General features: G+C 41.1%; 1 protein-coding gene and 2 non-coding genes across 3 annotated transcripts; 2 read left to right on the forward strand and 1 right to left on the reverse strand.

The window, feature by feature from the left end:
- Positions 1-12,706: 12,706 nt before the first annotated feature.
- PASD1 (PAS domain containing repressor 1) lies at positions 12,707-59,619 on the reverse strand. Its single transcript, XM_032397478.1, has 17 exons — positions 59,592-59,619; positions 53,672-53,760; positions 51,466-51,555; positions 43,842-43,941; positions 43,302-43,415; positions 40,547-40,677; positions 37,934-38,016; positions 30,620-30,728; positions 22,215-22,341; positions 20,541-20,695; positions 17,942-18,004; positions 17,300-17,500; positions 16,803-17,000; positions 16,182-16,441; positions 14,662-14,923; positions 12,938-13,009; positions 12,707-12,847 (listed from the first exon to the last, which is right to left on the reverse strand). The coding sequence occupies exons 1-17, from the start codon at positions 59,617-59,619 to the stop codon at positions 12,707-12,709; spliced, it is 2,223 nt and encodes a 740-aa protein (XP_032253369.1).
- Positions 59,620-82,026: 22,407 nt separating this feature from the next.
- On the forward strand, positions 82,027-82,133 carry LOC116627669. The gene has a single exon (XR_004298522.1). It is a non-coding gene; the product is annotated as a U6 spliceosomal RNA (small nuclear RNA).
- Positions 82,134-83,572: 1,439 nt separating this feature from the next.
- On the forward strand, positions 83,573-83,677 carry LOC116627670. Its single transcript, XR_004298523.1, has one exon. It is a non-coding gene; the product is annotated as a U6 spliceosomal RNA (small nuclear RNA).
- Positions 83,678-144,179: the final 60,502 nt, after the last annotated feature.

The following is a 144,179-nucleotide window of genomic DNA, read 5'->3' on the forward strand; positions in this document are numbered from 1 at the left end:
GCGTCTGCCTTTGGCTCAGGTCATGGTCCCCGGGGTCCTGGGATCGAGCCCCGCATCGGGCTCCCTGCTCAGCGGGAGGCCTGCTTCTCCCTCTCCCCCTCCCCCTGCTTGTGTTCCCTCTCTCACTGTGTCTCTCTCTGTCAAATAAATGAATAAAATCTTTAAAAAAAAAAAAAGAAAACCGGAGGTCTTAGTATTTCTCTTTATTTTCCTAAATCTTGTGTGATGTCCTTCAGTAAGGTTGTCTAGTTTTCTTCTTATTTCTTCTATGTTCTGCATATTTTTAAATGTTTTATGTGTAGTTTACATATATAAACATTATATATGTTTATATGTAATTTATATTTATATAATTTATAATTTATATATATTTATATATAAACTACACATAAAGCATTTAAAATATGCATATATAAGTATTCTACTGTACATTGCTTATATTATATATTAACATATATAACATACATATATTTCTTGCAGTTGCAAGTGGGATCTTTTTTTCTGTCTGGTTATTGTTGGTTTATGAGAAAGGTGCTGAGTTTTGTAAAATTATCTTGCATTCAGGGGCGCCTGGGTGGCTCAGTTGGTTAGGCGACTGCCTTCGGCTCAGGTCATGGTCCCAGGGTCCTGGGATCGAGTCCCGCATCGGGCTCCCGGCTCAGTGGGGAGCCTGCTTCTCCCTCTGACCCTCTCCTCTCTCATGCTGTTTCTCTCTCGCTCGCTCTCTAATAAATAAATAAAATCTTAAAAAAAAAATTATCTTGCATTCAAACAATGAATCATGGAACACTACATCAAAAACTAATGATGTAATGTATGGTGATTAACATAACATAATAAAATTTTAAAAAATTATCTTGCATTCATCTGCCTTGCTAAAAACGTTTCTTAGTTTTTTAAGTAGGCAATCATAGAATTTGCAAATAATGATAAATACATCTTTTCCTTTCCAGTATGCATGCCATTTGTTTCTTGTTCTGCTCCTACTACGATGTTCTGTCCTTGGGTTTCACGGCAATGCCTCTGACTCAGGATGCATAACAACGTTTCACCTACCATTGGTTCAGATACATTTAATTTATCATGTTGATGAAGAACTCCTTTATTCCCAGTTCACTACTACTTGTTATTTTAATCAGGAATAGAGTTGAATGTGATTAAATAACTTTTGTTTATTTGAAGTATTTTTTTAACGGATACAATTTCATTGCTTGGAGGTTTCAAAATGTACCTAACAATTCCTCAGGGAACTGGAGGCTTAAGTTTCTTTTTTTTTTTTTAAGATTTTATTTATTTATTTGACATAGAGAGACACAGCGAGAGAGGGAACACAAGCGGGCGGAGTGGGAGAGGGAGAAGCAGGCCTCCTGCTGAGCAGGGAGCCCGATGCGGGGCTCGATCCCAAGACCCTGGATCATGACCTGACCCGAAGGCAGACACTTAATGACTGAGCCACCCAGGCGCTCCAGGAGGCTTAGGTTTCTGTTTCTCACTATTGTAAATGATGCTGTGAATGAAAAAAAAATTTTTTTAAATATGCTGCTGTTGCAGCTATTCTCCTCCTCCTCCTTCTCCTCCTTCTCCTTCTTCTCCTTCTTCTCCTTCTCCTCCTTCTCCTCCTTCTCCTCCTCCTTCTCCTCCTTCTCCTCCTTCTCCTTCTTCTCCTTCTTCTCCTTCTCCTTCTTCTCCTTCTTCTCCTTCTCCTCCTTCTCCGCCTCCTCCCCCTCCTTCTCCTCCTTCTCCTCCACCTTCTCCTCCTTCTCCTCCACCTTCTCCTCCTTCTCCTCCTTCTCCTCCTCCTCCTCTCCTCCTCCTTCTCCTTCTCTTCCTTCTCCTCCTCCTTCTCCCCCTTCTCCTTCTCCTCCTCCTTCTCCTCCTCCTTCTCCTTGTCCTCCTTCTCCTCCTCCTCCTCTTTCTCCTTCTCCTCCTCCTTCTCCTCCTCCTCCTCCTCCTTCTCCTCCTTCTCCTCCACCTCCTTCTCCTCCTTCTTCTCTTCCTCCTTCTCCTCCTTCTCCTCCTTCTCCTTCTCCTCCTTCTTCTCTTCCTCCTTCTCCTCCTCCTCCTTCTCCTCCTTCTCCTCCTCCTCCTTCTCCTCCTCCTTCTTCTCCTCCTTCTCCTTCTCCTCCTTCTTCTCCTTCTCCTCCTTCTCCTTCTCTTTCTCCTCCTCCTCCTCCTTTTCCTTCTCCTCCACCTCCTCCTCCTTCTCCTCCTCCTCCTTCTCCTTTTCCTTCTTTACATAAACAGGAAGACAAGTGATTGACCAAGGTTATCAAGCAGCACTTATGTGTATGAGATCGGAGCTGGGGTTTCAAGTGTGCTGGCCTTTCTGGTTCATAAATCCAGAAGCCTAGAAGGGGTGGAAGTTCGTGGAGTGAGTTGGGGTTATAACACTTTTGTAGCTCCCAGGCCTTTGTCGTGGCTGTTTCCTAACCCTATAATGTTCACTCCACCGCCCCCCCCCACCAACCTTCTCTAACTGGTGACATCCATTTGGAGCTGAGACCCAGTAGAAGCCTGCGCTGACATTCCCTGCCAAACCACTGCTTGCTTCCCTTAGAGCATCTCTATTTCTTTCTTCTTGTTTTCAACATACATCTGACAATTGCCCACCCTAGGCCCTGCACTTGGCGAGAGTGGGGAATCAATCTCCTCCTTTGCAATATAGTTCAGAGGTGGGGGCAGAAGCTAAATTGTTATTTATTCAATATGGGTAAATCTATTTACTTATTTATTCAAAAAATCATATATGAGTAGAAGTTGAGATGATTTGTGTTGTTACAAGAGTTTCTAACAAGGGAGGAGATTTTAGTTAAAACAATGTACTAAGATTAGGACAAGAAACAAGAGGCATACATATTGGAAAAGATACATTGCAAAAAATGTGTCATTTGCAAGTTCTATAAAGGCCTGCTTAGAAATCTAAAGTGTTATGTAGTGTGGGAAATGATGGTGGGAACTTCAGGGGCGGAGAGCAGTAGATGGATTCCAGATCAATTTTGGAGGTAGAGCCAACAAGATATGCATGCTGGGTGGATGCAAAGGGTTTAGGAGAAAAAAGTAGTTCAGAGTGACCCTGAGTGTATTGGTTGGCTAGAGTGCCACAAACTGGGTGGCTGTATCAGTCAGCTGGGGCTGCCATAACAAAATAGCACAGAATAGGGCTTCAACAAAAGACATCTATTTTCTCACTATCCTAGAGGCTACCAGTCCCAGATCAAGGTGTTTCAAATGCGGTTCTTGCTGAGGGCCGTCTTCCTGTCTTTTCACTGTGTCCTCACATGGACATTCCTCTGTGTGTGCCCAGTGAGAGAGGAATCTCTGATGTTCTTCTTCTTATAAGACCTATTGGACTAGGTCCCCACCTTCTGACTTCATTTAACCTTAATTACTTCTTTAAAAGCCCTCTCTGGAAATAGTCACATTGGGGTTTAGGCTTTCAACACATGAATTTTGGGGGGACAGAGTTCAGTCCAGAACAGTTACTTATACAAGAGAAATGTATTGTCTCACAGTTCTGGAAGCTAGAAGTATGAGATCAAGATGTTGGCATGATTGTTTTCTTCAGAGGCTGTGAGAGAGAATGTTCTCCCCCAGGTTCTAGTGGTTTGCTGAAAAAAATTTGGCATGCCTTGAAGTATAGAAGCATCCCCCCAACTTCTGTCTTTATGTTCACATAGGACTATCCTTGTGTGCACATCCATGTTCAAATTTCCCCTTTTTGTAAGGATACCAGTTTTACTGGGTCAGGGGCCTTCCCTACTCCTGTATGACCTCATCTTGACTAATAACATGTGCAATGACCCTATTTCTAAATAAGGTCACATTCTGAAATACTGGGGAGTTAGGATTTCACCATATGAATGTTTGGGGGACACAATCAATCCATAACCCCAATTTCTAGCTTAAAGAGTTAGATGAATGAGGGTCCCATCTACTGAAAGAGGAAAGAATATGAGGCGGGCTTGTGGGGTCTTAAAGATTTTGTTTGGGGCATATTAAACCTGAAATCTCAATAAGGTATCTAAGTTTTGAAGTATAAATTGGGCAGTTGCTTATGAGTCTGGTTCAGTAAAGGAAGGTGGTGTGTGTGTGTGTGTGTGTGTGAGAGAGAGAGAGAGAGAGAGAGAGACTTGTAGCTATGGGACTGGAGGTAGAGAAAAGCCCAAAATGCAAGTTCTATGCCTTCCAGGGTTTAGAAGTCAGGAGGAAGAACCAGCAAAGGAGAGTGAGACGGAGCAGCCAGTGAGGTAGGAGACGGTGGCAACAGAAGAGAGGTGCCATAGCATCCTAGAGAAGGGAGTGTTAGCAGAGAGCTAGAGTAACAACACTCGGGCAGAGAAGTGCAGAGTGAACTTGACAACACAGAGTTCATTGGCAACCCCTGGTAAGAGCTATTTCAGTGGTAGGAGTCGAGACTGGATCTGAGGATGTTGATGACTACACTGGAGAGAGAGAGGAAGTGGAGACAGTACCTGCAGACTGGCACTTGGAAAGGGAGCGGAGAAACGTGGTGCTTGCTGGGGAGGGATGTGGGAGTTGAGGGAAGAGTTTTGTTCAAGACAAGAAATATTACAGCAAGTCTGCATGGTGATGAAACTGGTCAAGTAGAGATGGGGAATCAGGTGATGAGAGAGAGAGGGGCCTGTGGGAGAGGATGGCATTTAGAATGCAGAGAAGGCATTGGCCTAGAAAGGAGAAGGGATACTTCTGCCATTTTAGCTTGAGGAGAGGAGGAAATGTTGAGTACAGAGGTAGACCGGCTGAGAGGCTTGGTGATAGGATGATGAGGGAATTTCCATTCCACATATTCCAATTTCTAAATCAAACACGGATGGGGCAAACAGGAGGGAAGTGAGAAGACATGAAGACTTTGGGAGAGCAAGTCACCATTCTAGAATGGGACTGGCAAACACAAAATATGGAAGGCCTTCTGAGCATTAAGCTGTGCCTAGATGAGGCTGGAGATCATAAATCCATAGTGGTGCACAATCTGCCAGCTTGTGTAATTCTCCCTAGCAGCACAGAGACACTTAAGTGCAGGCACACAGAGGACAAATAGTTGGGTTCATGCAAAGTTGGGGATTTGCCAGCGATTGTGACAAAGGAAAGAAGGGACAGGAGTGACTACATGATGGACGGTGACTCTGAAGGTACTCGGAGAGTAGAGAAGTTGGAGATACCAGGGAGCTGACCAAGGGCTGGGCCAAAGTCTTGAGAAAAGAATTTTGCCGGCATAGGGTCTGGCCCGGAGTCAGCGCTCAGGAAATGTTAGTTGATTTGGTCGCAAGGGAGGCCACTAGAGGGCTGCAATACTGCAAATGTACGCCAGGGGGCAAGAGACGACAAGGAATGAGTCTGACCAAGCCCCGCCTAAAGTTCGGGGGCCTGTGGCCAGAGCTCCAATGACCCTTCTGACTGCTCTAAGCTCCCCTGAGGCATGGGCGTGAGTGGTGCTGCCTACCAGCTGGGGCCTGCTGTTGGTGCCACCAGATGGCTGGTGGTGGCATGTGTAAGGCAGAAACAGAAGAAACCATGAGCCCCAAGACACAGATAAGGGAAACATCCTTCATTGGTACCAGTCCTGTGCTCCTGGCCCATGTCTGAGCTCTGTCCAATGCCCCGGCCTTGAGAAACCACAGGAAGAGACCCTGAGTGTTCTCTTGGGTACCCTGAGGTATGGGAAGCTGGCACCAAGAAGCTCAGCCTATGTCCTGGCCCTGAAGAGCCATCAAACCTCCTTCTTGAGGCTGGTACCATGGTATATGGCCTCACAGGCTGGCCCCAACCTCAAGGGCCCCTAGAGTTAAGTGTCCAGAGCCTGGACGTGTGTTTGTGCCCACGCAGGGGCCTGGGAAGGCTCTGGTGGAGAGGAGAGAGCTCACTGCCCGACAGCTTTTCCCTGATACCTACATGCCCAGCCCGTGCTGGGTCCGTGAGACCATATAAACCATCTAGCCCTCTGTTTATTCATTCACTCCCTTGTTCATTCACAGTTTCCCTGCTCCTTCTGTGTGTCAGTGGAAGAAACAGACAATTATGCCCAAGAGGATAGACTGGGGAAAGGCTGGAGTTAAGGACAATGTCTGACTACTAGCTTGGGTAACTGAGAGGATGCAAGTGCCAGTCCCTGAGAGGGGAGCTGGTGAAGGGCCTGTCTTTGGCTGTGTTGACTTGAGGTGCCTGGGGGACACCCACGGGGAGATGTCCAGTGTGCAGTGGGATCTTTTATTATTATTATTATTATGTTCAGTTAGCCAGCATTAATTTCTGTTGTAGTGTTGAGTGATTCATTAGTTGCGTGTAACACCCACTGCTCACCCCAACACATGCCCTCCTTAATACCCATCACCCGGTGTGCCATTGGATCTACAGGACTAGAGGCCAGCAGGGAGATCGGGGTGAGCTGCTGAGGTTTGGGAGTCATGGATCATTTCCCAGGTGGAGGCCAGAGGGCTGAGGAGGGGGAAAGGACAGCCATTAAAGGAGGAAGTGGGTCTGAAGGGAACATTGTCCTGAGAATGCTTGTAAGTTGAGAGGAGCAAGAGGGTAGATAGCAGGTAGGAATCTCAAATAAAAGTTCAATGTTTTGCTTTCCTCAGCACCACATTCCAGATGGAAACTGCTGGGCTTTGCCCAGAGGCAGCTGAGGGGAAAGAATACAGGAGCAGCCCTAAAGTGGGTGACCCCACCTCCTTCCTGGGTCCCTTGCTGTAAACAGACACCCCTCCGTGCGTGCAGTCCACCTTTCCTAGCAGATCATGTGCTCCAAAGTTGTGAGTGTAAATCCCACCCCCCTTCGCCTGGTTCTCAGCTTAAGTCACACCCCACCTCAGCTGAACTTTCAGCCTCTCTCCCACCTACCTTCCCCACAAACTGGTGGGTTAGAACTCTAAATAGATTACACAAACACTTGAATGCACGATTCTAAATACTGCAATTTGTCTGTCCTGTCTGTTGACCTTTGCCTCCGTGCCTTTGACATGTTTTGATTCTGCAGGGCTGTGGGTTTTGTTTCATCAACAAGGTGACCATGTGGTTAATTACCCTTTGACCCTCAGGGCCAAGGCCTCCATCTGGGCAGGAAACATCCATGGCTCTGGAAGTTTCAGGCCTCTTGGCATTTAGTTGTCACTGTCAATTCCCCCTGCTCTCCTCCGCCCGGCCCCATCTCCCTGCAGGGTTCCTGCCCTCTGTGTGCCACAAAGCCACTTGCAGAGGTTCATTGGAGCCACCACCACGGACACTTGCCAACTCAACTTCCACCCAGTTCTCTCCTCCACTAAGCAGCTTCCTCTCCGCTTTCCAGGTGACTGCTAAGGACTTCAGTTAGAAAGATGTTCATTGGAACATTTGTAGATGAAAAGGCTCAGTCTGCGAGGCATGGTATTCTGGGGGCCTCCAAGACCTGCCCTGATCTCTGCCACATGTGCAGCAGGAGCTGAACGGAGACACAAATGCTCTGAGTGAGGCATGGAATAGACCAGGACTTCCCGGCTGAGCTCTGCACCACGGGCAAGGGTTGGAAATGCAGAGATGCGAGGGAAGGACATGCCAGGTGTACGAAATAGGGACAAATCCACGAGGGCGGAAAGACCAGGGCTTGTGTCAAACCCAGTGGTTCAGGGAGGCTGGGGGCAGAGTCTATGAAGGGAGGAGGGACGTGCAGCTGTGGAGGAAGAGTGAGACCAGACCACACCAGGCTGAGAACTTGGATTTTATTTGATAAGCAATGGAGAACCATTCAACATCATCTTCCTTACCCATGCAAACAACACATCTCAGTTATTTAATATCCCCTACAAAACATGCAATTGGGTCCTAGCTAAAAAGCAGAGGGTTTTCATGGCAATTGTGGTAGCCCATTTTGAGAGCTGGGGATGGGGTTTGGTGTGCTCTCTCCTGAGGCTGGAGACAAGTCTCACCCTGGTAAGAGAAGCTGCAGTTCTAAGCTCCCATGCCCACCTTGCCCTCTCCCCCTCTGCAGTGTTTCTCCCTCACCCCCCTTTCCTTCCCAGTGATTTTGGCTGAACAATATTCACACCCCAGAATGTCCCTTCACTCTCATTCACTACCTTCACTCTCATCTTCAAAATGCTTGGAACACTGGAGATGTTGCCAAGGGCGTCAGACGGTGCTGCGCTGTCCATGAAAATGGTCTTCTTTCTTCATCAAGGGCATTCAGGAATAGGGACATTTATAAATTTTTGATGCCACAGAAAACACATGAATATTGAGCTGTTAAGTCTGGGTGTGGAATATTCTATTATGTCCAGACTGAGTCTTGCTCAGTGAGGAGGCTGTGTGGCCCACCTGGGGATGAGTTGATGTGGGGGTCGTGGCAGCTGTGTCTGGAAGTTCTGCCATGTGTGGCAGCTGGGACATTTCGGTCATGTTCTTCCAGCCTCCCCTGCCCACCAACCCGCAGAGAAATGCAACTCCTGTGCTTTCCCAGACAGGGGAAGCAAACGTGGCTGCATGCTGGAGAGGTAAACAAATCCACACTGAGCCACCATCAAGGCTTGTGGGGTCATGGTAAGGTGATGATGGTCTCAGCCAGGGGCCACCTTCCTGACAGCATTGCTGGGGGTTGCCCGCTTTGAATGTCGGGACTGCTGGTGGCTGTGTTGTAGGAAGGATGGCCAGGGCCCAGGGCTCCTGGATCTCCTGGGCAAGCAGCTGGGGTGAGGGAGGAGGCCACAACTGTCCCAGTGGAAGTGCACGGCAAGGCCAGGAAATTCAGGGAACGGGCAGACCTTGTATCACAGCCAGTGAGTAGAGTGTGGGCCATGGGGTTCAGGGGCCAAGGCAGAATGCCACTGCCTCTTGGGGGCCACCCAGGCGGGAGAGCCAGGCAGCTGAGCCTGGGGTGCTGGGGGTGGGTATCCTGGGAACAAGACCTGCTTTGCCTTTGGAGTCCCCTTTCTAACCCATTCACTGGGATCTGCCTGCCCTTGGGCTGCTAGAGAAACTGCTGGTCTCCCACACCCAAGAAGAGCCTGAGAGAGAAGATAAGGTGGCTCAGGTGCATCATGCACTGTGTGTACAGCATGTGGGGCCGGGAGGGAGGGTGATGGAGCAGTTCCCGGTGTGGCATCTGAAGATTTCTCTGATGAAGCTTTGTGCTGTGGGCTGCGAAGTCCCCAGAGCCTCCTGGAGCAGTTTAGCTTAGCACAGACCACAAAGACAGCCATGACTCTTTCCAGTTTGAGCTGCGGCCTTAGAAACTTCTTCTGTGACCACTCTTCTTGACTCAAGTCTTGCCCAAACTTCTGTCCTGCACTGAGCAAGGCTGGTACAGGCCCCACCCCTCAGTTCATGCCTGTCTCCGATTCCATTGTTGCTAAAGGAACACCAGTCACCCCTCGCCCTCGTGCTGTCCTGACCTCCTCCTCTCTGGTCAGCCCTGCCCCTTCCAAAGCCTGCGAGCACACAGCTTTCTCCCTGGCTACAATCATCAGGAGACCCTCTGGAGCTAGGGGAATTAGCTCCCATGCCTGGGAAAATGAGCCAAAAGGTAAATGCCAGCCGACCCCTGTTAAAGCCAAGTCCAAGTTCTGGGCCAGGAGAAGCAGGAATGCCTTGGAGCAGGGACTGGGCCCAGAGCCGCCAGAGAGGCTGCAGAGAAATCCCTCACCAGGGTTTGCCTTTAGTAATACACAGAACAAACTCACAACTGGCCCATCCTGCATGTGAGCACCGGTTCTAGGATTTGGGGCCCTTGTACCACCCTAAAATGGGGTGTCCTTACAGCTATTCCTGTGGAGATCTCCGGGAAAGAGCAAGCCCAAGCAGCCCGCCCCTCTGACCCTCTGGCAGCCTCATCCCGGGGCTGAGCCAGGAGCTAAGCAGTTGACTGAGGTACAGCCTGAGGTGACCACAGACCTTCCCAGGTCAGGGTCCTTGTCTGAAATCCAGGGAGTGGTGAAGCCTGAATTAACTGGGCTCGTTCAAACAAGTTCTGGCCCAGCCGGGCACACTCTAGACACTGAATTCAAACAATAATCCCAACCAAATGCCTCCAGCCTCGTCAGCTTTTATGGTGCCTCTCCCAAAGCCTCTTCCAGCCTCATTCCATTTATCCTTACCTGCTCTGAGAGCTAGGTAGGAAAAGCATCGTCTCCTCCTCACTCCTTTTTTTAGATGGAGAAACTGAGGCTCAAAGAGCTTAAGTGACTAGTCCAAGGCAGAACAGAGCCTCCGCTGCATCTGATGGGAGTGTGCCATTCTTAGGGCCTGCCTGACCATGTAAAGGGAGAAAGGAGGCAGGACCAAATCATTTTCCTATTGGAAACAGCAGGCCCAGCTGTGGGAACTATTGCTACTTACACAGTAAGCCTCTGAGCCTCCCCCGTGGTCAGAGTGGTCAGAAGGCTACCTGCTGACTGAGTGGCCTGAAGGCGCCTGCAGGGCCAAATGCCACCCCCGGCCCGCACAGGGTCCACAGGGCAGCTCTGGAGCTCTGAGTCTGGGCCACTCCGCATGCCCGAGGAGCAGGGCCTCTTGTTCCCTCACTCTAGCAAGTGCAGCATGATTTGTACACGAGCCGTCCTTCCTGTGCTGTCTGGCAGGAAGGGGAAGGCGGCCCCCGACCAAGAGAGGCAGCTGCCAGTGCAGGAGGCCACCGAGTCCCTGCCAACACCCCAGAATGCCCATCACTTCCAGCTCTGCTCATCCACAGTCAAGTCGGGTATCAAGAATGTCCCTGACCTCTCTGTTGCCGTCTCTACTGGGCAGCCCAAGGGAACTGGTTCTTGGACATGCTCTGTCTCTGCTGAACACAATGGGCCAAGGAGTGACTCTGGCAAGTGAGCCTTCAGCTGCTCCTTCCCAATGGCTACAAAGTGACATGCCAAGAAGCAAACCGCCCCTGTGTCTTGGTCAGCTCAGGTTGCCATAACAAAATACCATAGATGGGGGCTTCAACAACAGGCCTTTATTTTTCACAGTTTTGGAGGATGGAAGTCCAAAATGAAGGTTCCAGCAAGGTAGGTTTTATTCTGATACCTGTTCTCTTGGCTTGTAAGTAGCCACCATCTTGCTTTGGGCTGACATGACTTCTTTGTGCACACAAGGTGAGAGAAGGGGGCAAGCTCTTGGTGTCTCTTCTTATAGGGGCATTAATTCCACTGTGGGAGTCCCACCCTTATGACCTCATCTAAACCCAAGCACTCCCCAAGGGCTCCACCTTTGTTTTTTGTTTTGTTTTTTTTAAGATTTTATTTATTTATGTGATAGAGACACAGCGAGAGAGGGAACACAAGCAGGGGGAGTGGGAGAGGGAGAAGCAGGCCTCCCGCTGAGCAGGGAGCCCGATGTGGGGCTCGATCCCAGGACCCTGGGATCATGACCTGAGCTGAAGGCAGACGCTTAACGACTGAGCCACCCAGGCGCCCAAGGGCCCCACCTTCGAATACCATCACATTGTGGGGTAGGACTTCAATATATGAATTTGAGAGGGACACATTCCGTCCATACCACCCTGGTAGAGATCAGGTTTCCTGAGGAATGCCAAAATCTTCCTGTGTGCATGAGGCCTCATGTGCCCCCTTTAACCTGTCACTGGAGACTGGGGACTTCCTTTGCCTTCTTCCAGAAATGACTCATTATCTTAAGACGGGCATGAAAGGCTTGGGATGACTTCTGATAAGGTTATCCAAGTGCCCCCCTCCCCTCCTCCTCTTGTCCCCTGTGCAGACAGCTGAGAAGATGCTCTACTTGGTGTCTGGCCAGAGAACAAATCACTTTCCCTCCAGGGAGTACACCCTGGAGGAAAGCTACAGGTAGGAGAGAAGGAACATGCATGCAAAGCATCCAGGCTCACCTCGGAGGTGATATATGAGGCAGAGCATGGTCTACACGGAGGGGGTAGCCTCTAGGCCCACTGTTTTTGGCCCGGTAGGCCTGTGGCTGCCCTTGGCATCAGTGAAGGAGCCAGCAGGCTTCAGCTACACAGAGGGCCTGGGCACACAAGCCACTCACTCAGGAAGGCAGGAGCCATTGGCAGCACAGGTGCCCATGAGGGGCCCAAGTCCAGGAAACGAGCCCTTTCTTTGCTCAGGATCCTGGTATCAGTCAACTGGGTCAGTACCATTTCTAGATTCCAAACGTCCATCATAAGTTCACAAAGAGTTGCAATGAAAGACAATTTTTATTAAGCACTGGAGCTGTGATTATTTCTGTACAAAGCACCTATGTTCATCTGATTTCAGCTTCCCACCATTGGAATGCTGTTCCCTGTGGTTTCCCCAACATGACTGTGGAGGAGATGCAGGGCTTGGCCATCAAGGCCAAGATTTTGGAACTCTTGTGGCTTAAGACAGAACAGCTTCTTACTAGATTGCAAACCATGCTGAAAAATGTTTCTTGGCAGAAAAAAAAAAACAAAAAACGTATTCTAACTTGAGTAGACTCTGCAGCCTGCCAGCCCATGGTAGAACAGGTGTGTGCAAGGCCAGACAGGTAGGTGGGGGACAACAGTCTCCTGCTGTGGCCCGGCTGCTGTCCCACATTAGCACACGGAGGGCCATAGGCTGCCTCTACAACATAGCTTCCAAGAAACAGGTTGTGCTCAGCAATCCCAAACAGCACTTATCAGGAAAGAAAAAAAAACATCCACCCCCCCCCCAACCCCTACTCCAGGAAACTCTGTGAGCCTTGGAGTTTCCCTGGCCACGCAGGCCTCATTGGCCTGTCTGTCCCTCTTCTCTCAAGGTTTGGTATGAAAGCGCCGCTGCTGCTGGTCCTCATCCAAGCTAGACTGCTCTGCAGACATGAAATAGCCGATATGGCCTGGTGAGTATTCATCAGGGTCCTGGAGAGCCTCCGGACTTGCCTCAGAAGCTGGTACCTGCCAAGAAAAAGGGGGACAAGGTGAGACATCCCCTCTAGTTCGAGTCAGCAAGCTGCTGAGAAATACCTCTTTGGAATACAGACTTACAAGGCGCTGGTAGAAGGTGTAGCTAGGGACAATGAGGTTCCTCTCCACTTTTGTCTTCCAATAGCATCTTGCCTTAAAGACCAGCAAGAGTAGCCCTGGGCTCTCCCAAAGTTTTCTTCATGCCTAAGGGTACTGGGTTCTGTGTCTGGGCCTCCCTAGCCCAGCTTCTCTGCCAGCCATGGCTAGCCAAAGGCTTGGAAGCTCTCTCCCTGCCCCTACCCTTGCACCTTGTTATTACTCTGCTCGAACTAAGTAACTTCCATGCTGAGCCTGATGGGCAGCTACCTGGCCTACTTGAACAATGTGATGGGAAAGGTAACAACAACCCACTCTGAGCTGTAGAGTGGGGAGGAGGGGCAGACACAAAGGTGGTATTATGAAGACTAGGCTGGGGGAGTCTTTTTTCTTTGAGAAGAAAGGACTCTGTGGGCTGGGTTCTGAAGGTGATGCAAGAATTCAGTAAGTGGAACCCAAGGGATGGAAGAGAAGACAGAGGAACAGAAGAAGCAGGGCTGGGCTCTGGGAAGAAAGCCGGATGTGCCTGGGAACCTGGGGAGGCGGGGGGGCCCAGGGACCAGTGGAAATGAGTCAGGGCAGGGTGTGGGGAGCCCCTGAAGTCTTGTGGACAAGGAAGCTCCCACATGATCCTGCACCTGGCTGCCCCACTGCACTCTCCCAACAACCTTCCAGGCATCCTCCCTTCTCCACTTCCTTGGGATATCTGTTCAGCTTGGTCTTGGCTCTGCTTCTAAGGGCCCACCCAGATAGTAGCGCCTTGAGAGCAGACATGATGAAGAGTTTCACCAGAGTCTGCCTTGGGAACTGAACCACGGGATCCACTGAGCAGCTACGTGGTCTCTTCGTGTGGGCAGTCCCTCTCATGGATCAACTCTCTGGAGGATTGGTCCAGTCCAGCTGGTCAAGGTGTGTATGTGAAAATAATCACACCTTTAGCCATTTAAAATATCCAAACTCACTCATTCTGCCTTAGCTTACTGGGTTCTTTTTTCCTTGTTGTTGTTGTTGTTAGTTTTAAAAAATCAGAGGTTAGGCTCCATTAAGATTTCTAAAGCCAGAATCAAAACACCCTTTCTAAGTACTGTTAGTCAGATTGAGAGTATGTGGTCCCAAGGGGCTTGCTGGGAGTGTATCTGGGAGCAAAACCCAGTATGTGCCTGCCATCTGGACCAGCTGCCAACACTGCCCTGGAAACATGACCATTACAGATGGTCCCTGAGGTGGGGGCCACCCTGGCAAATATGGAGCTCCCTATGGATGAACACCAAGCATGATCCATAGAAGGACCCTTGGTTTATTTTTTAGTACAAGGAAACACACCCACACTAGGCTCTGGATTTTGTAGCAGAACAAATGATGCACAAGTTCAGACAGGGGCCTGGGCTCGGGCAATGAGCTCAGCATATGGCCTGACTCACTTTATCCAGGTAACATATGCTGGAGAAGTTTTCACATCAGATTGCATTTAATATCCATGAGGACAGCTCACTTTTTCATGGAAACTTGAAAGGAATCTTTTTACTCAGCAGTGTGTGCCACCACCATACGAGTAACCACCCTCAAATTTACTGAGCTTTGAAGTCTGGATTTCACACCCAGAGCGTACTCCTGTAGCGTGTGCCTTTTGGGGAAGGGGTCCAGCCTCCATGCAGAACGCCCTGACCTGGCCTGGGGGGGGGGGACAGAGGAGAAAGGAATGGTCATACCTGGGGCCAGGTGGCTTGGTCCTGCAGGGTGTTCTGCTCACTGGAAGGCCAAGTATTCACTTGGAGGTAGAGGTGACGCTGTGGATCTTGTGGCTCTTGCCAAAGTTGGATGTAATCCTGCGGGGTCTCCAGGGTGACTACGCTGGAGTCAGAATTTATGGGAGACTGAGGAAAGCTGGTCGAAGGGACTATGTCAGAGTCTGGGCTATACACCGGTGGCAATGGATCCATGGACACCCCTTGCTGCTCCTCAGAAACAAAACTGAAAGAAACATGTTACAGTGACATGGATCTGGGAACCATGACCCAGGAGTCACCGCCTTGTTCATCGGTAGGTGCTTGCGGCATGATTGGTTGTGGTGGCTAAATCAGGATTCACAGGTTTGTACCCTCACTTTGCCCAAAGAAGATTCCATTTGCTGGAGTCAAGTGAATGTAAAGATTGAGGTGAATTAGTCTTTTGTCTCAAGTGGTTTTATTTGTATTACTTGGACAGCCCTCAATCTGCTACAATGGTGATCTTTGTGGCCTCGGGCCAGTCACTTTACCCACCCAAAGTCAGGGACGCACCCTTTGTCGCTAAAGGAGCGAACAGCTGGGTGGGGCTGCTGGGTCAGTTCCTCCCTGCAAATCCAGTGCTCTCTCTACAAGAGCCCCATTTATCCTGGGTAAGTAGGGACTTCTGAATCTGTACTTTCCACAACCTCCTCAAGTGCATTCTGATGATCAGGCCAGCAGGAAACACGGCACTAACCCACCCAGCAGACGTATCAGGGTCACCGATCCTACAAGGGGGCCCAGAAGGAAATCTGGAGAGTTCTGGGAGGCCCGCTCCGAGAGCTGGCATTCACTCAAAAATATTTACTGGGCATCAAGCATGTGCTCCACAACCCCTTCGCTGCTGAGCAGAGCCTTCTCTTTCTGGCATTTGGGACCACAGACTTTATCACTTAGCAGAAAATGTGTTCACGTTCTCATACTGCCTCCCAGAACGTAGTCCTTCTGTGGGCTTAGCTCTTTGGTATGCAATGGCCATCTAGCGACTGTTTCACACCCACTTCCCTCACATAGATTGTCAATGCTATGGAGACCCCTTGGTCTGGTCTGCTGTGATCACCAGATCACAGTAGAGTGGGAGAAGAAAGCTGGGAGCCCAGGAGTCATTCAGCTATGGGCACTTAAGACTTTACTATAGACGCCTGGTGCCATGAGACTGGGCTTGGGTGGATGGAGCCAAGCGACTTCAAGATCTGCGTGCCAATTCCCTAGCTTGGGAGCTTTCTTATCTAGGCCTCCTATTTTCACAGAGTCTCCTCCGTTCCATCAATACATGGCTGGCCACACACTGTGCCTGCGGGGGGGGGGGGGGGAGAAGCCACAGAGCAAGATGAGTGGGAGCACATTGCTTTTGATGAGCGGGTTTGGTGCCCTGTGGACAAGTCACGCATGGTCTCGGGCACACTGGCCATAAGAGGAAAGCAGAGACCTTAGCCCTTATCACTGTTCCAAGCGCTTCTTACCTCTGACTGTCATCTTCGTCGTCCCCCAGGGTTGCATCTTGATAGTAGCCAGACGCCTGTTGTCCAGCTACTAACTGGACAGGAGCAGCGACGGGCTGGGTCTGCATGAGTGTCCCGGGGTCCCGGGTTCCCTCCGCGGCATCAGGCGGCTGTGGCTGCTTCTGCGGCTGCTGCTCCGGCAGGAGAAGCTGCCCCACGTGCTGGTCCTGCACCTGCTGCACCGGCTGCGGCAGGAATGGGTCCTCCCCCTGCAGCAGCGGCTTCAGAAGGAGAGACAAAAGGACCTCAGTGCCCACCAGAGTCTCCTAGAAGCGGACTGAACACGCCTGCTCCATTCTCCCAGAGCAGAAGGTGACAGTGGCCCTGTGCCTCCGGGCGTGGTCTGGGTGACGTCTACGTGCTGATCGGGGCACTGGCTGCAGCCCCGCTCCTGGCTGCGAGATGCCGCAATCCGCAACACCCGGACGGGGGCCTGCGCACGAGCGTCTGGGTCTAGCTCGCCGAGCATTTCTATCTCAGGCAAGTGAACTGCAGCCACCCCCTCAGGAGAACCGGGTGGGCCCCAAGGTTTATGAAAATGAAACCTCCTTCAGCTCCCCAGCTGAAACAGGCTTTCCATACCTGGCCGGAGACATCACCAGGCTCCTCAAGCTCCTCAGAGAATTTGAAAGCGTGCGAGGAACATGAACCACAGGAGAGGCTGATCTCCCGGAGACGTGGGAGGGGCCCCTTCATTCGCTCAGTGCGTTGTTTCTTGGGCACTGGCTCCAAAGACTGGGACTCAGGACGGTCAAGGTTGTGTGAGACGTGTGGCTGCATCTGGAAAGACACAGTATCACAGAGGTCTTTGTCAGAGGCCGCGCCTTTCCTCAGGGCACAAGACGTGCGGGGCGCGGAGCGGCACAGGCCGCTCAGGAAGCCTTGGCTGTACAGGGGCCCATGTGCCGCCGCCAGAGCCTAGGTGGGCCCACCTCAGCCACTGCACCCAGCAGACAAAGAGCACAGCCCTAAGTCCCTGCTGAAGACCCTCCAAATGCCCCTCCTAGCAGGCCGTGCTGACTAGCTGCTTGAAAACTACCAAGGTCCCTTTTCTCCTCTCCCTTCTGCCACTGACTTACGTGGAACTGGCCTCTGGCCTGCAAGCTGGAACCCTGCATTTTCTGAAGCTGTTCCTGCATCAGTTCCAGTGCATCCTTCTGGCTTCTGAGGTCAGCTTGCAGCATCAGCGTCTTCTCTTCCAGTTGCGCCTTAAACTTTTTCATCAGCTCCCGCTCCCGCTTGTGGATGTATGATGTAATCGACAGTGGTGGTTCTATTGGCTGGGGGAAGGAATGGCTTGTGGTTCATAGATAGGGACGCCAGGTTCTCCAAATCCTACCAGGCTGTCTTATTGCCAAGTTTGGAAAGACTGAGAAATGAGAATCATTCCTCCACTCCCAATTTCACTCATCACTAGAAAGTCTGAAGCAATGGCTAGAAAATCCAGGAATTCAAGATCAGAAACGGATCATGGGAATCATGTAGTCTGATTTTTTCCTCAAAACATAAAGCTGTGGAATTGGCCCCAAAGTGTGAAGCGACCTGCCCCAAATCCTTAGTGGAAGAGTCAAAGTGCAGCGGGTCATATCACAGACAAGGCATGTGGGAAACATCTATCAGATGCCCCCATTAGCAAGGCGGGAAGAAGAAGAATGCTCAAATGGCACTTCCTTTGTTCCAGGCACTCTTCTAAGCACTGCAAAGAGATTCACAGGTCTGACCTTCACGATGTCCTCAAAAATAAGTACTGTCCCATACACAGTTATCGTAGAGATAACAGTGGCCTGAAACAGACCAGAGGCAGGAGACATAGAAAGGAAGGGACACATTTGAGAGAAATTAAGAAAGTAGACACGGCTTCTCAACTGACCGGCTGAGGGCGGAGGAAAGAGGCAGGGTTCTTGGAAAAAAACTATCTGCGGAAGCTATTCTTTGCCTTAATCTGGGTTGGCACTGTGTGTATAAACAAGATGAGAGAGCCACAGTCCCAATATTAACGATGAGAAGGCACATATACATGCGACTGCTAGAGAACAAAAACAAGAGGCTATTCTATCATATACTGTGGCCTTCAACCCTTTATGGCTAATGGAAGCACACAGCTGAGTTATTAAAAAGAGAGCAAAAAACATGCAAGCTGTTTTTCGCACTTGGAATAAAAAATTATATATATATATTTTTAAGCCACTGAAAATTGTCCAATTGCTCTTCTTTTGCTATAAAGTATACAGATGTTCATATAAGAAAGTAGGCACTCATTAAGCCAAAAAAACAAAAGAAAAAAATAAAAACTCTAAACTCGGGACTGAAAGCCACAAACCCTACAACCCCGTTCTCCAAGCAGGGGTCTTTTCTCTGCTGTCCCTGGCAGATAAGCTACCAAGCCTGCCTCAGACCTTTCCGTTGAAGGGGAGGAAGCCCACCACCTGAGGAAGGGACCTAAGCCATCTGAGCAAGGCTTTCCTGAGGCGAGTGGAAAGCTGCCTGCCCTCAGCTGCTAGGTTTCCACCCTAGTTTGATCCACTGGAGACTCGTCTTCCACTTTGGGAGCATGGCGGCTGCGCAGCTACTTGGAGAAGGCTGTCCTGTCCCTTGCCAGTCTCCCTTCTCCAGTGCCTTCCACTACGGACAACATGACATTTTCCATTTTCTAGCCTCTCTCCATCCTGGTTTCCAGCTTCTGGACACACTCCAGTCTGTCAATCCATGGCAGTCAGAAATAAGCCTGATACACTACCACATGCAGAGTGGTACTACCCACACTCATTGCTGGTTATTCTGACTATTTTATTTTTTTATTTTTTTAAGATTTTATTTATTTATTTGAGAGAGAGAGAGAGAGCGAGAGAGAGCATGAGCAGGGAGGAGAGGGAGAAGCAGGCTCCCGGCAAGCAGGAAGCCCAACGTGGGGCTTGATCCCAGGACCCTGAGATCATGACCTGAGCCAAAGGCAGACGCTTCACCGACTGAGCCACACAGGCACCCCTATTTTGACTATTTTAAACAAAAGTTATATTTAAAGTTTAGTTATGACTTCATTCCAAGCAGAAGAGAAGCTTGTCAACGTTAAAGGGGAACCACAGCTTTTTGGCATAATAAAGACATGAATAAGGACAACATGGATTTCTACAGAAATTTTTTTTTGATCGTTCAAAAAATTTTCACAGCAGTCTAGAAATCCCCACAAGGCAAGCAGACCATTTCAAGATGGAGAAACTGAGACTCAGGGATGTGCCAAGGTCAATGCTGGGGCCAAACTCAAACAACTGTCTTCTAGCCCTCAGTTCTTCTCAGAAGAGGGAGTGACTAATCTTAGGCTTTGTTTTTTGTTTTTTTTTTAAAGATTTTATTTATTTTTCAACAGAGGGAGAGAGACAGCGAGAGAGGGAACACAAGCAGGGGGAGTGGGAGAGGGAGAAGCAGGCTCCCCACTGAGCAGGGAGCCCGATGTGGGACTCGATCCCAGGACCCCGGGATCATGACCTGAGCCGAAGGCAGACGCCTAACGACTGAGCCACCCAGGTGCCCTAATCTTAGGCTTTGTAATTAATGCACACGAGTCCACGTAACAGACCATAAACTCATTATCTTGCCTGCCAATCCTGATTTTAATAATCCTGCTATTATAAAAGATGATTGCCCAAATCTGTGATTATGTACACAAATATGAGGATAGAAGAGCAACAGAGTAGTAAATCCAACTGCACTGATTTGGCCTCGGACCATACACCGGTGCTGACATTTGAAGGTTGGATACAACTAACATTCTGAAAGGCATGCTTCTAATCTAATAAAAATTCCATTTGGAGAAACCTAGCTCGTGGTGGGGAGGTGTTGGTATGGTAGGCAGGAAAGTCATCTTCCCCTGAGATGGTTAGCATCCCCTCCCAGCTGATAAGGAACACAGCTCTTAAAAAATACTGCTTTTTCTTAGTAGATAAGCTTCCTATTTGGCCCAAACTTTCTCTCCAACCCAAAATGTCTTTGCATATTTTACATTAAGAGGAGAACAGAGATTTCGTCCTACTTAAAGAACCTCCAACCTCCCTGTTTGCTAGGGTCCACTGGATTCTCAGCTGCATCTGAAAATCCAGTATGACAGAAATAGTGATAAAAATAGGATGCTTTCTGCAAAGTGAACCTGAACACAAGAGTGGAAATTCAGGGCTTTGCAGGGTTAGTGGTCCAGACAATTATGTGGAGCAAGACTCCCACAGGTACCTCATCACTGATGCCAGCAGCCGCATTGGAGGGTGAGCGGGCCTCCTGCTCCACCTGGTCCAGCTGGCCCTCCTCCTCCACCTCCTCCACCTGCTCCACCTCTTCCTCTTCATCTCCTTGTTCCATGTTGCCCATCTCGTCCATCTGGCCCATCTGGTCTACCTCTTCCATCTCGTCCACCTGTTGCACCTCATCCACACCATACACCTGCTCCGCCTCAGGTTCGAAATCAAAGCTCCGCGGAGATGATGCAGCTGAAGAAAGCACAGTGGAATGCATGAGCAAGAAAGCAGAAGTGCCAACATTATCAAAGAGATTTGCAGATTTCTCTTTATTTCCTTTTGAAGTCATAAAAACAGGAGCGTCCAGTTTTATTCCATGTTAAGGATTAGATATGCCAGGTACCAAGAGTAATTCAGAACATTCCTTAAAATTGTGTTCATGTTTGAAAATAAAGAAAAAGGAAGGAGTGTCTGACTTTACCTCCACCCACCCAAGCATAAGTGGGTAGGTACCCAAACCATTCGTGTTGAGTGTCTTTTCATTATAAAATTCTTCCGGCCATGCTTCTGGAAATTTGGTACCTTCCAACTGATAATACCAAATCAAACCTAATCATAAATCACTTCCAAAAAAGTAGGTTCCCCAGAATGTGGGGATCTCTGGAGTGCTTAAAGTGCTGGTGGAGGTGTTGAGAAATGACTCTCCTTCAAAAAGCAAGGTGGAGAACATTATTTGAAGAACACAAAAGGGCAGAGTCATTTTGGAAAATAGTTTGGCAGTTTCTTTCACACACGCTTCCCATATGACCCAGTTGTCCTGCTCCCAGGAATTTAAACCAAGTCAATTAAACATTTGTACCCACACAAAAAAAACCTCTATGCATATGGTTATAGTAGCTTTATATATAATCCCTGAAAAAACACGGAAACAACCCAGATGTCCTTCTGCAGATCAATGGGTTTTTAAGCAAATAACTGTGGTACATGCATAAGGTGCAATACTACTCAGCAAGGAAAGAGGAATGAACCACTGATTCACACAACATGGATGAATCTCGAGTGCATTTTGTTAACAAAGCCAGACCAAAAAGATGAGAGACTATGTGATTCCATTTACATGACATTCTGGAAAAAGGAAACCAGAGACAGAATACAGACCAATGGTTGCCAGAGGATGAGGGACAGAGTTGGAGTTCAAAGAGACAACACAAAGGAATCTGGGGATGACAGGATTGTTCTGTCTGGTGCCTTTGTCAAACCCATAGAAGCGTACATCCCAAGGAGTGAAGTTTACTGTGTGCAAATTAAAAACTAAGTTTGTTCTTCTACGTTTCAGAAATCATAATCACGGGTTCGCGGATTCCCCCTCCCCAAATCAATTGTTTTGAAAAGATTTTTTAAACAAAGTTTGAGACTGACAGCAATAATGTAAGAGTTGTTAGCTAGAATATTTAAAAAAATAGAGGTATTAGTTCTATATATAAAGATTCCACAATACAAAGACTCTATGCTAAGGTCAGCAAATTAGAGGACAGGATCTGCATTATGCATCCGGCACCGCTTCAAGTTTTGTATTTTTTATACAATTATATTTATGAAATGTCTTTAATATTGAAGATCGTGTAATAAATATCACTGTTTCTGAGAGACTATCCAAAAAAAAAAACAAGAACTACCCTGTGGGCCACTGTTTTTCTGCCACCACTATGGCACAGCAGTCTTCACTGTTTTTCTTCTGATAATCCTTATCCACATGTCCAAATGTACCTACCTGGTAATGCTGGTGTGCTTTCCAGGGACGATGTGCTGGAATCGGAAGATGTATCAGAGTCTAGCCCAGTTACAGGAACAGATTCTTGGGGGTCATACTGCTCGACTGTTAGAATATCAGCTTGATCCTGGGAATTTCCAAAAGAGGAGAAGATGACATTTCAATTTGGAGACAGATATATAAACAACAGGAAACACGGGCAGAACACAAACTTGGATGCATGTCACATCACAATTTCCAACACTGCTTCTATCAACTGAATACCTAAACAAAACCATCATGAGACACGTCCTTGAAAAATATTACTGGAAGGTAATAACAAGCAGAGATTATGGGTGCCACGTGCTATACTCTGGCAAAACCGAGAAAATAAACACAATACAGATGCGCTGAAAGCACAAGCATAAGAAAATTGTGTGCCACTCAAAGGCCGTGGCACCAAAAAAAAAAATACACGCCTTTCCCAGGTGTTGGTAGGATGCCGACCCGGCGGTGGGAGAAGGGCACCGCCACCCGAGGGCCTGCACATGCAGCCCGTGCTGAGAGCAAGGAAAGGCCAGATGGAGGCTGCTTAATGGCCACTTCATGTCTTCAATGCAGGTTAAAGTTGGAAGTATTATTACCAAAGACATCTTTACTATAGTAGCACAGAGATGAAAATGGCCCTGGAGAGCTTCTAGTGCAACCTCCCCCTTTGATAGTGTCAAAGAAGACAAGGTCACACAGCAGTGCAGTAGCAGAGTGAGAGAGAGTCCAAGGACTTCAAACCCAGCGCTCTCTTCCCGAACCCCGGTGCCTCAATCGAAGCCATCTGCTGCTTTAAATTCTACACATCATATTCTGAGTTTAGTGATCCACTTCTACTAAAGTAGAAGACTGGATCCCTTTTGAAAAGTCTGCAGCTCCCTGCTCATATGAAATGTAAGTACCTGGTTTAGCACTGGAATCTTTTACATCTCTGCTGAAAATTTTAGTGCTTGGGCTGTGTTTTGTTTTGTTTTTTCAGACTGGATTAAGACACAGACCCATGCCAATTTTTCTACAAGGAACCTGTTTGTTGGAACACACTGGCCCAAATCAAATCCCAGCATTTGAACTTCAGGAAACTGCACAACCTCCCTGTTCAAGTGCACTGTGTTTTGTACTCCTTAAAATAAGTGATATGTTGCTAGGGATGTGATAATCTTTTCATTATTGAGAAAGATATTCTGGTGAGGTGCTATTCAATAAGATGGGATATGACATTTCTTTCCCTGTCCTTTTCCTTCTGCTTTTTATCATAGTCATATATCAATTTAATCTTTAGCTCCTTGCTTCCTGGATGAGTTTCAATAGAAATGTGTATACTCGGGTGTTGAATAAGATGTCCATTTTTGTGTGTTCATATATTTTATTTAGTCTATCAATATAAATTCACTAAGCTTAAATAAACTTAAAATGACTGACAGAATCATGTGCACCAATGGTAACTGGCCTGGAACGAAAACAAAGCAAAGAAACTATTTCAGAAGCAAAAAGATACCAGTGAAGTGGAACAGATTTACAACCTGGAAACTTGCTATGTAGTAAGCTGATTGTTTCCCATCTCTTAAGAGTCCCTGTCCTTTGTTGCCCTATGACCAACCGTTTTCTTGAAAACTATTATTTCATACATTTTGTCATCAGGGGCAGGAAAGTTAAATCTGGTCCTAGTCACTCCATCTTAATTAGAAGCAGAAGTTTCTCAATTCCATGAAATATTATACAGTTACTGAAATGATTAAAATTGGTAGACTGAGACTGAATGGGAATAAGCAAAATTAAATAGCAATTGTGCCATAGTGGTGGGATTACGGGTGTCTTTAGAGCTTGTTTGGAGGTTCTAGCAGGGGAGCGCAGCTACTCGTATACCCTTGACCGAAGAACGGCCCTCCTCTATCGGGGAAGGTCGTCCTCTTCGACCGAGCGCGCAGCTTCGGGAGGGACGCACATGGAGCGGTGAGGGAGGAAGGAGACACCCGCCTAGCCAGCCAGATCAGCCGAATCAACCCTGGCGATCAATGGGGTGACAGATGTTGCAGCCAGATCGCCCTCACATCCACGGGTGTCTTTAAAAAAAAAAGTTCCTTTACATGTTATAATTACTTAGGTTTTATAAGTTTATGAAGTGAGAATTTCTAAGTCCAGCTTTCCTCAAGACACACTAAATTGAAGGACTCTGATTGTTCACACATTACACACTACAGATCCTAAGTGAGTATTTGTTGATTGATGAAGTCAGGCTGTCAGCAGCATAGATGCTAGACTGATGGCCAGAGTTCTAGGGATGTCTTGGCCTCTTTTCCTAGCATAACTGCAATTAGTTTGTGTGTAAACAGAACACTACTCTGTTTAAATTAGCCTTTTTCTACCTAATTTCATCCATTTCATACTTTCTTGAACAGAATGTTAGGTTAAGCAGATGTACTGTCTTCAGAAAGCTTCATCTATAAACAAGTAGCTTGTTACCCTTGAAGTTTCTTCTGACTGGTCTAAGAATTAAATTTACATCAGACAGATTAACAGGAGAAAATCAAGCATGGATACCTCCTATACCATGGGAGAGACCCAGGAAAACTAAGTGACTCCCCAAGGTGGCCGAAGCCATCACCTTAAATACCATCTCCAGCTAAAGACGGAAGAAGATGCTGGGACTGGGGGAGTCAGTTATGGGAGGTGGCAAGGAGAAGCAAAGTGATAAGGGTAAGTCTTCCTCCTCTTTCTGATACAGAGAGGGAGACACCCTTAACAAAGGGAGATTGCCCTTATAAATTTAAATGTCTCCTACAAAAGTTTAACTTCTACTCAGTCTTTTGAGCTTCTCCTGTGTTTGCACTTTCTTAAAAATATTCAGCTTAAAATAATCCTTATTCCAGAGACATATTTTGGGGTGGTAAATTCTGCTCCCCTACAATGAGCAATAGTTGGAAAATGCAGTACAAAATCAGCACTTTGTATTTAAAACATAGGTGTATCTCTTATGTTAGAGAAGAGCTTAAATAGTATAAACCCCTGCTGTCTGCACAGTCCCAGAAACACACAAATCCTTTCAGACAAAATCACATGCAGGCCTGAAAACCAAAGTGAGAGTCCACCCACCTAGCCTATCTATACTGTTCTTGGGATCTCTCACCTTACATTTGAAGAGTGCTATAAAAATAACACAGTGCTGTAACATACAATGTTCCTCTGTGCCTCTAATATTTATGAGCACCTAGTATGTGTGGCAAACCTTGTTCAAGATATTTGGGGATAGGCCGATGAACAAGACAGCCCCTGTTCTCACAGAAGCTTTGTTCTATGAACACAGAAAATGCACTGATAAATGAGGTTACATCCAGATGAGATAGCCTGGCAGATGACCACTCCCCTTTTATTGACAGGAAAACAGAGGCTCTCCACCAGCAAATAACTTTTCCCAGGTCACAAAACTGGTAAATGGCTGAATCAGGAATTGACCCTTATCTTTTGAAGTCTAGGGCCATCTTTCTCTCTGCAGCACCTCCACCATAGCAGCTGGGTCACAGGCACCCAGGGAGTGGCAGGTAGGTGGAACACCATCCACAGGGAAGGCTTTCTGGGAGGCTTTTTCTGTTCTATGCTTTTTTTCTTGCACTTTGATCTTCTTTCCCAGACTGGAGTTTCAGATCACTGAACGCAGATCCAGATTTCATATTTCTATTAATGTGCATCCCTCTAAGATTCTCTCTAGTGACCTCTGGTAAATGGATAAATGGATGATACATTCAGTGGCTTAGGAAAAGGATGGGGACAATCTAGGCTAATTAGGGGCTGGGTTCTGCCCATGAAGGGATGGAGCCAGCTCATGAGTCTACCCCACATTAGCCTACTGTAGCAGGCACGTCAATAAACTTCCTTTTTGAAATGTACTCACAAGTCAAAAAGATCTTGAACAATGGCATAGAGCTTAGCTTAATTTTTAAAAAAGTACTACAGGGACCATTCCAAGTGTTGGGGGCCAAGAGCAGGCTGCCCCAAGATAGGCCACTTTGGCATGAAGATTATTCTGAGTTAAAAAAGCAATCAAAACCCAGCAGATTCAGGAAAAACTCTTTACCTGCCCAACAACTGCCTAAAAGAATTTAGATCGAGGCCCTGCTTCAGGAAGAGAGCTATCACCATATACCATTATACCATGAACTAGGCATGGTGGACAGGGAGGAGCTTAGCAATGCCTGTTTGATCAAAGTCCTCTCTGTGTCCCATTGTTTCTGAGTGGCCCTGCAAACATTTGTTTACCATTTACTCTTTCTCATTCTTCCTGAGGATTGTGTTCCTTCCCTTTGAAATCCCTACCCCCCTTTCCCTAGTTCAGAATGACATATATACCTCATTCTGCTTGACTTCTTTAAAATTTCCATGCCTGTGTGGGTTCCCTCCATGTATGCTATTAAATTTGATTTTCTCCCATTAATCCGTCTCATGTTGATTTGATTCTTAGTCAGGCTAAAAGGACCTTGAAGGGGTCAGGACATTTTTGCTCCCCAACACAAGCATGGCTGTTGCCAGCTCCCAATAAGAAATGGTTACAAAATGGCAGCTGTGGAACACAGCTCAAGTGCTATGCCCAGATGGGATACTTCTCCAAACTAAAACCTTTTTCTGTTGGCAACACACATTAACTAAAGAACCAACATTACAGGGAGAAGGATCCATCCATTTACCCTATGACTCTCTTATGTACATACGTCTGAGGCAGCAGCAGCAGATTCAGGATGCAGCAATTGCATTCTAGAAATTCTTTTCTGGTCCTGGCTTCTATAAAGAGATGAAAAGAGAAATGGTAAGCTCATCTCACTTGCCATTTAAATCTAAATTTTCTATTGTACAGTAAAAATAAGGTTCAAATAAGAACAAATATTTGAGGGGCGCCTGGGTGGCTCAGTCATTAAGCGTCTGCCATCAGTTCAGGTCATGATGCCAGGGTCCTGGGATCGAGCCCCGCGTCGTCAGGCGCCGCTTCTCCCTCTCCTCCCTGCTTATGCTCTCTGTCACTATCTCTGTCTCTCTCTCTCAAATAAATACATAAAATCTTTTAAAAAACCAAATATTTATTTTTCTTAATACATCACATCAATCTTTGAGGTGCTGCTATTCCGACAGAGAAAACTGTTCTACACCATATCTATAAAATAAATCATCTGAAAAAAAATAGATAAATAAATCATCTGGACCCTCATTAGAATGAAGTTTGCCGCAGGTCTCAATGCCTCTGGTTAAAAGTGGTGAGCAAAGCAAGCTCAAAAAAAAAAAAACCAAACAAACAAAAAAAACAAGGCATATGGGTGAATCTTCTTAATTTTTAAACCAACTGCAATTACAAAAAAAAAAATGCTTTCAGGCCAAATTTAATTTTGTTTCCTGTTATTAGAAAAACTCTCTATTCTTTGGCTCATTATCAATTCATTTCTATCAAAATTAGAATTTTGATGCCCAAGGTGAGAACCCAGCTTCCTGGCACTGGAGTCTAAGTACTAGCTTATTTTTCACCAAATTGAGCGGAAGGTGAGAGAGAACTTGGGGGGAGAGAATATGAATGAATGAGAATCTTGGTTTCAATACTGGAATTACTTTTTAAGCCTTAAAATTTTCCTGAAGATCTGTTATGGAAATGTATTTTGTTTTCAGGAGTTTTTCTTTAGCAGGCCAAAGCCAAACAGTGAAAAGCCCCATCACTCCACAAAATGAGAAACTGGAGTCTGATAACAGATATGATAAAAAGCAAGTCCTTAGAACGGCAACACAGTGACAAAATGGTATCTGTGAAACCCTCCCAATTCATTCAGAAAACACAAAATTAACAGAATAACTGGATTACTCTGAAAGGTTTCAAAAAGTCAATACTGATATGATTGTGAGAAATTTTCCATTCGATATTTTACAGGACCCAGCCAAAAAATCAATTTTACTTACATCATTTTTTAAAGATTTATTTATTTGAGAGAGAGAGAGATTGGGGGGGGGCAGAGAGGGAGAGAATTTCAAGCACACTCCCCACGGACCTTGGACCTGACGTAGGGCTCAATCTCAGGACGCCAAGATCATGACCCAAGCCAAAATCATGAGACTGAGCCACCCAGGCGCCCCTTACATCATTTATTTTTAATGGTAGAAAACTAAGAAGGGTTTGAAAAAATATATTTTGGATATCAAAATATATAACATTTAGGAAGTAGTGATTTAAATTGCATAAAACAACTACTTAATGAGTAAATTCAGTCATTTGTGTATATGATGGGGCTATAAAATGTCTACTATGTATTTCTTAATGGCTCAACTTTCAGCATCAAATAACATAAACAGCGTTACTTACAAATTTGCCCTGACATCATTTAAAAATAAAATTCCTAAAAGATTATCATCTATATTTTTAATTTTTTTCAGTGTTTGACTAAATTTATAAGCCAGTTTTAGTCTAACAGAATGTCTTCTTACTAAGTGTTGGTACTTCTTCAAGGTTGTTCTTCACTTTTCTGTTCTTTCTTTATATTATCTCTTTGCAGACTGCATTTTGTCCCTTGGCTTCAACTAGGGGCATCTCTGACATCTCTATCTCAAGACCTCTCCCTGGGCTGTAGACCCAAATATCCAACTGCCTTCAGGACATGCAGTCTGGAGGCCTAACATTAGACACCTTAACTCCAGGTGGTCCAATGTGACCCCTCCTCCTCTTCCTCATCCTCCTCCTTCTTCAGTGTCTCCTCTATTGGTGATGAGTGCCACCCTCCACCCAGTCACTCAAGACTAAAACCTCCAAGTCATCTTTGACTCTTCACTCTTTCTCCACTCTCTTCTGTATGAAAGTTTGTTACTAACTTTCTGTCCACCTTTTCTACTTGGTGAATTTCTTGAAGGCAGTGCACATGCACTGAACCTCTTGTATCCCCAGCACCTAGGACAATGCAGAACACATATTAGGTGCTCCATGAATATTTGCTGAGTGAATAAAGGAATAAAAAATCTGACCAACCAGCTCAATTGAAATATTTGCACATTGCTCCCTCACCCCAGGTCTGCTTGGCTTGACACAATTATTTTCAAGAACAAACTGAGGCTTCTATCTGTTCCTTAAAAGCAATTAAATGTCACTATATTGGCTTCTAAACAGTAAATATCTTTATACCTGAGATAAACAGCATGTGAACGAATATATTGCTGCACTGTCCAATATGGCAGTCATTCACCACATGTGGCTAAATTAAAACCATAATTAAAGAAAATTTCAAATTTATTTCTTCAGTCAGCAGCCTCATTTCAAGTGTGCAGTAGCTGCATGTGGCTAGCGGCTATGGTATTAGAGCAGATTAAAGAGCATCACTGTCATCACAAAAGGTTCTATTGGACAGTGCTGGATCAAAGGATGCAATGAGTTTTACTGGACAAGACACTGACTTTGACAACAAAACACTATGAGGTGATGATGACTTGCTTTAAATCCACTGCTTGGATATCAAGAACGTAATAGTTTTCCAGATTCTTCCATGAATTTATATTTCATGCTTCTCTATACATCTATAATATAGATGGCAAACTTCTGACTTGTGATCAGAATGCAAAAGTAACAAATAAGCACATACATTGCTAAAAAAAAAAAAAGCATGAAAGAGTATTTCATACCTAACTAGTCTGTACATGTAAATAATGAATTCAGGCTCAGGACAGGAGATGTAATGGAGGGTTTGCAACCACAAACATTGCTGCCCTTTGGTTAGGAACAGACAGAAACAGAACTTTCCCTTTCTAAATCGCATCAGTTAATTTTCAAAAAGAAAGAAAATGATCAAAGAACACTTTGTTAGCTGTATTTACATTAGCTGTTAAGGTGTCTAATGAGCCCTTAATGTTTCTTACTCTCTCTCTATTTTACATCTTTGCCAAGGTTTGCTATTCATTGGTAAAGCACTCAATGCTGCTGAATTACTTTAATGGAAGGTTGTTCTTGGCTCAAAAAAAACCATCTACTTCTACTTGCTATGTAAATGAAACTGTAAATATGAAAAAGATATCCAATGAATACTGTCCTTTCATACATCAATGCAGTATAAACTAAGGTGTTGTTTTGAACAGTTGTGGCAGTAAATATAATCTTAAATGTCTCTCCTTGTTTAACTTAACAGCTGAGATGATCTTATCTAACGCCAGGTTTCCCTTCTTGGTCGCAGGTTGTGACCAAAGTTTAAGAAACTAATTTTCAAGATTACTCTGACCAAAGCTAGTCCGTAGGCTTACAGGAGAAACCCGCTACCAGCTCCCTGTCTGAAATGGGAAACCTTAGGTCAAGACCCAACTGCATCATTTCCTCCAGGCCCCACTGCATCTCAGCCATCCTTGACAACTGGATTGGTACTAGCATCTCCAGAGCCTACCTCTCCCCAAGTCACTATTCTCTTAAGTGGTCCCCTAGGGATAATGCCTGAAACAGCCTGCTGTTTTTCCCATTCCCCTATTTTCACCATTGTGTCCAGCATTCCAGAGCTGCCAAAGGAAGGTGGACAGAATTTGAGGTCGCAGAGACTTGGGCTCAAACTTCAGCCCTGATACTTCTTAGCTATGAGCCTTAGAGCAAGTCCTTTAGCTTCCCTGAGCCCCAGCTTCTGAATGTTTAAAGTGAGACTCATAATATGTACCTTGCAGCATTCTTGCAAAGATGAAATAATGTTTGGACAAAGTGCTTTGTAATCTGTACAGTCCAACATGATCATCTCAAATGCCCTCATTAGTCATTCTCCCTTTGATTGCTCCATTCCTCTAAGTTCTTCTCCACTTAAATATATGATTTGGGATGTATAAGACTATAATTTGCTCTAAATGGCTCTTTTGTGATTTTAATTCTGTCTTCTAGAAAATGTGTTCCACAAAGATGAGTTCTGCATATGCTACCATTGCTCTATTCCTTCAGAGCCAACAAGCAGACTCTCCGGGGTTAAGATAAGCAGACTGGGGATCAAGAGGTGCTATTGCTGTAGATCACCTAGATGGTTACTCCTTTGGGCAAGGAAATGGAAAGACATTCCATACTCATGGATTGGAAGAAGAAGATGTGGTATATATATACAATGGAATATTATGCAGCCATCAAAAGGAATGAAATCTTGCCATTTGCAATGACGTGGATGGAACTGGAGGGTATTATGCTGAGCGAAATAAGTCAAACAGAGAAAGACATGTATCATATGACCTCACTGATATGAGGAATTCTTAATCTCAGGAAACAAACTGAGGGTTGCTGGAGTGGTGGGGGATGGGAGGGATGGGGTGGCTGGGTGATAGACATTGGGGAGGGTATGTGCTATGGTGAGCGCTGTGAATTGTGTAAGACTGATGAATCACAGACCTGTACCTCTGAAACAAATAATACATTATATGTTAAAAAAAAAAAAAGATAGCAGGAAGGGAAAAATGAAGGGGGGGATATCGGAGGGGGAGACGAACCATGAGAGACTATGGACTCTGAGAAACAAACTGAGGGGTTTAGAGGGGAGGGGGGTGGGGGGATGGGTTAGCCCAGTGTTGGGTATTAAGGAGGGCACGTATTGAATGGAGCACTGGGTGTTATACACAAACAATGCATCATGGATCACTACATCAAACACTAATGATGTAATGTATGGTGACTAACATAATATAATAAAATAAAATTAAAAAAAAAGATGCTCAACATCTTTAGTCATTAGGGGAATGTGAATTAATGCCATAATTCAATACCCTAGAGAAATTAAATGAAAACTTACGTCCACCAAAAACTTGTATACAAATGTTTACAGCACCTTTACTAACAATTGCCCCCAAAATGGCAACAACCCAGATGTCCTTCAACAGGTGAATGAATATGGTACATCCATACAGTGAAATGCAACTCAGCAATAAAAAGTTATTGATGCGTGCAACAGCAAAGGAATTATGCCGAGGGGAAAAAAGCCCATCTCTAAAGACTGCATACCGAATGACTGTATTTATACAACATTCTCAAAAAGACAAAACCATCAGGATGCAGAATAAATGAGCGGCTGACAGATGTTGAGGGTGAGGTGAAGTAGGGGTGACTATAAATGGACAGCACAAGGAAATTTTTTGGGGGGTGGTGGAACTGTTCTTTATCTTGACTATGGTCATAGTTACACAAATCTATGCCTGTGTTAAAACCATAGAACTGTACACCAAGAAAAAAACAAATCAATTTCACTGTATAATTTAATAAATAGTTTAACAATTTAAAAATGAAAATATATGTCCACAAAAAGACTTGTAAAAGAATGTTCCAAATAAAAGTTCAAAAGTTAACAAAAAAGTTTAACAGAGCTAAAGCAAAAAGAATATTCTGGGATACAAAAAGGTAGAGCAAAAAGCGTTAGGTTGAAAGAGAGCCAGATCCGGTCCCTTCCTCAGATCCTAATACCCAGCCTGACATCTTCATTACAGGATGACGAATGAACACCATGAGGAGAGAAAATATTACATTGTTAACTGTCTGAGCAGAACAAGCAGCTGCCAGTGTATTTACCCAAAACTACTTTTCATAAAATAGGCTAATGCTCAGATAATTTGTTCTCAGTTTTTCTAAACTTTGATATTTATTAGACTTCTTTTCATTACTGTCTAAGCCCTCAGTGATTTCAGAGTTGCTTCAATGAGTTTTGAGTACAAACCCTTACTGAGTTTTTCAAAAAATATTAACAATGAAATTGCTCTTATCAATTGTATATCTACTAAGACAGTATAATGACTTTATGTTTTGAGATGATCAAAATAATTTGTCATGTAGCTAAAGATGGAATATGGGTGGGCTAGGGGTCATATAAACACAATGAAACATAAAACCCAGAATCCTGAGCCTGCTCTCCCTTTTTCTCTCTTCTTCTTCATTTTTTTTTAATGGCTGCCCTGCTCAAGAACTAGGTCCTGTACATACCAATGGGACAAGTTAAATGGAAACCTTATCTGTTAGCACCAGGAGTCATCTTGGTTTTGTATAGTATTTTACAAAGCATATAGATCTCATTTACTTATCAAAGCAGATAGATCTCATTTCCTTATTTGATTATGATGCACATTCTGCAGTAATTATCCTTACTCTTTATAGATAAAGAACCTGAGACTCAAGGAAGCTTCTCCAAGATCACACAACTTGTAAATGGTCAAGCTGAGAAATAAAACCCAAATACTGTAGTTTAAAAATCCCAATCCTATGGGTTTTTTAAGTAGTACTATGCCACAAGACCTTCACACTATTTGCCAAAGATGACGGCAGGCAGTGTGGAGTAAAACTAGCCATGTAACTTGCACAGGGAGAGCAGGGAGCCTTGACTGAGGCTTCAAGAGGTTGTGAAAAGGTCTCTTGTGGAGAGCCGAGCTGGCCACCCTACTTAATACATGACACCATTGGGAACTGCCAGCATTGCACCACCTTTTAACAGATAAAAATGTCAACTGCATATGGCAAAACCTAAATCAAATGTAACCTCCCCTGACAACCTTCCCTATCCCTCTTCATTGCTTAACATTTTCCTTTGGCCCTCCTCACCATCTAACCTACTTTGTTCTATTGACTGATGTATTATCTTTCTCTTCCCTTAGAATGTAAGCTCTAACAGTTAAGGATTTTTGTTCACTGCTGTGTCCTCAGAGCCTAGAACAGAACTTCCCACAGAGTAGGTGCTAAATATTTGCTGTATGAATAAGTTTCAGTGGGACAAGAATGATGAGACTGGCAAGCTAGCTCCTTAGTGGTAGAGACACCCAATCGAACAGCCTGTGATACAATGGTACTCAGGGCCCTTCCCTTGCTCAAGATGGGGTAGACAGGAGGAATGAAGTCAGAATAGAATAATACCAAGGCTCCAAACAACAAAAGTGTGCTAATTAGAATCATCTTACATCTTTATAAAATTCTCTTCCCACCTTTGTACAACATAACTCCTCACTGACACAAGCTGAAAGGGGAATTAGGCAGGAACATTCTTTTTGGTGTAGCTGCTGACAGGTGGAGTCTCCCCAGGGACCAATTCCAGCACTGTAGCAGTTTTTGAAGACTGCAAGCAAATATAAGAGCTACTAGAACCCTTGAAAATGCTTGCCATTTGATTTTCCTGTGTTCTTTACTCTACCTGAGGGTGAGAAGATGCTATCTTCATCAACAGTGTTAGGGTTAATCGTCATAGTCTCCTCTCTATTAATTGTTCTCTCCTCTACATTTAAGGTGAAATTAAAGGAAAAAAAAGAGTTTCTCTCAATAACATCCCCAATCAAGGACTTCCTAAAGACTCCTTGAGTTTTCTCCTTGGAATCCCATACTAGCCACAGCTCCTGAAATTCATGTCCTGACAGGAATGAGCCCAAGAAAATCTGGGCCCCAATTCCAGCTCTACAGTGGAGCCCACTGTGTGAGTTTGGGCAAATCGCATATCCTCTATGACTATATTCCAACACGTCCAAAATCTACTTTATAGCTTTGTTTATAACTAAGTTAATAAGCATGAAATCCTATTGTGAAGGATAAAGTACAGAATGCATCTGTACTGAGATGATGCTAGGGCGGGAATTTGGGCCTTACCTCTACGTACTACTGGCCAAACTGAACGAGTAGCTAGGTATATCCTTCCGACTCTAGCAGGAGACACATAGGAGAGGGCTACACAGTATTCCAGTTTTGGTCTTCCCCTCACTGACTTTCGAGTACCCCTTACTTCTTTCTATCTTCAGTGGTCCAAGCAAACAAGACCTTCCACTCCAGTGCATCTGTAGCTTTAATGGAAAATAACCCAACCCTTGAGTCCCTCTCCTGAAATGAAAATTCTTTAGCCTCAAATCTGAAACATGCAAGGACAAGATATCCTCCATGGAAACAGACCCTTTCTTCTAAACATCTCAAATTCCCCTCTTTGTGTTTCTTTCATAAGCACCGACAAAGCTTTCAAGGGTCTTAGCAAAATGCTTCTTACTTTTCAAAGAACATGTAGAATTACCAAGAAAAATTCTGGAAGAACTTTGGTCCCTATGGTCCCTATGACTTCTGTGCCTGATTACTTTTCTAACCATCCCTCAGTCTATAAAATGGGAGCCAGATTACCAATGACTGCAAACTATGACCCTGACATGCCGCAATCTCCTCTCCTTCTTATTATTTAAAAATATCCTGAGGACAAGGAACGAGTCTATGACAAAAATAAGGCAATACTAGTTTGCACCGATTTATAACAATACTGCATTATGTTTGAGAGGTCTCACGGCATGGAATGGATTACCATTTTGATAGGCTCAATCAATCAGTCGGTCCCTGAGTAGATGTTTGTTTTCTGCTTACTCAATGTGAGGCTCTGTGCCAGACAGGGACAAGGCTGACAGGTCCTCCCTTACAGACCTCAATATTGTGGACAAGCCAGGTCTACCAACAATCCATCATGTGAGAGCTGAGGTGGCTGAGAGCAGAGCAGAGCAGAGACCATGGTGTTGGAGGAGAGGGGGGGGGATATGAAAGGGATAGGGGGGCTGGAATTAAACAGAATTTCTTCATCAGATCCATCAGCTCTGTCCTAACTGTCATTTTTCCATCTTACTGTCTACATGATAAATACTCCATTGCATAATTTTTGAAGGAAATTTAGTAATATTTTATGGAAGTACAGAACATACAAAACTATAGTGCATTCATCCACACTGGAGTGATAATTTCTTACAATATTAGAAGCGGTTTTAAGCCTTAAGAAAACACTTCTTTTATGTTTTATGTAGATCAGTGGCATAGATGCTTCTGCAACAGAATATTTTTCATCCAATTAAACTCTACTTAAAAGTAAAACACAGGTTTCCTCACTCTCTGAACTCTCACTATCCAATATTTGCTACAATGATCTGTTGACGGATAACAAATTCATTACCCATGTGGTTTGCTGCTATTGTATCTCAGATATTCTCCTGATAGGAGAGGGTCTTGAGTTCATGTTGTTTAAACATGTTTTTTTGCTTTTTGTTTTTTGTTTTTTAAAGATTTTATTTATTTGACAGAAAGAGACACGGCGAGAGAGGGAACACAAGCAGGGGGAGTGGGAGAGGGAGAAGCAGGCCTCCCGCCGAGTAGGGAGCCCGATGCGGGGCTCCATCCCAGGACCCTGGGACCACGACCCGAGCCGAAGGCAGACGCTTAACGACTGAGCCACCCAGGCACCCCTCATGTTGTTTAAACATGTTATGTTTTATAAATATCCTTCTCCCCAGATTATTCAGTAAAAGGTCTAATAAAGTAGAGAAACTAATGAAGGAAATGGTCAAGCTTAAAAAGCCTACATAAGCACATGCACTACAAGAAAAACCAGGAGTGATAATGCACATTGAGAAAGTTGAATGTGCTTGGCCTTAAGCTTAGCCATGCACTCGTCCTGTCCCCAACACCTACAAACTACAAATACAATGCTGAATATTCACAAGAAATTGGAGATTCCGAAAAAAAAAATAAAGTTTCGCTGGTGCAAGTGAGTGTGATCCTGGCATGAGCAGACTTGTCACATTCACACAATTACAAATGCAGTCTCATGTTAGCGAGAGTTGTAGGACACCAAGCCCATGGAATGCAAACAGACTGCCACAGGGAGCTCTGCTTTCCATCCCATTGCCCTGTGTGTAGCTTCAGACAATGGTTCACAGCCAAACACCTCTGAACTCTCCTGCCAGGCAGGGAAGATTCTCTCCCCATTGCTTAGATCCAGACACAGATGAACGTCAGACATTTCCTGTTTAACTCATTTCTTCACCAGCTCTTTCTTCCTTACCACCCCCCACCACCAAATAGCAACAGTGACCACAGCCTCCAGCTCCCTCCTCTCACCACCAGACCTCACACAAGCATGTCTTTAATCATAAGAAACCTCTTGAAAAGTTATCTTGTTTATTTTATTTTGCTAAGTATTATTGGCATGTGGTGCACATCTTTAATATATTATTTTGCTATTTATTTACATGTACATATACACTGTGATGCAGAAGGAAAATGTAATCCACGCTCGATACTCTGCACTGCACAGTGTCTAGTATTATGGTTTTCTACATACAGACATACCCACTAATGAGTTTATCAAGTATTAAATAACTAGATAGTATCACGAACAATTTCTGTTTTGCAGAAATCCTTGGTGGATTGTTAAATAGTGTAAGAAGGGGTTTAAGTGATATCTGGTCAACTGGCATTTTCCTGTGGGTTAGGAATGCATTTTTATGTTTCTCTCTCAAAAATCATGGAATACTGCGTCCATTCTCTGAAACTTGGTTAACAAATGTTAAGAAACAGATTATATTCACAAAAAGGGGGACACCTAATAGTTTGCCACAATGCCTACTTGCTGTTCTACCATTTAAAAGTATTTCAAGAAAAAGAAGTAATCACGTACTACCTTTAAATGTATTGTCTTAATTTGAAAGTCATTAAATGTCTGTGTCAGTTAACCGTGCTTTATTGCTTTTTTAAAAAAATAAAAAGCCAATCATTTGTATTTATATTTACCTGGAGAAGTTAAGATTTTTATTGGCTGGGCAAAGGAATTCAGCCTAGTAGACTGCTCTTCTGGATTCAATTGTATGTTTTTTCATTTTAAAGGGAAAAATATTTGTAGATATTATTTCTCTCATTTCAGTTTTGTTTAATGAAACTATGCCCTAGGTCTCCATCACTTACTTCAGCATTAGCCTCTCACCTGCACTCAGGAGATGCATGTTCCTCATCTGAGTCTTCTATCAGCAGAACCTCTTCCTCAGGTTTCTTCACAGTGAAAAGTTCCTGCAGAAAAACGGGCATTTTAGATACTTAAAATGTACTTATATAGTAAAAATACCCAACACATTTGTATAGCATGTCGTAAATGTGGAAGCAATCTCATATCCAATATCACAGCTAATCTGCATAGCAATGTGAGAAAGGCACTTGATTTTACAGATGTGAACACTGAGGATTATAGATACGTAATGATCTGGCCCAAGATGCACAGCTAGTAGATTCAAGATCAAAGTAGATCCATCTTACAGTTGTACTCTGAGTTCCCTGCTCTGTCCACTGCGCTCCAGTCACATTGAAAAAAAAAAAAATCTTCCTTCAAAAAGCCCTCTGTTAGGACAGCAGGGGCACCTGGGTGGCTCAGTCGTTAAGCGTCCATCTTCGGCTCAGGTCATGATCCCAGGGTCCTGGGATCGAGCTCCGCATCGGGGGGGGGGGGTCCCTGCTCAGCGGGGAGTCTGCTTCTCCCTCTCCCTCTGCCTGCTGCGCCCCCTGCTTGTGCTCTTTCTCTCTCTGTCAAATAAGTAAATAAAATCTTAAAAAAAAAGCCCTCTGTTCTCACAAGATTTGTTCTCCAAAGTGACCACTAATATGGAACAAATATCCTAGAAACCCAGAGGAAAACTGCAATAGATCACAAATAGGGATCCTTGTGCCATGAGGGGGATGAGGGGGAAGGAAGGGTGCCAAATGAGATTTTTTTTTCTCGGAGGAGGGAGTAGATATGGGGGGACCCCCAAAATGGGATGTCTGCCTACTCGTGGCAAGTATGAGAGCTCAAATCCCAGAGGGCTGCCAGAGAGGCATAATGATTGGGGCAATCAGACCAAGCAATTTCCTTCAATTGCTTTTCTCTCTGCCACTTTTCTCAGGGTCTTAAATCTGGAAAAATGATGACATACATCACTGCTCTACAACTGAATGTAAAGGGGTCCTTCACAGTTTCCGAAATGTAGTCAGTTAAAGTCGGCATTCTAAACCAGAGAGGAAAAGTAAAGCAGGTCTTTTGCCCTCTCTGGATCCTAATGATCACAATAATAATGATAATGATGATTATTTACTTTTCCTCTCTGCCGCCTCTTTCCCAAGTGCTTACCATGCATAAGGTGCCATCTTATTCACTCTTCACAACAACTCTAAAAGGAGGTTCTAGTCTCAGCATTTACAGAAAAAGAAACTGAAGCTACAGGACATAAGCGACTTGGACAAGGTCCTGCAACTGGTCTGGATCCAGAGGCCTCTCTCGCAAGGCAGTTGGATGTGTTGTATGTCACAATTTATCATAATGTTAACATGGCTCTTGATTTGCTCCCCCCACTCCCACATTGCCCAGTCCATAGTGTCCCTGTCTTGCTCAAGTCAGTTAGTGGCACTTCCATTCACTGAGCTGCTCAGGCCTAAAAGCTGGAAGTCGTTTTTCTCTCTTCTCCCACCCACTTTCATCACATCAGCAAGGACTTTGTGCCCCGTCTCCCAGTGATAACCCAAATCGTTGTACTTCTATCTCCATCACTCTAGTCCTAACCAGGGCCCCATCAGCCCTCCTAGCACTCCTCTTGCCTCCACTCTTTTTCCCCCAGATTCCATTTCCCACCCAGCAGCCAGCCTAATCTTTTAAAAACAACAACAATGAAATCAGATCACGTCATCCTGCTTTCCACTCCACTTGAGTAAAACTCAAACTCATGATCATGGTTCTCAAAGTTCTCCAGAACCTGGCCTCTGTCTACCTCTTATTTTCTACTACTCTTTCCCTCTTTCACCTTCTTCTAGTCACATAACGGTATTTGTTCCTTGGAACTCTCCAAGCTCGTTACTACCTCAGGACTTTTACAGCTGCTGAGCCCTCTAGCTGGATCGCCTTCCTTTTTTGCTGGGTTGACATCATCATTGTGGGTCTCAGTTCAAAAGACAGGTCAGCAGAGAAAGACCTTCCGTGACCACTCTGTCTGAACTTCCTATTCCCACCAGTCATTAGCATATGATTGTTTTATCATCCCCGTGGCACTTTTCAATATTGTCTATTGTCTATTTCCCCTAATATTACTCCAGGACCTAGCAGAGCACCTGGCACATCGTAGGTGCTTACTTAATATGTTACTTAGTGAATAAATTCATTGAACTTGAATCTACCCAGTGAATTCTAAAGTCTGATTTTTCTTTTCAGACACAGAACCTGGGAGTACTATATTAGTAGAACACTAAGTGAACAATGGTGGTAGGCACTGGGGAGAGCTGCCTCAAAACTCACCTCGTGACAGAAACCTTCCTTTATCCACCTCCCCAAATGGTCACTTCTCTTAATATATCCCACCCCCATCCCCCATACACCTCTTTCATATCACATCAATTATTTACAAATAATTTTAAATTATTTGTAAATAATTGTACATCTCTTTTGGGTGTGTTGAGCTCTCCACTGACATGCTCACCTTCTGAAACACAGGGGCTGATCTTTCCTCATTCACATATCTTGCTTAGCACAACCCCTTAGCACAATGCCACAGTAGGGAAGGCACACACAGAACATACTCACCCGTAGGGTCTGAGCCCTGAGGAGAGAAATGGACCCCACCAGATAAAACCGATCCTCCAGAGGAAGATATGCAGGACACGATTCAGCAAAGGAGCTGCTGGGGAAGAAGCTACTGAAGAGCAGCAAAGGCTCTAAGGGAGACAGAGACACACATGTGACAATCAAATAGAAAAGCAGGCTGGCTATACAAGATTGACATCTGCCACGTCAGTGGGCTGTTAGTCCACTGACAATTTTCAGAATTCTGAGCCACAGATTTTTACTGCCATCCTTCTGTACCAGCTACCCTCCTCACCCAGGTCTCCACCAAAATGTGAAGAAGTCATTACTGAGAAATAACTGTTGTGACTTCAGGGTGATATTCAGCCTTGTGTTCTTACTCTGTGGATGGATGTTGTAGTCTCTAAAAGAAAGTTAGCTCTCCTCTTGTATGTAGCCCACACGGGTATTAAATATGTGTGTAATTTGTGTGTGTACATAGTCAAGTAAGTTTTTTAAAAGTATCTGACCCTTAATCTCCAAGACACATGACAAACATATCAGACAACCATTGTGTGAGCTAATTTTCATTGTTTATTTACTCACTCACTCACTCATTCACTCGCTATATTTTCAGACCTCAGTGGCAAAGAACTGAGTTAATTACACTCTTAGTCCATGGCATATAATGAACATAGATAAAGTCCTCACTCTTGTTTTTCTTTCTGCCTCTTCTCCACCCACAGACACCCTTTGCCATCTACCACCTTTAATATATAAACTTGTAAAATATGTAGTCTGGTTTTATGTCTATGTGTTTACCATTTACAAAGGTGGCATTGCGGTATAGATCTCATTCTGTTTCTTATGTTTTACCGTCAACAATATGGTTTTAAGATTTAACCATGTTGTAGTATGTATACCTAGAGGTCAATGCTTTCAAAGTTTTCCATATTGTATATTTCCCACATTTTACTTGTCCATTTCCCTAATGATGCACACCTAGGCTGTCTCCAACTCCCTTAGACACAGATCTCTCTGTAAGTTTGCCTCTGGTATATTTCCACCCAGTGATGGGATTGCTGAGTCACAGGATAATTAACATAATTTAAGTTCACTCTGTGTTTCAGGAATGTTTCATGAGTTTACATTCCTCTCAACACTGTATTAGTTCTCACCCCCTCACCAATATTTGCTTATTATTCACGCTGCCTGATTGCTGTCATTCTGATGGGTGTACAGTGCTATCTCACTGGTTTTTAAATTTTTCACTCTTTGCTTACTAGTGAGTTTAAGCATCTTTTTACATATTTGTTGGGCCATTTACCTCTGGTTCAAGCCCTAGATGTTTTAATGGCCCCAAATCAGTGTTTATGTTATTTCTCAGCCTATAGTTCCTGAAACCTTAAAATTTGTAAATTTGAACCCTGTATCCACACAACACAGATTTGGGTTTTGATTTCTTGTAAATGACACATTTTTTTCCATTCAAATTCTGAGGGAGATGGCAAACTTATTCTTCCTCTAGGCCAGTGGACAGAATTTTACCGATCATTTGAAGTCTCTAGGTTTTATGTTTGGTCCTTGAATGACTATTAGAACTCCAGACCCCAGCCAATGGAGCCCACATATGATTTGTAGCCCACCTAGGACACCACCTAGGCCTCCTGTTACCATGAGAGTCTTGTACTTAATCCTTTAATTTCTGGCACCCATGGACTTCCCTTTTCTTTAAGCTTGGCTATGCATCAAACTGCTTTTGTTAGGTTTTAAGAATCGCTTCCTGTTTTTTATAGAAGGAAAGAGTCATTCTTATTAGCTCAATCCACCATGTTACCATGTGACCCTACCTTGTAAATTTCACTATGTTTTAAACTGAATATTTAATATACTTTTTAAGAATAGAAGGAATGCAATAAGGATTAGAATTTTATAACATATGTTAGATATTTCTGTAAAAAGGATTCCATTTTTCAAAGGAGTTTCCCCTATTTCCCTCTCTTTTCTACCTTCCTCAGAGCAATAAACAGTAATTACAACTCGCATAAGTAAGCTGCTCCATTGTGCTGGACAGTAATTATATCTTTATGTTTCAAGTGCTCATCATGTCCAAAAATCCCCTTTCCTTGCCCTGCACAGTCTCACTGCTGTTTCACAGTCTCACTGCACTCTGCTCAAATTCAAAGAGCCTGGACAAAAAAGCTAGAGGCCCAAGGATTTTGGGGTACCGATTTAGTAGCAGTGTCTACTGGCACAAACCTTCTATTTATTCATAACTGCAACAGCAGAAATGAAAGCTACTTTAGTGAACAAGGAACTGAGGAATGAGATCATTAAATATAACTAAACATATTTTAAATATAATATCATGTATTTTCCGTCAGGTAAGTGTCTAAGCTATCTATCCCGAATTCTTGTCTCAGAGAAAAAGATCAGAGACAATTACAAGCAAGGTGCTTCATATTATGAGGTCCATTTTTAAAACAATGAGATCCTTTGGAACAATCACTTCACTCTTTCTTTTTATCAGAGATTTCCTTTGGTCCTTTTGTTGGTAATCCATTAATGTCTGCACCCTTATTGTCTACTTTGCCTTTTTTTTTAATCATGGGATTCTTTTTTAAAAGTCTGATTAATGTCTATAACCAAAACCTGTGCTCACAGGGATATCAGAGAATGTGAGAGAACCAACAGTGGAAGGGCGTTTATGTTAGCAACGAAGGGCTAGGTAATGCATTAACTTCATTTAGATCAGATTAAAAACTTAACTGCTTACCATTTGAAATATCTGTGACTGTCAGGATGAATTTCACATATTCATAAGTAGGTCTGCCATCATAGTCAACATTTCCTCTCTTTAAATGACAGCAAAAATCAATATGTTTTCCCACTAAGAAAAAAAAAAACAGATACAAAACAAGTTTACAATTGTACGCTACCATATTCTGCAGGATTATTTCATAGGACTATTGTCTTACTTAGAAGAGATTTTACAAAAATATTACTTTCTTTCCAGGAACATTAGCAGTTGCATACTGTCTATGTTGTATCTGCAGAGTGGAGTACCAGCTAGAACATTATTTATATAACACTAATGCAATTATACAAAAGCTGAAATTTTCAGGGTTCATGATAAAGAACAAGATTTAATGGAGGAGAAATTTTTTAATACTGGAAATATAATTTGTGAAATTATATTAATATATAATCAGCCGCTATATTGGCCCTAATGTTTTTATTTTTATTATTCCTCCGAGTGACTGTTACTTATCTCTTAAAATCTAAGAATTTACAATTGAGAAAAAACAATCTGTACCTAAGTTTGACATGGGAAGTTTGAGAGCGATCTTTCGATAGACATCGTTTTTCTCATGATCAGGCAGAAGACTTAGTAACTTTTTACCCACGATATCATTCTTGAGAAAGAGAGAAAATACATTTTGTTATACGTGCTACTACTACGGCTCACTTCCTCCACCTCCTTACCTCCAGTAAACTTATCATCGGCTCCCTCTCACCATCTCTTGGTCCCACCTATTATACCTCTACAAGTCCCGGTTCACATTATCCCACTCTATGCCCATTACCTCCTACCTTTCCACTGCACTCATACAAGTACCCCACCTCCCCAATAATTATTCCACACACTGAGACCTCCAGTCCATTCTCATCACATTTTCACTGGGCATTATCTCCTGCAAATTGTCACATCCCTCCTTACCCAGCTCAGATTCCTTGGTGGATCATTATAATCACTGCCATGTTCTCTTTCTCTCTGACATATCTGCCTGGGAAAATCCCAACTCTGGTTCATTTCAACTCTTCATCTCCCTTATACCTTCACCCAAGCAACTGCATGTCTATGGTGAAAAACCCACAACCATATATTATTTTAAATGGGCACTCAGATCTGTCTGGAAATTGTCTACTCTTCAGTGTGATCATGACTTGCCTTTTCCTCCTTCTCAAACCTCCAACCCTCCTTCATCCTCCTCATATTCAGATGCGGAATCTCACTTCTTATTGCAATTAAAAGGAAAAGGTAAAAGAAACATCAGTATCTTCCTGCCATCAAATGTACCAACCTATCTGTTTCTGTGGTTAGAAACCTACTTTTTCTCCTATTCCAATGAATAAGCTTCCGACGAAGACTAGTGCACTGCCTCTCATCCTCTCTCAACTAGTCAAGGACATCATTCTGGAACTTTCCCTGTTCCCCACAGCGTCAAGCTTTCCCTGTCTACCAGGTCTTTCCCAGAGCATGCAAATGCTTTATCAGAGATGCTATAATATCAGTCATCTTAAAAACAAAAACAACACAAAATTCCCCAAATCCAAAACCTTCTTTGACCCTACACTCTCTCCCCGACCTCTTCTCTGGTCTACTTCAGAACAAAAATCTTTGAAAGAAACTATACTTGCTGCCTCTCATTTCTTCAGCTCTCACTCTCCCTTGAAACCATGCTAATCAGATTTTTACCCTAACCACTCCACTTTTGTCAAGGTCACCAGTGACCTCCACATTGCCAAACGCAATGGTCAATTCTCATCTTACCTGACATGACAGCATTCGATACAATGAATCCCTCCTTCTTCCTGAAACCTTTTGTTTACTTGGCTTCCAGGATGCCATACAAATATGGGTATCTTTCTGCTTCAAAGGCTACACCTTCGCAGTTTTCTTTGCTGGAGCTTTCTCCTCTCTCTGACTAGTTGGCATCGGAGTGGCTAGGGCCTAGTCATTAGACTGCTTTTACTGGATTGCCTCCCTGGGTGGTCTCTTCCAGTTCTAGCTTATTAAATACCATCTATCTTCCCACCTCTGGTCCAGACTTCTCTCTGAACTCTTCTAGATAACTTAGATGTCTAGTAGGATTTCAATTTTAAGATATTCAAAACACCGTACCTGGATCTTTTCCCTCACAAAACATGCTCTTCCCTCAGTCTTCTGCATTTCAGTAAAAGGCACCACCATTTACCCACATGCTTGTCCTTGACTTGTCTTTTTCCTCTTAAACCCCAAACCCAGTCCATCAGGAAACTCTTGGTAATACTGTCAAAATACAGGCAGAATCGGTCCACTTTTCACCACATGGGCTAAGCCATTATCTCTAGATTGGATTACTACAAACAGACTTAACTGGTCTCCCTGCATCTATTTTTGCCACAGCCCAGCTCCCACTCCATTCTTCACAAAGCAGCTAGTGTTTCATTTAAAACATAAGTCAGGTCAAGTTATCCCTCTACCTAACATTTTCTTTTTTCTTTTTTTTTTTTTTTTTAAAGATTTTATTTATTTTTTTGACAGAGAGAGACATAGCGAGAGCAGGAACACAAGCAGGGGGAGTGGGAGAGGGAGAAGCAGGCTTCCGCAGAGCAGGGAGCCCGATGCGGGACTCGATCCCAGGACCCTGGGACCATGACCTGAGCCGAAGGCAGACGCTTAACGACTGAGCCACCCAGGCGCCCTCTACCTAACATTTTCTACCAGCTACCCAAGTTATTCAAAGCAAAAGCCAAAGTACTTGTTCATTTCCAAAAACAACAAGCAAATAGTCACCTTGGGGCCCTTAAACTTGCTCTTCATTCAATGTGAAACATTGTTTCTCAGATATTTATAATGATGCTTTCCCTTATTCATTCAACTCTCTACTCAAAAGTATTTTAAACAGCACCAATTTCCTGACATTATCTTCCTGCTTTTTTTTCATAGCACACTCATCACTACCTGACATTATAGTATATGTTTACCTGTTGATTATCTGTCTCCCTCAGTAAAATGTAAATTGCATTAGAACAGAGACCTTGGCTGTCTTACTCACTGTTACATCCTCAACACCTAGAGCACAGCTTGGCACAAGTGAGCACTCAATAAATGTTGGTTAAATGAATGAATAATGCTGTACCATGTAGCTGAAATAAGGTGACACATGGATAAATTGAATATAAGGCATTAAGTTAAGTAATGAGTTTTTAATGTGATAGGAACAAAGTAATAAAGTATTCTTTGTAGTTGAATAATGGTTTTGGGTGATGAACCAAAAATTCAAATAATTTTTTAACTGATTAATATTAATAATATACAGTCAAAATTCAGAAATATATTTTTATGGACCATTTGCAGAAGCCAGCCTATGAGTTAGCCAATGCTTAAATTAGCAGATGGATCCTATCTCAATCAAGAAAAAGCATGACTCGATTCAGGGCAGAAATAATACCTTAATTTAGCAAACAAAACATAATGAAATTAACAGGCAATAAATTTTGACAATGAAAGTCACTCAATAAGAAATTTACTTCCCAAAAGAAATATATTTTTCATTAAACTTAACTTTTTCAATAAAAATTCTTTTATTGGTTTAGTTATAAAATAAACTTTAGGTACCAAACCAAGTTACCTTTGGTGAGTGGAGACCACTCATTCACTCATTTGTCTAACACATGTGTTAGACACTGTGCTAGGTATATTCACACAAACTAGTTTACATAATGCCCTGTGAGAAGAAGAATTATCGCCTATTTTGTTCACAAGGAAATGAAGGCTTGTCCAATCAATGAGAAGCCAGAAGTTCAGAGATAAGATTCATACCCAAGTCCATCCAACTAACTCTATGTCCATTGCTCCCTCCGCTACACCACGGCTGCCTCAAGTCCAATTTGTATCAGGAGCACTTGGCTTGCTACTGGGCCAGTTTCCTCACTGTGGACATTCTACCTGAAGTAATTTATCAATTTCTTTTTTTACTAAGTACTTAGGAGGGTTAAAAATGACAATCCTGACATGAATTCTAATTTTAATGAATACATAGTTCAGTAACGCAGATGAGACAGGCACAAAATGATGATGCCAAGTATACAATAAGACCCTAACAAGAGGTACAAAGTGCCATGGCTCACCAGTTCTTTCATTGGTAGAAGAATAAAGGATAGCATTGACACATAAAAGAATTCAAAGTGAGCAGTCTTTTGATAGTGTACATTCCCTTGGATGGAAATACTGGCAATTAGTTTCTTATTAATTAACTACATTCTTTAAGGAACGTGATAGTGACAATTAATGCCCTATAATTGACCATCAACTAAAAAAAGTGAATGTAACAATCATTCCAATGATCCTGCTCTGTAGTTAAAGGGCAGAGATCTGAAAACATTATCTACACCATGTTATTTTTGTAAATCTTTGGCATTTGCTCTTCTTATTACACAAGGCAGAAAGATCAAGGCACTCAAAGCTTAATGAAGCAAGGATAAATACCAGTGAAAAGTTAAGGAGGTTTCTGAAAAGTCAAGTTTGCAAATACCTATTAGTTGTCCCACGAATATTAGTATGGCAAGCCTCAGTCATGTCAAAAAAAAAGTAAAGGAATTTACTCCACTCTATGACATTTACTGAGAATCTGGGCAAGAAATATCTTTTTGTTGGCAGAGACATTCAAATTAAACATGCATTAGAAAACTGTGCAACTGTACAGGGCACAGGGAAGGATAAGAGCCTCTACACAAAATTCAGACTGCATTTTGAATCAGGATTCATCACTAGTAATTCTCTACTATACTCTAAGCTTTGCAGGGAGAACAAAACAAAACTCATCACAATTATCACAAACTAACCATATACTTATGTTCAAAACCTGCTAAAGTTTCTTACAAACTCAATGCTGAGAAACTCTTTCCATAAGGAAATGTGTGTTTGAAAAGTTTCATCTGCTTCAGAATTGTAAGAGAACAACTACATGTAAATTCCCAGTTTTAATTTTTTTTTTGGGGGGGGGAGTGATGAAGTGGGGTGAGTAGGAGGGCAGGCTTCTCGGAACTACAGGTTAGTACTGCAAGTGACTGCAAGTTTTTCCAAAGGAAAACACTGTCAAGGAAAATATGATGGCAGATTTCAGATATAAATTTAATACATGATGATGATAATAAGCCATCATTTTAGCCATGATTGTATGTGTTACAATGCCATACCTTGGACTCTTCACATCTTTTTGTCACACCCCCATCTAATCCATCAGCAAAACTTATTTTACCTACAAAACACTGATGACTTCCACGTCCACCTTAATGCAACCCATCACTATCTAATTGCCTGGACTATTGCAATAGCTTTCCAAGTGGACTCTCTACCTTTCATGCCTGCCCCCATAACCTACTCCTTTTTTTTTAGTTCCAGTATAGCTAACATACAGTGTTGTATTAGTTTCAGGTGTACAATATAGTGATTCACCACTTCCATACAACACCTGGTGCTCATCACAAGTACACTCCTTAATCCCCATCACCTGTTTCACCCCCCCACCCCCACCTCACCTCTGGGAACCATCAGTTTGTTCTCTAGAGTTAGAGTCTGTTTCCTGGTTTGTCTCTTTTTTTTTTTTCCTTTGCTCATATGTGGGATTTAAGAAACAAAACAAACGACCCATTGCCTATTCTTAACATAAGAGCTAGAGTGATCCCAAAAAACTTAGGTTCAGATAATTTCCCTCATCTGCTCCAACCTCCACAATGGCTTTCTCCCATCTCAGAGGAAAAGGCACAGTCATTACAATGGTCCTCAACGAAGTGGACCTTTGTTACTGCTCTGACCTCATCACCTCCTAGTATTTGTCCTTTTGCTCATAGGGCTCCAGTCACAACAGCCCCTCTACCGTACGTTTTCCCCACCAAGTACATTTGTGCTTTGGTGCCTTTTCACTTGCTTTTGCTTCTGCCTGGAACATACTTGCTCCAGTTATCTGCATGACTCACATACTCACTCCACTCTGGCCTCTGTTCAAATGTCACCTAATAAGGCAGGTCTTCACTAACCCCACATTTGTAATAGCCCACCTCCAGTCACTCTCTAAGTAGTACTTTTTTCCACATTTACAGATGAGAAACTAAAGTTCACGTAGCTAGTGAGTGATTGAACAAAATTTTAATCTCCAGATTATCTGACTTCAAAGACAAAGTTCTTTCCATCCACCATGCTATCAGTTTAGAGTTGCCCAAGAGAGAGAGGTATCGATATTTAATGAAATTGTGGATTCCTGGAGCCAGGAAGATACTCTAGAAATGGTTTTGTCCCTACATTAATATAAAATAAATGATTTATAAAATGAAATTTTTAATCAAAGCCTGGAAAAAAAATTGTGTATTGTTACAAATTAAGAAGACTTAGGATTTAATGAGGAAAAGTGTGAAATCATGCCTCAGCTATAGTCTTTTTCAGCAATGCTATATAACTTCATTCCCATTTAATGTTTATGTACAGACCTAATAGTCATAGCTTTATTTTTAAATATACCCATCTCAGGTAATCAAGTCCATGGTTTAAGATTAGTCATTCAACCCCATGTCTCAGACACCTCTACCTTCGGATGAGTCCGTGTGTGTATTACCTAAAATGCTGAAAGGTAAAAGGTTCTCTTGAGGTGAAAACTTTGAACCAAACTACATAAAGAAACAAGGATAATGCAACTAAGACCAACACTGTGCAAGATCCTCATGTAATAGGAAAAATTCACCAATGTCACTCAATGACCAGTTTGGTTTAAGTAATATCTAATACAAGAATTTGGGAAGCTTTCTGGTCTTCACTATAACAAAACTTAACCTGTCATGGATCATACTCAAACATTCTTTCTTTTAATATAGATTTAATAAGATCATTCTTCTTCCATGATACAAGTACTCTAAAGTCCAATTCAACAATTCTCTAATGTGTGTATTTTATTCAGCTGTTTGGGTATCCTACAATTATAAGCTGAGTTTGAAAATGTCAACTGCTTTCTAAAAAAAAAAGAAAGAGAATGAGAAATAAAGATATGTATCATATTATCTGTAAATAAAGAGAAAATAGTAGAAAAGCTCTCTATGCTTCTAACTGGGCCATGCAACATGTCAGCTGGAATAGCATAACTGGTTGAATAAGCTTCTAATCCACTTCTAACTTAACTGAAGAATAATGTAACAAAACTTCTATTAATTTACATGTTTCAAACTTGAGTACTATAGATCTCTGGGTCAGGGTTTGTCAAGTTCTTTAGACAACTCTGTGGAATGAGTAATATACAATGAAAGCAACAATCCAAATATGATTCACAAAACTAGCCAAGTGACAGAGATTTCAGGAGTGGAGGAGAATGTATTCTAAATATCTTCTCTTCATACACATGCATTAATGGAATAGGAAGGTATGCAGTACTTTCATATTTAAGTGGTATATTTGTTAGATGTGCAGCCTGAAGGTCCAGAAAAAATTTTTCAGAAATCACATATTCTAAGTCAATGGTCCTATGAAGATAGAGAAAGCTTTTCTGAAGAAGGGCATAGTGACACCAAAGAGCTCAGGACTGAGTGACCTTTTTGGACACCACAGATCCTGACTGCAACTCGTGGGTAGATGTCTCCTGCTAAACTATGTCATCACTTCTATATTTTTTTTCTAAATGAGATCATAATTTGTTCTTCAATATAAAGAAACAAAACCAAATCAGATCTGGGAATGGATGCCATGGGCCAGCACAAACAAATCACGACATTCATTGTTTAATCAGTATATAGTGGACTCTAAAGAAATGCACAAAATCAAACATATCCATTCCAGTGAGGGCTGCCTCGCAAAGCAGTCACCTTGGAGGTTATCCACTGATACTGAGGAGACTGCCATTTCAAAAACCACATTCTTCTTTGGAGACTGCCTTTAGGGGCAGTTTAGAAACTACACACACACACACACACACACACACACACACACACACACAGTACCGCATTACCTCATATCAGAATTTTGTTATTATAGATCTAAAACTGAAACCAATGAAGATGACAATAAAACAGGTGCACATTTTGACACATTGAGCAAACATCTTCTCTGATGAGTTATATGTTCCTGAAAACAAATGATGAACCTCTAAACAATAAACCAGAATGATCCCTCCCACCAAACTGGAAAAACTTACTGGTAAATGGCCAAGGAGACAAGTGATGTTTCCAGCGACAAAAATTATCACTCCATCTGCGCTCAGTATTATCATAAAGCCATCTAATGACTAATGAAGAGAGAATAATAATGTAATTAAATAGTGGAACAATAATAAAATGATAGCTTTATTTCAAAATGCATAAATAATTATAATAGCACACTGAAAATGTATTGTGGTCCTTAAATATCAATAAAGCAGACACAGACTTAATTAAAATTCCATTATTCTGCCTCCTACACAGAATCTACTTAACCTTAAGCATGAGATGTTTATCAAATGATGTGTCACTTAGACAAACAAATTTTAACGTATACCCAATTAACACAAAACTCTGCAACACAAGCTAGGAAGATTCATTTCCGTATGTAGGTTGTTTCACATTTAATTCAAAATTAATTTCAAAAATGCTAAGAATATTTTGCAGGGCATTTTATTTGTGGTTAGTTTAGTCATCTACTTATAAATATGGATATTTCCATTACTTTCCTGCTATATAATGGATTTGATATCCAGACAAATGCCTCCTGGTAAAGAACCCCTAAAATGATGAATAAAGTATATAAAAACTTCTATTTCATAAAAAGACCAAGCTTATTGTAAAGTAAAGCAAACAATCTGGTATCGGAAATGACTAGAACATGGGAATTAAAAGGAAAGGGGATATTGGAGTCTGTATTTGCCTTGGAAATACCTGTACAACACTGATGGCATGGAGATTGGGGGAGAGAAAGCAAACCCAGGCTTACACAAGGTGGGAAGTGAAATCAGAGACTTCTGCATAAAACCAAGCTTCCCAAAGGGTAACACTCTTAGCAGGCAAAATAGATCTTATCCAGCAAAGGGAGACAGTGAATGCACATGCCTGCCTCAGCCTCGGCTCTGGCTAGAGAGGGAAAACCAAAACTAGTCTCTTCTGAGAAGTGCTAAACAGAAGCCCACCCTCACACAGATTGGGAGCTGGAATTCACGAACTACCTCTGTAGACTTCCACAGCCCAAGCCCATTATTCAGTTTAAGGGGTTCCTGACCCCAGACATCTAGTAAAAAGAAACTGAAATCATCCCTAGAGAATCATTCTAAAACCAGGGCTCAAGGAATTCATGTGGATAAAGCTCCAAATAACATGAGCTTGTAATAAGATATTAATAACACCAGGAAGAAATGAAACGTCATGAACAAGGGGCAGTACAAATAATAAAATGCAGAATCAGATTCAAAAACAGTACAGGAATTATTGAAGATAAAATATAAAACAAGTTTGCTTAAATGGCTTAAATAAATAACAAAGGGTATTGGAAATATGATGAAGGAACAAGAGACTCAGAACTGACCAGGCAGATGTGAAAAAGAAACACAATTTCTAGAAATGATATTATTGTCAAAAAATAAAAACTCACCGTGCAGTTAAATAGCATGCTAGAACACAGCTGGAAAGAAAACGGAGCTGAAGAAATGACTCAGATCTCAACACAGAGAGACACGGGAATAGAAAATATGGGAAACTGAATGACATGGAGAAGGGAGTGAGGAAGTGTGTTAGATATTTTACACCTATCCACCTTATTCTCACAACTCAGTGAAAGAGATTTTTTAATACCCATTTTACAGAGAAAGAATTCAAGGCTCAGGGACAATAACTCTCTCAAAGACACAGAACAAGTAAATGACAAAGGCACAATTCATAGCCCTATCTATCTGACTCAAAAGACCATGGTCATTCTGGCTTTAGTTTTTGGCCTTTGAACTTAGTGAAACTAAGCAGTTTCCTTGGAGCTAGAAACCATAAACACCTCATGTCCTTGAGGGGAAAAAGGAAGACTTGAAGGCCTGTTTTTTAGAGGCTAACAATCTATGTTGAAGGGTCTACCAGATAGTATTTAATTTGCCACTAACAAAGATTTGTTCGTATTTGTTGTCACTCAAGATGAGTGGTTTTCAAAACTCAGTTGGCATAAGAAGCATCTGGAGAGCCTGTTAGAAATGCAGGCTCCTGGCCCTACCAGAAGTGAGACTCTGATTCATACAGTTGAAGGTGGGTCCCAGGAATCTGTATTTTCACCAAGCTCCCTAGGTAATCCTGAGATGCATGGTCTCTTAGTCACACGGTGAAAAACACTATTCTTCATCTTCTATTGGATGTGTTCTAACATATGAGGTAATCCAAGAACAAACCCCCTCTTACTTGCAGTGTCTTACACTTGAAGTCTTCATAGCTCTGAAATGATGGGATCCAATTAGATTGCTCTCTGGAGGTTTCTGGATTGACTTCGCCTTTTTAGAAAAACAAAGAAAGGATAGAAAACTGTCACATTAAAATGATTAGCTATGGGTATTAGATTTTTCAAAGTTATAATTAATTTTATAGAAAAGACTCTCATGAGAAAATGCTGAGTGCTAATGAAGGAGCTGATGTAGACTAACTAATTGCTTGTAAATTATCATAAACAGAGAAGTGTTTCAAATTGAAAAAGACCTTGAAGATCATCCAATTCAATTTCCACTGTACACACCTCGCCAAAAACTTTATGATTTTCAACCTCCAGTTCTTTCCTTTTCTTGACTTCTTTAAGTCTTCTGCATTCCACCTAAACCCAGACACCTAACTAGAATATCTTTAAGGCCTATCTCTTATCTCTTCAAAGCTCTTAATAAAGTTGTATCTCCCATCCATCCTTCTCCATTCTTCAAGGTTTTCCAGTTTTCCCAATGAACACTGTTTCTGATGCTGTGCTCACTCAGAGCCTTTGCTATCAACATCTGACCCACCACCTGCCCCAATCCCACCTATAGTCTACTAACTTCACTAATACAGGGATTTCCCTAACACAGCCCTCCAATCTCCAGTTATTTTAATGCATGTCAATAACTGTTAAGTTTCTTCTCCTCACAGAACAGTTAGAGACCCATGGCATACAACTTTGATTCCTTTTAAAAATGTTAAATGCCCTGACAAGGATAATTCTGATAGCAGAGCTTGTTTTCTCAGTGGGTATGAGTCTCAGATCCTTTCCTATCAGTAGATTTGGATAATACGAGGCCAAGCATGAGCAGAAAAGCTTCAGAACCCTCACTAAAGAGGGAATGAAAAGAGGGTGTATAACTGCCTGGGAAATGACAGAATATAAAAATAAACCACACCAATTGCACAAATGCCTCATGATCAGTGTTTCTGACTACTGTCCCAGCCTGGAAACCCAATTCTGGTCACAGCTCCTCAAGCTCAAGAAACAACCCATGACACTCTCTCATAGCTGATTGCTGAAGTCATTTCCCCACTGACTTTCAGCTCTACCTAGTGATTTTCATCTCCTACACTCCCTCCAAAGAAATAAGTAAGACTGAAGAGAGTCTACATATTTCCAAGAAAATAAGACCGATGTATTTTATCAACCAACCATAAAGGGCTTTTTACATTACTATTATCCATGAATTTATTCTTGTTTTGCTTGTAGGATGGGCACCATATCCAATTCTTCGCTAAAACCCCAGTATCTAGCATAGTACTTAACTCATAACAGGGATTGATAATTCTTATTAAACTAAACCTCATTCATTCATTTATTTAACTAATACATTTTTAAAATTTTATTATGTTATGTTAGTCACCATACAATACATCATTGGTTTTTGATGTGGTGATCCACGATCCATTGTTTTCGTATAACACCCAGTGCTCCATGCAGTACGTGCCCTCCTTAATACCCATCACCGGGCTAACCAATCCCCCCTCCCCTCTAAAACCCTGTTTGTTTCTCAGAGTCCATAGTCTCTCATGGTTCATCTCTCCCTCCAATTCCCCCCCCCATTTTTCCCTTCCTTCTCCTAATGTCCTCCGTGCTATTCCTTATGTTCCACAAATAAGTGAAACCATATGATAATTGACTTTCTCTGCTTGACTTATTTCACTGAGCATAATCTCCTCCAGTCCCATCCGTGTGGATGTAAAAGTTGGGTATTCATCCTTTCTGATGGCTGAGTAATATCCCATTGTATATATGGACCACATCTTCTTTACCCATTCATCTGTTGAAGGGCATCTCGGCTCTTTCCACAGTTTGGCTATTGCGGACATTGCTGCTATGAACATTGGGGTGCACATGGCCCTTCTTTTCACTACATCTGTGTCTTTGGGGTAAATACCCAGTAGTGCAATTGCTGGGTCCCAGGGTAGCTCTATTTTTAAATTTTTGAGGAACCTCCACACTGAATATTTTTTAAAGATTTATTTATTTGAGAGAGCACGAGTGGAGGACAGAGGGAGAGGGAGAAAGAAACTCAAGCAGACACTGCGCTGAGCATGGAGCCCGACACATGGCTCGATCTCACGACCCTGAGATCTACAAGCTGAGCCAAAACCAAGAGTCAGATGCTTAACCAACTGCACAACCCAGGTGTCCCATTATTTAACTAATATTTACTGAGCTCTAGCTACGTATCCTATTTTGTTCTAGAGGCTCAGAATATAGTACGAACAAGACAAGTGACATGACTATCCTTTTGTATCTTACAGAATGGTGAGAGGGGGTAGACAAATAACAAACACATGGACAGGAATGACAGGAAGACAGCCACAGGAAAACCTGGGAGCAAAGCATCTTGAGCAGAGGAAGGAGTAAGTACAAAATGAAGCAGAAAAGAATCTGGCCTATTTAAATTACAAACGAGAGGCCAGAGTGGCTACAGTAGGATGACCAAGGGATAGAGTTGTAGGAAATGAAGTTTGAAAGACAGGCAGGGTCAGATCATGTAGGGTATATGTTAAGGAGTTGACATTATTCTAAGTGGAATATGAGATACTTTTAAGCAAGAGAGTGATATGTGTTTTGAGGGGAGGGGCATAGGGAAAGGGAGATAGAGAACCTTAAGCAGGCTCCACACCCAGTGCAGAGCTGGATCTCACAACCCTGAGATCATGACCTGAGCCGAAATCAAGAGTTGGACGCTTAACCGACTAAACCACCCAGGTGCCCCTAGAGTGACATGTTTTTAAAAGACCACTATGGGGGCACACTATGGATGGCTCAGTTGGTTAAGGGTCTGGCTTGGGCTCAGGTCACGATCCCAGGGTCCTGGGATTGAGCCCCATGTCAGGCTCCCTGCTCAGCAGAGAGCCTGCTTCTCCCTCTCCCTCTGCCCCTCCCCCTGCTTGTGCTCTCTCTCTCTCTCTCTCTCTGTGTCAAATAAATAAGTAAATAAAATCTTTAAAAAAATAAAATAAAAAATAAAAGACCACTATGGTATTTTGTGCAAAATAGATCAAACTGGGGAGCAAGCCTGGAAGCAGAGTATAGCTAGGAGGCTTCTACAAAAGTAACAGATGTTGGTGGCCTGGATTCGGTTGGTATACCAAGGCTATAGAAATGGGGAGAAGTGAATGGATTTGAGATATATTTTAGAGGCAAAACCAAAAGGGCTTGCTGAAGAATTAGATGAGGAGGTGGAAGAAATGGAGGACACAAGAATGATTTATACATTTTTAGCTTGGGCAGCTGGAAGAATGACTGGTGGTATCAGTTACTGGACTAAGGAAACCTGGGTGGGGGGGTGGGGGGCTGAGAGGCAATGGAGTAGAGAGGGACCAAGAGTTCCTTTATGACCATGTTAACTTTTCTATTAGATATCCAAGTGAAGAAGTCACATAGGAAACTCTTGCTGATTTAATAATGAGTACAGTTCTCAAGTATGGACCTCAGGTAGGTCAGGGCTAGAGATAGACTTAACAAGCAGGGGTCACTGACATCCAGTTAGCACTTCAAGTTAAGAGACTGGATGAGATTACCCAGGAAATGAGTGTAGCTAGAGAAGAAAAAAGGTCCAAGGACTGAGCTCTGGGGCACACCAGTGTTCAGAGGTTGAAAGGGAAAGTGGAAAGGTAGAAAGTAGAAAAAAAGGGAAAGAGCAGCCAGTGAGCTAAGAGAGAAACCAGGTGAGTGTGTTATTCTGGAAGCCAGGAGAAAAATACTTCAAGAAGAAAGGAGTGGTCACCGGTCCAATGTTTTTATAAGGCCAAGAAAGATGTGGAGAGTTAAGGACCAAATAATTCAGCAGTGTGGAGGTCACTGTTATCCCTGACAAAAGTAGTTGTACTGGACCAGTGAGACCTGTAGCCTCAGTGGAGTAGACTGAGGAAAGAATGAGGGATGAGGATGTGGGGACAGGGTCCATACAATCCTTTCAAGAAGTTGTGCTGTGAAGAGGGCACAGAAATAGAGTAATAGAATTTTGGGGTCAAGAAAATATTTTTTTAAGTAACAGATTTTTACAGCATGATTATATGCATATAGGTATAACCTGTTCAGATGTTTTGAATTAAGCCTACTTAAATATTATAGGTACTATTTTACACCCTCAGGGCCATGTTTCCCTTAGCAACATTTACCATATGCTTCAAGTGCCTAAGATACAGAAATTTGCATTATTCTTGCCCAGTATACTTCTATTAATTCTCATTTCCTTGTTCCACTTTTATATGAACCTTAACAACATTTTCAGCATTGGCTATAAACAAACTATGAATAGAGAGAAACTAAGTATCTGTGTATTAGAAGGTGCTTCAGGAGATCCTCTATTCATTAATCCCTCCCAAAGATGTTTGAAGTAAAGGGAGAGACCCAGCTGTCCCACCCGCAACCAATTTTCAATATGGCTAATCAAAAAGCTATAAGGATGAGTTGGGGTGCCCAGATCAAACCTTCCTTCTGTGAAGGGGCGGTAGTGTCCTGCGCTGTTTTAGATCTGTCTCCTTTTACAGGATAACCATGAGTCTGCAGCATGGCACGTAGTTCTGTGAAAAAGGTATTGAACCGGCCCTTCTTTTTATTTTCAGATACATCAGGTACATCAGGTACATCCCTAAGTGACAAAAAACAATCAGCATTGTTAATGGTAAGGGTAGGTCCAGGAATCCAGATGATGAAACAATGGATGGAGAAGAAATAAGAAAAGAGAAAGGGAGTTGTTAATGTCAAACTTTGAGCAAAAACCCAGATCCTTGATCATTCATAGGACAATAATAACTACCAATATTAAAATGAGGAAATGAAAAAAAATAAAATAAGGAAATGAAAACCAATCTCATCTCCCTTAGACTGTGAGGTCCTCGAGGATAGGGACCACATCTGTCTCAGTGTCTTCCAGAGCAAAGCCCAGCACAGTGTCTGGCACAGTAACCTAAGAATTATATAAAATAAATTAAATCCAAATTAACTTGAATTTAGTGGTGGATCTTTGTTCCACCGTATATTCTTACCTGCTTTTACAAGAGTACTTCTGATTAAAGAAAATTCTTTCTATATGATATATAATTACTCAAGAGGCTCTTGCAAAGCCATTGCTCCATCTCAGAGAGAAGGCTGAACAATAAAAGGCTAATTGAAATATTTTTTTTTTTACCTTTGAAAAACAGATCATGCTGAAAAATTTGGACAAAAACTTTTTGATCAGTGCACTGGAATTTATTTTTTAAAACTAACATCTTTTTTAATTTAAAGTCAATTAGCCAACATATAGTACATCATCAGTTTCAGATGTAGTGTTCAATAATTCATCAGTTGCATATAAAACCCAGTGCTCATCACATCCTGTGCCCTCTTTAATGCCCATCACCCAGTTACCCCATCCCTCCCATGCACCTCCCCTTCAGCAACCCTCAGATTGTTTCCCAGAGTTAAGGGTTTCTTGTGGTTTGTCTCCCTCTCTGATTTCTTCCCATTCAGGAATTTACTTTAGACGCTTGAACTGGAAAAATAAGGTAATTTATCTTTTCAAACATACATGAATTTAAGCTCTAGGCAAACCATGGCCCCAAAACAGGCTTCTAAACCTACCAGGGAATGTAAAGCAATTATTTAGTGTCAGCTCCTGGCAGCCACTGTGTAAGTCATGGAAGACACAGTTTGATGAGGGAGGCTGTCAGGTACATAGGTAATGTACTAAGTATTATAACAGACTTGGGGCCAGGGGTTATCGAAAACCCACTGGAGAGACCAAATTTCCCTGAGTCAGGCTTCCCCAAGGAAGTAGGATTTTGGAAGACGTGAAACAGGAACAGAAGACAGAGGAGAGGGCTTTGACAGAAATATCAGTCAATTATGAATTCATACCTCTTCTCTTTTTCTCTATCAGCCTCATCCATTATTCAGTGATGTAACAAAGAATTCTGAAATCAAAGTGGAACAACATTTTACTAAGAAATCAGTCTATGATGAATCACAATAAAGCAATAAGACTAATCAGAATTCTCAATTGCATAGCACCTTTCCCTTAAGGAATGCCTACTTCTTTTAAAGACAGAATTTCATTAAGTACCAATAACCCTCTCATACGTTATGTAGATGTTGAAGACTTGCTTTGTTGTCTGATCCCCAATAAATTTAGTCACAATAGCATTACAAATGAATATATTTGAAAAAGTTACAAAAACATTCTGTGAAGTTACACAACTTAATCCAAGAGTATCTGTACGTTTAACTCCATACCCTTAAAATTCCTTTAACATCCACTAACTTGAAGAACACTTGAAACAAAGACAGATGTGGGTTAAAAGTTTCATATCTATACACAATACCACACCACAATAGACAAAATCTGCATTTATTGCTGCTATCACAGAAATCCTGGGCATATAAAAAATGGCCCTAAAATCACCAAAGTCCTCTGCTTTGAATTGTATAATTAGACTCACACATTACCTCAAGGTCAAAGCCTCAAGGTAGAAGTCAATGACGTTCAAATACATGTCTGTTAAATAAGAAGCAGCAGTTAAAACATAACACACATCCTTTAAAAGCTCTCAAGAAAGTAAGGGAGAGCTTAGGGGTACAACACTGAGAAGATGCTGAAAACCAAAGCTGGTTAGTACCCCAACCAGTGCTGTTGTGAGGACCAGGAAACATAGCTATGCAACAAAGGACCTCGGGTATTCAGGCCCTCTTTGGTGACAGAGAATCCAAGCAAAGCATTGAAACTAAAACCCACCACCTCCTCCCTACATATAGGCAAGACTCCCAGAGGCTATGGTTTCATTTAAAAAGCCCTCCTGACACAAAGGAAGAAAACAAGGAAGTTTGGCTATCTCAGCATACTCTCTGGGTAGGAAAAAAAGGGTGCTATTAGACTGAATAAGGTTCTAAGGGATGCAAAGACAAACCCATTCCGGAGAGATACTCTCTAAAGACAAGTTCCACAGAATTTCCACAGGTAAGGTAATGCTGAAGATGGGCTCACCATGCAGAATTAGAAACTATGTAAGGAAACAATCCACCATATAGGACACACACACACCAGCACCCAGTGTGAGACCTCCAAGACCTTGAAATAATTAAAAGATCTAAAAGCCATTATAAAATAATTGTGTTTAGAAATATGAAAACCAAAATAGATGGAACTGAAAATATGAGAAAAACCAGGTAGACATGAAAAAGGACAAAAGTGAAATTCTATAAATAAAAACATATTCAATGGAATTAATTTCAAAAGGATGGATTAAGCATGTATTAAGAAAAACCAGGGGCACCTGGGTGGCTCAATCGTTAAGCGTCTGCCTTTGGGTCAGGTCATGATCCCAGGGTTCTGGGATCGAGCCCCGCATCAGGCTCCCTGCTCAGCGGGAAGCCTGCCTCTCCCTCTCCCACTCCCCCTACTTGTGTTCCCTCTCTCGCTGTGTCTCTCTCTGTCAAATAAATAAATAAATAAATAAAAAAGAAAAACCAGATGAGGGGCACCTGGTGGCTCAGTCAGTTGAGGGTAGGACTCTTGCTTTTGGCTCAGGTCCTGATCTCAGGGGTCACGAGGTCAGGCTCCACGTTCAGCAGGGAGTCTGATTCTCTCTCTCTCCCTCTGACCCTCCCCACCCTCTCTCTCTCTCTCTCTCTCTCTAAAATAAATAAATAGGGGTGCCTGGGTGGCTCAGTCAGTTAAGCATCTGCCTTTGGCTCGGGTCATAATTCCAGGATCCTGGGATCCAGCCCTGCGTCATGCTCCCTGCTCAGCGGGGAGTCTGGTTCTCCCTCTCCCTCTGCCTGCCGCTCCCCCAGCTTGTGTGCTTGCTCTCTCTCTCTCTCAAATAAATAAAATCTTTTAAAAAATAAAATAAAATAAATTTAAAAAACAGATGAGAAAATTAGTAAATGGAATACAAATATGAAGAAATTTACCATATTGCCTTTACAGAGAGATAGTAAAGTGGGAAATAAGAAACAAGAGATTATGAAACATGCATAACAGAATGGGGAAGCCTAATATAGTTCTACTAGGAGTTCCAGATGAAGAGAATAGCAAGAATTAGAGAAAGGCAGTAAAGAAATAATGGCTAAAATCTTCCCAGAATGGAAAATGTGACCCAATCTGGATAAATTAAAATAAAACCACATTTGAAACATCATAGTGGAATTTCAGAGCATGAAACACAAATAGGCCATTCTAGGCCATAAAACAGATCAACAACTACCAAAGAACCATATGCTCCAGTCCTAATGCCATTTAATTAGAAATCAAGAACAAAAAGATAACATAAAACCCTGTAGATCTGAATATTTAAAACAATAGCAACAACAAAAACAAAATTTCCTAGATAACTCTGGAAATCAGAAAATATTTAGAACTGAAGGATTGTAAAATACTACATATTAAAACCTATAAAATTCAGCTAAAGCAACACCAAGGAATTTAGACCCTTAAATGCTCATGAGAAAAAAATGAAAATAAATGAGCTAAGCAGTCAACAAAACAAATTGTAAAAATAAGAGTAAAGCTGGGGCGCCTGGGTGGCTCAGTTGTTGGGCATCTGCCTTCGGCTCGGGTCATGATCTCAGGGTCCTGGGATGGAGCCCTGCATCGGGCTCCCTGCTCAGCGGGAAGCCTGCTTCTCCCTCTTCCACTCCCCCTGCTTGTGTTCCCTCTCTCACTGTCTCTTTGTCCAATGAGTAAATAAAATCTTTAAAAAATTAAATAAGAGTAAAGCCAGATAAAGGAGATGCAAGGAAATAATAATGATAGGATGAGAAAACAACACTGATAAAAAAGATACAATAGAACAGGTCAAAAATATCTGTTTCTTAAAAAAACACAATAAAATAAAATATTGCTATACCAGATAGATCAAGAAATAAAGGAGAAGACATATTCTGGAATGGAAAGTGCATACATACGAATTTGAGATGGTAAAAAGTAGTATGATCAGCTCTCTATGACTATAAATTTGAAAACAGAGATGAAATGATATATTCCCTAGAAAAATACATTTTCACCTATTAAACCTCTTTAATAATACAAAGAAAATTGGAAGAAATCATATAAATGTAAAGAAATTAATGCAATAATTAAGAATCTATCCACAGAAAAGCAACCTAACCTAATCTAAACAAAACAGTCCCAAGGCATTCACAGACTGATACTTCCAAACATTTAAATAATAGGTGTATCATATTTCATGCAAATTATTCCAGAAAACAGAGAAGTCTCTCACCCAACTCATTTTATAATCCTAGTATATTCTTTATACCAAACCAGATAAAGGAAGCATCAAAAGGGAAAATTTTATAAGCCAATTTTATTTATGATCCAGATGCAAAATCCTAAGTAAAATTATCAAACCCAAACCAAGAAAGTATTTAAAAATTTAGGCTAATTCTAGAACTACTAAGATAATTTCACATTAGAAAAAATAGAATTCAATATATCAGACACAAAGAAAAAAGAATGTGATCATCTCAGTAGATGCAGAAAATGCATTTGATATCATTCAAAACACATGTATAGTTTTTTAAAAATATTTTTAACAGACTAGGTAGAGACAGGAGCCTCCTTAACCTGATAAAGGGAAACAACCAAAAGCATACAAAGATCATACTCAAAGGTAGAGCATTAAAGGAATTTTTTAGATTCAGGAAAAAAATAAGACTGGCTGTTAAAACATTTAATACATAGTGCTAAAAGTACTAACCAATGCATTAAGATAAGAAAAAGAAATAAAATCAATAGCTCTTGGAAAGGAAAAATAAAAGTCCTCATTCATGAACACTATGATTATCTACATAGAAAATCCAAGAGATTCTGCAATTTACTAAAATAATAAAATACTTCAGCAAGATTTCTATATACCAGATTAATATATAAAAGTTAATTTTGTTCCTTTATACCAGCAATTAGAAAATATTTTTTTGAAGATACAATCAAAACAGAAATTTATAGGGACTACTGCTTATGGCCATGGAATAGCCTCCTGCCATGAACAACTAAAAGACTGGACAAATTAGAGGAAATACCTATTTGGAAACATTGGACAGCAGGCAGCACATGCCTGTGATCCCTGAGATAAGAGCAAAAATGAGAGGAACCCTACAATAATCCCAGCTTTCTACCTAAAGGTACTTTCAGACCATGGTTTGTGAAGCAGAAACCCAAGCAGAGTACAGTGGTCTCACTAAGATTAGGAGACAGAAATAAGAGTTCACGAAAGCCAAGGTGGCTGGAATTTGTGGAGCAGAATACCAGAAAGAAAAAAGCTATGGCAAAACAAACAAACTCCAGAAATCTGAATACAGCATCCCTTGAACCTTTGGCTGAATACTTAACCTGTGCCTGTGCAAAGTGATACTCTACAAGACCAATCAAGGAACAACTACCAGGGAAAGAACAAACCCAGTAAATTCAAAACATTTTAAACAATCATAGCTTATGCATGGCTGGAAGACAGATCTGAGTTTCATCCAGCAGAGTGGAGAAAAAAGACTGAGAAAATGCACAGAGCCTCACCGTGGGATAAAATCAGGCAATCTAAAATATATGTAACTGGGTTCCCAGAAAGGGGAGGCAAAATAATTTGAATAATGGCCATTTTTTCCATACTGGATGAAAAATATAAACTCATATTCAAGAAGCTCAATGAATCCAAGAAAATAAACACGATGGAAAACTCACTAAGGCATATAATAAACAAACTGCCGAAAACCAATTATAAAAAGAAAATCTTAAAAGCAAACAAATAAACACATTTAATACAAGAGAAAAAAAAAAATGACCTCTGTCTGACTTCTTATCAAACAACCCAAGCCAAAAGAAACTGAAACATCTTTAAAGTGCTGGGGGAAGGGTTTGGAATCAAGCTAGAATTCTATATCCAACAAAAATACACCCTTCAAAGAAGTTGAGGGTAAGGACACCTTTAGATGAACAAAACCTGAAAGAAGTCAAGGCCAGTACATTAGCACTACCAGAAATATTAAAGGAAGTAGAAGTACTTCAGGTAAAAGGAAAATGATATCAGATGGAAACTCAGATTTACACAAAGACATGAAAAGCACTGGCAATAATATATATATAGATAAATATAAAATAATTTTTTTCATCTTTATGTCCAAGAGAATCGAAATAAAAACAAAGGACTGTAGGGTTTATAATATGTGTAGAAGTCAAACCTATGATGATAACAACGCAAACGACAGGAGGGTGGACAGTAACAATGTACTGTTGTCAGGTTCTTACATTATACATAAAGGGGCACAATAGGAGTTCACAGCACACAGTAATAAGTTAAAGATGTATACTATAAACTGCCTAGGGCAACAAATAAAACACACATGTGATATAAATTATAAATCAAAAAAGATAAAATGGCATACTAATTAAATACTCATTTAATTCAAAAGAAAGAAGAAAAAGAAGACAAAGATAACAAAGATCAAATGGGACAAACAGAAAACATGTAGTAAGATGGTAGACTTAAATTTAACCATACTAATAATTATATTAACTGTCAACGGACACAAATATAAAGTCTGGAACTGCTAAAATTGGATAGAAAAGTAAGGCCAAGGGGCACCTGTGTGGCTCAGTCGGTTAAGCGTCTGCCTTCAGGCCAGGTCGTGATCCCAGGGTTCTGGGATCAAGCCCCGCATGGGACTCCCTGCTCAGCGGGGAGCCTGCTTCTCCCTCTCCCTCTGCCCCTACCCCCCTGTGCTCACACTCTCTCTCTCAAACAAATAAAATCTTTCAAAAAAATAAAAAACAGGGATGTCTGGGTGGCTCAGTCGGTTAAGCATCTGCCTTCAGCTCAGGTCGTGATCCCAGGGTTCTGGGATATAGCCCGCATCAGGCTCCCTGTTCGTGGGAAGCTTGCTTCTCCTTCTCCTCCCCTTTCATGCTCTCTCTCGCTATCTCTCTCTCCTCCCCTTTCATGCTCTCTCTCACTATCTCTCTCTCTCAAATAAATAAATAAAATCTTAAAAAAAAGAAAAAGAAAAGTAAGGCCAAACCACCCTTGAACGATGTGAGGGGTTAGAGCACTGACACCCCCCACATAGTTGAAAATGCACATTTAACTTTTGACTCCCCTAAAACTTAACTACTAATAGCCTACTGTTGAGTGGAAGCCTTACTGATAACATAAACAGTCGATTAACACAGATTTTGGATGTTATATGTATTATGTACTGCATTCTTACAATAAAGTAAGCTGGAGAAAAGAAAATGTTATTATTAAGAAAATCATAAGGAAGAGAACATACATTTACAGTACTGTCTTGTATTTATTTAAAAATCCACATATAAGTGGACCTGTGCAGTTCAAACTTGTGTTGTTCAAAGGTCAACTATTCAAGTGTCTACAAGATACCTTAATTATAAAGACACAGCTAGGTTACAAGTAAAAGAATAGAAACATATATACTATGTAATCCTAATGACAAAAAGGTTGAATGGCTAATTAATATCAGACAAAGAAGACTTCAGGTAAAGCATAGTACTAAGGAAAAAGAGGGATGTTTCACAATGATAAAGGAATCAAGAAAACATAACAATCCTAAATAGGTATACACTTAATTACAAAGCTTCAAAATGGAGTAAGAACTGAAAGAAGAAACAAACAAACCCACAGTTTCATTTGGTGAGTTCAATACTTCTCTACCAGTAATCAATGGAGCAAGTAAACAGAAAATAAGTAAGGGTATTGAAGACTTACTACACTGCCAACAAACTTGGCCTATGTGTTTACGGAACACGATGCCTAGCAACTATAGAACAGACGTTTTACATTCTATGTGTAATTGTTTTAAAGATTCAAAATATGCTGGACCATAAAACCAGTTTCAGTAAATTTAAAGCATTAAAATCATACAGATTATGTTGTCTTATCAAAATAGAATTAAATTAGAAATCAATAATAAATGAACTTCCAAATATCTGGAAAACCCCTGAACACTTGGAAATTAAATAACATACTTCTAAATAATTTGTGGGTCAAACAAGAAACCTTTGAAAAAGGTTTAAACAAAGGAAATTAGACAAATATAACTGAATGATTATGAAAATTATGTTTTAATTTTACAAACTTCAATCATCAGATTGTAATTTATTAAAATTGCACTATACATACTTTTGGTCTTATATATTTCCAAAAAAAGTTATATCTCTGTAATTATACAAATCACTTTTTCATGTTTTTAAATAAATTTATAGGTTTTTTCATATAGAAAAGAAACTGGTGGTTGCAGAGGGGAGAGGGTGGGGGGATGGGCAAAGTAGGTGAAGGGGATGAAGAGGTACAAACTTCCAGTTACAAAATAAAGAAGTCAGGGAGATGAAAAGTACAGCATACGGAATGTAGTCAATAATACCGTAATAGCCTTGTATGGTGATAGATGGGGACTACACTTATCATGGTGAGCATTTCATAATGTATATAAATGTCAAATCACTATGTTGTGCACCTGAAATGAATATAACATTGTATATCAACTATACTTCAATAATGAAAATATTTTTGAAAACTATTAGCCTACTTAAAAAAAAGAAACTATACAGTGCCCAGTAGTTAATCTAACAAAAGTGTGCTAAAACGTTACACAGAAAGTAATGTCTTTATTAAAGCAGACAAAAGAAGATCTAAATAAATGGAAAGATATGTCATATCCCTGGACAAGAAGTCCTGATACCATAAATCTATCAGATCTCCCCAATTAATCTACTAATTAATGTAGGTCTGGTCAAAACCCGGTAGATTTGTTTAGATTTACTTTTCTATATAACTTCAGAAGTTAATTACAAAATTCCTATGGAGAGCAATGAGTCAGAAAAATCCACGATAATCCTGAAGAACAACAACAGTGTAAAAGGATGTGTCCTAATAGACACTGAGGCTTATTATAAAGCTATAGTTATGTCAATTCATTAAATTCCTAATCTTGAAACATTTTGCAGGGGCCACATCTGGGGCCTGTGTGACACACAGAAAACATGTGCCATCATCTCCCAGTAGAAACAGATCAGGACTAAATGACACTAAAGGCTTAATCCTGAATTAGAATCAAAGTGAACACATCCTGAGAACTATTTCAGGACTCCGGTAGGCTCATAGTTATTGTACCGTGCAGCTGTGGAGGGGAGAAAAAAGGCTGAGGGGCAAGAGAGTAGCATGATCATGACTTTCTTTGGACACAAACCTAGAGGAGTAGAAATGTCAGAATGAAGACGACATACAGTCTTGTAATTCAAGGAATTTACTTACATATCTCAGGGCTGATGATGACCTTTCCAACAAATTCTCCACAATTTCAGACTCATCCACCTTTGCTTGTTCTGCTTGAGGATTTATAAAGTTGAATTTTAATGAAGCTCCACATAAAATGTCTACACTTGTTGCATTCTTCAATTTAAAATAGAGTAATATTAGCCCACCACTAGGAGTCGAGCTCCCTTTAGCCTTCCTCCTGAGATTATATTTCTTATTTCATGGAAAGTCTCCACATTTGCGACATTACCCAGTGGATTTTTCATGTGTTTTTTAATCAGAGCAGAGGCCACTGAAAAGCATGTTTGTGAAGAATCTGCATTATGAAAAAATACTTGTTATCATATAGGTGAAAAAGAAGGTCATAAAATTGTATATGTTATATTAGCCTAATCATGTTAAACATGATACACACACGAACAAATAAAATCCTGTGTAGAAAACAGGACTAGGGAAAGAAAACATTCAGAAGTGTCTCTGGCTGATGGAACAATATGTGATTAAACATATTTTTATTTTTATTTATTTTATTTTATTGCTTTCCAGGGTTTTTTGCATTTCTTAAGTTCGTTATTGTGTGTAACATTCGAAATTAAGAAACACCTCTCAAAAACAACACGGAAGCCAGTGTTGAACAGTGAAGAGTTTGGGCTTTGAATCAATTGGACCTGGGTTCAAATCCCAACTCTATCCCTTTAGAGTTGTGTGGTCTTTGTGAGTTCCTTAATCTTTATGAGTCTCAATTACCTGAACTGTAAAGTCTGAGTTATAATACCTACATGCCAAAGTTTCTGTGAGAATTAAGTTAATGGACATAAAAGTGGCTAGCACTGTGTCTAGCACATAGTAGCCACCCAATACATCGTAGCTTTAATTAGAGATATTAATATTAGCAGCAGTATACAATCTAAAGGACTGTGAGTAAGATGCACTCTTCTCAGGGAGGGAATTGAGGGCAAACAACTGGTGATACAGAGGTTTCTTGATGCCGCTGTGACAAGAATGAGAGAACCCTGAGATCAGTCACCATGCAGTGGACCGGCTGGATAAATCTAACACGGCATGAGTTTAAGTGGCGTCTCGGGCCAGAGACAAGAGCCGGGCTATTATGCCACCTAATGTATGTCCTCGTCATGATCGTGTGGTGGAAGAGCATGACTCTAGAGTGGTACTAAGCAGCACAGAAGCAAGATCTTCTCCAGAGCAACAAACAGCCCACATGTAGGAATGGACGAGGGAGATGATTAGATTGATCTTTGCTTGGAGTTTTCCTGAGCACCAAGGAAGACAAGAGGCACTAAGGATATTGGCCAGAAAAGGTACCTGAAAGTTGTACCTTAATGTAAAGACTGACTAAGAAGCTGGAGGCAGGGATAGGGAAGGTTCACCAAGAAAAAGTATAGCAGTCAAGGGGCTGAAATAAATCTGAAAAGAGCAAAAAGCAGAGCTGCTAAAAGTGCCACGGAAAGAACAACAGACGAATCACGGATTCTAGCATAACTGGGGAGAATTCAGTTGAAAATGTCACCAGTAGTTCCTGGTGATAACCAAATGCAGTCATGAAAAATATCTTTCATAAAAAGAAAGATATAGCAAGAAAGAGAGCACATCTTCACTGTGCCACATCTGAAGAGGCTGAAGTTAACTAGTTAGTGCTCTGTAACCAAGGAACAACTGCCCTCTCTCCCAGGCAGTCACTGGGGGGCTCAATGAGCCAGTCAGCAGATTTAGTCCTAGCTCAGCGGCTGCCCTAACTGGGCTCCGCTGATCAGTTTGCCCACCGCCCCACCCCCAACCAATCTGTCAGTCAGCCTGGCCCGACTGACACAGAGAAGGAAACCCTTGCAGCCTTCACAGACCAATAATGGCCAGAAAGTGTTTGGCTCATGTAAACATCATTTAAAATGTTTATATGGAATTCTAAAGAAAACCAGATTGGGTCTGAAGAAAAGCAGAATGTAACAGTGAATCCATCTTTGGCTATTACTCTGGTTACAATATTTGTTTATTTAAAAATAAAAACCTCAAAGTATTTAAAATGCCATTGTGGAGGATAATCATGCCATATATTTGTAGTTATAAAATTTGCTGTGCATTATCAAGGACCAACTCTTCCTTTATGCACAGAGAGAGAGAGAGAGAGAGAGAAACGTACACACATTTTTTTTTTTTTATAAACAATTGCTCACATAAAGGAAAGTGGTCTTTCAAATCTCAGTGTGACTCTGGGGGATTTTTTTTTTAAGTTTATGGGGGAAATGCATGATGGCATGCTTCATCAATTTGAATGAAGTCACCATCTCTTACTCATATATGGTTTATTAAAGATATTCAAACAGTGAGAAAGAATGAAATGTTTACAATTCTCATGTAGACAGTAATGATGTTAAGTGTGTATGGCATAAATATATCAACCAAATCATGGAATTTTCCAGTTTATTTTCAATCAAAACTGTCTTCAAAAATTACATCTCGTAAGACTCTATTTCATCAGATACTCATCTTAAGGGAATATGATTTTCCAATGGATAAAATTAAGAATGAAAATTAACCTAGACTGGATTAGGTAACATGTGTGCCCAGTACAATGCTGCATAAACCAGGAAATGGCGAGTGCCAAAGTCATGCCCCAAAAGAGATCCAGAAACAGGATCAGGCTTTCTGATTCCTTTGCATTATCCCCAGAGGATGGCTTTTCTTTTCTCGAACCTGAGTTTTTTCAGCAAGCTCTCACTGCACAGGCATGGGCCTTGGTCTGGGTGAGGTGGTGGGGAAGACAGGCACTGAAGAAAATGAGCCTATCTACATAAGAGCACACATACCTCCACAAGTAAAATGTCCACTCTTTCCTAGACCAAAGCTGATGTTCATTTTGTGCACCTTCTGTGGTCCCTTCTGAGGACAGGGTCAGGTGATTTGTGTCCAGTGTTGTACTCCCCGCATCCCAAACTGTTCCTGGCAGAAAACCTATGCTGAATAAATGTTTGGTGGATGAATCAGTTAAAGAAACAATGAGTCCTACCTGGAAAAATGCTGATGAACAGCCAAAGGTTGCTGAACATCTCTCATCCTGCTAATTCTGTTCTGTTCCTAAAAGACAAACAGGAGAAAAAGAAAAGAAAAGAAAAGAAAAGAAAAGAAAAGAAAAGAAAAGAAAAAAAGAAAGAAAGGAAGGAAGGAAGGAAGGAAGGAAGGAAGGAAGGAAGGAAGGAAGGAAGGAAGAAAGAAAGAAAGAAAGGAAAGAAAGAAAAGAAAAGAAAGGGAAGGGAGGGAAGGAAGGAAGGAAGAAAGAGAAAAAGAGAAAGAGAGGGAGGGAGGAAGGGAGGGAGGGAGGAAGGAAGGAAGGAAGGAAGGAAGGAAGGAAGGAAGGAAGGAAAGAAGGAAGGAAGGAAGAAGGAAAGAAGGAAGGAAGGAAGGCAGGCAGGCAAACCCAGATCGATAGAGAAACAAAGTCGGATCTACAAGTACATCTCTTACTGGTTTCGCACTTTTGGGAATTCTGTATGGCATGTTCTCTTCATCTGAGGCAATACTAAGAAGCAAAAGGTTTCTTACATCCTTCAACATTCTAGCAGGATATTTCCAGTTTCTATATGGTGCAGTAAAGACTGAACATGTCCCTGAAAGAAAGCAGCAATTCATTAAATTCCTGATCTTAGTCGTATTCCAACTAAATCTCTGGATCGTCTATAAAACATTTCCACGGTCCTGCCAGTTCTGAAATTTCAGCAGTTCATTCAGTCCCTGTGCTCACTACATCCTGGCAGCTGCCTAGCATGTGAACCCGGGCAAGTCACCTGACCTTTCTGGGCCCCAGTTTCCTCACCTAGAAAATGGGAATAATAATAGCACCCCCTTACTGGGCTGTTGTGAAGATTCACTGAAATAACGGATAGCAAAACATGCTAAGAAACAGAAAGTAAGACGGTGGTTTCCAGGGGCTGGGGGGGGCGGAGAAACAGAGCAATATTGTTTAACGGTGCGGAGTTTCAGTTTGGGATGATGAGAAAGTTGTGGGGACGGGGAGCGGCTATGGCTGCACAGCAGTGGAAGGCACTAAATGCCCCTCAGTCGCATGCTTAACACATAGTTAAAATGGTAAATTTTATGTTATGTGTATTTTACTACCACAATAAAAAAGGCAAGACAAAACCAAAAATAAAGTGCCAGGCCTGCTCAGCATGCAACACAGTGTGATTGAAATCAAGAATGCTTAGGAAGGTAGATTGGAGCCAGAAGCAAAGGGCTTTGAATCTCAGACGGAGGCAAAGTGTGAATTTGATCTACCCTAGTGTCACATGGGAGCACTTGGAGGTGCTATGACTCGAACTGATATTTTGTAAAGATATAATGGATATTGATATTTTATAAAGATCACCCTGGGGGTGGGTTAGATGATTACAAAGAAGTTGAGGCTGAAAGAAGGGATGCCAATTAGACTTCTGCTATTTAAAGTGTGGCCCCCAGGGGCACCTGGGTGGCTCAGTCGTTAAGCGGGGTCCTGGGATCGAGCCCCGCATCGGACTCCCTGCTCAGCAGAGAGCGTGCTTCTCTCTCCCCCTCTGCTACTCCCCTTGCTTGTACTCTTCCTCTCTCTCTCTCTCTCTCTGTCAAATAAGTGAATAAAATCTTTAAAAAAAGAAAGAAAGAAAGAAAATGTGGCTCCCAGCCCAGCAGGGTTGGTCTTGCCTGAAAGCAAATCCTCAGGCTGTTCCAGATCTGCTGAATCAGAATCCTCGTGCTACAAGACCTCTGGTCAGCCTACGCGCACTAACCTTTGGGAAGCATGGGGTTAGAAGACCCAAGGAGCTCAGCCTGGAGAGCACAGATAGAGCCATAATCGCTAACAATTATGGAACTTACTACATATGTGCTAGGTTCTGTGTATTTCAAAACCGGCCATTTAAACCTCACAACAGCCCCGTGTGACAGGTGCTATTACTCCCATTTCTCACATGGAATACTACTACCCGGTCATAAAAAGGAGGGAAATCCTGCCATTTGCAACAACATAGATGGAACTTGAGGGCATTATGCTAAATGAAAGACAACGGAGAAAGACACTGTATGATCTCATATGTGAATCTTGAAAAAAAAAAAAAACACTTCATAGAAACAGCAGATTGGTGGTTGCTCTGGGTGGCGGATGGGGGTGAAGAAGATGGGTGAAGGTGGTCAAAAGGTACAAATTTCCAGTTATAAAATAAATAAGCTCTGGAGGTGCAATGTACAGCATGGTGACTATAGTTAACAAAACTGTATTGTATATTTAAAATTTGCCATGAGAGTAGATATTAAAAGTTGTCATTACAAAGAAAAAATTTGTGGCCATGTAATATGATGCAAGTTAACTTATTGTGGTAATCACTTTGCAATATATACATAAATCATGATGTTGTACACCTTAAACTTATACAATGTCATGTGTCAATTATATCTCAGTAAAACTTTCTTTTAACTAATGACCAACTTCTCTCTATTGCTTTTTATTGGGGTATAATTAACATACAGTATTACATTAACATCAGGTGCTCAATATAGTGATTCAACAGTTCTATACATTTCTCAGTGCTCATCAAGATAAATGTACTCTTGATCCCCTTTATCTATTTCACCCATCCCCCCCAATCCCTTCTGGCAACCACCAGTTTGTTCTCTATATTTAAGAGTTTGGCTTTTTGTATATTTTTCTTTATTATGTTATGTTTTATTTATTTTTCTTTGTTTCTTTCTTAAATTCCATATGAGCCAATAAAACTGGAAATTTTTTTTTTCAATTAGAGCTGAAGTAACTTGTCTGAGGTTATGTAGCTAGTACCTGAGAGAACTGGGATTCGAATCAGTCTGTAAACATCGGCTTTATCATCTCTTCTGTGCTGCTTTTCAGACCTCAGGGGAAATGAGCTTGCCCTGTCTTGCTCCATTACCCACTATCTCTATTATTAAATCTGAGATGATTACTCTGACAGCTCTCTCAATTATTTTGGAAGCCCACCTGATATGGATGACAGCATAGGAACTAATGGGAAACTTTTGAGCTTTCTAGCTACCCACTTAGATGCAATCTTCTACATCCTATCTCCCACATTTGCCTGGGTTGTACATGAAGCCCCTGAGTAATGTGCTTCCTCGTCCGTGGTCAAACTGAGTGTCCCTTCCACAAGCCCGTCCCATCCAGAATGGGACTATGGCTATGCAGGAATTCAGCTGATCAGCACAGGGAGGCATTTAATGTTTGTTCCTTTCCTTTCCTTATTTATCAACAGAACTCAACATTTACTTCCCTTGGCTGCAACAACAGAAGTTCTCCAGAATTAAATGTCCACCGTATTGTACAATAATCCTCTAAAAGGAATAGAAAGTCCAAATTCTTCATCTTTACCGAGTTATGTCAAAACTCCTCAAGTGTGAGCATCAAAACTCTATTCCTACAAAAAGTTGCCAAGTTACTTTCCATACTTCTCTTCCTTCTCTGCCATCATTTGGGCCAATCTGACCAGCATCCATGGCCCAACTATGGAGCCCACCTCTGCACTGTGGCTCATGCTTGCCTGCTTTTGCCTGTCTTCCATGCCAGACCTCAGGCTCAGGCCCTTCACCTCAATTCCTACAACCACCCTGTCCTCATTGGTCTCCACTCTTACCCTGCTTCAGTCTATCGTGTAGCAGCCAACACAATCCAATACACCAACCTAATCTTGTATCTATTCCTGAAGTCCTTGCCTGGGTCTCCCACTGTCCCAGACTTACAAAGAGGCCCTGATCTCTCCTACAAGTAACTTACTGGATGCTCACATCACCTCTGTGAGGTAGGCTCTGATGTTGTCATCTCAGTTTCTCAGGAAACTGAGGCACAGAAGGGTGGCCCAAGATCACCCAGCTAGACCATACAACCCAGCAATTGCACTACTGGGTATTTAACCCAAAGATACAAATGTAGTGAGCCAAAGGGGTATGTGCACCCCAATGTTTATAGCAGTGATGTCCACAATAGCCAAACTATGGAAAGAGCCAAGATGTCCATCAACAGATGAATGGATAAAGAAGATGTGGTACATATATATACAATGGAATATTATGCAGCCATCAAAAGGAATGAGATCTTGCCATTTGCAACGACGTGGATGGAACTGGAGGGTATTATGCTGAGCGAAATAAGTCAAACAGAGAAAGACATGTATCATATGACCTCACTGATATGAGGAATTCTTAATCTCAGGAAACAAACTGAGGGTTGCTGGAGTGGGGGGGTTGGGAGGGATGGGGTGGCTGGGTGGTAGACATTGGGGAGGGTATGTGCTATGGTGAGTGCTGTGAATTGTGTAAGACTGATGAATCACAGACCTGTACCTCTGAAACAAATAATACATTATATGTTAAAAAAAAAAAAAAAAGAGAGAGAAGATAGTAGGAAGGGAAAATTGAAGGGGGGGGAATCAGAGGGGGAGACGAACCATGAGAGACTATGGACTCTGAGAAACAGACGGTGTTTTAGAGGGGAGGGGGGAGGGGGGATTGGTTGGCCCAGTGTTGGGTATTAAGGAGGGCATGTACTGAATGGAGCACTGGGTGCTATACACAAACAATGAATCATGGAACACTACATCAAAAACTAATGATGTAATGTATGGTGATTAACATAATATAATAAAATTAAATTAAAAAAAAAAGATCACCCAGCTAGTACGTGGTCCATCTGAGATTTGAGTCCCAGGAGTCTGGTGTTGGGAGTTAAAAACTATACTACACTGCCTTCCATCACTATTTCCAGGAAGTCTTCCTGGATTTCCCCTCAAGTCTTTTCTTTGAAGATCCCTATATAAACTGTGTTCTGTGTGCATTAGAATGTAAGCTTCCTCAGGGCAGAGGAGTCTTACTCTGCTTTCTATATCCTAGCATATTTAGAACTGTTCTCCTTATGTACAAATTACTGGATATTTGTTTAATCCAATTAAATGTGCATAAGCACAAAAGAGGATATAGAGAATTCATGCTACCTCTTGTGAAAGAGCTGGTGCCGACTACTTCACCTTCATAGTTCTCCTTTCTCTTTGCCAAGTTCACAGTGACAGAATATGGTCCTATACACCCAGATGATAGAAAAAGGAAATGGGAACTCAGAATGCCAAAAATCAAAGGGATGTGGTCCTTACGAGTCCTAGGATTTTAGAGAAGAAATGTTTCCAGAGAAATTCAGCCTAGTCAATGTCCAAAGTGAATTTTGTGTGAGGTTCACCAACCCTATCGTGGCTTAAGCTGTTTCAAAGCGTTGGAGGATTGTAATGGCCTATGGAAGCATTCAGCAAGATAAATGGATTCCAAGTTTCTCATACCTAATGGCTGAAGTAATGTTTCGCACTCTCTTTAACTGTCCACTCACAAAAGGCAAAAGGAAGTTCAACATTAGTTTGATTTCTGCTAAAAGAACAAGTCCTCTCTGAAGGACTTCACTTCCTAGAAACGCAGAATTGATCCAAGGTCTCTGCTGCTCTGATGTGCACATTATCTCTGCTGCCACAATAGCTAGACTACAGGGGCGCCTGGGTGGCTCAGTCGTTAAGCGTCTGCCTTCGGCTCAGGTCATGATCCCAGGGTCCTGGGATCAAGCCCCGCATCAGGCTGTCTGCTGGGCGGGAAGCCTGCTTCTCCCTCTCCTACTCCCCCTGCTCCTACTCCCCCTGCTTGTGTTCCCTCTCTCGCTGTGTCTCTCTCTGTCAAATATATAAAATCTTTAAAAAAAAATAGCTAGACTACAAAATCTCGCAAATGAACCCTACAGATATCCAGGTGACGAACAAGACTTGTAGGATTTTAAATAGAATTCAGTCAGCCTGTAGAACTTAATGGTTTCCATTATTCCCAAAGCATGTCCTAGTACTAAACACAGAAATCAATCCCTATAGAAGCCTTCACCCCTGAGATGCAGAAAAGGAGTTTTAACTATGGAAGATTCACAGGGACAGTACCGGTTTTCTTCCAGATGTCTCGTCTGGTGCTATCTTTCCCTGACTGATTCCTTCAATCTCTATTCCTAGGGCTAGTCTTTCCTTAGCAATGAGAGTGACTGTGGGGTTTGGAGGAGAATTCTATTTTTTCCGGCTTTATTGAGGTATAATTGACACATAACACTGTACATATTTAAAGTGTACAATGTGATGATTTGATAGACATATACACTGTGAAATGATTACCACAATCAAGTTAATTAACACATCCATCACCTAATCATCTTTTTTTTGTGGTGAGAACACTTAACAACTACTCTCAGCAAATTTCAGGTATAAAGTGCAGTACTCTTGGGGTGCCTGGGTGGCTCGGTCGGTTAAGCGTCTGCCTTCGGCTCAGGTCATGATCCCGGGGTCCTGGGATCGAGCCCCACATCGGGCTCTCTGCTCGGCGGGGAGCCTGCTTCTCCGTCTCCCACTCCCCCTGCTTGTGTTCCCTCTCTCGCTGTGCCTCTCTCTGTCAAATAAATCAATAAAATCTTAAAAAAAAAAAAGCACAGTACTCTTAACTGCAGTCACATTACTGTACATTAGATCTCCAAACATAGTCATCTTATAGCTGAAAGTTTATACTTTTAAAGCTATTGCTCAAAATCCCTACATTTCTAGCTAGGCCACTCTACACCAACCTCAATTTTTTATTAATCCATGAAATGTATAATATTCTCCTAATTGACATTTAAAAAAATCTAGCGAGAACTAATAAGGAAGCACCAGTAGGTTTTTATCCTATCTTTTTTAGATCTGCTTTTGATTTTCCCTAGACTTAGTCTGAACTCTTTCGGAACTAGGACAGATGAAAGCACCCTAACTCGAAAAGCTAAAGCACTGCACTTACTGGCATTCACGCAGTGCCTACCCTGTGCCACGCTTCGCAATGCTGAGCATGGGAATCCAGGGATGAGGATGACATAGTCTCTGCCCTCGTGAAGGTGACAGTCAATAGAGGAAGAGGCATTTAAACTGATAGTTATAATCCCTCAATTTTTAATTGAGGATTTCATTGGGGCGCTAGGTGGCTCAGTTGGTTAAGCGTCTGCCTTCGGCTCAGGTCATGGTCCCAGGGTCCTGGGATGGAGCCCCATGTTGGGCTCCGTGCTCAGCGGGGAGCCTGCTTCTCCCTCTCCCTCTGCCCCTCCCTGCTTGTGCGTACGCTCTCTCTCTCTCTCTCTCTCGGTCTCACTCTCGCTCTCATAAATAAAATCTTTTAAAAAATAAATAAGTAAAATAAATAAATAAAAAGGATTTCATTAAGTTAAAACAGATTGCTAATTCCAAAAAAACCCACGCAGAACTGAAAAATATTGCAAACTTTTCAATTTAATCACCAAGGGTATGTTTCTATTTCTTCTCTGAAATCACAAAGAAACTGGGGTGGAGTTTGCTCAGAATCTGTCTTAAGGTCCCTTGCTCTAAGAGTTCTGTGAAGATGAAAACAACCTCATTACAATGTTATTTCTACATTTAAGCAATAAAGCCCCCTTGGGATAGGGCCCAGACTCAACCACATTTACTGAATTTAGCTTTATAGTAGTAGGAAGATAGAAGATTTTTTTAAAAAGTTTAACATGGTAATAACATTAAGTGACCTTTATTAAACACTTACTAAATCCAAGGTTCTATTATTACCATCTCCATTTTGAGGAAAGTGGAGTCCAGAGAGCTTAGCTAACCTTCCCAAGGCCACCCTGAGCATTCACTCACTAGTGGACCGCCTCTCCATGACTTGACATTGGCCCTCTTTCAACACTCTTACCCATCTGCAAACATCATGTGTCATCTCCCACCTACCCTCCTCCCACCCTCCCCCGCCTCCGTTCTCCACCCGTGACCTTGCAGCCGACTAGAAGTAAGCACAAACATCTCATGTTTCTCCCAATTTTGGTTCCCCAGCCTATCGACAATCACATTTATGTCCAATAACCTTTCTGCAATTGATCATGTCCTTGAAACTCACCAAAAATCATAAATATGCTGACAAACTGCCTAAACACATCAATGTCCTTTGCTGAAAAACATAGGGGAGTTTGGTTTCTATCCTGGTGAGTGCCCAGTCCCTTGACAGTGATTTGTGAGACACAAGATTTGAGTATTTGAGAACCTCTGGTCTATAGCAAAGAGTGACAGTCTGGTGTACTTCAAGACTCTTTACAGCATCAAGGCTGAAGTGCAGGAGCACTCGTGCTTTGTAAAGGGCAAGAATCTTGAAGTGCATTCCATCCACTCCTTCCCACCTTGGCTCCCTCCAGTGGTTGGAGATGATGGGTTCCAAGCCCCCGTCACACCTCTCTCCCACCCAAGAGCTCTACCAAAGTCCCCTTGTGTGTTTGCTGCTGTGATTATTCAAGCGGATGATGGCATCAAACCAAGGCTAACACTCTTATACTCACTCAAGACTCAAGAATGCATTGTTGAGACTATTGTCCCTGAAGTTTCCTAGTCAGCTATTTACACAGACAATTTTCCTTGCCTATCCTTCACACATTATAACTCTGTCCTATTTCAGCTATTCACTGATACTGCGCAAAACTGAGCAAACAGGGCTGGCTGTGCAATGCCTCTCTTTCCAGGCTTAGTCAATGGACACTTTCCTCCTCTAGCCTACTCTTCTCCTCTCCCCTTTTTCATCACTTAGTCCCCATATTCCAATATTGTTTTATCTGTAAAAGAATCAACCCAAGAATTTACCAAAAATGAAGAATGAGAAACTCAAAAGCTGTAATTGGCAGTCCATCTGTAAGGAAAGGAGTACAGGGGAGATGCAAAAGGGAAGAGCAACAATGAGAAGCTTCTATGTCCCAATACCCTGGTTTTCTTTCCCAGAGAGCTCTTAGTAAAAAGGAGACATTCAATTGTGGAAGTAAAGGAATGCTTCCCTTTATCAGACAACACATCTTTCCTGAAGTGTTGTATATATGTTAAATCCCATTTATTTATTAGACATTTGATTGACATTTTCTAAGTGAAGACTCTAGGGCAGACTCTGGGGGATAAAGAGATGAAGGTGATATGGATTGCCTTTGAGAGATCAGATTTGTAAACAGATAACTAGAATACAAGGTTGAAACTGGCAAAATTTAAATTCACATAGAGTGTTCTGGAAGCTGAAAAGAAGGAACAGAGATGAGGGGCATGGAGGGAACACAGGAACAAAAAAAAAAAAATGAGAAAGGGAACACAGGAACAGAGGCACAGAAGCTGGGTCCTGATGTTACAGGTAGCAGGGCAGCATCTGGGTTAAAGTAATCACACTTTTTCTTAAATGTAACTCCCTGAACTCTGCCACAGGGAAGCTCAGGTTCCCTAGCTAGTAGAAAGCTTGGGCTTATGTTGAACTTTCAAGATTTTTAATTATGAGTCTTTATTGGCTCATAAAACAAACATTTGCTATTAAACTGTCCACATAAGATCTACTTTATATGCTATATAAACAGAAACTGACTTTTTAAAATTATATATTAAATAGAATTCCAATCATATTCACTGAAAAGAAAACCCACTGAAACTTGATGCCAAGGATTTCAAAATTTTGCAGAATGAGTAATTACTTTTTACTGTTCTTTAAAGAAAAGTTAATTTGTCAAACCATATGCAAACTCAATTTCCTACAGTGGAAAAAGATGGGTTCTCAGAAACATGGAATTGGATTTGGTCTGTGACCCTAATGGCTCAACAGATGATTCTTCAAAAAGAAAAAGAATCAAATAATGTATTCTGAAACTCTTTTCTTTAACTCCTTTCTGAAGCAACACTTTCTCTGAGCGTTCTTGGAAGGGGAGGAGACTTTGTCATCACAGTTGTGATGCTGGTCCCCACGCTTCCCCTCCAAGGATGTGGTCACCGTTACCAAAGTCCATCCTCTCAAAGACATTCAGTACAGAGGGAGAGGGGGAGAGACCTCTGGCGAATGTCATTCCTGTGCAATAGCATTTAAGAGCAGAGGGGACTGTGCCAACGAGTCTCATTCTTCCTGTTGGGGGTTGGTCATTGTTTTCCGTTGTCTCCGCGGCTGACAAAGTGCTCAGCCTAGAAGGCCAGTTTCTGAACCTACTGGAGATACCACAGAAGTTTTTGCTACCTTCAAACCTGCCGGGCCCTAAATCCATGCAGACGTTCATGGCCAGTTATCCTAGCAAGCTTGAAGTTGTGATTAAGAGCTGCTAATCTTCTTGCTCAGAGATGGCTGGTAAATCTTACTCCTGGGGAGTTTGAGAATATCAGCCTCAGATGCCATTGCTTACGTGCATTAAATGGTCTAATACAAGTAACCCAGACCTTCCTAAAGGTCATTGCTTCCACAGAACACAGTACCAAAGAATGTTAATAGGTGTGAAGCAAATGTAAAAACGAAGTGTTCCTTGGCTGGGTACATTTGGAAAATGTTGAGTTAAATATAGTGAAGCAGATTTTTTACTACAGGACATCTCAGGGCTTTTCATAGGTTTTAGGAGCCCTGGGAATCTCCAAGATGACTTCACTGAGTCCTTGGTTTGCTTTACTTTCCATCCTCAAGCACCTTCAATGACAAGAAGCATTTTAGCTTACGAATGACAGAAAGGAAGTTTTGGAAACCTAACAATATATATTTCATGAGCTATAGAATGTAAACACCAGTCTAGGATCCCCCGAAAGGTTACAAAGGGTCCAGGGGAAAATGAATGTGGTAAGTACAGAGGGCATTTTTAACTGGTTCATTGGTTTCGGTCCGAGATGCTCCCCCAAACAGTCCCCAACAAAGCCTGCTCAAACACCTGAGACACAACTCTAGGGATAAAGGGCTCACATCTAACCTTTCTTTTTTTTTAAAAAAAGATTTTATTTATTTATTTGACAGAGAGAGATACAGCGAGAGAGGGAACACAAGCAGGAGGATCGGGGGAGGGAGAAGCAGGCTTCCCGCCAAACAGGGAGCCCGATTTGGGGCTGGATCCCAGGACCCTGGGACCATGACCGGACCTGAAGGCAGACGCTTAATGACTGAGCCACCCAGGCGCCCCTAACCTTTCTCTTAAAGAACAACTGAAAGCAGTGCTCGCTTGGGCAGCACATACAGTAAAATTGGAACTATACAGAGAAGACTGGTATGGCCCCTGTGCATGGATGACACCCAACTTCATGAAGCATTCCATAATTTTTTTTTTAAAGATTTTATTTATCTATTTGAGAGAGAATGAGATAGAGAGAGAGCATGAGAGGGGGGAGGGTCAGAGGGAGAAGCAGACTCCCCGCCGAGCAGGGAGCCCGATGCGGGACTCGATCCCGGAACTCCAGGATCATGACCTGAGCCGAAGGCAGTCGCCCAACCAACTGAGCCACCCAGGCGTCCCAGCATTCCATAATTTTTATATGTTAAATATATTTCAGTAAAGCTGAAATTTTAAAAAAGGAAAACAGAAAAGACTTTCTTCTAACATGAAAAACAATAATTGCAATGATCATGCATTACAAAGGTGTCTCACTCAGAATTACCTATGTAAGAAAATGGTCTCCTTCATGCATAGTATGAGCCACTTTAATATGAGCCAAATTAATAAGCCCTTAATACTTAGCATCTACATAACTTTGAAGCCAGAAACAAAGTAAAACCTGTTCACCAGGTGTAACCACCACAGTGGAATTTCTATATTAAGAAAATATTCCCAGTATGGAATTTCAAGGCTGAACAAGGACAATTTGTGTTTCTATTGAGATATTTTTATAAAATGAGCAATTTGGCATGAGAGACATGTAAGTTCAATGCAATCTTTGAAAATATATTTATGGAAATGACCAGCTGCATTCCTGGGAAAATGTCCCTTTTGCAAGAAATGGGTGAGAATGAGTATAATGGTTACATCTTAAGATTTATAAACAGACTTTCCATATCTGTTCATTTTTTCAGTATAGAAATATCAAAGTTCCCAGAGAACCTAAACATCAAATTACATTTCTTGCAATAAATATATGTTACATTTTATTTTATACATCACAGTTCAAGGGAAATATGTAGATTGAGTTTTCATTCATAAGAGAATATGATCATATATGCATGCCTATATAAATATAAAATTAGATGCAAAAAATCAACATTCAAGTTCAGTTCTGTTTGCATTTGTTCTCCAACTGAGTTTGCATACACACACACACACACACACACACACACCTCAATCCAAAATCCACAATTTATCAAAACCAAAAACATCTTTTCATTTCTTTTCTTCACTTTATAATTCTCTCAGGAAATGGGTAGAATGTTACATTTTTTTTTAATGTTTTATTTATTTATTTGACAGAGAGAGACACAGCAAGAGAGGGAACACAAGCAGGGGGAGTGGGAGAGGGAGAAGCAGGCTTCCCGTTGAGCAGGGAGCCTGATGTGGGGCTCGATCCCAGGACCCTGGGATCACGTCCTGAGCCGAAGGCAGCCACTTAACTGACTGAGCCACCCAGGTGCCCCATAATCTCTTGAGATAAAATATTATTTTAATTTAAATCTGCAGCTGGTGAAAATCAAGGACATATATAAACAGATATTTTTATTTGTGCTATACAATTTCACATGCATTCAGTTCACTGGTGTTAAGAATCGATTGTGGTGCTTGCTTCAGCAACACATATGCTAAAACTGGAACGATTACAGAGATTAGCATGGCCTCTGCACAAGGATGACATGCAAATCTGTGAAGCATTCCATATGAAAACAAAAAAAGAATTGTCTGTGATTACTTGATGTTACATCTTGACCTGTGCTTTAAGCCTGACTGAGCATGTCTTGATAGTATGAATTATTGATTAAGTCAGGTGTTATTATTATTTAAAATGCAACTCATTACTTAGATTTTCCCCAATCACTTATGACTTGTTTTGATCAGTTTCGAAGCACAGACGACTCTTACTTCCATTGGATTGTAAGTGCTCAGTAAAATACAAAAGATAGGTATATGAGAAAAGTCTGAAAGATAAAAACTGTTTTCTTACCCAAGAACAAGAGATGAAGAAACTAAAGAATGTTTTGTCTGTGGACAGTAGATAGTCTATCCAGATGACCTTCAAAGAAAGAAATGTTTCTAGATCAAAAATAGCCCTTCTAGCAACACAAGGGAAGTCAATTATCATGTAGCAGCACATTTAAAATGAAGATGAGAACCCTTTTCAACTACCCAGATTTTCCAGGTTAGAACTGACTATTCCATACGGTGCTATGATTCTCATAGCAATGCTTTGGGGTGGAGAAAGTAGGATTGCTTCTCACTCAAGAAGGTTCTTAAACTGCTTCTAGCTTCTGCATGAAGACAAATTTCCTTAGTCTCCTCCTAATTCCAGCCCCCTTCAATCCTGCTTCACCAAAGGGACTGAGCTTTCCAATGCTATCTTGTCCAGTGACCTTGATATGACCCCTAAAGCTGACATTAAGATTTGCCTCTATACAAACTCTCCTTTATGTACAATTAAGAAAAACTTTTACGTGTAATCCTAGATACAGGAGTGCTGATGTTCATGAATTTCTTCTAACAGGTGCTATGGACTTGCTTCATGTTGGGCAGCAGTATTCCCACCTTCTCTGAGGGACACATGATCCTTGTACCATCTGAGTGGTACCAATTTTGCACAACCTAAGAGCATGGTCCCAAAATAGAAATCCATTTCTGATGTTTGGCAAACATACCCCACAGCCTTTATGAGGCTTGAAGGATCTGGGTATATGAGTTTGGATCCAAAAAAATACCATTTTTCTCAAGTTTTTCCAGAATTGTGTAGAAGGCTCTCTTGTGCATGCTTTCCTCATATTCCTCCTCCATGAGCTCCAAGGAGTTCACTGTCTACCACTGTCTCAGGGCACTTGCCACTTTCTAGGGTGCCTGATCACTATTCCAGCCCTTGCTGGTCCCCTGCCTCCACTGGAGTATGAGCACAAAGCCAGAATCTGGTCTCATTCCTCCCTGTCCATAGCACCTGGCACAGAGTAGAAGCACAAGAAGCATGCACTGAAGGGATCATGAGCCACACCACTGCTCACATCTTCTGAATGCCAGGAAGTACTTGCCATTACCCAAACACACACTCTTCATTGCCTCCCATTGCCCTTGCTCAGTGACAGTCTCCCGGCCTGGAATGCCCTTCCCCATGTCTTTACTGATTGAAGACACATCTATCCCTCAAAGGCACATTCCCCAAAGCACTTTCTCCATGAGTGCTTTTCTGATCCTCTCTCTGGGACCCCTGATGGCACCAGCACTCGCTGGCACTGTATGAAAGCCATGTGTTGCCAGTCTTTCCTCTCTGTGGGGGAACAGGGTTAGTTCCTCTCAACAACCCATGGTTGTCTGAACGTAGCCTGTAAAACTGTGAGGAATAAATCACATTCAGTCGGGTGAGGACTATGACAAGAGCTTGCTCTTTTCTCCAGAGACCCTAGGGCTCAGGAAAAGAATGACCGAGGATATAGAAAAATATGTAGGAAACAATGCAGGAGAGATGACTTCCTACGTGGAGCCCTCTCTTTACATAAAGGTATATTTTAAGGGAACCATTGAAAGAGGTCTTAGTGAGGGCGCCTGGGTGGCTCAGTCGGTTAAGCGTCTGCCTTTGGCTCAGGTCATGATCCCAGGGTCCTGGGATCGAGCCCCGCATCGGGCTCCCTGCTCTGCAGGAAGCCTGCTTCTCCCTCTCCCACTCCCCCTGCTTGTGTTCCCTCTCTCGCTGTGTCTCTCTCTGTCAAATAAACAAATAAAAAAAAAATCTTTAAAAAAAAAAAAAAGAAAGAGGTCTTAGTGAATCATTTAATTGGTAAGTTTTCTCACCCTTCAGTTCAGTTTAAAATATTAAGAGCCAAGACAATTATCATACGGTTTCACTCATATGTGGAACATAAGGAATAGCGTGGAGGACCACAGGGGAATGGAGGGAAAACTGAATGGGAAGAAATCAGAGCGGAAGACAAACCATGAGAGTCTCTGGACTCTGGGAAACAAACTGAGGGTTACAGAAGGGAGGGGGGTGGGGGATGGGGTACCCGGGTGATGGGCATTAAGGAGGGCACGTGTGGTGCTGAGCACTGGGTGTTATACATAACTAATGAATCGTTGAACACTACATCAAAAACTAATGATGTTGGCTAACTGAACATAATAAAAAAATGTTAACTGTAAATAAAAATAAAAATAGGGCACCTGAGTGGCTCAGTTGGTTAAGCGACTGCCTTCGGCTTAGGTCATGATCCTGGAGTCCTAGGATCGAGTCCCACATCAGGCTCCCTGCTTAGCAGGAAGTCTGCTTCTCCCTCTGACCCTCCCCCCTCTTGTGCTCTCTCTCTCTCATTCTCTCTCTCTCTCAAATAAATAAATAAAATCTTAAAAAAAATAAAAATAATAAAAATCATCCTTTACCATCACAAAAAATAAAAATAAAAAAACAAAAATAAATAAAATAAATAAAATAAAATATTAAGAGCCAACTGGTAAAACAAACCAAAGAAAATGATACTGGAACTGTTCATAGCAGAACTTCCTAAACAGGAAGATTAACATACATAAAGTCACAGAAATACAGAATTTGAGTCAAGAACCTGAAAGTATTACAGATTATTTTGGAATATTTTAGGCCATTCTTAGTCCATATTTAGTAAGGCTCATTCTTCTTGACCACTATAGGAAGCTACCAAGGAAGCAAGAATTCTCTTTTCAAGAATCTGAGTCCTACACTTCTGGTTTCTGGGCAAATCAGGGTGTCTACAGTGATTTCCTGTGCTCCCATTTATTTGCTCAGTTGTTCAGGTCCCAGATAGTTATCTACTATGGGCAAGGCACTGAGCCAGCTAGTTTTTTACTGCTGCTGCTGCTGTTGTTGTCATCAGCCCTTAAAACTAAAAGAACTACAGAGAAATAACAATTATCATTTCAAAGAAGAGCTACATAACTGTCAAAAGAATTCTCCAAAAATTAAGTAGTGGAATGTTGAAGAGCCTAAGACTCAAATGGGAAAATCAATGTGGACAGACAGGCTGGGTTCTCTACCTGAAGACATTAACATTTTTATTTAATTTGTAAGATAGCTGGGCACTACTGCAAATTTCTGAGAAAGTGACTACCAAGATCAAACCAACTCTAAGAGAGATGATGCAGGGAACTCAAGCAGATGGGCTGAGGAAAGGCTTGAGTTTAGAAGGTAGTTGTTACAGAAGGAAGAGAAGAAAGTTGCAAGAGAGGGTGGATTTCAGACATGCTCTAAAGGAGGCGGACTAATAGAAGAGGGGACAAAGGGTAAGGTAAGAGGCGGATGTGATACTATCAATCAAAATGGGCCTGGGGGCAGTGCGGGCTGGAGTGGTTGAAAGTCATAAGGCCAGAGATGTTTTTTACTAAAGGGAAACTGGGTTATGGAAGAGTCTAGAGAGACAATTCACCAGTTTTGGGTTCTCTTGCATCCTCGGGCATCAATGAAAATGCAAGAAAACCCATCTTTACTTGACATGAATGATCAATTTGACCACAAAGACATGAGAGATATTTGGACGGATGACTTGGAGATCTCTTCCAGCTTGGGAGAGTCCACAATTCTACAAGACACGTGCACAAAGAATATCTGAAATTTAACTAATCATCGGAGTGCCCTAAGGGAGTTATTTAAAGGGAAGATGAAACCTAGGAAATATTCAATTAGAAGGATGGAGGCAGGATACAAAATCAATGCCCAGAAATCAGTTGCTTTCTTATACACTAACAATGCAACTGTAGAAAGAGAAATTAGAGAAACGATTCCATTTACAATAGCACCAAAAACCGTAAGATACCTCAGAATAAACCTAACCTAAGAGGTAAAGGATCTATACTCTAGGAACTACAGAACACTCGTGAAAGAAATTGAAGAAGACACAAAAAGATGGAAAAACATGCCATGCTCATGGATCGGAAGAATCAACATTGTTAAAATGTCTATGTTATCCAGAGCAATCTATACCTTCAGTGCCATCCCGATCAAAATTCCAATGACATTTTTCAAAGTGCTGGAACAAACAATCCTAAAATTTGTATGGTACCAGAAAAAACCCTGAATCGTCAAGGAAATTTTGAAAAAGAAAAACAAAGCTGGGGGCATCACATTGCCTGATTTCAAGCTATATTACAAAGCAGTGATCACCAAGACAGCATGGTACTGGCACAAAAACAGACATATAGACCAATGGAACAGAATAGAGAGCCCAGATATGGACCCTCAACTCTATGGTCAAATAATCTTCGACAAAGCAGGAAAAAATACGCAATGGAAAAAAGATAGTCTCTTCAATAAATGGTGCTGGGAAAATTGGACAGCCACATGCAGAAGAATGAAACTCGACCATTCTCTAACACCATACACAAAGCTAAACTCAAAATGGATGAAAGACCTCAATGTGAGACAGGAATCCATCAAAATCCTAGAGGAGAACATAGGCAGTAACCTCTTTGTCATCACCCACAGCAACTTCTTTCAAGATACATCTCCAAAGGCTAGTGAAACAAAAGCAAAAATGAACTTTTGGGACTTCATCAAGATAAAAAGCTTCTGCACAGCAAAGGAAACAGTCAACAAAACAAAGAGGCAACCCACAGAATGGGAGAAGATATTTGCAAATGACACTACAGATAAAGGGCTGGTATCCAAGATCTATAAAGAATTTCTCAAACTCAACATCCAAAAAACAAATAATCAAGTCAAAAAGTGAGCAGAAGACATGAACAGACACTTCTCCAAAGAAGACATACAAATGGCTAACAGACACATGAAAAAATAATTATTATTTTTCATCATCAGCCATCAGGGAAATTCAAATCAAATCAAAACCACATTGAGATACCACCTTACACCAGTTAGAATGGCAAAAATGGACAAGGCAAGAAACAACAAATGTTGGAGAGGTTGTGGAGAAAGGGGAACCCTCTTACACTGTTGGTGGGAATGCAAGTGGGTACAGCCACTTTGGAAAACAGTGTGGCGGTGCCTCAAAAAATTAAAAATAGAGCTACCCTATGACCCAGCAATTGCACTCCTGGGTATTGACCCCAAAGACACAGATGTAGTGAAAAGAAGGGCCATATGCACCCCAATGTTCATAGCAGCAATGTCCACAATAGCCAAACTGTGGAAAGAGCCGAGATGCCCTTCAACAGATGAACGGGTAAAGAAGATGTGGTTCATATATACAATGGAATATTGCTCAGCCATCAGAAAGGATGAATACCCAACTTTTACATCCACACGGATGGGACTGGAGGAGATTATGCTCAGTGAAATAAGTCAAGCAGAGAAAGTCAATTATCATATGGTTTCACTTATTTGTGGAACATAAGGAATAGCATGGAGGACATTAGGAGAAGGAAAGGAAAAATGAAGGGTGGGAAATCCGAGGGGGAGAGGAACCATGAGAGACTATGGACTCCGAGAAACAAACTGAGGGTTTTTTAGAGGGGAGGGGAGTGGGGGGATGGGTTAGCCGGGTGATGGGTATTACGGAGGGCACATACTGCATGGAGCACTGGGTGTTATACGAAAACAATGAAGCATGGATCACTACATCAAAAACTAATGATGTATTGTATGGTGACTGACATAACATAATAAAATAAAATAAAATAAAATAGTAATAAAATAAAAACAAGGAAGGCCCGGATCAGGAAGGATATGAAGAGAACTAGAAGCAAGAGATACAGACGTAATACATTTTCCATAATGTCAAAGATCAACAATTGCAGCACTCCCAAACTCTATGCCACCTAATCTGTTCCATTTGAGGAATGATTTGTTCTTTGTCAATAATATCTGAATTGCGAGAAGTTTTTTTTGCCAGTGTTCAATTTATTAGCAATGGCATTTACAAAACCATTTCAACTGGCTTTTCTTCCCAGGAGCACCTAACCTGGGCGATCTCTCTCCCAGCCCTGCACAAAGCCTATCTGCCCAGAAAAGCTTAGCTGGCCTCTGTCTCAGGGGGAGCCTTTCAACAAAGAAAAGGGATTTGCATAAAGGTGGTCAGCTGAACACAGCCCCTATTTGAGGCTGTATAGCATTGAAAGGGCCTTTCTCCAACCTGGCAGCGTAATCCTCATGGAAAGCTTTTGTCCCAGAGGCTGTGGTAGGCTGCTTTATTCAGCTGACAATACACAGTAAAAGAATAAACGAGAACCGCCTCCTTTTGGTAAAGCTAAGGCAGCTGGCAGCCCACAAGCCTGACAGCTTATGGAATAAGAGGCGGGACAATTGTTATCCCCAGACCCAAAAGGTGCTCTGTAAGGGAGTGCCCACTGCTAGTGCTCCTGGCTGCATGCTGGGCGTTCACCACTCAAGACAAAGGTCCCGGGGCCACCTTCACATCAGAAAGGAGCAGTGGGATCTAGAAGCGCCAGCAAAGCCCTTCCCTACAATCCTTCTGAAAGAAATCAAAAAACCTTCCATCACTATGTAGCCCCTTCGATAGCTTCATAGAACACTATAATCATTTCCCATTAGAATGTTGAGAAAGAGCCAGCCTTCTTGTTTCTTTTGACATTTCCTTTTTAAAAAGAAATTTAGTTTAGTTTTCTTATTTTTAAGAGCGTTAAATTTATAAAATGGAACTGAGAAACAATGCAAACATAATTCTACCACCCAGGGGCAAATATTGCCATTTCGGATGATTTCTTTCCAATCTTTTTTACGTAACTGTGAAAACTCTGTAAATACAGTTTGTTCCCAAGGCAAGTCTAACTGATCCCTATTTATCAACTAAGGAACAAGCCCTTCAGAAGTTAGGTGGCTTCTCCTAATTTATTTTAACCCCCTGACCTTAAGGTAATTTCCCAGCCCAATCTCCAGTTCCCCTCAACATTATTCCACTCTTCTATATATCCTAGGCTGCCTTATCCAAAAAAGCAGGGAAGTTGTCTCCCAGAATCTGAATAATTTTTTAAAAGGGGCCATGTCCATGAATGAAAACCCGTATGCAACAAAAATAACTTAAGACCAATACATGAATTATGTGCCAATATCGCATGAATGATCAAAAATATATATACCACCTTGGTAAAAAGTTACTCAATTTATTAGCCACACGGTTCTCAAATTAGAAGAGGGACCAAAGAAACCTTCCACTTCCTGAATGAAAGACTGCGGACCTCCTCACTTAAATGAACTCCCTAATTGTTGCTGACTCTTGGCTTTGCCCAAGCCACATGCCCTCCTGCCCACCCCACTCCCAGCCCCCATTCCCACCCAATTCTTTTTCTTAATGCTGATGGTTAAGACACAACCACATTAAAGTGAGGTTCTGCAAATGCCCTCACTGACAGCCACAATAGTGTCTCCGCTCGATACACTTCAAATGCTTTCTGTGATTACATAAGTTGGAACTTCACACCAAAGGTTCCAACCTGTTTCTTGTGGAATGTAGAGAAAGATGAAACAGCTCTCACTGAGAGTTTCCAGATTTTTCATGTTGATTGACTTTGTTTGTGAATTTCACCTCAAAGTACAATGGTTTAGTGCAGACCTTTCAATTTCCCAAAGTCCTGCCTGTTACTTTAAAGCTTTCTCATTTCCGAGCACTGTGTGGTCCACACCATACAGCACAGCTCACACCTAGGTTCTTGAGAAGATCAGCAAATGGAGCTCATGCTAGAAAAGGCTAAGAGTAAACAGCCCTTCTGAAGTCCTGTCTGCAGAGTACTCACGAATGTTTCAAAGTGGGTTTGACACACCCCAAGGAGGAGAGTGAATCTTCTACAACTCTTCACCTATACTAAGGGAGATACTTATTTCCTCCTGTGAGGAAACGGCTGACTTACAAGTTCACACTTTAAAAATTATAGATCCAGTGGCTTCACTAGGGAGGTTGCAAAACTAGTGGAAATCATGGGGCGCCTGGGTGGCTCAGTCGTTAAGCGTCTGCCTTCGGCTCAGGTCATGATCCCAGGGTCCTGGGATCGAGCCCCGCATCGGGCTCTCTGCTCTGCGGGAAGCCTGCTTCTCCCTCTCCCACTCCCCCTGCTTGTGTTCCCTCTCTCGCTGTGTCTCTCTCTGTCAAATAAATAAATAAAATCTTTAAAAAAAAAAAAACTAGTGGAAATCAACAATATTCTTGCAGTCAGAATGCTTGGGACCTAGTCCCAGTTCTGCACTAGCCATGTGACCTTAGGACAAGCCATCTGGCCTCTCTGAGCACCTGTAAAATGGTGCTAAGCCTGGACCTCGCCACCCCATATGGTCCTCTCAGGTAGATCAGATACCATAAAGGAGGGCAAGTTCCATGAAAAGTCTAAGATGCACAGCACACCCATGTATTTGGTGAGTGCTGCAAATGATAAGGTTCATTTTAACACTGAATGTTAAAGTTCACTTAAACAAGGAGACAAACAGCATGAAGACACACTGGGAGTACAACACCTCTTGGATGGCCTTCTTCTGAAAAACAACAGCATTCATGAATTCAACAAATACTGCAGCAAGTACAACATACATCGTCAAAAAATAAAAGGAAAAATCTTGGAACGTTGTGTGCATACATATATTATGGTTAAATATCAATACAGAGAGAAGAACACTAATCAAATTCATGAATTTATGCTTTAATTTCCAAAGCTAAATATTAGCTTGATTGAGTAATATCTAGTGTGCCTAGATCTCAGGTATTAGCATATGAAAGGCTGACTGCCCTTAGCTCCCTGCCCTCCCAGAGGTGCAACTTGTATATTTAAATATGGGGTACATTTATTAGTGGTCATGAACACTCTATAATCAAAGAACAACCTGTTACTTAAACAGTGTGCTTAATTGTTAGAAACAGAATCAGAAGAAAAACTCATCAACCTCCAAAGCACCCTTCCCTAGTGGGCCATTAGCTAAACTCAAGTCAGGACACATACTCCATAAATACGTATCAAGTAACAAGAACAATATCCTATTCCTCATAAACAGCATTCGTAAGTCAATTTAATATTTATGTAGTGTTTGGGAAAAGCCTTACAGAGGTCTTACACTCTTGATAAAGGACAAAGGGAAAAGGTAAAGTTTCTTTGCAGACTCTGAACTGGGAGGCCTACCTCAAAGGCAGTTTAAGTGCTCTATTAAAAAACCTGAGAATTTTTTGACTCTTGTGTTTCAAGAGACTGATGTTCTGGGATCATCACCTTGAAAACCCAGTGGGAACACTGTGTCACACATAGCTTGAGTTCAGCTATCAACATTCAGACACAGCATGGGTTACATGGGCATGACTGGGGACAGAGCAGCTTTTTATGGCTGGAGTGGATAGGCACGACTCAGTTTCCCCACGCCACAGCCATAAAGACGTGCCAATAGTCCACAGAAGCCTCTGCCAAAGGGAAACCTCCACAACTCTGGGTCTTTATTTCCAGCCCAGACTGTTCCCTTGAGCTCGGGCCCTGGATGCCTCCTAGATGTCCCACCAGTACCTCACACTCGGGTTCTAAACCTGCCCAAACTGTTCCTGCTTCAGTGCTCCCCATCTCAGTAAATGGAACTAGTCATACAAGACAGAAAACTGTAGGGGCACCTGGGTGGCTCAGTCGGTTAAGTGTCTGCCTTCAGCTCAGGCCATGATCCCAGGGTCCTAGGATCGAGTCCCGCATCAGGCTCCCTGCTCAGCAGGGAGTCTGCTTCTCCCTCTCCCTCTGCTCTTCCCCCGCTTGTGCGTTCTCTCTCTCAAATAAATAAATAAAATATTTAAAAAATAAAAAGACAGAAAACTGTAGAGTCATTCTTAACAGCTCCTTCTGCATAACCCTCACCCAAATCCAATCCATCACAGTAAGTCCCAAAGGTCTATCTCCGAATCAGATGTGGTATCCGTAAAGGCTGCTTTTAGGCAATAGGCTTGAGCAATGGAAAGCTGAGTAAGGTCCAAGGGCCCACAGTGAGCACCGGGCTAAATGCACACAGGCCCACTCGGTGACCACCTCAGAATAGCCATAGGCCCTAGCTGACCAGTGGGCTACCTACAACCTGGCACAGATACCAAAAAAGGAAAATACCATACATCCCCATACCGCCTCAGTTTCCCCTGTTTACTACAGCCCCCCGCACCACTGCCTTCTGGCAGAGTCTCTCCTCTGCTGTCCTGTCCACTGCTCCTTTGCAGTGTACTCAATAAACTTCTATCTCCTTTGTTCTGCCTTATGTGAATTCTTTTACTGCCCGTGTCTCTGGCCTCCACCCGGTCGGGTTGCCCCCACAGTATCTGGAATCATGCTCTTTGTTAAAACCCTGCCATGGCTCCCTACCGTCCAAGAAATGAAAGACAACTCCTCAAACTGACCGACCCACCTGACTGGTTCCCCAACCCTCCTCCAATGGCCTCAGGACTAGTGACCCTCACTTGGTCACCTCCTGCTTTGGAAAACACCATGCTTCTTCAGTCCTCTTTGATTTTGTTCATCTATGCCCTTCCCTCCGCTTCCCCCTTATTCCATAAGGATATGGAATTCATCCTTCAAAGCCCAATCTCAATCTTTCTCTTTGAGGAAGATGTGCCAAGGCCCAGCTGTTTCCCCCCCAACAAAGGAAGTCAGTCACTCCCTCTGCTGTACCAAGGATGCTGTCACATATTCAAGCATAATGCAAGCACTTCGTGACACAATCGCCCTCTAGCCTGCGGGGCTCGCTGAAAGCAGTATCTCTTACTCCACCGGCTTTTCGCCAGTCCTCAGCTCCAAGAATGCCTGTCAAATGTGAACGTGCTGAATGACATTTGAATTGGGGCTAAAAACAGAAGAATTAAGCTATACTTTCATCACAATTTTTTTTTTTTTGTTTTACCACCACTAACCAACTGCTTTCCCCACAACCGTAATTACTTCATTAACCTAAACAGCTTTCAGTTAATTTAAGAGGAGTAGGAGGGTTTTTTGTTTGTTTGTTTTTTTGTCCAATTCATTCTAATCACTAAAGAATCTGGGTATCTGTGAATTGATCTGCAAACAAAGTTGCACACAATGGTCCTGGCTTAGTAAGGGAGAGGGACATAGCCTCTCTACCTGCCCCTGGCAATTAGAAGGGCCCAGTTCCCTCCCCTCCCCACAAATGCCAGGCCATGCTCGGCCAGGTTCAGAGGCAGAGATTTCTCTGTGCAATGACTTGCTGATGGGTGCGGGGCGGGGGGGCACCCAGGTCTTCTCATCACTAAGCCCAAACATCTCCAACCTAGCCATTTTGGCCCACGTACTTTCAAAGTCATGAGTTAATGCTTTTCAGCGAGTCCCTGGAATTTAATGGAAAATATCCTCTTTCGATGCCTTGGTGTAGTCACACCTCTATGCTCCCTTTTCTTTTAGAACACAGAGAGAAATAAGCAAAATAAAGCTACGTACTTCAGACACAACTGGACCGTATTATTTCTTAGAGCAAGCACTTCAGTTGGCAGTATTTCTTTCTGAATGTGATCACAGCAAATGCATTCTGGAGTGATTAAAATAAACTGGCAACCTATTTGATTGCAGAATTGCTTAATTTTATAAAACAAGAGGAATTTATGATTCCTCCAGAAGTGACATTTTCTCCCTGGTACAGCTGCAGCTCTGGATAAGAGAAGGACCCTGCTAAGAGGTCCTGTCATTGTCTGGGATGGACGTTCAGCCTGAGATTCTCCTGCCCTGATATTCAGAGTCAAGCGACTAACCTCAAAATAAGGGGATGAAAGTGGGAGTTCATTCCATTAAGAACAAGAAAAAAATTATTACTATGCTACTTTATTTATCTATGGAGATATACCATACATGAAAACCTTTCTCAGAACTGTTTAAAATGTATTTTCCTGAGAGAAATAACAACATTCACAAGGCAAGGACCCAAAAGAGAATCATTTTGTAGTGAAATAACCCGCCAGCATGGGAAATCCAAGCGTCCCTCCCTGGGTCATCACGCAATGACCCCCAGTGCCCTCGCCCACCACCCAAGGTCCCCTGTCGCAGGGGACCACACCTCAAGCTGCTGAGCTACATAAATAAAGGGCTATCTTCATTTTAATCCAATTACATATGTAATAACCCCAGCTGACCAAGCCAGAGCCCCTGGATGATTCAGTGGCCTGCTTGCTCACTCTGTTTTCCCAGTATCAAGCAGTTAGAACTCTGGGGCTCCTCATCTGCCATTTTAAATTAGAAAAGGAAAAAACACACTTCTTTGAGGGGTTAGTCACTATATGAGAAGTTGATCCTCTTATTTCTTTTGTTTAAAGGAATAGGTCAAAAAAAATAATGCAAAATTCCCTTAATCAGTATAATGAAAATTATGCTTGCTTTCAAATTCCTTCTTTATGTGTGCGGTCAGAGAAATTAGTAATCTACTGATGAATACACCCCAGAAGAACAGCAGGGAAACTATATAGACCTTGCCCTGTCCTTCTTCTCCCTTTTTTTTCTCCTGGCCTTGCCGGATTTACAGCTATCTATTCTCTCATCTTTCAGGTTTTGCTTCCACCTGGGAAAGAGCAAAATTCCTTGAAATCTTAAAAATATTAGTTTCTACTTTGCTCACAACGTCCGAATCGCTTGGTGCTTTAACTGCGCTTCCCTAGTTTGCTAGGCGCTGACCTTGTGGCTACTACCACCACCCCCTGGGGGACAATGGCTCTGGACAGCCGTGTTTTAAAATACTTAAGAACTGATCACATTTCATAGCCATGATGGGTTTTTTTTTTGTTTTGTTTTGTTTTGTTTTTTCCAATTTCAAACTCGTAGTACATGGCTTTGTGGTAGTCTTACTTTCAGGGTTATAAACTATGCAACTATTTACATGCTAAGTTTGACTTTATAAAATGAAGGTAGTATGTGCTTGTCGGTAACTAAGTAAAATCTGGGACCCCTGCTAAAATAATTCATTAAATTTCTCTACCAAGTTCATCTGGTTGATTATTAAATAAAAACTCCATTTCTTTCGCTCATAGATAGGAGAGTTAAAAGCTGCAGCTGCCTCCACGCCCAATCCAGTGCAGAACATGCTATTCTTCCTTTTTATTGACAGAAAAAATTATTCAAAATTGCCAGAGTTCCTTCCCTCTCATACTCAATTTGGCTGTATTTTTCAAAAAAAGAACAGTTTCAGAAAATCAATTTAAACACAATAAGACTATTTTAACATAAGTTGCTCTATTAACCATAAAAGCTTCTCCACAAACTGAGTTGTTCACTTGATTCGTTTTTATTTTGTTTACTTTGGGCGGGGGGGGGGGGGGTCCTATTTACTTAACGCTGTAAGGGCACTTATTTGTATTTATCTAGGCTTCAGTTATGAATACTACAGGTTTTTAGATTCATAAGGGGGGGTTCAGCTTTTATGTCAGCATTACTCCATTTTAAAACAGGGGATCTTCTGGAGTAGCTGAGAGTTGTCTGCTCTCAGTCTGGATGGGCTCAGATCCCAGTCCTAATGCAAATGCCTTATCTTTTGAGAACAGAACCAAAGGAAACCTCAGGCGGCTCCTTTGAAAACTCACGCTCGCAACATGGCTTTCAAACTTGGAAAGTCTGCGGTTTCGCCGTGAACCAGCTGCTCGGCCTCCCAGAGCCAGGTAAATCTCCCGCTTTCCATCCCGCCTCAACTGTGCTAGCCTCCGGCTTTCCTACCCGCTCACCTTCCTCGCAAATCTGTTTCTCGGCTTTAGGCAGATGCTGGGAACTTTCTAGAAGTTTCCACAGAAGCGGGAAAGGGTGCTTCCCGCAGTGCCACCTTCGATGCCGTCCGTATGGAGGCCTCAAAACGCCGGCCTTCCCACCCGCACGCCCCACGGTCCTCCCGACCAAGCCACCCTCCCGGGGGGCTCCGGAACACGTCTCTCTGAACCCCCGGCGGTGGCAAATGGCAGCGTGCCGCCCAAGGTCTGGCGCCTCCCGGGAGCCCTCACCTGCCTGTGCTCGCCGTCCGTCCTCTCAGAGGCGTCCACCGCGAGGCGGCTGCCCGGGGCCCACGGAGCCGAGGGGCGGGCGCGGCGGGCTGAGGGTCGGGAAGCTCCTCCTTGGCCGCCGGCTCTCGCTGGGAGCCCCGACGGTCCGGGAATGAGGCGCCGTCTCCGAGTCCTCAGAAAGTGAAACCCCCGAGCCAACCGTGCTCTCACGGCGCCGAGCCGGGGGCAAAGGCCATTTCCGCCTTGACCTGAGCTGTTGGGGTCACGGAGACCGCCTCCGGAACTGGGGTGCGGGACGCCCCTTCCGCACAGCTCCTGGCTTCCGATCCCCAAGGTTCCGCTCCGGCGCAGGACACTGCAGAGCGGCACCTGCCGAGGCCTGTGGAGCCGGAAGATGGGGGTGTTTGGGGTCCAATCGGGGCTCCATAGTGGAGCTAAAGAGGCTCAGATCTCCTCCTAATCAGAAAGGTCCCTGCAGCCGGGGGGGGGGGGGAACCAAAATTTCATCGGTGGGTGAGTAGCAAGCCGAGTAGCAAGCCGAGTATCGAGTCCTGCCGGACCAATGCCGCTCTTCGGGGGCAGCCTCAGTGGTGCCCGGAGGACAAAGCGGGGGGCAACTGTAGGCTGTTCCTCTTGACTTGTCATCTCATTAAGCATGACGATCCCAACCACGAGACAGCTTTCCTTCACCTTCCCAGCCTGCCCTCCTCACCAGCTTTTCCTGCGGAGACATCACTACACGATTGGACTTCTCAGGTCCGTTTCTGAAGACTCAGAGAAGACAATTCCACCACTTCCCTCAGCCACTCACTCCAGAACTGAGTAATCCTCACTGAAGAGTAGATTTAACACGACATGTTGTTTTCTCAAGCTGGCCAGTTTTGTTAAAAAGACAAGGTAGAAAGACCTCCAATGAGTTGAAAGATTGAAAACCACCTTTAATTCTGACCCAGCATACAGTATGGGATGAACCAAGTAAATATTAATTTAACAATATCATTAATATTAAACTTTATTCATAATAGTGACAACCTTTGTCCCTCAAACAAGGACATGCCGCAGAAAGGGCTCCAGAACTTTCTGTCTACAACACAATCTTTCCGATTTCAAAACTGGACCATTCAATCATTGCACAAAATATATGTATATGTGGGATGTAAAAACATATCAAAACACTATGTTGTACACTTCAAATATATATTTTTTAATTTGTCAATCATATCTCAATAAAGCTGGGGGGTGCATCACCATGGGGGGGGGCTTTGGATATATTCTTTTCCCCATTCTAAAATTAAACTTAAAATCCTGGTACCCCTGAAACTAACATAACATCGCATGTCAACTATGCTTCCCTTAAAAACAGGTTAAAATCCTAAACTCCTTCTGGAGTTTAGAAAGAAGCTCCTAAACTCAGTTTCAGGAGGGACTCATTTTAAAACAGTATGACTCTTCCCAAAGTGCATTTTAAATAGACCATTCGGATTTGTAGCCGTCGTACAGCCTTCAGGCACCACAAGCTCTAATTATTAAGTTTCAAAGCTCCAGCATGGCATGACATCCGAAATAACCAGGAAATGATAGAGCAAGAAGTTGTTCAGTGAGGCAGGCATTTACATAACACTTCCCTAAATCCTGAAGCACAGTGTTGCGTAAGGGCAGAAAAGGCAGGCGCCATTGTCCCCAGCTCTCAAGTTCTTCTCATCCTAAAACAAATCAATTCTTTCAGTGCCAGATTACATGCAAGGAGGGAAGGATAACATGTAGGTAGGTAATGCTTGTCATTTGTAGAGCATATCATCAGCATTAATTACCTTGAATTACACAATTACTACTGAGCTGTCAAAGACAACAGTCAAAAGAGAGGGAGTACTAAAAGCATTAATCCTAAAATGACTGACCAACCTTCCTCAGAAACAAACCATGACTCGCCCCCAAAAGCAGAGAGATTAGCAGCAGCAGAGCAGGAAGAGCTTGGGCTTAAGTATAAATCTTGGCCAGTCTTGGAGAATGTCATTAACTTCTCTGAAGCCACAGTGTCCTCTCACCAATGGACCCAATAATAAATAGTACCTGCCTCATAGAGTAGGGAGGATTCGATGGGATGATTCATGCAAAGTGCCTGGCACAGAGCCCAGCAAGAAGGAGGCCCTGGTCAGTGGGGACGTAATTACGATCAGGAAGCACAATGAAATACTCACCAAAGGCAGGCAGGGCTTCCAGATGTCCATCCCCTCTGAACACAGCATGCAAGATTTGGGGAACTTCCACCTGAGATTCTTCTGATCTTGCTTGGAGGTACCACTTTACCTCTGGTGTTTCTCACGGGGGACCTGCCAATATCAGAGACTAGGCATTCCTCTGCAAAGAAAGAACAGCCATGAGTAGCCTCTATGGCAAGCCCCAAAATTCCATGGAAATCTCCAAAGGAATTCCCTGGAAGACAAAAAAATTAATAAAACAAAAAAATAAGCGATGTAACATTTTATCTCCGTGTGGGCATCAAACTGCCAGTTGTCTGCTTCATCCCCAAAGGAAATAAGTATCCCATTTTTACATCTCTTGAGGGAAAAGACAACACACTTGCACAAAATCAACTTCAAGTCACTCCTGGCTTATAAGAGCACTCACACCTTTATTCATCTCCAGTTCAGTCAGATGCCATTTTGTGAAAATGTGGTAATATTTCTAGTACATCTGGAATACATGGATCAATGTGTGAGTTGAGTTTCTGTTAAAAGTCCCCCATTTTTCCTGGTATGATACTAATATATAGTGGTGTACTTTAGTGAAGTATGATCTATTTTACTTATGGGAAAATTCAATGATAAATACATGAAAGGAATTTAAAGAGTGCTATTTCATTCCATCTTGAATTAAAAAAAAAAAAAAAGCAATCAGTGATTTCTGCAAGGATCCACCCTTTTAGTCCACATCCCCATCAGCTCTGGCCTGCACCCCTGACTGGAGTCCTTCCTACTCTCACTCTTGTCCCCACCAAACTGGTCTCCACCCAGCAGCCACGGTGGCCTTTCAAAAAGTTCATGTCACATCAACTGTCAATCAGCCGATGACTGGATAAACAAAATAGGGTCTATCTGCTCTGTGCCACAAGCACTTCGGGCTGTTGAGGAAAACCCCATCCCATTCTCACCGCCTCTAATACCCTCCCAATCATAATGGGTGCTCTTCTCTTCTCACTGCACAACAGTTAGAACTTTGCTAGAGCTTTTACTAAATATTTTAATGTGACAAACTACGGAAGAGACACGTTCTGGCATTGAAACCAGAAAAAAAGATAATTTTTTTTTTTTTTTTCTGGGAGATCATTAACTAAAAAGAAAGACCAATTGTTAAAATACGTTCCCAGAGGGCCTAAATGCCCACGTGTTCTTCCTGTACTCTCAACTTAGCAAGAGTAAGTTTGGAACATTCAAATTACCTATGCTCTCCAACCTACAGACTGTGGGTGAACCGCTAAGGATCTCTTACAAGGATGGGAGTGGGGTGGAAGTATGGAACTTCCTGGGGCTTCTGCCTTAGTGATGCGGGCATAGCCAAGTGAGTCCTTACTGATGGGTTAGCCCAAGCCCCTCATTTTCCAACTAAGGACACTGAAGCCCACTGAATCCTTTGGGAAGGATTGTCCAGAATCTGAGAGCCCAGATGAGAAGGACTGGCTGCTCCCACTATATCATGCCCTCATGTATTTTGCATCCACAAAAAGTCCCTATGTCTGGTGATAAGGATGTCTTTTTACTTCTTAGTATAGGGAGGGTATTTTTCGTATGGGAGATTTGTTTCCAGAGGAGGGCCTGAGTGTCTTTGCACCAATTGCTTCCCAAGTAGCTTCAATTCAAAATAATCAGTACACCACTGTGGTACATTTTGGGCAGCCTTCCCTTGGCCCCCACAGCACAGGACCTTAGGATGCTTTTATAGGAGAAAACATCTTCACTTAAGACTGTGAGCAAGGCATGTTTTTGTTCTCTGGCCATTCCTTTCAGCATTTGTATAATTATCTGTAGCTTCAGTTGCTATGGAAAGCAAACACCACTTACCATGACAACCATAACAGCTTAAGGTACGCAGCTTGATTCAGACTGTGAAGCTTCAAACACACTGAAGTGTGTAGGGCTTTAATATCCCTCCTTTAAAAAAAAAAAAAATCAACCAAATGTTCTTCTCCCCAGAAAAGCCACCTGAGTATTCTCCACTTTCTCCGTGTTATCTGTCATGAAAAGCCAGCGTACCTCAAGGAATACCTGAGGGCCGAAATCAAAGGAAATTTTAGTAAAAATTGATTTAAAAAAAAAAAAAACGTTGGTAAGAATCAAAGAAAAAAGAAATGAAGATCTACTGATCTACTGTGTACCTATTCTGTGCCAGAAGTGTGTAGATTCTTTTACATACATTTCATCTGATTGTGATTGTACCTCATTTTACAGAAGAGAGAAACAGACCCAGGAAAACGAAATAACTAGTCCAGGGAGACAGAACTGGGATTCAAACTCCGAGTGGGCTGGCTCCACCCAGCCCACCATACATTGTTTATTCAAACAGTCTAGTCACCGGATTATTTTAATCAGTCCAAAACCGAGGGTTCAGAATGAATTTTTGTCAAAAAAATTTAGAAAACAAATAGTTTTTGTTTTTAAAAAATCAATCCACTCCTCCAATCACTGGCCTTCTTGTCGCCCAGTATACTCCGACTGCCCTGGTTCAGATCAGAAATCATGAGGGTGGGCAGTGGGTTGGGAATTCTGGCTGCAACCCACTAGGATGGCTATCAAAATGACAGATGATAAGAAGGAGTGTTGAGGATGTGAAGAAATGGGAACCCGCATACCCTGCTGGTGAGAATGTAAAGTAGTACAGCCACATTAGAAACCAGCCTGGCATCTCCCCAAAGGTTAAACATAGAATTACCATAGGACCCAGCAATTGCACTCCTAGGCGTATGCCAGGAGAATTGAAAACATTTCACAGCAAAACTTGTACAGGCATGCTCATACAGCATTATTCATAATAGCCAAAAAGTGGAGATAACCCAAATGTCAATCAGCTGATGACTGGATAAACAAAATAGGGTCTATCCATACAGTGGAATATTATTCAGCCATAAAAATGAGTGTACTGACTGATGATACAGTATGGGTGAAGCTTGAAAACATTATGCTAAGTGAAATAAGCTCGTCACAAAAAGACATATACTGTATGATTTCACCTATGTGAGTACCTAGAGTTGTCAGATTCACAGAGACAAAATGTAGAAAGAATAGTGGGCTGGTTACCAGGAGTTCGAGGAAAGAGGAAATGGAAAGTTGTCATTTATGGGGACAGAGTTTCAGTTTTGCAAGATGAAAAGAGTTCTGGAGATTGGTTGCACAACAATGTGAATATACTTAATACTATTCAACTGTATTCTTTAGAATGGTTAAGATAGGGTGCCTGGGTGGCTCAGTTGGTTAAGGGTCTGCCTTCGGCTCAGATCACGATCCTGGAGTCCCAGGATTGAGTCCCACGTCGTGCTCCCTGCTCAGCGGGGAGTCTGCTCCTGGCCCTCCCCCTGCTCCTTCTCTCTCTCTCTCTCTCTCTCCCCCTCATGCTTGTGCGTGTATGCATGCTCTCTATCAAATAAATAAATAAAACCTTTTTTTTAAAGATTTTATTTATCTATTTGACAGAGAGAGACACAGTGAGAGAGGGAACACAAGCAGAGGGAGTGGGAGAGGGAGAAGCAGGCCTCCCACCGAGCAGGGAGCCCAACGTGGGGCTCGATCCCAGGACCCTGGGACCAGGACCTGAGCCGAAGGCAGACGCTTAATGACTGAGCCACCCAGGCGCCCCGTAAAATCTTAAAAAAATAAAAAATAAAATTGTTAAGCTAGAAAGTTGTATGTTACATGTGTTTAACCATAATAAAAAAGATGCCGTTTATAACGAAATGTCCAGAATGAGCAAATCCATAGAGACAGAAAGCAGATTAGTGGTTCCGGGAGCTGAGGGGAGGGAGAATGGGGGCAGTCCCTACCAAAGGGGACAGGGTTTCTTTTGGGGGTGATGAAATGTTCTGGAATTACATAAAGGTGATGTTCATACAATCTTGTGAATACACTGTAAAACCACTGAATTATATTCCTCTAAAGGGTAAAATTTAGGATATGTAAATTATATATCAATTAAAAATTAAAAGTGAGAAAATGAGAGTCTAGGAGTGAGAACTGGTATGTATGGCAGAAATAAAAGGGAGAGGAAGGAGAGGAAATTGATAGTTATGAGAAACCATACAAAGGCACTGCACCGACCTGCTTGGCCCCAAACAGCTCGTCGTAGCCTGGTTGCCCACAATCATGTGCCACAGCTCAAAGCAAGTATGGGCTTCATGGCTGGAGATCAAATATTTGAGCAAAGTATGTATACAGCTTTATGATTATTTTAAACATGACACAAAATTACTATAAAACTCAGTTGATAACTAGTCATAATGCCTAACTAGAGGATACAAAGAAATAATTATAATATGAACAAATGCTGATACTCTATTTGCATACAACCTGAAGGTAATTATATATTCCCATCGTATGTCTTTTGAGTAAGTCCTACCTCATTCTCACTACTGATGTTGGATAATAGAAATCTCCGTGGACAGCTACCAGGATACTAGGGTAAATTAACAATAAGCATCATTTAATTAAGCTATCTGAGAAAATCTGCTGCTTACTGGATGTGTTACAAGTGCATCAAAGCTCCTGATTTATAGCAATTTATGGCACGAGTTCCTGGCTGTCCCATGGGGCAAGGAATTGCCACAAACCCTTTAGAATGAAGAAAAGTGAGAATTGGAAACTGAACTGAGCCTTCAACTTGCAAGGAGCCCTTGGCACAAAAGTGCTGCCTATACCAAATCCAGCAGGTGAGCCCCTGCTCAGATTTGTCTTGCAAGCTTGGCTTTGTTTTGTTCTGTTTTGAGGAGTTATTACTTTCCTAGCACTGAGGGAAATAACCAAGGTGAATGCACACAGAGTCAAGCTCAAGTCATGCTAGAGATACTATTAAATTTAAGCAGACTATGGAACAAAATAGAGTTCAGAGAGAGACCCAGATATGTATGGGATCATAGGATATGATGAAAGTGGTGTCACAGATTACAGGAAAGGATAGATTATTTGGTGGTTGGTGTTAGGAGAATTGTCTCATTATGGGAGGAAAAATCAAACTAGGTTCCCATCTAACAATCTGTATGAAGGTGGATTCCTAATGTTTTCAAGAATAATTATGAAAGGAAAAAATAACATTGAAAAGGAAATTGCAAAAATATTTTTTCATCTTGGAGTAAGGAAGAATTCCTTAAATAAAAAAATCTTTGTTTTTTTCTGAACCCAAAGATGTGAGGTGAAAATTAATAAATTTAATTACATTCCAATTAAAGATTTCTGTTTAATGAAGGACATCACGGATAAAATTAAAGACAGATGGTAAGATGGGAGGAAACAATTGCAATATCTAATGCCAACAAAAACTAATGTTTTAAAGGCATCACCAGAAAGATAGGAAGCCTAATAGAAAAATGGAGGAAGGATAAAGGAGCAAAACATTTATGAAAGAGGAAACCCAAAAAGCAAGTATATAAAATGCTCCAACTCATTAATTAATGCAAATTAAAACATCTATGTGATATCTTACATCTGCTGGCCTGGAAAATATTAGAACGTTATAGATTACCAAGTGTTGACAGAACTGAGGTATTATAGGAATCCTCATGCTTTGCTGTGGGAGCATAGACAAGGCCAGTCATTTGGAGAACAGTCCAGCACTACTCAGTTAAATTAAGTATACACAATGGCCCGGCAATTTTGCTTTTGTATATGTATGTTTGTATGTATGTATTTGTGTACGTAATTGTGCAAAATTTTAACATGTTCATAGCCGCATTATTCATAATAGCTATAAAGATGGAAAAAACCTAAATGTCCATCAACTGATGACTAGATAAACAAAATATGGTATATCCATATGATGTAATATTATTTAGCCATAAAAATGAAATACTGTTACATGCTACCATATGGATGAACCTTGAAAGCATTATGCTAGTTGAAATAAGCCAGACACAAAAGGACAAATATTGTATGATTTCATTTATATGAATATCTAGAATAGACAAAGCCGCAGAGAAAGAAAGTAAATTAATGATTGTTAGGTACTAGGGGTAGGGGGAGATGGTACTTGACTTGGGATAACGGGTATGGGATTTCTTTTTTGGGTGATTAAAATGTTCAAAACTTAGATTTAGTGACTGCTATGCAACTCTGTGAGTATATTAAAATCATTGAATTATGTGCTTTAAACGGGTGGGTTTGTGATATGTGAATTATATTACAATAAATCTGTTATTTAAAAAGGAAAGAATGAATGGATGCATGAATACATGAAATAGATAAATAAAAATGCAAGCAGGGCTTTGCATGGAGTTATGATGAGAATGTGCCCAGAGGAAGGTAATTAATTCAGTCTTCTGCTCCAGTGGTATCTGCCTCCTTTTCTCTGACTACAAACTTCCTGGACGTTGTAGATCTTTTGAACGTATTATCTTCTCCTTTGATTTGCTCCAGACCACTCTATCTCAGGTCCTCAGCTCCCATGCACATGCTGGGCCTGGGTTTGGCCTTGGCCTGAACCACATTACAGATGCTATAGGCCAGTCAAAGCCTCCTGCAGATAGAGGAAATGGTAGACAACTTCTGACATGACTTTTAGTGATCCTCATCTCCTGGTATTCATGATTTTGTGTAATCTTCTCCTCCTTGAGTATGGGCTGGGCCTAGAAACTTCCTTCTATCCAACAGAATATGGCAAAAGTTGTAGGATGACACTTCCGTGATTAGATTAGAAGAGACTGTGACTTGTGAATTTCATCTTGTTAGCTCTCTCTCTCTATCTCTTTTCTGTCTCTATTTTTCTCTTTCTCATTGGTATTATCCCTTGCCCTCTCACTTGTTTGCTGCTATGTTGTGAGATGCTCTATGGAGAGCATGCCTGACAATGAACCAAGAGATGCCTCCAGTCAACAGGTCATGTGGAACTCAGGCTTCACTCCAACAATCTGCAAGGGATGGAATTTTGCTACCTACCATGTGAGTGATCTTGGACGAGGATCCTTCCTCAGTTGAGCCTTTTGACTAGACCATAGCCCCAACCAATACCTCGATTGAGACAGCCTTGTTAGGGAATCTATAGCAGAGAATGAATCAAAGCCATGCTTGAACACCTGACCCATGGAAACTGTGAGATAATAAATGCGTGTTAAGCCATTAAGTTTTAGAGCAATTGATAACTAATCCAGGGGATAAGACATGTTAAACATGCTCCTTCCCTGTCACCAGAACTTTGGAACAAAACTTCCCTTGTAGTTGGGTGGGGTCAAGTGTCTTGTCCCATAAAAACTTCTCAATTTGGTAACTTGTTTGTATAGTTCAAAACTCTACCTTGACCTTCCAGTAATTTTAAGGTAAAATCCAAAATAAGTTCTTACTGTAGCTTACAAGACCCTCCATGATCTGCTCCATGCCCCTTCTGGACTCATCCTACTCTCCCCTTCACCCTCTCTGCTTTGACCTCACTGGTCTCCTTGCTGGTCACTGAATCAAATATGTTTTCATTGTGGGGGCTTCACCCTTTGCTTTTTACATTTAGAAAGCTCCTCCCCCAAATCTGCAAGACTCACTACCTCCCTTCCTTCGGCTCTCTGATCAAATATCACGTCCTCAAAGAGGTCTTTCCCAACAAACACTAAAGTAGGCCTCAATTCTCATTGTATTCCATTCTCTCTACTTAATCATCATCTAAAACTGCATGAAAACTAAATGATGTAATGTATGGTGATTAACATAACATAATAAAAAATAAATAAATAAATAAATAAACAAAAAATAAAACTGCATGCATTTACTCATGTGTTTGTTCTGTCTCCTCCCTCTAGAAGGTCAGTTCCATGAAGACAGGGACTTTGTTTTGTTCACTGCTGTAGCTCCAGTGCCTGGAACAGTGCCTGGCATCTATAGCTAGATCAGGAAAGAGGGTATTGGAAGAGATGACAGGTCACTTCCCAGAGATGGCTCTAATTTGAAGCAGAAAGGCAGAAAGAAAGAAACAGATGAGTATTCAGAGACCCCCAAATGTGTCCTGGGACCTCCAGGAATTCCTGGGGGAAGCCAGGGTATATACTGAAGGGGGAAAGAGTTCTCAGCAAATCTCTCATCTAAACTGCAAAGTTAGTTCCATAAAAAGCCCTTCAGATGACTACTTAATAGATTCATCTTCCTATGTGGCTAGAAAATATATTCTTCATGAGGTCTACTTTTCCTAAGTTTTCTCTATTTGCATTTTGTTCTTTCATGCCCAATTATCATGCGTAATTTAACTGCATGATTTAATTAACTGCCAAAATGCAAAAGTGCAAAATTTTATGTATAAATAATTAGTGACACAGGCAAACTCTTGTTACTTTAGAACGAACAGCTGGTAGCTAATTGTGCTCACAATTACCTAATTGTAGGTTTAGCAACTTTTGGACTTGTGTTATATTCAAAATAGTTTCCATCTTCTTTAATTTAAAAAATTGTTCTAAATTTAAAAGAAGAGTACATCTAAGTGAAAGGTTATAATATGATTTTGTAAAACATGCAGAAGAATACTATGTGGAATAAAATCTAATTAGAACACAAATTAATGTTCCATCGAGAGTAGATGAGATGGAGTTTAGGACTGTGTTTATTGTCACAGTTAACAGATTCTGTAAGATTGACAAAATCCAATGGGAGAAGATGTGAAAACATTCACAAAAAGTAAAAAACAGAAAAAAACCCACTGTGAAGTAAATGAATGCATGCCCAGTGGTTCTATATATCCTGAGGGCACAAATGAGGAAAGACCAAAACAAAAATTAGGTTAGGAAACGGAGCTTAAAAACAAACAAACAACAACAACAAAAACCCCTGTAACTCCAGTAAGGATTCTGAAGCCCCAAGTAAGCAATGTTGGGGGAAATGAAACACCCCGTTTCTGTGTGTTGTAGCTAACTACTGGATGACTCATTCTGCTAGCAAGTCAGGGAATCCTTGGACAACAATATGGAGGCGTGTATGAACACAGATTTAGACACAGTCATCTCCGTCCTAATTATAATCCCCAAAGGGAAAACAAACCTAGGCATAAAGCTACTCATTATAGGTTTACACACTAAATGAATGATTCCAGGAATGAATGAAGCATAGTAAAGTGAATATTGCAAAATAAATAAAATTATAAGATTTTAATAAATAGGCAAAGTAAAAAGACTGTCTCATTCAATATTATGCTCAGGGTATTTTCAGAAAGCCGGTAAAACCAATTTAAAAGTTTATGTCATTTCTCATAATGAATCTTCTACTTTGACATAAGAGGAACAAGAGTTAACATCTTGGTTTGGGACAAAACATATTTCTGGCAATTTTGCTTGCTATGGTAACTATTGTTTCTGGTCAATAAACTTCCTAATCAGCATTAATTCAACTATGCAGTTTCAAATATTTTGAATGAAACTGAACCAAATATATCTGTCAATGTTTGATTTTTAAGACTAGCATACAGATGATTCTTTTAAATCCTGCTATGTTTCAGACAAACCATATATTCAGGGCACAGGTTACCTGCCAAATAAGGGTCCAAATTTAAAAACAATATATATGTATACATTATCTATATCTATTATCAACTCAAAAGAAAAATTATACCCTTTTCATAAAGTCACTCTCTCATATTATTTACTGAGTATTTATGAAGCTGAGTTCCGTTCTTCTCCACTGATTTTTTCATAACCATACAAATTCAGCTACTGGCTTTAGTTCTCAACTCAGTTTGATTCTATAAGCACATATTGACTACCTACTATACACAAAGCAACATATTTTTTTCAGGGACATTTCATCAGAAATATTTCAGCAGCAACATTTCGGAGCTATTTCCTCAGAGAAATACGTAGCTTGTTAACATTAGAATTGCTACTTTACATACAATGGCATTTAGATTGGGGATGTTGGTATTTACATATTAATCAAATGAAATGCATCAGTCTTCACCACAACCCCCTCCTCCTGCTTAATTAACTACCTTTAATATCAATCTTCTGTCATATATATGTTTTTGTGTTGGATTATCTATTTATGATTATAAACATTCTTCTAGCCAGAGGGTAATTTTGCAAGAAATGGGGACCAGGCCTACTCTTTCAATGCTTTTTTACTATTGAGAGCACAACATGCTGTAAGAACACAATGATGTAATGTATGGTGATTAACATAACATAATAAAAAGGAAAAAAAAAGGCAAATGTGGATTGATTGCTTGATAACCCTACCGTATAATCTGCAAATAAATTGTAAGCAACTGATACACATATTCACCCCTTAAAATTTTGGAAAAGCTATAATCGGTCATTTCAAAATGCAGTCAAGTCTCAAAAATCCTAGCAGACACTGGGAGAGTTGTCCTGAAACATTTAAGTTGAGCTTAAGGAATATCTTAGAAGACAGTCACTTTCCTTACTTCTGCATTTACCAGCAACACACATGAAGGTGCACAAACAGTTACCAGGACCCTGTACCAAGATAGAGATAGGGATGACATGCAAACAGGATGCCACTCACTTGGAAATGAATGATTTCAAATTTACCTTTAAGACTGAGCCCTCCTTAGTTGTGTTCACCTATGTCCCTTCCCTACCCACCCCCTCAAATGCATGCATGCACACACATTAATAAACGTCATCTTGAAATCTACCAAATAGGAAACTTCAGTGTTTCTTGGCTTGATTTATGGTGAATTCAGAATGCTTAAATTAAGAATTTGTAATGTTTGACTACGGAGAAAACTCATGGCTGATCAAGTCAAAGAAATCTCCAGGGGAGCTTAATTTAGGGCTTCTCCCTTGAAGGAAAATGACCAAGCCCTGCCTAACGTCAGCCTCAGGGAAAGACTTCAGGATCAGGAAGAAGGATTTACAAATTCTTAAAATTGCCCTCTGTTTATAGTTTAATTTTGAAGACTCAACAATTCCTTTAAATTCTGCTCAGTGCCTTAACCAGAGTGCTTCCATATTGAAAGCATTAAGTGAAATAGCTTCTGGCTGGAAAATACAAACAAGTTTCAGTTATCTCGATCACCAAGAACTGGAGAACAAGGCCCACCCTGCCTGGCAAATGAGCAATTAGCTTCTTGGATTTGTGAGGCTAGTTGAAAATAGTTAATGAACTTGCTAAAGCTGTTTCCCCAGCCCCACAGGTACCTGATGAAGGCTGGAAGCTCTTGGGTAGGTTGTTGCAGCACTTCTGGATCCCACCAGTAAAAAAATAACTAATAGTCTATGAGAGGTAGAGACAGACAGACAGACAGACACACACACACACACACACACACACACACACACACACACAGAGAACATTCAATATTAACAAGCATCTCAAAAGCCATAAGCTGCCCAGTGCATACAAATAACAGGGCCCTTAAAAACAGTGCCTTAACAAAAGTGTTCGGGTCTTCTATCGGGGCTGATTTCCTAAAACCTCATGGCTTTACATTCCATGGAATGCAATCAGCTCTTCCTTACAGGACCCTGAGTTTTGCCTGCTCCTACATGAATTCACTATTTACTCACACCTAATACTTGAAAATGGGTTAATATGCAATGTTGGAACTGGGGGACTGGATAGTGTTTGGTGTCAGGCCAAAGAGTGGAAAATGATTCCCTTTGAATGTTTTCAGATTGTATACTTCCTAACTGATGTGGTAAAATAAGCTCCAATTTAGATGGCCCTTCTGGATAATGTTGCATGTTGGTTTGTTGTTGGACATCTCATATCTCTTTTCAACTCTAATTATTTGTTTATTTGAACTAGTCTTAGCTATGGTCAGTGGTGAAATGTGAAGGGCTAATTTCAGCAGATGTTTGAAGCCAGCTCTGCAGGGAGCCTCTGCACAGGACTGCTGTGTAGGATGAGGGGGAAGGGCCTGGAGGTCAGGGTCATAGGTAAATCAGCATCAGCTTCCAAAGAGTGAAAGCAGAATCAGACCAGAGACAGGCCAGGGTCTGTCCGGTCCTGGGAATTGAGAAAGAAAGATGGCACATAGCGGGTGATAAGTTTGGAATAGAACACACAAGGAGGTGACGATGCAGGGAGTTGAGGCCTGAGTAGCTGAGAGCAGAGAGATGCTAAGACAACATCTAAGTGTATGGATGGGCTGAAAACAGGGCCAGATCAAACTTGATGCTTAGTTGGTACCTTCTAGAGAATGAGGTACAGGATGGAGAATGTGTGTACTATTTCCCTGCTAATTATTGCTACCCAGACACTGTCGAGCTACCGTTTTGGAAGTGTATCTCCTTGATCACAAAAACAAGTTGAGAGAACAGGCAAGGCTGAATGTCCCCCCATCCATCCACACAGCTGTATGAGTCAGCAGCGCCTTGGTGCATGAAGGGTCCTTTGAGCATTCATTTCCCTGCTCATCTCCTGTGGAACATCTCCAAAAAGACCCTTGCCCCTTTGTTCATTTCAAAGTAGATTGATCTGCATCTGAGAGATGTATCTATCAAATAGGGACAGATGATCCATCAGCTGATTCGTGTGTTATTAAGGCAGCTAGGACCACATAAATACAAACAGTATTCAAATGAAGGTAACCTTTCTGTGCAAAAAGGTCCCTGCCAATTAAAACTTGTGAAAGTTGCCTTTGTCCCCTTGTGGAACAGCATGGTTGTTCAATAGGTGCCAGTCTATTATGTTGAACTTTAAATTGAATATTCAAAATATTTACATAATACCTCTTCAAACTAAATTGAAAATTTCAAAAATATATATATTTAAATTACACTCTCATTGTGTGAAATTAGAGGACATGGACAAAACGTTATTTTTGTTGGAGAGTAAGTGACCTTTCCATGTAGTAATTTCAAAGGGTCGCTTAATCAACGGACAGATTTCTGGGGTTATCATTTGTGCTTTTTACCAACATTACCCCGGCATTGTATTGGCAACTGTGAAGAGTATACATTGTGCTTTTTGAAAACAGGGACTAATAGGAATTGTTTTCCCTATAAATAATGCATCAGGAAGAAAACATAGCCCTTTTCATTATTATTTGTCAAGTACTCTACTTTAATCATTTTGGAACAATTGAACATACATCATCTTTGTCTCTTTTTATTATTATAAAAGCAATGTGTGTCTTTGTAAAAAAATAAAAAGCTTGAAGAACAAGCTTAAAAACACATAATCTCATCAGGCAGAAGCAATCATGATACTGACTCGGTACACTTCCTTTCATTTATATTTTCTTTTACATAATTGAGACCATATTGTGCACCTAATTTTACACTCTGGTTTAGAAATTAATATTATAATAGGTTTCTTCATGTTATTAAATAAAATTATACAACCTGATTTTAATGTCTGCATGATAACATATTTTATGGAGATACCATAATTTATTTAAACGTACCCTTCATATTGTACAGACTCGTACAATCATATGTTGTGCACCTGAAATTAATGTAACACTGTGAGTCAACTATACTTCAGTAAGAAAATACCCCTATTGTTTTAAATACTATTGGACATTCAGGTCATCTCTACTTTTCCCTATTACAATGTGATAATTGTCTTTGTGCATAAGACGATCGCTTTAGAATAACGTCAAAGAAATGGTGTGCATAAAAGTACTTCCTAAGAGTACAAAGACATAGAATTAATTCTTAAGATCAAGAAAAGTCTTATGGCCCTTGATTCACATTGCCAAATTGTTTAACTAAAGATGGCTAAAAACTTATTTTTCAAAATGACTACATTGTCCAGTTAAATTTTTCTCTGGCCAGTTCAATAGAATAGAATTTGAATAACTTGGAAAGGAGCCATTTTATTTATAATTGAGCTTTGTTTTTATCTGTTAGTTCTGAACTTTCTGATATCAGCTAACCAATAACCTAATACATATGGAAGTACTTCTAGGATTCTGAACAGTCAGAGTTTGGAGGCATCTTGGTGAGCATCTTGTTTTAATTCCTTGTAGGAGGGGACTTCAGGAGACGGGAGACAGGGAACTGGCACAGCTGAGACTAAGCTTCTTCTCATTGCAGGTGTTTTGTTTTTTTTTAATATTAAAAATCCCCACAATTTTCTTTTAAACCTTGACCAAGTTGGCCCATTAGCGCCACTGTGTTTTAATACAGAAAGTCAGATACTTTTATTACTATTAGCCAGAGATTTCATAAAGCAAGTTATCTGGAATGGACACACATGATTGTTCACTTTCTGTACCTTACAGTTTGTGCACTTTTCTCTAAGCATGTTATACTTGAACACATTTAAAAACCACATATTATAATGTATAGAGAAGTTGAATCACTATGTTTTACACCTGAAACTAATGTAACATTGTGTGTCAACTATACTCAACTTTTAACAACTATTAAAAAGTTTTTAAAAATCATACATTATATTGAAGCAAGAAATCTCTAACTCAGTAAATCAGGTATGATACAAAAACTTTTCTCTCCTCTGCATACATGGAAAACTGTCTATATACTCACTGGAAAATAAAATGTGGTATGTTTTAGGGCGCCTGGGTGGCTCAGTTGGTTAAGCCACTGCCTTCGGCTCAGGTCATGATCCTGGAGTCCCGGGATCGAGTCCCGCATCGGACTCCCTGCTTGGCGGGGAGTCTGCTTCTCCCTCTGACCCTCCCCCTTCTCATGCTCTCTCTCTATCTCATTCTCTCTCAAATAAATAAATAAAATCTTAAAAAAAAAATGTGGTATGTTTTATATTTTAATTAAAAAATAATTGCATCCACCTGAAAATTGAAGGCATAAGATGATCTCACCAATGAAAATTAGATCAAAGAGACAATAAATGAGTAATTATAGACTATAAAACAATGAAAACCAATACAGTTAATATTAAATCTATGAAATATATCTGACGAAGTATTCAGAGGTAAATAGATACCTTTTAATATTTTTAAAAAATGAAAATAAAATAAAATGGCTACTATTTTGGAAAGGAAACATTAAATCCGGAGATCACTATGGGGAGTAGGGTGTCACAGTAGCATTCTCAAATAATGAGGCAGCGTGATATGTGTTCTGCCCATGGGCCCCAGAATCAGGTGGCTTGCACCCAAATTTCAACTCTGTAACATTCATAGTGGTATGATGTTGGTCAGGTTACTGAACTCAGAAATTTAATTTTCAGATCTGGAACATATCCGGATAGCAAATATTCTTTGTAGAGGGCCAGACAGTAAATATTTTAGGCTTTTGTGGGCCACTGATAGTCTCTCTCTCAACCACATGTAAATAATGAGTGTAGCCATTGGGTGGGGGCAGAATATGCTACTTCAAAATATACCACTTTGGCATATTGATTCTTTTGAATTAAGGTTACTTAAGAAACAGCCAGTACAAAAAGGACACTCTGAACTTCCTTTGTCTCCTTGAAAATAGGAAATAAATCTCCCATGTGAAAGGTATGCTCCCTGTACCAGGAGGAAGAGAGGCATCCTTATCACCAGAGAAACCTGTATAAATAAACCTTGTTACTTCCTCACTAATTTACCACCTCAAACCCAAACTTCTTTGTCTTGTCAATTCTTCACAAATGTATTGTTTCTCTGTCTGAAAGGTATAAAAGCTGCCTGCTTTGGTCACTTCTTTGAGTTTCATATTTTTATGAGCTCCTGTATGTACAAAACTAAATCTGTTTTTCTCCTGTTAATCTTTCTTATGTCAATTTAATTATTAGATCAGCCAAAGCACCTGGAAGGGAAGATGGGGAAAGGTTTCCTCCCCTACACTATGTTCCATTTGTCTCTAAAACCTTATTTACAAAAACAGACAACTAGAGGCTGAATTTGGTCCCATGTGGGTTGTAGTTTGCTGCCCTTTAAATCAGTGTTTCATGATATTTAATTAAAAATAATAAAGTTTGTGAAGTACTCTACAGAGAAAATTAGGATAGTATAGAAAATACCCCCCCCACACACACACACACATACATACACCAACATTGCATTCCTGGGTGAAATCCCACTTGGTCATAGTACATAATCCTTTTTATATGTTGTTGGATTTAGTTTGCTATCACTTTGTTGAGGTTTTGTGCATCACTATTCATAAGGAATATTGGTCTGTAGTTTTCTTGTAATGTCTTTGTCTACTTTTGGTATCAGGGTATAACACTGGCTTCATAGACTGCATTGGAAAATGTTCCTTCCTCTTCTATTTTTCAAAGTTTGAGAAAGATTGGTGTTAATTCTTTAGACATTTTTGTAGAATTCAGCCATGAAGCCATGTGGGTCTGGTCTATTCATTGGGAGGTTATTTGAGTTACTAAACTCAGTCTCTTTACTTTTTAAAGGTCTATTAAATTTCTTCTTAAGTCAAGTATTTTGTGTCCTTGCAGAAATGTTTCCATCTCATCTTGGTTATCTAATTTGTTGGTATACAATTGTTCATAGTATTCCCTTATAATCCTTCTTATACTGTGAGAGCAGTAGTGATGCTTCCTCTTTCATTCCTGATTTTAGTAATTTGAGTCTTCTCACATTTTTCTTGATCTACCTATCCAAAAGTTTGTCAATTTTATTGATCTTTTCAAAAAGCCAGCGTCTTTGAATAGTTTTTCCTCTCCCCTCCCCTCTCTTCTCTGAGCTCCAAATCTCTGCAACATGGAGCTGGAGCAGATGAGAAATGCTAGCAGCCTGCTTCTCCCGGGGAGAAATCAGCCCCAGCCTGTAGCTGGGAGTATAGAGATCCCTTAGTCCTGAGTGGTCCTGAGCTACGGCTGGAAGAAGTTGAGCTTCCAACATGCTGAGCTTGGGGGTGGATAAGGGAGTGGGTCACTGTTCCTACTGCAATTTAGTAGATTTTTTAAAATAAATGTTTCCACATTTGTTGAATACTTTCTGAATTTCCAGAGACTTTAAATAGTTGTGTTCTTCAGTAACATTCACCATTTATGGTTGTTTCACAGGGAAGAGGGAACACAGAGGTATTCATGTCACCATTCTGTAAATTGCTTCTCCAGCCTGACATTCCTTTTGATACCCAGATGGAATCCCTTCCATTTTAAATGAGCCCCCTTTCTTGTGCTGGGTCATCTCTTGCTTGTCTAGCTCTGTGTACTCTGTTTGGCTGTATGCATCATGGAGGCAAGTGCCTGGAGAGCCCCAAGCTTATTTCCTGTCAACTTGATTCCTATTCTAATTTGGTTTCCTTCCCTTCTATCTTTATCTAAGCTGTCTGCCCTTCCCTTCCATTCATCTTGATGCTGCTGCCCATGTACTTTCTAAGGTGGCATCTGCCACACTCCAGAAGGTGCCCACTGGACATAACAAGCCAGCTGGAGAGGAAGTGATGTGAGGTACAACTTCTTGCCAAATAAGGAAGTCCAGTTACCATCTACTTAATCACCACTCTTTCAAAAAAGGATGGGTATTTCTTATCAAGAAAATAGGAAAAATTAAAATCTCACAGTAAAACAGTTTGGATACATTTTACTTATGAAAAACTCGTCACATTGCCCAGAGGTACACATTCACACAGCAAGTACTGGTCCATGGGAAGGCGGTTTGGAACCGCTCACCTAAAGAACCCTCAAGCCCACTCTCATCCCCACCCCAGCGACTGCACCGTGACTCTCCTAACACCCCCTCCTCCCTGCTCTCTGGCATATTCTTGTAATCGGATGTTTATTGACGAGTCAGACTGCCTTGTAAGACAGTGAGCATCTTGAAAGCAGGGATCCCGTCTTCTTCATCTCTGCATGCCTAGTGGGAAGTAGGTACAGGTTCTAGCAGAAAGTAGTCTATAAATGTATGCTGAATGAGTGAATGAATAAGCGAATGAATTGTTGCACATCGGCAGAAATCATAAAATTCAAACCTCTTAGCCAGGCTTTCAGGGCTTTCCTGATCTGGCCCCTGCACACTGTCCTACCAATCTTATCACCTTCAATTCTTCTTCCCAGCATGGACTCTCCATTCCAGCCCAGCCGGTCTGCTCTCTTATCCTCAAGTGTCCTGCATCACCTCGCCTGCTCACAGTAGCAGTGCTCTTGCCCATAGCTCTGCTTATTTGAATGCACCTTCTCCCTGATTCAAGGCAACTCTTGAGACTACCCAGACCCTTTTGCAGAAGTGGACATCTCCTCGGAGCAGACCAGGCCTCTTTCCATGAGGGCAGGCAAAAAACCTTCAGATGTGACCAGCTGGCTCGAATGTCTTCTCCTGTGGTATTGATAGAAACAGTGACTAGAACAATGTCAGGGATATTCCTACGGCACATGTCATTGAAAATGTTTCTCCCGTCTGACAGTAATTTTTTAAATCTGCTCACTTTGGGAACAGATGTACAACCAGCCTTTAAAATCACCCATTCTTCTTTCTGGAATTTGCCTCTTTCTGTTTATGGAAAAATCAGAGTAACTTTTGCCTCTTTCAAGTCTCGTTCTGCAAGGAAATTTGTTTCTCGTTCAACAAATATTTAAATGACCACCACAAGCCAAACAGGTGCTGCTTTACAAATAGTGTGTTTGTTATTCCATCTAAAAATGCCTCAGGCCCAGGGGATGGACTGTGTCTGTGTGAGGTAGCTTTGATTCCTTTAAAAGTTCTAGGTGTTCTCTTACCTTTGTCTCCTTAAACATGAGTTGCCAATCCCTCTTTACTGTGTGGGATGGTTGAATGTAGCCCTTCCTGGATTGGATGGTCTCTGGAGTCTGTGTTCTGTGTAACAAATGAACGTCCACTCTCCTTGTGACTTGACCTATCCTTGGAATTTGACTATTGCAAACTTTTTGCATATCAAGGGTGAGCTGTTAGTCCATCTGGGCCATCCCTGGGTCCATTCTAAGCAGACTGCCATTGAGAGAATGAGCCATGGCTTCATATTGTCCCATCCTCTGTCAAAATGCTATGATCTAGCTTTTTAGGAAAGAAAAACAGTGTAATCTGCTCCAGAAAACTGGGTTGGGCTGGCACATGTGTTTTCTCTAATGAGCACCTCCTTTAGCTGTGTGGGAAGCAACCAACTCACTCCAGAGTCCTAGAGCATTGATTTCCTCAGGGAGTCCTGAGGAAATCTTTGGTGGCAATAACAGTGCGATTGAGGTGGGACATTGTGACAGCCATCCTTTATGTATGCACAGTGCATCATTCTTTATAAAGTGCCATAAGATATATTGTCTCACTTGATTATCACCATGAGTACTGTGAGGTAGGCAGGATAAGAATTACTATTCCCATTTATCAGAGGAGGAAACTGACGTCCAGGGGGGCAAAAGGCTTGTTTAGGAACACAAAACTAGTGAGTAGAAAAGCTGGAAGAAGAATCTAGGATTTCTGGCCTCTGTGATATATCTTCTGGCTGAAATGGAACTGCAAGAGCCCTGAGTACCTACGGTGTATGGGTAATGTAGGAGTAAATCCAAATGGTTGCTCTTGGCTTATCTAACCTCCAGGAATGACATTTTTTCCTGAACTTTCAGGTAGTCATTTACTTATTTATTCATTCAATAAATATATAATGAGCCTCTACTATGTTCCAGGTCCTGGGAATTCAGCAGAGAACAAAACCAAACACAGTTGCTGACTTCCTAGAGTTTATAGTCTAGTGGAGGAGAGATCTATTGAAAGGAAAATCACAAATTGTAATAGGTGCTATGAAAGAAGGGTATAGGATGCTATGAAACAGAATAAAGAGAGGACCTCATTCAGTTTGGGAAGGTCAGAGAAGGCCTCTCTGATGAAAGCATATTTAACAAATTGAAACCTAAAGGATGGAGTAGGAGTCACCCAAAGTGTTGGTTGAGGATGGTTGGGTAACAAAGGTGAGGGGGTAATAAACAAATGGAACAGCATGAGCGAAGACTCTGGGACAGGACTGAGCTTGGTGCATTAGAGGGAGAGAGAGAAGATTCATGTGGCCAGAGGGCAATGAATGAAGGGGGAAATAAGAGAAAGATGAGTCTGGAGAGTGAACACAGAGCAGATCATAAAGTCCAAGAACAACTTCCTTTTGAGCCTGCTTTGAATGTACTTGACTAAGGCGTAGACTACTGAAGACCCTGTGAGTGCTTATAGATTCATTATTCAGGCCCCTTCCCATTCATCTTAGATGCTCTGGGGCCACCTAGAGGCCAAAATACAGTGCCCAGGAAGAGAAGTAGGCAGAAGCCTGGAGATGCTGTTATTTAAAGGGCAGGCCAAGGAAGAGTTCATTAGACTATACACTCCTTCAGGGCAGAGATTTCAACACCTGGTATGACAACCTGCACATAGTAGGGTTCTCGAGAAATATTCATCAGATGGAGCAAGAGGAGGCCACAAAGAAGACTGGGAAAAAAGACACAGAAACTCAAGGAGAATCACGATGGTGCATTTGTCATGGAAGTTAAGGCACCCAAGAGCTTCAAAAGAAGGGAGAGGTCAAACGCTGAATGCAACAGAGGGGCCAAATAAGATCAGGAACATGTTTTGTATGTTGATGAAATAATTCCAAGTTCATGGGCTCCCAAATCTTGATCTCTAGCCCAGAACTTCCCCCTTAGCTCCAAATCTGAATATTCAAGTCATTGCTGACCATTTCTATGTTGATATCCCATATACAGGTAGAACTTGTTCCACAATGTCCTGTGTCACCAAATAAACATATTATCTTTCTTCCATCACTTGGCCTTCTTCTTTTGTTCTCTATTTTATAAATGGCATTACTGAATCTCATGAACAAACTAGAAACCTAGGAGTAATCCTAGACTCATCCCACTCCCTCTGCCACACCATTCACTGTTCAGTCTATCTCTTCATAGTTCTCATATCTGTCTACTCTGATCGAAATCCTCTTCCTGCCCTGGCCCAGTCCACCATTGTCTCTCACGTGCCAAACTGAGGTAACCACTTAACTGGTCTATCCACATCTGCCCTTCCTCTCTCACAAACTTTTATCCAGAAGCCAGCCAGAGGGCTTTTTTTCCCCCATGTATATAGTTTTTAAAATTTAAGTTTATTTTTATTTATATTCAGAAAAAAATCACTCTTTTGGTATACAGTTTGATGAGTTATGACAACCACTACCACAGAGTCATATAACCCCCCCAAAAGTGCTCACACACTACTCCTTTGTAGTTAAACATCCTGTCCCCCACACAGCATTTCCAGGATGTCATAGGAATGAAATCATACAGTATGTAACCTTTTCAGATAGGCTTTTTCCACTTAGCATAATGCATTTGAGATTCATCCATCCTGTGTGTGTCAGTAGTTTGTTCTTTTTATTACTGAGTAGTATTCCATTGGATGGATGTGTCACACTTTATCCATTTCCCAGTTGAGGGATGTTTGGGTTGTTTCCACTTTTTGTTTGACATTATGAATAAAGCTGCCATAAACACACACATACAAGTTTTTGTGTGAACATGTGTTTTCATTTCACTTGGGTAAATACCTAGGAGTAAGATTGCTAGGTCATATGAGAAGTGTATGTTTAACTTAAAAAAAAAAAACAAAACACTTCCAAACTGTCTTCCAAAGTGGCAGTACCATTTTGCATTCCCACCAGCATTGTATGAGGCTTCTAGTAGCTTTATAATCTCACCAGCACTTGGCTTGTCAGTTTTTTCTTTTTTATATAGTTTTGAATGTTAGTCATTCTAATAGACGTGTAGTGGTTTTCATTGTGGTTTTAAATTGCATTTCCAAACCAACTAATGATGCTGAGCATATTTTCATGTGTATATTTGTCTATATAAATATGTAGCTTCCATGTATCTTCTTTGATACATCCACATATCTTCTTTGGTGAAATATCTGTTCAAATCTTCTTTCCATTTTTCTTTTTTTAAATTTAAATCCAATTAGCCAACATATAGTACATCATTAGTTTTTATGTAGTGTTCAATGATTCATTAATTGTGTATAACACCCAGCGCTCATCAGATCATGTGCCCTCCTTAATGCCCATCACCCAGTTACCCCATCCCCCCACCCCCCTCCCTTTTGGAACCCTCCGTTTGTTTCCTGGAGTCAAGAGTCTTTCATGGTTTGTCTCCCTCTCTGATTTCTTCTAATTGGATTGTTTGATCTTATTTTGGAGTTTTGAGATTTCTTGGTATATTCTAAACATAAGTCTTTTTGTCAGATATGTGATTAGCAAATATTTTCTCCCAGTCTATGGCTTGTATTTCTATTCTTTTAATGATGTCTTTTACAAAGGAAATGTTTTTAGTTTATATGAAGCCCTATCTATTACTTTTTCTTTTTATAGATCATGCTTTTGGTATTGTATCTAAAACCTATTTCTCTAAAGTCACAGATTTTTCCTGTTTTCATCTAAAAGTTTTATATTTTAAAATTTTTCATTTAGGTCTATAATACATTCTGAGCTAATTAATGTATAAGATTTGAGGTATATGTAAATTCAAGGTTCAATTTTTTGTGCATATGGATTTGTGAAATTGTTCATGCAGCATTAGTTGAAAAGGCCCTTCTTTCTTCATTGAATTGCCATTGCAATTTTGTCAAAATTCAATTGACCATATTTGTGTGGGTATATTTCTAGGTTCTCACGTTTTTCCCATTGATCCATGTGTCCATCCCTCCATCAATATCACACTGATTTGTTTACTTTAGATTTATATTAAGTCTTAAAATCAGGTAGGGTGAGTCTTCCAAATTTGTTCTTTTCCAAAAATTTTTTCTATTCTATTTCACATGGTTTTCCATATAAATTTTAGAATAAATTTGTTGATATTTACAAAAAACCTGCTGCGATTTTGATGGGGACTATGTCCATAGACCTATTAGTAGAGAATTGACATCTTAACGATGCTGGGTCTTCTAATTCATGAACACAGTGTATTTTTCCATTTATTTAGATCTTATTTAATTTTTTTTCACCAGTAGTTTGTAGTTTTCGGTATACAGGTCCTACACATAATTTGTTAGATTTACATATAAATATTCCATTTTGGGGGCTACTGTAAATACTTCCTTTCTACATTATGCTAGGTAAAATAAGCCACTCATAGTAGGACAAATACTACAAGATTCCACTTATACAAATTGTCTCAAGTAGTCAAATTCATAGAAGCAGAGAGTAGAATGGTGGTTGCCAGGAGCTGGGGAAAAGGGAACTGGGAATCTGTTCAATGTAAGATGAGTAAGTTCTAGAGATTTGCTGTACAATATAGTGCCTATAGTTAACAATATTGTACACTCAAAAATTTGTTAAGAGGGTAGATGCCATGTTAAATGCTCTTATCACAAAATAAAGCAAAAACAGAAACCAAAAAAAAGGGACACAAGGAAACTTTGGGAGGTGTTAGAGATATCTATTACTTTGATTGTAGTGATGGTATCATGGGTAAATGCACATGTCCCCATGCATCAAATTGTATGCACTAAACATGTGCAGGATTTTTGTACATCCATTATACCTCAGTAAAGCTGTTCAAAATTTCCATTTCCAAATATTCACTGCTAGTATATAGAAATACAATTAATTTTTGTATATTGACTTCTACAGTGTGACTTTGCTAAACTCACTTTAGTTTTAAGAGCTATTTGAGATTTCATTAGATTTTTCTACTTAGACAGTGGTGCTGTCTACTAATATAGTTCTATTTCTTCCTTTCCAATGGGTGTGTTTTAGTTCTTTGTTCCTCCCCTATTGTACTTGCTAGAATTTCAAGGATGATATTGAATAGGATTGGTTAAAGCAGACTCCTTGTCTTGTTCTTGACCTAGAGAGAAAGCATGCAACTTTCCACCACTAGGTATTATGTTAGCTTAAGAATTTTCATAGATGACATTTATCAGGTTATCAGGTTTATCTTTTATTTCTGGTTTGCAGAGTGTTTTTATCATAAATGTATATTGAATTTTGTCAAATGCTTTTTCTGCATCAGTTGATATGATAGTGTGGTTTTCTTTTTTAGTATGTTATATTGATTGATTTTTGCATTTTGAACCAGACTTGCATTTCCTGGGTAAACCCTGCTTGGTCATGATGCATTATCCTGTTTATATATTGTTGGATTCAATTTGCTAATGTTGTGGTGAGAACTTTTACATTTATGTTTATGAGGAATACTGCTCTGTAGTTTTCCTTTATTGTAATGCCTTTGGTTTTGGTAATCATGTTAATGCTGCTCAAAAGAAATGAATTTGGAAGTATTTCCACCTCTTCTATTTTCTGGAGAGTTTTTGTAATGGAATGAGTATTATTTCTCCTTTAGATATTTAGGACAATTCACCAATGAAACCATCTGGACTGAAGTTTCCTTTTATGGAAAGTTTTTAACTATGAATTCAATTTCTTTAATAGAAATACAACTTTTCAGGTTATCTGTTTCTTAAGTGACTTTTTGTTAGGTAATTTGTCCATTTTATCTAAGATGTCAAATTTATGGGCATATAGTTGTCCATGTTAATTAATCATCCTTTTAATGCCTATAGTATCCATACCGATATCCTTTCTTTCATTCCAAATTTTGGTAATTTGTGTCTTCTCTCTCCTTTGCTTGGTCCATCTGGCTAGAGGATTATCAATTTTATTGATTTTTATAATGAACAAGCTTTCTTAAACTCCACATATGAGTGAAATCATGTGGTATTTGTCTTGGGTTTAATAGGTGATAGGAATTAAGGAGTGCATTTGTGATGAGCACCAAGTGTTGTATGGAGGTGCTGAATCACTATATTGTACACCCAAAACTAATATTACACTGTATGTTAACTAACTGAAATTTAAATAAAGACTTAAAAAAAGAACAAGCTTTTGGTTTCATTGATTTAGCCTATTTTCTGTTTTCAATTTCATTTATTTCTGTTTTATCTTATTCCTTTACTTTTGCATTCTTCTTGCTTTGAATTTACTTTTCTTTTAGGGATTTTATATATTTATTTGACAGAGAGAGGGAGAGAGCGAGAGGGACAGAGCACAAGCAGGTGGAGCGGCAGGCAGAGGGAGAGGAAGAAGCAGGCTGCTCACTGAGCAGAGAGCCTGACATGGGGCTCAATCCCAGGACCCTGGGATCATGACCTGAGCCAAAGGCAAACACTTAACTGACTGAGCCACCCAGGTGCCCTTGAATTTACTTTTCTATTGTGCTTTTAACTTCATAACATAGGAGCTTATATCACTGATTTGAGATTTTTTCTTTTCTAATGTAAGCATTAAATAGTATAACTTTCCCCCAAAGCACTGCATTAGCTATACTCAACAAATTTTGGTTATGCTGTTTTCATTTTCACTCAATTAATGATATTTTCTACTTTCCCTTGAATTATAATCTTTTTTTAAATTTTATTATGCTGTGTTAATCACCATATATTACATTATTAGTTTTTGATGTAGTGTTCCACGATCCATTGTTTTCGTATAACACCCAGTGCTCCATGCAGAACGTGCCCTCCTTAATACCCATCACCGGGCTAACCCATCCCTCCACCCCCCTCCCCTCTAGAACCCTGTTTGTTTCTCAGAGTCCATAGTCTCTCATGGTTCATCTCTCCCTCCGATTTCCACCCCCCCGCCTTCATTTTTCCCTTCCTTCTCCTAATGTCCTCCATGCTCTTTGACCCATGGATTATGTAGAAATGTTATTAATTTCCAAATGTTAAGAACTTGCCTGGTATCTTTCTCTTAATGATTTCTAGTTTAATTCTGATATAGTCAGAGCATACTTTCTACGATTTCAATTTTTTTAAATCTGTTAAAATTTATTCTATGGCCTATGATGTTACGTATTCTAGAAAATGGTCCATATGTACACGAGAAGAATCTGTAGTCTACTCTTTGGAGTAAACTACTCTAGAAATGTCAATTTGGTCAAGTTGGCTGATAGGTTGTTCAGCTCTGACATGTACTTTCTGGTTCTCTAACTACTTGTTCTACATATTACTGGGAGAGGAGTGTTGGATTCTCCAAGAATATTTGTGGATTTTTCTGTTTCCTTTAATTTCTGTTTTTGTTTAATGTATTTTGGAACTCTGTTATGAGGTACACACACATTTAGGATTGTTAAATATTTTGAGCAAATACACTATTTAATCACTATGTAACGTCCCTTTTAACCCAGGCAATTGCTTTGTTCTGAAGTCTCCTTCTTGATAATATACACGCTTGCTTAATTTCATTGATGTTTACTTGTTATATCTTTATCAATTCTTTCACTTGCAAATTATATTTAAAATGGGCTTGTTAAAGGATCACTATGTTGTACACCTAAAAATAATTTAACTTTGTATATCAACTATGCTCAATTTAAAAAATAAATAAAATTCAGTTAAAGTTTAATGACATAACACACACAAGAATAGGAAAAAAATAAATGGGCTTGTTGAAGAATGCATATAGTTGGGTCTTATTTTTGTTATCCAGTTTGACAGTTTTGCTCTTTTTTTAAAGATTGATTTTGAGAGAGGGAGAGAGCAAGGAGGGGAGGGGCAGAGGGAAAGGGAGACAAGCAGACTCGCCACTGAGTGGGGGTCTGATGCAGGGTTTGATCCCAGGACCCCAAGATCATGACCTGAGCCGAAATCAAGAAAAGATGCTTAACTGACTGAGCCATCCAGGCACCCTGACAATTTTGCTCATTTAATTGATGTGTGTATACCTTTTATATTTAATGTACTTACTGATATGATTGGATTTAGGTCTTCTATTGTATCAGTTTTGTTTGTTGCTTCTGTACTTTTATTCTTTATTCTTCCTTTCTTAACTTTTTTTGATTATTTGAATATTTTAAATATTCCATTTTAATTTACATATTTGATTTTTGGCTGTATCATTTTATATATTTTTTAAAGACTTTTTTTAGAGCAGTTGAAAGTTCTCAGCAAAAAAAAGAGGGTGCAGAGATTTCCCATTTACCCCTTGCCTTCATACATGCATAGCCTCCCCCATTATCAACATCCCCCACCACAGTAAGACATTTGTTATAGATGATAAACTTACATTAACACATAATAATTATCTAAAGTCCACAGTTTACATTAGGGTTCACCCTTTGTGTTATATATTCTATAGGTTTGGACAGATGTATAATCACTATTATAGTATCATACGAAGTATTTTCACTGCCCTAAAAATCCGCTATGCTCCCCACCTATTCATCTCCCCCTCCCCAATTCCTGGCAACCACTGACTTTTATTGTTTCCATAGTTTTGCCTTTTCCAAAATGTCATATACAGTTGACATTTGATCAACATGGGAGTTAGGGGCATGGACACCCCATGTAGTCAAAAATCCATGATTAACTTTTGACTCCCTCAAAACTTAACTACAAATAGCCTACTGTTGACCAGAAGCATTACTGATAAATAGTTGATTAATATATATTTTATATGTTATATGTATTACATATTCTAGTCTTACAATAAGTAAGCTAGAGAAAAGAAAATATTATTTAGAAAATAAGGAAGAGAAAATATATTTACAGTACTATACTGTATATCAAAAAAATCCACCCATAAGTGGACCCATGCAGTTTGAACTTCCACTGTTCAAGGGCCAACTAGTGTTTGAATCTTACAGTGTGTAGCCTTGTCAGATTAAAAGGCTTCTTTCACTTAGTAATACATATTGAAGTTTTCTCCATGTCTTTTCATGGACTGATAGCTCTTTTTTTAGTGCTGAATAATATTCCATTTTCTGGATGTATCACAGTTTACCCATTCACCTACTGAACAGCCTCTTGTTGCTTCCAAGGTTTGACAATTATGAATAAAGCGAGTATAAACATCTGTGTGCAAGTTTTTGTGTGGAGATAAGTTTTCAACTCCTTTGGGTAAATACCAATAAGTATGATTCCTGGATCATATGGTAAGAGTATATTTACTTTTGTAAAAAACTGCCAAGCCATCTTCCAAAGTGGCTGTACCATTTTGCATTCCCACCTGCAATGAATGAGAATCCCTCTTGCTCTACATCTTCACAAGCATGCTGTCTTCTTTATCCATGTGAGCCCTTCACATATTAATCATAGTTGTTTTAAATTCCTGGTCTAATAATTCCAACATCCTTACCATGTCTGGTCCTAATGCTTACTCTGTCTCTTCCAATTGTGTTTTTTGCCTTTTAATATGCCTTGTAATATTTTCTTGATAACCAAACATGATGTACTGGGTAAAAGGAACTGCTGTAAGTCAGTCTTTTAGTAATGTGGTGGTAAGGTCTGGGGGGAAATGTTCTACTGTCCTATGAGTATGTCTCACTCTTTTAGTGAGCCTATATCTCCGGACTGTGAACTTCACAAGTGTTTCATTCTTTTCTCCCCCACCCCCTTAGGTGGAACAGGATGGCTAGAGTAGGCTGGAGTTGAGTATTTCCCTTCTTCCACATGGAAAGCTAAAGCTAACTGGAGTTGGGTATTTCCCTTCCCCCTGGTCAGTTAGGCTCTGATGATACCCCAGCAGGTTAGGCTCTGGTTAACTAGGTTCTCCTGAGGGCAGGCCTGGTTACAAAGAACAGAGTGTTCTGGCATATTTCAAAATGGTTCTTTTTCTCCTTCCCTCTACCAGAAGCCCAAGGGATTTTTTTCTCCGATATTTACTGTGGAACCTGGTTGAGGTCCTGGAGGTAGATCTCACATTATTGTGCCCTTGCCCCGTAACTGGGTCTCCCTGGAGGTTTGTTTTTTTTTTTAAAGATTTTATTTATTTATTTATTTTTATTTTTTTGAGAGAGCGAGCATGAGTGGGGGAGGAGCAGAGGGAGAGGGACAAGGAGATTTTGCACTGAGCAGGGAGCCCGATGCGGGGCTCGATCCCAGGACCCTGAGATCATGACCTGAGCCAAAGGCAGATGCTTAACCGACTGAGCCACCCAGGTGCCCTGCCGTCTCTGGAGTTTTTAATTCAGAGATGTCCGCACCAAACTTTCAGCAATTCATCAATTATAGTTCAGGTTTTCTTACCCTGGCACTGGCCATCATACCATGGAACACTACTCAATGATAAAAAATGAACTGTTGATACACACAACAACCTAGATGAATGTTCAGATAATTATGCTAAGTGAAAAAAGTCCCAAAATCTTACATACTGTATTATTCAATTTATAGAAGATTCTTAAAAAAATGAAATTATAAAAATGGGAACAGATTAGTAGTTGTCAGGGGAGGATGTGGGTATGGGAGATGTGTTAGTCAGCTCAATGCATTATAACAAAGTACTATAAACTGGATGACTTAACAGAAATTTCTTTCTCATAGTTCTGGAGGCTGGGAGGTACAAGATTAGGTGCCAGTCAATTTGGTTCACAGTGAGGGCCCTCTTCTGGTTTGCAGACAGATGCCTTCTTGCTGTATTCTTACATGGCAGAGAAAGCAAGCTCAGGTTTCTTCATCCCCTTATAAAGGCACCAATCCCATCATGGGGGCTCTACCTCATGACCTCATCCAAACCTAATCACCTCCCAAAGCCCCCAATCTCTAAATACCATCACATTAGGGATTAAGACTTCAATATATGAATTTTAAGGGGATACATTCAGTCTATAACAAGAAGGAAGTGGATATTTCTATAAAAGGGTGAAATGAGGTTTCATTTGGTGATAAAAATGTTGTGCATCTCCTGTCTCAATGTCAATATCCTGGTTGCGGTATTGTATTATAGTTTTGAAAGGAAGATGTTACCATTGTGGGAAATTGGGTAAAGTATACCCAATTTATTTATTCATTTTAGAGAGAGAGAGAGAGAGAGCAAGCATGAGCAGGGAGGGGCAGAGGGGGGAGAGAGAGGGAGAAAGAATCTGAAGCAGACTCCACACTGAGCTCAGAGCCAATGCAGGGCTTGATCCCACAACTGTGAGGTCACAACCTGAGCCGAAACCAAGAGTCAGGCCTTAACCGACCATGCCACCCAGGCGCCCCTATTTGTATTATTTCTTACAACTGCATGTTGATCTACAATTATCTCAAAATAAAAAGTTTAATGAAAAATTGTCTGCAAACAATGCTCCCCTTTATTGCCCGCACTATGGGTGAACCACTCCCACTGCCCTCTCTCACCTTTATTAGCCAACGGTATCATTCCAAGTTTTCTTAACAAGCACGTAGCCTAATCAATCCTTAAGGGTGTTGTCATTGACTTTTAGTAGGGTGAGATTTTTGGTCCTTTTGGCGGGGGTCTTAGTTTCTTACAGCACAGGGCAGGATGCAACAAACAACACTATGAGGTAGGTAGCCTAGAGGTAATGTATTTTATGTATTTGTCTGCCTTTTGGGGGTGGTGGCAGTGTCATCCCACACACTTCACCCAATATAGGTCCCTGCAATCTACATCCTTATGTTGCTGCCCCCCAACTGCCTGCATGCACATGCAGAAACACCAGACCCTTTTTCTCCTTGCCTATGAGATAGTGTTATGAAATTTGTCTTTAGTGCTCAGGCCTTATCTAGTCCTTATTCCCAATGTTTGTCTAATTGTGGACTTTCTAGTCTAACCCCCGACTCTGTACAACCCCACCTCTCTCCTTTCTCACACACTTGCCTCTTCCCTTTGTCCTTCCCTACCATCAGAGAACACACAGAGACACACACGCAAATTTTCACACAAATTTTTGTTTTATTCATCATCATGCATGTATCCTATTTGTGCATGGTTTGGTTCTAAGTAGTTGGCCATTTCTTAGTGACTAGACTTCGGAGAATTCACAGATATTTGAGGTCTCTGGCCCCACTCTTAAGTTCTGGCTGTCCTGGTCAGCATTTAAAGTGGTGGGTTTCTCTACACTCTCTTGGTCCTGCTCTGGCTGATTTTGATTCAGGTTCTCATTCAGCCGGTGATAATAGCCAAATAGTATTGGTCCTTTAGTTTTTTTAGACTTAATTAAAGGAATGGGTACTCTGGGAGAGGTTTCTTCTCTCAATCTCTCTTGAAAGTGTCTTTTAGCTTTCATAGTTGTCTTGGCTACCTGCAAAGACAATAGGGTGAGCACAGATGGGCACTGATTTAGGGGGAAGAAGATGGAAGGTGGAAGGGAGCAACGGCTTCAGGAGAAGGGAGAGGCTGAGGAGGATATGTGTGCCAGGCAAGGACAGGGAAGGAGTCTATGGGGCAAGGAATCAAAGGAGATGAGGAAGAGCATGGGTGGAGTCATCTTACCTCTGAACCGGGGTTGACAAGCGGTCTTCTTTTTCCTCCCTGTGGTGCTTGAAGTCAGTTTTTCTATAACTCTACTAGAAGCTTGTGGTTTACAGGTTATCCCTCCCATGCCAAAATTCCCAGTGGCCTACCAGGCCTCCTGACCTGCTTATACATGCTCCCCAGGATAATGAGGGGACACACCCTTCAGCTTTGTTTGGTCTACAAAGCTCCCTCCAGCCAATGGTAGTCCTGAGATGCTTAGACTTCACAAAAGACCATGCTGACAAAACTTCAGGGGATGAGAGATGCTGGAAAGGCCAAGATGCTGCAGTGGGAGAAAGGGGGAATTTTCGTAGCACCCCTTAAGAGTCTTCCACACTGACCTGTCACCCTCCTCATCTCTGTATGTCAATTTTGGTGGGTCACATGGCAAGGAGGGTGTCTCCTCCAAACTTCCCCACAGCCACCCTATTCAGTCCTACATTCTGTTCTCTCCCACCCTTCACTGATGCCAAGTTGTTGTTTTTTTTTTATATCTTACCTTCAATCCATTCATGATAATGTGGCCATATTTAAGTCTATGCAGAGATGTGAATCATCTCATTTCCCTCCTACACACCTTGAAGATCATTCAGTTCTTGCCAGTACCAGGGATCTTTTTTATCCCAACCTCCTTTTACCAGTGACCACATAGCTCTCCTCAGTTTTCTGTTTTCCAATCTGTAATCATTACCTTCAGGCTATCAAGACTTCACTGAATAAACTTGCTCTGTTGGGTATCTCAGTCTTGTTTCTTTTCTAAAAATTTATTTTTTTGAGAGAACAAGCAAGAGAGAGTGGGGGAGGGGCAGAAGGAGACGGAGAGAGAATATCTCAAGTAGGCTCCATGCCCAGTGCGAAGCCTGACAGGGGGCTCCATCTCATAACACCGAGATCATGACCTGAGCCGAAATCAAGAGTTGGACACTTAACCAACTGAGCCACCCAGGCGCCTCATGGGTATCCTAGTCTTGTTTCAAATCTGGGGGTCTCGCTTATCTCAGTAGGTGTACTACCCAGGCTTAGGTTTTAATAGTGTAGGGGGGATGAGGCAGATACATAGATGCCGCAAGTTGTAATGGGTGTTTGCATGCAAAAAACTACAAACTAAAACTGATGAGTACACCCAGAATCGGGCTTGACTTAACCAGAGGCATGTGTGCCTTATGTAAAAAGCTCATCTCAACATGTATCTTCACCCACAAGATACTTTTATTTTACTGCTGGCACTCTTAGCATCCTAACTCCTTTCCTTCTGCAGCCTTCTGGAGAAATAGACCTTACCTTCCTGGAGGAGTACTGGTGGAATTCTTTTCTTATGAACAGCCGTAACAAGCTTCCAGCTTCTAGGTGGAGAAACTTTGTGATCATTTTCAGTTCATTTACCTCCTTAGGTAGACAGTCTCTCATTTGGGTTTTGTCCCTGTAGGAAAGAGGTGATGGGAGTTAACTATAGGCCAGAGTGGCTCTATTAATATCAGACAAAAGAGATTTCAGAGGAAAAAATATTATCAAAGCTAAGAAGTCATTAAATAATAATAAAGTTGTCAATTAATCAAGAGAACAAAATATCCTTAACATTTTGATACTAATAGAAGATCTTCAACTTACATGAAACAAAAACTGATAGAACTGCAAGGAGAAACAGACAAGTCCACAATCATAATCAGAGATTTCAATACCCCTCACTCAATAAGTGAGAAAACAAGTAGATAGAAAATCAGTAAAGATATAGAAAATTTGAACCACATTGTCAATTAAATTAACCTAATGACATTTACAGAATAATTTAAATAACATCAGAATTCACATTCAAGTGCACATGGGACATTTACCTACAAAGATATAATATTGTGGTTAGAAAGCAAGTCCCAATAAATTTAGAAGAATTCATTTGATGTGAAGTTTATTCTCTGGCCACAGTGGAATTAAATTTAAAATCAATAAGAGAAATATGTCTAGAAAGTAAATAATACACCTATAAGTAACTCATGGGACAAAGAAGAAATCAAAGGGAAATTAGAATATATTTTAGACAGAATTAAAATGAAAACACAACATAACAGAATTTATGTGATGCTGCCAAAGTGGTACTTATAGGGAAATTTATATTACTAAATGCCTATATTTGAAAAGAAGAAATGCCTCAAATCAATGACCTCAGCTTCTTTCTTAAGAATCTACAAAAAGAAAAGCACCTTAAACCCAAAGAAAGTAGATGAAAGAAAATAATAAAGACTAAAACAATATCAATGCAGTAGAGAAAAGAAAAACAATAGAGAAAACCAATGAAACCAAAAGGAGATTCTTTGAGAAGGATGATAAAACTGATAAACCTTTAGTCAGACAAATGAGAACAAAAGAAAAGACACAGATAACCAATATCAGGAATGAGAAAGGTGACATCACAATAGATTCTGCAGATATTAAGAGGATAAGAAAATAGTAGGAACAACGTATGTGAATAAATGTGACAACTTGCATAAAATGGATAAATTTTCTGAAAGACACAAACTACCAAAGCTCACTTAAGAAAAAACACATTTCAACTACACCTAACTTTATGCTTATGAGGTGACTCTAGATGGGCTCCAAGATAGCTTCAGGAAGGAGGCTAGTTGCCTGAGGAACCAACTATGTGATTAGAGGATTGGAACTTTTAGTCCCACCCCCAACTTTTGGGAAGGAGTGACTGGCTGAAGATTGAGTAAATCACCAATGACCAATGATTTAAGCAATCATGTCTATGTAATGGAGCCCCCACAAAAACCCCTACACTAAGCTGTTTGAAGACCTTCCAGGTTGGCCAACACATCAAGGTTCTGGGAGGGTGACACGTTTTGAAAGGGCATGGAGGCTCTGTGTCCCTTCCTCCGTATTTTGCCCTATTGCATCTCTCCTTTTGGTTCTTTCTCAGCTGTATCCTTTATAATAAGCCAGTAACAGTAAGTAAAAGAAGGAGGATGGAAGGAGATTTAGAAAGAGGAGAAGGGCGCCTGGGTGGCTCAGTCGTTAAGTGTCTGCCTTCAGCTCAGGTCATGATCCCAGGGTCCTGGGATCAAGCCCCGCATCGGGCTCCCTGCTCACCGGGAAGCCTGCTTCTCCCTCTCCTATTCCCTCTGCTTGTGTTCCTTCTCTCACTGTGTCTCTCTCTGTCAAATAAATACATAAAATCTTTAAAAAAAAAAAAAAAAAGAAAGAGGAGGAGAAGGAAAAAAAAGAGAATACATAACCCAAATAGCCCTTTATGCATTAATAAAACTGAACTTGTAGTTAAAAGATATCCCAGAGAGAAAATTTGAGACCCATATGGCTTCACTGGTGAATGTAACCAGATGTTTAAAGAAGAATTTACACCAATGCTTCACAAACTCTTCTAAAAAATATTAGAGGGAACATTTCCAAACTCATTCTCTCAGGCCAATATTACCCTGAAATCAAAGCCAAAGACATCATATGAAAAGAAAACTATAAACCAATAGCCCTTGTGAATATAGGCACAGAAATCTTCAACAAAATACTAGCTAAACAAGTCCAGCAACTTATAAAAAGGATTATACCACATGAACAAGTGCAGTTTATCCCAAAAATGCAACACTGGCTTAACATCCAAAAATCAATCAATGTAATACCACATATTAATTTGTTAAAGGGAAAAAAACACATGATCATCTCAATAGAAACAAAAAGAGCATTCGACAAAGTCCAACATCCTTTCCTCAATAATAATAATGATAACAATAATAATACCTCAACAAACTAGGAATAGAAGGAAAGTTCCTCAACCCAATAAAAGCAATGTACAAAAACACCACAGATAACATCATACTTAATGAGTAAAGACTGACTAGTTTTTGCTTAAGATCAAAAACAAGGTATTCTTACCACTTCTATTCAATAAGGCAATTAGGCAAGAAAAAAAATAGAAGGCATCCAGATTGGAAAGGAGAAAGTAAAATTGCCTTTAATCACAGATGACATGCTACTAAAACTAATAAATGAGTTTAGCAATGTTTCAGATTACAAGGTCAATATACAAATTCAATCAATTTTATTTCCATATAGCATCAATGGTCAATTGGACATTGAATAAAAAATTTACAATAGCATCTAAAAATAAGATACACTGAGAGAAAAATTCAACTAAATAGATGAAGGACCTATGCACTGAAAACTATAAAATTCAATTATTGTTAAGATGCCAATCTTCCCAAATTGGTCTACAGGTTTAGTACAAGCCCAATCAATATGCCATTAGTTTTTCTGTAGAAATTGGCAACATGATTTAAAAATTCAAATGAAAATACAAAAGACCAAAATAACTTTAGGAAAGAACAAAGTTGCAGGACAAACAGTGCTGGTTTTGACCTATTATAAAGCTACAATAATCAAAGTAATGTGGTTTTGGCACGAAGATAGATAAATAGATCAATGGAACATAATAGAGAATCCAGAAATAAACCCACACTATATAGACAACTGATTTTTGACAAAAGTGTAATTCATTGGAGCAAGTATAGTTTTAGCAACAAAGGTGTTGGAAAAATGAATATCAATATACAAAAAAACATAGAACTCTGTTCATCCATACCTCCCATCACATGCAAACATTAACTCAAAGTGGATTATAGATGTAAATATAAAACCTAAAACTATAAAACTTCTATATAAGCTTTAGGAGAAAACAGTTATGACCTTAGGTTAGGCAGAGATTTTTTAGATATGACACCAAAGTACAATCCATACAAGAACTAATTGATAAATTGGGCTTTACCAAAGTTAAATAAAAAATTCTACTCTTTGGAAGGCACTGTTAAGGAAATTATAAGACAAGCAGCAGGCAGGGAAAGAACATTTGCAAAGCATATATATGATAAAGAATTTGTATCCAAATATATGAAGAATCCTCAAAATTCAGTAACAAGAAAACAAACAACACAATTTTTTAAACTGGGCAAAAGATTTGAACAGATACTTCACCAAAGAAGATACATGAATGGTTAATAAGCCCATAAAAACATGCTCAGAATCACTGGTCACTGGGGAAATGCAAATTAAAACCAAAGTAACACATATATACATAGTTATTAAAAGGGCTAAAATCAGAAAGACTGACCACACCACGTGCTGGCAAGGATGTGGAGGAACTGGAACTCTCACACACAATTGGCATAAGCACGTTGGAGAAGAGTTTGACAGTTGCTTAGAAAGTTAAAAACATACATCTAAAATATGACTTCACCATTTCACTCCTAGGTATTTATTGAAGAGAAATGAAAGCACACAGTCACACAAGGACTTGTACACAAATGTTCATAGCAGCTTTAGGTGCAATAGTCCCAAGCTGAAAACTGTGCAGATGCCCATCAACACACGTATGAATAAACAAACTACAGCACAGTCATACAATTAGCACACACTACTACTGAGCAATAAGAAGAATAAACTACTGAATCTCAAAATGATTATGCTGAGTGAAAGAAGTCAGACCAAAAATTGTACGTGTTGAATGATTGCATGTACATAATACTCTAGAAAATATAAAGTAACCTATAGTGACAGATAGCAGGTAGTAGTTACCTGGTCCCTGGGAGTGAAGAGAGGTAGGAATGAGGGTGCAAGGAAGGTCTGGGAGTGATGGGTAGATTCACTATCTTTATTTTGATCATGGTTTCCTGGATATACACATGCGTCAAAAATTATCAAATTGGAACTTTAAACGTGCAGTTTACTCTATGTCAATTATACCTCAAAAAACTATTAATAATATAATGAATATAATAATAATAAATGATAATCTTTAATCAAAATAGATGACTCCTTCTGAGCTGGGCCTTAGCCTTAGGGCTGTGGATCTACCATGGGGTTTGTCCTACGGGCCAGGCTAATAGTGATGATAAGGAAAAACTCCCCGGCACAGCACTAGGTGCTTTCATAGGTATTATCTAATTTATTTATTTATTTATTTATTTGTTTTGTTTTTTATCTTTTTAGTTTTCTTTTTTTTTAATTTTTTTATTGTTATGTTAATCCCCATACATTACATCATTAGTTTTAGATATAGTGTTCCATGATTCATTGTTTGTGCATAACACCCAGTGCTCCGTGCAGAACGTGCCCTCCTCAATACCCATCCCCAGGCTAACCCATGGTATTATCTAATTTAAACCTCATAGCAAACTTATGAGGAAAGCTAAGAGGGTGACTGACTTGCCTAAGATCAAACAGATAAAAGGAGTGAAGAGCATCAGTCTTGGTCCAAAGCTAGTACCCTTGTCATTGGCAATGGTGTACAGCATTTAAAAACCAGTCAATGACTTCTCATATGCCAATGACTCATTTGGCAGCACTTAGTGCAGAACATTCAATGAAGGGTCAAGTTTTGAGGCATCATTTTAACTAGCACTCACTTCATAATAACACTGGGAAAATGAAGCTGCTTTTGTTTTAGTGTGTCATAATTTTGAGAATCTCACCAATTACCCTGACATACACAAATATCTGAAACAGAGAAATTTGACTTATGAAATAGCTATAGTCGTTTTTCACTAGTGCTAGATGCATCTTTCTAAAAATACTTCCTTCCTTGGGGCACCTGGGCGGCTCGGTAGGCTAAGCATCTGCCTTCAGCTCAGGTCATGATCTTAGGGGTCCTGGGATCGAGTCCTGCACTGGGCTCCCTGCTCAGCGGGGAGTCTGCTTATCCCTCTACCCTTCCCCCCTGCTCATGATCTCTTTCTCTCAAATAAATAAATAACATCTTAAGAAAATACTTCCTTCCTCTAAATCCTGCCTTAGTTCCCTACTACTCACAAAACCCAGTATTCATGATAAACCCAGGCTATGAAGCCAGAATTATTTCTTACTAATACTTCATACTTGATGTGCACTTTACAGTTTCTTAAGCTCTTCCTTATAATGATTGATTTATAATTCTCGCAAAAGGACAGGAATTAGAATCCCATTTACCCTCTTCATACCCACTAGGATGGTTATAATAAAAAAAAAACACCTGGCAATAACAAATGTTGATGAGGATGTGGAGAATTGCAACCTTCATACATTGGGGGTGGGAACATAAAAAGTTGTTTCTCTTTGAAAAAGTTGGGAAGTTCTTCAAAAAGTTAAACATTGAGTTACCACATGATCCAGCAAGTCCACTCGTCAGTATATAATCAAAATGACTGCACAAAAGTGGTACATGAATGTTCATAGCAGCGTTATTCATAATAGCCCAAAGTAGAAACAACCAAAATGCCCATCAATGGGCATGGGTTTCATTTTGGGTTGATGAAAACATCCTAAAATGGATTGTGATGATGATCTCAAAACAATGAATATATTATCAGTACCGAATTTTACACTTCAAAGGTGTGGATTCCTGCCTTCAGCTTTGTGAGCTATTCTGAAGCTCAAAATGTTCAGAGAGAACTTGGGTTAAATCTTCCTTTCCACCGTGGCTGTTTCTTCTTGGTCCTTTAGCCTACATTGTCCTTGCTTATTCAAGCCACCACTGACTGAGCACTAGCTGCATGCTCAGCACTGTATCAGGCACTCAACATATAGGACTCCATACCTTCGCCCATAAGAAAGGGCTATTATTTTTCTTCCCTCGCTTCGAAGAAAAGAAACTGAGGCTCAGAGAACTTAAGAGACTGGGCCAAGATTACACAGTAATAAGAAGACCCTAGATTTGAGTCTAGGTCTGAGTCTGAGCTCATTGCCATTATCGTTGCAATATGTCCTCATGTTTCCACCTCCCCCCACACATATATTGATCCTGCCCACTGGAATGCCTTTCCCTCTCTCACACGTATGCAGAGCATATGCACCCCTTCCCTAAGAACTGCTTCTGTTTCCCAGATTCCAGTGGCATGTGGAGGCATTAGATAATTAGACGTTCTGATTTTTCTAAAAAATCAGCCCAATTCATTTTGACATTCCAAGTCCTATCTTGAAAAGAACGGGAGAAAACAAAGTTTTGCTTGTATAGGATGCACTTCAGAAATGATAACTCTCAAAGCATACTGTTTCTTTGGAGAGGAAGGAAGCTTGCTGCCCCACTTTAAAGAAGTGCGCAGCTCTGCACCTGTTTAATAGTGGCCCTATGGAAAGTCTGATGCAGGAAGACTGCAGTTTTTCTAAAGCTGTCAAGCAGATTCTAAGGTACAGTTTGGGCCACATTTCACTGGTGGAAGGGTGATGGTTTTCCTGAACCCCACTTGTAGAAGTTATCCCTCACTCCCTTGAATCTCCTTCCCTGACTCCCCAAATGACAGAGTATGTTTCCATGTGCTCACCCTTCTCCCCAACCAGACACAAGGTTTAGATCAAATAAAAGAGAAATCAGATCTTTCCCGGCTTGGGAGAAAAAAATTCTCATCACTTTATAAAAGGTCAATTTCACCATAGAAAGCTTCCCTTTTATCCTTTGAAGACATGAAAACACTGCCTAAACTTAGTTCTCCTGAGAAAGGTTGCAACAACAGTGCAAAAGGGAGACAAGAGTATTGGAATAAGGGAAGGAAATGAGGAACTTCACTCTGACCATCCCTACTCAAGGGATGACTGCTTTAGAATGAGAGGTGGGTGGCAGCAGAGAGTTGCTACATCCAGCTAAGGAATCTGTGTGTTATCTAGGGGAGCTGATGAGGCATTTTGCCCCTGACATCTGAAGGCCAGCATGAGAGGCAGACACAGGCCAGTGGGAAATTAGTGTGAGGGCATTAGGGTGGGAGGGAGCTACTTAGCTTCAGAACAGGGTCAGGGTCAGACCAGAGCAAGGGAGGTCCTGAAAGAAAGGTGCTGAAATGCCAGGCAAGTTATGCCAATAAAGGCAGGTCCTGAAAGGTGAGGGCGAGACCAGCAGCCAAACCAATTAGCGGCTGAACAAACTGAGATCCTGACCTGAAGTTGCTTCAGTCTTCCTGAGTAGCAGATCGGGTCACAGTATTGGGGAACCAGTGTCTTCAACTGGGAGGAGAGGAAGACTGTTCTTCAGGCAGAACAGAAGAATTCAGCACTGTCACTGAGGCCCCGTCTCTCCACCCAGAGTTGTCTTCATTGTGTTCATTGTGCTCATTGAGCTGCTGTTATCCTTCTTTTACTGATGCTCAGACAGGTGAAAAAAACCTGTCCATGATCCACCCGAAGGTCTGTCTGACCACAAAGCCCAGGCACTTCATCAATAGAGGCTGCCTGAATGTTTGTCAGCATATGCTGGAGAGAAAATTCAGCCATCACATAGAAGGTTGTTGTAGATAACCTCCAGGGTAATCCAAACCAGAGAGTTTCTGAGTCTTTAAAAAGGCTGGGAGGGCACCTGGGTGGCTCAGTTGGTTGGGCGACTGCCTTCGGCTCAGGTCATGATCCTGGAGTCCCAGGATCGAGTCCTGCATCGGGCTCCCTGCTCGGCGGGGAGTCTGCTTCTCCCTCTGACCCTCCCCCCTCTCATGCTCTCTCTCTATATCTCATTCTCTCTCTCAAATAAATAAATAAAATCTTTAAAAAATAAAATAAAATAAAAAGGCTGGGAAGATCAGCTGATGGAGATACTCAAATGCCAAGGACTGAGAGAACTAGAAATCGAAGTGATGAACATCAAGGAGTTACAGCAGCTCTTGAACAGTGACCTACGTAACCTCTTCATTCCAAGTCCGGTGCCAAGAAATATTTATTGTGCATCTACTAAGTGCCAGGCACAGCTCTAGGCACTAAAAAACACAGCAGTGAACAGGGGAGACACAAACGGAGCTGGCATTCCTTAAAGAGTAAAACCACGTGTATGTTCATCTATTTATAAGGTCAGCTCTTCAGTGGGTAGGCTCTCTGAAAGTGTATTGTACAAGTGCTCTTGGGGTGTTTCTTTGAGACTTGCCATTTGGTAAGTGTGTTCCACTTTCCAGAATCTTACCCTTTGCTCGTTACACCTGGGGTTCATAGAGCCTGCCTGGTTTCTAAGGCTGATATAGTGGCAGACCACTGAAAACACACAAGGTATTTGTTTAATTCAATGAGAAAAGTAATAGCACAAATAGTGATATCACTTTGTATTCACGTTTTTCAACTTAAAAAAAGTTAAGATGATTTGGGCTTCAGACCATACCAAGACTTAGAGAAGAAAACTAATTTAATGTTTTTATTATTATTATTATTGAAGTGTAGTTAACACACACTGTTACATTAGTTTCAGGTGTCCGGCATAATGATTTGACAATACATTATGGTCTGCCTACCACAAGCGTAGCTACCATCTGTCATCATGCAATGGAAGTAATTTAATTTTTAAAGTAGGTTATAAAGTTCAATACAGAATAAAGCTTGAGTGAGGTTCTGACATATAAGTAGATAACATTTTGGTTTTTATTTCATAAAAAGAATAATTATTCATAATGATTCATAATAATTATGAATAATTTCATAAAAGAATAATAAGACCAATATTTCACTACACAATTTCAACTGTACTGACAAAAATAGCTATCACTGATTTCTGAAGTGGCTAGTGCAAATGAACTGTCAGCTTTCTGAGTGTGTCTCTATCAGACACTAACTTTCCTTATCATGAAAATCTCTTTTAAAATGGAGAAAGTGGAAAATATTCCTTTATTTTCTCTATCATTATTATATAATGCTCTTATACTTCTTCAAAGAACAGCATTGATTTAAAAAAAAACAAAGATAGTAGGAAGAATCTCAGCTAAAAGTCCAAACTGCAAAATGTAACTCCAAAGTAAATATTCATCATCACTGAAGTCAATATAAGTCTGGGAAATAAGAAAATTTCATTGCTTATTTTCGCAGTCAAAATTTCTACTACTGTCAGTCTAAACTTGAATACTTTGCAGAGCAGTAACCAGGTTAAAAAAATCATCTCACCTCCACCTCTCTTCTTGAAGCAGGTGGGAATGCTACTAAAATCCTGTAAATGTAATAATGTAAATGCTTAGGAAGAGTGATGGAGAAGAGTGTCTTTGAACAGCAAGGCTAACTCATCAGACATGAGATTTCTGTTTCCATATGCCATATATACTGAGATTCCCAGCTGGATGGGACCTTGGACATCAAGCTAGCTGGCTCAACACCCTCAATCCCTCAAAAGGAAACTGTCTCTGGATATCCCATCAAGACATAGCAACAAAATTGGCCCTCCAGTTGAACAAACTCCACTTTAATAAGGCCCCGTACATGAACTCAAAACATCAGGATACAAAATAGGTAATTTCCTTTGACAGCTGGATGACTTGTTTATGGGCCCAAACCAGGATCTTGTTCCTTATCCCAGTGACCAGGCCACTCTTGGCGGGTCCTGAAACGTGAGAGACTTACATGAAAGAGTCATATGTTATGTCAAGGCCCACAAATAGGCCTCTGTAGGCATCCATGACTGGGGTAATACACAGATGTTAGAGGCATGCATTAAACAGCAAATTCTAGGTGCAAATATAGATTGAGGAAGTTGAGCTAAGAGATGTTGCTTTAATACAACTCTTTCAATGATGTTTCTCCATAGTAACAAATGCAAGTGAGGAAACTGACAGAAGTTTGACATTTTCTTGTTTGGCTTTAACATTGACTCATCACAATGATGATAAGGTTAATGCATCCAGAGAGATGAAATGCCAGAGACGTTTTTAAAAAAATTGACACCATGTCAGTCTCTTAAATTGTTAGCATTCTTAAAAACTATAGGGTGTGGTTGCAAATAAACTAAATAATGAACAGTAACATAAAACAGTGGAAGAATTGCAACTTAACTATCTGTATTTCATTGCCCAGGGTTCATTGAAAGAAAAAAAAAAACCATAATTCAATTCTCTCTGGATGTGGAAAACAAGGCCCAGAGAGGAGAAAAGACTTGCCCAAGTCAGTAGCAGAGATAAGACTGGAACCCAGACCTTCCTGGGCACTAAACCAGTGCTTGTAAACCCTGCTGCACCTATAAGTTGGTGAGAAGCACCTTCTCTTATTAAGGGTGCATGAATTCTGGAGCATGGCTCATCAAAATTTATAGAGCCATCAATGTCTGCAATAAAATGCTCAGCTAGATTTCTTTTTTTATTTTTATTTTTTTGCTAGATTTCCTTTCTAATGAAAGTATTAAAAACACCATTTGAGAGAACATTGTTTATTTGCAATATCTCCTCCTGTTAAGCTTGATTTAGTGTTTAAGCAGAGAAATCTAATCTCATATAAATCTCAACAGTAAATAATTCAGGTTTCAAATCAGATAAGGTATGAATTCGACTTCCAGATTTGTGTTCCTTTCTCTAATTGACAATGCAGCTTTTCGCTGCCATTCACGCAGGGGATAGTATGTCTCGCCTATAATCAGATGAGCTCTTTGAATTAAATACTGCTCAGTTCCCTTCTGCTTTGAAGTTTGTTTTAAACAATCAGAATCCACAAGTTTCTTAAATTCAAGCAGACATTCACTTTTGTTTGTTGAAGTATTATTTTTTAATTTCTATGTGAAGGTAGAAGAAATCTACAGAGTTTTGAAGTCTTACTTATAACCAAGCTTTATATACTGAAATTCAAAACACTTAAAGACAGTATTAGATATTTGGACGTCATGTGGCATATACTCAAAACTTGTCTGATTTCCCATGGGCTAATACAGATAGCAGAATTTCAATCATTTGCTCATTCTGACTTCTGGTTTTCCACATCAGCAAACATTTTCTGATTGCCCATTCTGAGCAAGGAACTATGGTAGATGCAGAGATGAGATGTGGAGTAGGGGGTGGAGGAGGGAAGGGGTGGACAGGTACAGGGATAAATGAACCTTGTCTATCTTCCCATCACTTGCGGTCTAGAAAGAGTATTAAGACAGGGACGTATGCATCACTCAGGAGGGTCAGTGGAGGGAAGAAGTGTTCCAGGGCAGAGTTTCAGGAGGGCCTCTGAGAGGAGAGGGGATGGGAACTTGGCCTTGAAGAATGGGAGAATTTCAACAGGCATACCTGGGGGGCTAGGAGCAAGAGAGTATTCCAGGTGGAAAGAAAAGCAACAACAATGGCACAGAGGTGGGAAAGGGCAGATGAGACTGGGGATGGAATGGAAACAAACCCATAAACTTTGATTGACTGTGTTTGGTAGGGCTCATGTATGCAG

This window comes from Phoca vitulina, unplaced genomic scaffold (assembly GCF_004348235.1).
Source record: "Phoca vitulina isolate PV1807 unplaced genomic scaffold, GSC_HSeal_1.0 scaffold99, whole genome shotgun sequence".
Lineage (NCBI taxonomy): Eukaryota > Metazoa > Chordata > Mammalia > Carnivora > Phocidae > Phoca > Phoca vitulina.

Coding starts and splice junctions, on each gene's coding strand:
- PASD1 (XM_032397478.1), bottom strand. CDS start 59,619: ATGAGGCTGATAGAGAAAAAGAGAAGAG. Junction 53,761..59,591: donor GATAGAGAAAAAGAGAAGAG/GTATGAATTCAT, acceptor TTTTCTAAAAAG/GCGAAGTCAATCCAGAAACC. Junction 38,017..40,546: donor TCAGGGCTCAGACCCTACGG/GTGAGTATGTTC, acceptor GTTTTTCTGCAG/GAACTTTTCACTGTGAAGAA.